Below are 144,179 nucleotides of genomic sequence, written 5' to 3' on the forward strand. Positions count from 1 at the left end.
CTCCCATCGCAAACCTTAACATCCTTAACTCCGCCACCTCCAACTTTGCCTCCTGTCTCTTCGTTAAGGGTACGGTCTCCAATCCATACATCACAGCTGGTCTCATTACTCTCTTATACAGCTTACCTTTCACTTTTGCTGGGACTTTCCTATTTTTTTTCTCCATGCTTCCATGGAAGGCGGTCGCATTTTCTGCTCTCCCTCTCCCTCCTTTTTTTCCCTGCTTGTGCTTCTGTGTCTTGTCTCGTCTGCTGTACTTTTTGAAGAGACTCTCCCTGCATTACTTTCTAAACTAAAAAAAAACATGGAATTGATAAACTGGTCTCCTAACGAAATTGACACATTTTTCTCGATGAGAAGCCTGGGTTCGGGGGAACCTGTCTGTCCTGCCGGAACGTTTGCGGCTGGTTACACGATGGACGCGTGGGAGCGGTGGCGGGTCGTGTGCCTGGTGATTCTTTCTGTGGAGGACATTGAAGATATCTACCTATTCGGAACCATGATTACAGGACTTTTGCTGATTGGATTAGGCATTGCCCTGGTACATCGAGGAAATCAGACAACGGTGACAGCTGTTCAAAGCCCCACAAAGCTGCCCGATATGATTGGAGTGGTGGGCAAAGCTGTTGGCACTCGGACTGTGGACATTCAGAACTTTAACCACAAAATGGTTGTTATCTCGGATCAGCTTTCAGCTTTGCAAGGAATATGTTTTTCGGAGATCAATTTGAATTTGAATAGAATGGACGGATATGGACGAGCGGTGTGGACGTGCAAAGACTGCGTCTGGAAAGACCAAACAATTCATATCTTATCGACATTCGGCGCCCTGAAACAGCACCGGCCTTGGTTCAGGCCGTTGCTGAGGTAACATTTCCCCCTGAAGGTCACTGTTGGGAGACACTCTCGCATTCCTCCTCTAACTTTCCGCGGTCGCCATTTTTACCCCCAGTGTGACAAGCGGGTGCGTGACCAGCGCCTTCATGGATGCAGGAGCGGACTGCTGCTTGCTTGTGCTGGATTACCTCCTCCCCTCCCCCCTACCCCTGATCCCCCCCAAGTCCCGTGTTTAAAGTGTACTTGTGTGCTTTTGTGCAAAGGTTTTTTAAATGTTCCCACACTGTACTCCTGACAGGAGCATAGTGGGGGGGGGGGGGGGGGGGGTTCTTTTTTTCCCTTATCTCTCCTCATGTTGTGTTTCCTTTTTATCTTCATCCCTGTCTTCCTGTCCTGTCTACCCTATGTCAATTGTATGTTGTATATGTACGGACAGGTTGACAGCTAATTTCGCTGGTACATGTGACTAATGACAATAAAGGGCATCATCATCATCACAAATGACTCCTTCTCCAACTGCTCCACCCTGCCTGCACACTCACTCTCTCACCACCGAGCTTATAAATATGATTGTGATGTAATTATGGACTCATCCAACAGGTGGCAGCAATGCAACCATAAGGATGCCAGTTGCTGTAAAACCTCGAAGAAGAATCTCCCTACTTCCGGATACTTCCCCATGCTTTCAGTGTTTGTTTACACCCCTGTACACAATGCTGACTATTCTGTCCAGTCGTAGTGGTTATGTTCGTTGTTACTGGTAGTATAATATAATTTTTACGTGTAGTTATGCTGACTGGGTTGTTGTACGCGTTGTTAGCCGGATTGTTTGGTGCTCTCGCGTCCTCATCTGCAAAGTTATCTTTGGGTAGCAGTTACTTGAAGGAGCTGTGCGACACTGCTGAGAGACAGTGGGGTGTTGAGGAGGACAGTGGAACCCCTGGTGTCAACACGACAGCTTGTGAATGGGTGAAAAGACCATTTCTTTCTCCCCATTTCATAAAACGTAGCAATGCATCTGGAATGGAGCATATCCAACACTAATTTTCCATTCAATCTGGGGTGAGTTCCCCAAAAGCCTCCTAACACTGAGCCCCGTCTACACGATCATACATTTGTCCATGAACATCGTCATACAAATGTATAATCGTGTGGACGGTTTTCCCAACAAACTTGAACAACGTCATACTTGTATGACGTTGTATGATGATGTTCAAATTTTTAGAATCGTGTTTCTACTTTCCAACAAACATCTTACAACATTTTGGGTCATCCACCAATCAGATTGTTAATTCGGGTCATGTGATCTACACTGCCTGTCATGTGACATACAAAATGTATGATCGTGTGGACAGAAATCCACAACATGATCATACATTTGTATGATAATGTTTTGGACAAATGTATGATCGTGTAGACGGGGCTTAAGAGCATCTTAACTAGGAGAGAGAGTGAGTGCTGATTGTGCTGCTCGCTCTACCATTTAACGATGATCTTTGTGCTGCGATGCTTTTGGGAAACCCACCCCTGATCTGTCCATAATATGAGCTTTCCTTTCCTGGTTGTAATCAAATCTTTATTCTATCTTGGGTGTGTTTTTATTTGCAGCTAGACCATTTATATATTTGCTCATGAAGAAAAATAGTAAAAAGATGAACGAGAAATAACTAAGAATAGCAGAATTTTTCACTCACCTGGTGTTTTATACAACAATATTAATGTCTGGTGGAATGACATGTTCTGTACAGTATGGTAGTCAATAAATACCAAAACTATAGTGGTGTTGAAAGTTTGTGAACCCTTTAGAATTTTTTACATTTTGCATAAATGACAAAAGAGGTTTTTAACCCAAGTCCTAAAAGTAGATAAAGAGAACCCAGTTAAACAAATGAGACAAAAATATTATACTCGGTCATTATTTAAATTTACTATTCATCTTTGCACTATGCACCATATTGCACCAAAAGGGAAATCCTTTGTGTTAAACAGCTAAAATCCAGATTCATATATCAGTAATATCACTTGTAAAATATCTGAACACTTATACCGTCATTCTGTGCACACTGTATACTTTTATTTAACTATTCCATACTTGACTTACCAGGATTACTTTGCACTATGCACCTATTTTTGTTGTTGTTTTGCTTGTTTGTTTGATTTTGTGTCTACGCTTTATCTGTTTTGTACTATGAGAGCTAAGTGAACCGGAGTCAAATTCCTCGTGTGTCCACATACCTGGCAATTAAAGTATTTCTGATTTATTTATTGAGGAAAATGATCCAATATTACATATCTGTGAGTGGCAAAAGTATGTGAACCTCTAGGATTAGCAGTTAATTTGAAGGTGAAATTAGAGTCAGGTGTTTTCAATCAATGGGATGACAATCAGGTGTGAGTGGGCACCCTGTTTTATTTAAAGAACAGGGATCTATCAAAGTCTGATCTTCACAACACGTTTGTGGAAGTGTATCATGGCACGAACAAAGGAGATTTCTGAGGACCTCAGAAAAAGCGTTGTTGATGCTCATCAGGCTGGAAAAGGTTACAAAATCATCTCTAAAGAGTTTGGACTCCACCAATCCACAGTCAGACAGACTGTGTACGAATGGAGGAAACTCAAGACCATTGTTACCCTCCTCAGGAGTGGTCAACCAACAAAGATCACACCAAGAGCAAGGTGTGTAATAGTCGGCAAGGTCACAAAGGACCCCAGGGTAACTTCTAAGCAACTGAAGGCCTCTCTCACATTGGCTAATGTTAATGTTCATGAGTCCACCATCAGGAGAACACTGAACAACAATGGTGTGCATGGCAGGGTTGCAAGGAGAAAGCCACTGCTCTCCAAAAAGAACATTGCTGCTCATCTGCAGTTTGCTAAAGATCACATGGACAAGCCAGAAGGCTATTGGAAAAATGTTTTGTGGATGGATGAGACCAAAATAGAGCTTTTTGGTTTAAATGAGAAGCGTTATGTTTGGAGAAAGGAAAACACTGCATTCCAGCATAAGAACCTTATCCCATCTGTGAAACATGGTGGTGGTAGTGTCATGGTTTGGGCCAGTTTTGCTGCATCTGGGCCAGGATGGCTTTTCATCATTGATGGAACAATGAATTCTGAATTATACCAGCAAATTCTAAAGGAAAATGTCAGGACATCTGTCCATAAACTGAATCTCAAGAGAAGGTGGGTCATGCAGCAAGACAACGACCCTAAGCACACAAGTTGTTCTACCAAAGAATGGTTAAAGAAGAATAAAGTTAATGTTTTGGAATGGCCAAGTCAAAGTCCTGACCTTAATCCAATCGAAATGTTGTGGAAGGACCTGAAGTGAGCAGTTCATGTGAGGAAACCCACCAACATCCCAGAGTTGAAGCTGTTCTGTACGGAGGAATGGGCTAAAATTCCTCCAAGCCGGTGTGCAGGACTGATCAACAGTTACCGGAAACGTTTAGTTGCAGTTATTGCTGCACAAGGGGGTCACACCAGATACTGAAAGCAAAGGTTCACATACTTTTGCCACTCAGATATGTAATATTGGATCATTTTCCTCAATAAATAAATGACCAAGTATAATATTTTTGTCTCATTTGTTGAACTGGGTTCTCTTTATCTACTTTTAGGACTTGTGTGAAAATCTGATGATGTTTTCGGTCATTTATGCAGAAATATAGAAAATTCTAAAGGGTTCACAAACTTTCAAGCACCACTGTATGTACAGTTCTTTTAACATTTTTAGAGTCAGTTGATACTTGATAATGGAGTCTTTAAAACAAGAACAGCAGAAACTTTTTAAAACATTGATGAACAAAACTTTTTCCACAAATGCTCATTTTAGCTGAAACTTTTATAATTCATGGCAAACTGGGCAGAGAAATGCCCATTTAAACATATTTAAAATTTCACGCCGTGTCATTCCACCGGACTCGAGGCTAATACAACTAAACCAAAACAATTTTCAACCTTTCCATAAAATACTAGTCAACAGTAACCACCTGAGCCTAATTTCAGTATGCTGATGTTCTCCACAGGTCCACATTCCTCTGAGACTGGTGTGTGGCCTTCTGCTGTTCAGCTCCAATGCTGTGATGTGGACTTTCTTTGCCAAGGCTCTGCGACATTCCTTGTCTTCGGCTCAGGCTACTGTAACCACTACTGCCTCTAATTTCATTTCTTCTGTGAGATTCAGCACAACAAACTGCAATAAAAAACAAAACCATATAGTTCCAAAAACAGCTGTTCAATGCATTTTAATTGTGAAAGGAGTAAAACACGATGGGGTATGCTGTGACAGGAAAATAAACAGCAGGGTGCTGTGATGCAGCTCAACAGTGTTAACTCTTCAACCAGAAGCTGATTATTTTTCTATAACAGCATATCCTCAGAGGTTTTATTCATCTTTTACCACCTCATGAACATCCTACTTTTTAAGCTGTAGTTATATTTAAGTTGCGGAACAAGTTAGTTCCTGTTATCACATTCATTCTCACGATACTGAGAAACCGCATAGTCCTACATCCTTCTCCGTGGCTGAAAACTTACCGATACAAAGCCCCGACACTGGAGAATCCTTCCACAAATGTCTCCTCGAAGAAAACCTTACCTTATGACAAGGTTGAAACTTTGAGTTAGATTTTTGTGACATCGGTGTGAAAAAAATATTGTTGAATAAATAAAGGCCCTATATGCAATGTTTTGTGTTTTCCTTATAGAAAAAATGCTGTAGTTTCAGAATATAACACCTAAAAAGCTGTATGATCAGCCCTTACTTGACTTTTTGCATGATTTTTACTAAAAAGTAGGCGAAAATGACCTATTTTTGGTGACAAAATATTTTGAACATCCACATTAATCCTGTTGCAGTTTGCAAAATAGTGATAAACTTGCTATCTGTTAACCTTAGAATAAGAGTTTATGTTGTGTTCTTTTAAATAAGTATCAGTTTCAGTGGCTGCAGCAAGTAATGATGTCATACCAGCCAGTTTCATCAACGAACGTCATGTGACAAAATTTTTGGGAATTTTGAGCTTCTGGGTAAGGATTTGGCTTTCCATTCTTCCTGTTGAGTTTATATAATGATAAACCTGCATGTATTATACATCAATCTCTTTGTAATTTTGTTGGGAATAAGACAGTACCCAATACATAAGTTAATTCTAACACCAGATAAGTAAAATTAGTACTTTTACTAACCCTACCCCTATCAATTTTCAGTTCGTGAAAAAAAATACACACTGTTGTAAAAAAAACTTGCATTCATTCAATTTTGAATGTAGAGTTACCAAAATTTAAATCAATTATACCCTTTTATATGGACTACAATCAGTTTACATTATTTTGGTCTAAAATCCTTTCTGAAATGAGATCAAGTTTTTTTTACGACAAAATTTCACATCCGTTTTTACCAATTTTTCAAGTATTGTCATGACCATTGAATGATGAAGTCAATCGACCCAATCGACTATTAAAGATTTTGCATAAATGTCGTCATTTTCAGATTCCTGAGAAAATTTGACCCTATACTGATATATTTTCAGTCCATATATCACAAATTGATTTTTTACCCTAAATGTCACTAAAATCTAACTCCGTCCTCGAACCTTGTCTTATCTATGATTATATACATTTTATGAAATAGCATTTTTAATTTGATTGATTATTAATATAATTTAATAGTATTAGCCTCCAATTATGAGCATCCACTGTGTAAGTTGTAACTATAGAAAACAATGTATTAGAACGAGCGTATTAATACACGTAAACCTGTGATTTGAATTACTGACAGAACTACCGTCAATGCTGCCATTATAGAAAATTAACCAACACCTTCTGACCAATCAGTTTTGAGAATTTAACAGTGCTGCGCTGTGGTATCAGTATTAACATATTCCAGCTTGGTGATTCATTTTAAAATAATACGCAAAATGTCAACATCTTGATGTGCTCTTTGTCCTTGCTTTTTAACTTTTCAGGCATTCCTTGGACATGTGATCTTTGGAGAAAGCCATGCACTTCTGTGGTGGGTTGGCATCTCACTAACCTTGCTGGGGCTCTTCATCTTGCATGGATCCTCTCTCCAGAACCAACAATTAGCTGTGAAAAAGGAGGCCTGATGTCTTCGCTATGAAGATTGAAAAGATGATTTCTAAATTATTCAGCCAACTTTTCTGAATAGTTTTAGTATTCTGGTGTGCAGGGACCTGTGACCTCTATAGCCATTTTGTTTCATTGCAATTCTTCAGTAAGCTTTTCAAATCACCCTGCTGTAAATTGAATGATGTACACTTTCCACCACTTGGAGAACGTACTATTGTGAATTAGACCTCAGCTGTTTTGCAAGGTTGGACAGACTTTGGGACGCCTGCAGCGCAAGTCAGGGAGTCCAGCTGTTTGTCTAGACCAGGGGTCACCAAACTACGGCCCGCGGGCCAGATCCGGCCCGCCACCCCCCTTTGACCGGCCCCCTAGCCCCCCATCACTTGAACCGGCCCTATGAGGCAATCCCCACAAGTGGTCATGGCCTATTTTTTTAAATTGCTTTTTGGCAAATAATAACATGTCTGCATCTTGTATTTTGTTGATTTTATCAATTAAAATTGATATTTAGTTATAAAATGAACTATTCATATTTTCCGAATTTTCGTCATATGCTCGCGATCAAGCAGTGACAGGCAGCGCACGTGCAGAGAACTGTCAGTGTTCAGGACAGCAAAATGGCTAGCGGTCAGCGAAAAGCTGACCGAGAGTGCAGAGTTTTTAAAGAACAGTGGACTACTGATTATTTTTTTGTTCAGTGTAAGGACCGTGCAGTTTCTCTTGTATGTAAAGAAAGTGTGCCGGTTTTCAAAGAATATAATCTGCGTCGTCACTATGAAACCCGCCACAAAGAGTATGCTAGTTTGCGAGGGCAAACAAGAGAAGACAGGATTCGGAGGATGAAATGCGGACTGGCTGCACAACAGAATGTATTCCTTCGCCAAACCCAGATCAACCAGGCTGCTGTCTGAGCTAGCTATAAGGTAGCTCACCTACTAGCTACCCATGGAAAGCCGTTTACTGATGGGGACTTTGTTAAAGTATGCGTGCTTGCTGTGGCCGAGGAGGTGTGTCCCGACAAGAAGGATGCGCTCGACGCGGTGAGTCTCTCCGCACCTACTATGACCAGGCGAACCGAAGATTTGGGGGACAACGTGTATGACCAGCTGAATGAGAAAGCGTCAGAATTCGAGTTTTTTGCTTTGGCCGTGGATGAGAGCAATGACGTGCAGGACCCAGCACAACTGCTGTGATCTATTGATCTATTGCTCATATTATAATTTCACTGTTTTTAAAATGTATTTATTTTATAGGCCTATTTATTTGACCTTTATTAAGTGCTGCATACAATTATTATTTATATTATTAATAATAACAGGCCTACCTACAATTTATAATTTTCCACTCACCTTTGCCAGTGTCAATCACCTCAACTAGGCAGATGTTTCTTACCTTGACAGCTTTGATGTTATTTTTATTAGAAAATAAATAAATGGAATATCTGTGGTATTTCAAATTAAAACAAAGTGTGAAGACTTGATTACTACTTTTGCAAACCACTAGTAAAGATAAACAAATATGTGCCAGGAATCAAGTGTTGATATAGTAGTATGGATATAGTAGTGTGGATATAGTAGTGGGGATGGCTGTGCCAGGCTAGTAATCTCTACTACACAATGAGGCCTGCTGGTGGTCATATTTGTCTGGGTCATACAATTCTATGTGATATAGCTGACCCAACCCCGGCCCCCATCACAGTCAGGAACGACAGTGTGGCCCCCAGAGAAAAAAAGTTTGGTGACCCCTGGTCTAGACTGTTGGGGTAGTCAGTCATTAGGAGGGCTTGTCTAGCAATACAGGACTCCACATATGCTGCAGTGAAATACTGAAATGAATGCTTGAAAGGGAACTTCAGGTTACGATTATAACATTGCTTCTCTGATAGCACGAGTAAAGGTATCTCACCAGATCACCCTTATTACACAAAGCGAGCTAGAGTTGTGCTCATTTTAAATGATGTAAAAACTAAACATTGTTCAACACAGAAGGAGCAGCTTTCCATGACATGTTCGAGCACTATGAAACTGTTTGAATGTGCATCTATGTGATGTTAAAAATAAAAAACAAAACAGTGAGCACATTAATTTGAAGTAAACTCGTCCCTTTTTATTAAAGTATCCGTCGTATTCACATTCATTTTACGCAAAAGATCACAAACATTATTCAAAATAAATGTTTAAGTTAGCTGTGAAACAATGCACAATTATAAATGTCATAATACCTTTAGTATTAGGGTTTTCACTTAAGTTATTACATTACAGGCATTTCGCAGACGCTCTTAGCCAGAGCGACATACAACATACCCAGAGCAGCCTGGGGAGCAGGTGGGGGTTAGGTGCCTTGCTCAAGGGCACTTCAGCCAGTCCAGGGAATCAAACCAGTGACCTTTTGGTCCCAAGGCTGCTTCTCTAACCATATTAGTCGATCAACCACTTAGACCAACCCTTTTGCACGATGTACTCCTGGACTCCATCCATTATCTACACCACTTATCCGTCAGGGATGGAAGGAAGCTGGATCCAATCCCAGCTGACTTTGGGTACACCCTGGGGATGTCACCAATGTATCACAGATATGAACCACCATTCACACTCACATTCATAACTATGGGCAATTTAGAGTAGCCAGCTGACCAAAGCTGTACATCTTTGGAATGTTGGAGGAAAGTGGAGCACCCACAGGAAACCCACACAAGCATAGGGAGAAAGTGCAAACTCTGTACTCTCCAGTTGCCTAGGAGATTGACCCCAAAACCTTGCTGTGAGGCGATAGCACTGTACCACCATCCGGCATGCATTTCTCATCAAAATAGACCCATGTAATATTTCGTTCACGTATTATTTCTAACAGTCTGCCCAAGATCATGGGATCCACTGACAAATGGGGAACTTGCATTACTTGAGTAATATTGGACTTTTTTTTTTTTTGCTTACTTATACATTATAAGGCACTTAGCACTTGATAAAGGAGCTGTTGTATACCATTAGTTTTGAAGAGGCAATTTTTCTTGCCCCCCAAAAAAGTTACCAGACACTTGGATCAAGACGTCTTCCGTTGCTTCATACATCTTGGAGTGCCATGAAATCACGTCAGTTTATTCATGTTGCTTGCAGCTCACAGTCACAATCAATTTATCAATACCATTAGATAAACTCTATATGGAGTTCCTGCTTGGCTTGATGTACTGTATTCAAGTAAACTGAGCTCAAATAAAGTTATAGTCAAAAAATTATATAATAATAAAAAAGGCCCACTGTTCATCTCATACCATTCTGAAAGGTCCTATTCTTCCACATTCGAGGCTCAGCAAGCTTTGTTCAGTGGGTCTTTAATGGTGGAAAGGGATTTCAATGACATCCTCTGCTATTATTTCCCCTTGTGGGGCCTCAGGGATGTTGGTTGAGTCATTTGTCCTACAGGAAAAGTCAGAGAAGGGGCTGAACCATGCCAGAGACAAAGGCCCGCCAAATGCCATTTTCATGGCCTCCCAGCACGAAGGCTTCTCCCATGTTGGAGTCTCCCCTTTTAGTCGCTCGATACCCTAAAAAAAAAAAAAAAAAAAAACCACAAAATGTTTAGAAATGGCCTTATTTCATGATACATGAACAACTAGAAAACACCCACCAACTGAAATTCCCTTGAATGCACTGGGAAATAAAGCACTGACACAATGCGTTGGATAAATGTTTGTAATTGTAGGAGTGCAGTTGTCATTGAAGAGTGCGCTCAACTAATTCCTACGAAAGTAAAATGCCGCATATGGGTGAATAAAAAGCACAAATGTACATGCAGCATGCTTTCGGCATTCATAATATGCTCTGCAAAGAAAAAGAAAAGTCTAGCTTTCTAATTTCAGCATCAGCATGCATTCAGGCACCAAATCTAACCGGTGGGATTTACGTGGCTTTTCAGCCAGTAAGGCTTACCTCCATTTCATACCAATCAGAATGGCATCAGGGTTTTTTTTTTTTTTTAAATAAATGATTCAACTTTTAGCTTTGAAAACAAAACAGAGGGTGAGACATCTACAGAAGTCAAACATCAGAAAGAATTAATTACTGAAAGATAAGGGAAAGGACAGAAATGAGTGAGAGACCAAGGAAAGAGAATACAGAGTTTGGACATTACGACTTAAAAAAAAAAAAAATACAGCACGCTAACAAGGATTTATTTATTTTTTTTTACACTTTAATCTTGAAAACTCTCAAATTCCCAGTGATTACCATTCATATACCCTGTAATGCCTAATTAATTTTGTTAATTTGAGCTCATTCATAAGAGAGAAAAAAAAAGCACCAACTGTAAAACCTTCTCATTACAGTTCTGTAAACATAAAACATAGTGATTGTGAACATAAAACTGACCAAGGAAATATTCAGTTTAAAAACAAACAGCACCTAAAAAAAGAAAAATAATTTTTATGGGTTTATAGGTGATGCAAAGGTTAGGACGTCCCTTGTGAGGAGTAGATTGTAATATTTAGAGCCCTCTGCTGCCTGGGAGACTAAGCCCATGTTTACATTAGACCGTATCAGCGGATCATCAGATTAACGTTTTTAAAACGATTCACGTGCACACAGCAACACCAATACACGGATACGCTCGGCTGCGCAGGCATCCTGCGCTCCAAATCACTCCGCCCTGAACAGCGAGTGCCCTCTGGAGGGTGCGCACTCCGGCCCTGCGCAGCTCACAGAGCGCGCGAATATAGCGCACGAGCTGTGATTCGGGACTGAGCCGCTGTGTGTGTGATCCCAGCGCATATCACTTACCACTTGCAAGTGGAAGGATGGCAAGCCTAAAGACAATCATAACTACACAATGGGCAGTATTTGCATCAGTATTTGCAGTATTTTCATACTTTTATACTCTTTAATGAAAGGTGATACAAGGCAGAAGTCCGCGCCGTTTTTCAGCAGTCGTGTCACATGACCAACGCCAGCAAATCAGGAAGGTGGATGTCACAGTGACGTTGTCCAATGATGACGCCCGCTAGAGCTCAGCACAGCGTATCCGCGTATTCTCAATGTTTACACAGCACCGGACCAGACGCGATCTGGATTGAATACGTGGACCCTGGCGGATTCCCGTTTCCCGGCGTTTCCAGGAGGTTTAATGTAAACGGACAGTGCATCCGCGAAGAAAACGAGACAGATACGGTCTAATGTAAACTTGGCCTAACTGTGCTGTCATTTAGAACATTAACAAGATTTCCTCTTGCACTAAAGCAAACTCAAGCCCATCTGTTTTCCCTGAACAGGACAGAGAAAAACATGACCAATTCATATAATTGCGGGGAAAACGTAAATAAATGGCTGAAACATGGAACCAACCAAAAATCTGCTGCATGGCTTGAAACAGGTCTAAAAACACTTATTAAAAAAAAAAAGCCTGTGCACCTTTAAACCTTCTAAATCAAAATGAGCATATTTTAAATAAATATTAAACAAATATCTAATATAACTTTACTTTGAAGGCATTTTAAGAGCATTAATGACAAGAAATGGATTCATTTCCATGAATTATATCTAACAGAAATATTAAAAAAAAAAAAAAAAAAAAAAATCCACACATGCATCATAGTTGTTATAAATGGATAAAAAAAAAAGTACATACTTTATTTACAGATTTAAAGGAAATAACTTCAAATGGGTCACAATGAGTTGGTTTTCCTTCAGCAGTCGTAGTGCCAAGATATATCATTTATTGATTTAATTAAAATTGTCTTGCACAGATCCATTTCGGAACCTGGAGTGTTTTGTTTAATGTGTTCCTACAACACTATGGACAGCTGCTTGATTTATAGGACGTTTCTGATACATTAACTTCTTCATAGAATGATATCTTCACTCATTCTTCAGTAGTAACATACCAACCAAAATTTTCCTAATGACATTTTATACTCTTACTTCCTGACGAGGAATAAAAAGGACAGGAAGGCTGGCTAACAGCAGGCTGCGTTTGGGCCGTCCATGGAAAAAGAAAACAAGGAATAACTTCAATTTTAAAAAATGAAATAAAATAAAACCCACACACAAGTTCATCAATAATCAAGACCCAAAAGATGTGTTTGGCTGGAGTTTTACAGAAATTAAAATGTTACGGAAGTAATCCAATCTCTTGTTCCCGATCTCATTTTATATAGACATGTGAATCGGAATATACATGTACATTAGGTTATTGGGTAACATTTTTAAAGCCCATTTTACACCAGAAGTGATGCAACACGCTTGGCAAAACACAAGTACTCCCTGATTAGTGATGTAATTTCAGGCTCATTTCAGTGGCACAGGTCATGTGGCTCAATACAACAATAAAAAGACACATCTTTAGTAGCACTGCATCAAGCACAATCGTTTTTGCCTTTCTATAAATTCAATAAAAAAAATCATGCTATACCTCAACAACTAAACCGAATTAGTTTGCCTTGTGTTCATCACACTTTCTTCACTACACTAAATGATGCAGTAAACTAAATACTGCTTAAGTTATGCATACATGAGTCAAACAGTTTCACATTGAGGCTTTAAATCATTAAGTTATACCAATCAGTCAGACACTGATCAAACATCTCACTGAATCAATCAATCTGCATGTGATTAAAAGCATCCAGCCGAGAGAACACTGATGAGATTTCACATTTATGTTGGATCTAACTTTGTTTTTTCTTTATTTACCAAAAACTGGAAAGAAAAATCAAGTTGGCTCCCAGTATTCATCTAAAAGAGGTGGCTCAAAGCGCCAACTTATTCACAGAAGATACCTTGTGCAGTCAAAGACTGCACTGATTAACACCATGCAAGCAGGACTGCAACAGTGCCTAAGCGGTTACTCCGTCTGGTGTAAAATGAGCTGCGGTCCTGAAGTTTACTTTTTCTGGAAAATAGAATGGATGCAAAGGTAAGATATGGGATAAATGTTTCACATATAGGCTTCATTACAGCAATAAAACAGTCCCACTGATGAATGTAATGCATGACACATTGCTCAAGTGAGGAGTACAATCACGGATGCTGGCGAACGTTTTTGGAGTTAAACGGGTCCAGTGAACTCCAGTCTCTACCGTAAAGCTGGAAAGGGAAAGGGGCTATTCTTCCTGAACTCAGACCACGTACTGGTAGGGGTCAGCTTTCCCGTGGTCAGGTGTGGAAAACGGACTAAACCATGCTATTGAGAAGGGGTGTCCAAAGACCGCCTTCATGTTCATCCATTTAGTTTTTTTAGCCCATCTTCTCTCTTCCTTTTTCAACTGCTCTATACCCTAAAAACAAGAGACAACCAAAACTTCAGAGTGGATGTGATTGATTACCTCTGTCTCCAGAGAACTGCCAGAAGAACCATGTTCAACAATTTTCTTAGCAACTTTATAGAACAATTTCAATGCTATAATGCAATCTGCACTGAAAAAAATTGAAAAGTAGTAATGTGCAAAGAGGTCAGTTTTATAAAAAGCTCTAAGTTTAGGAGGAGAGCGTTTGTTAGTAAGCAGAGTAACATGAAAGATGTACAGAAACAAATCAATGCACGTTCAAACTCAATAACAACTTCATTTATTATTTGGTTAACATGGGTGGGGAAAAAAACAAACAAAAAAAAAACATTTAAAGTAACGCACTCACAAAAAGAGATTCAAAGAAAAGCATCTAGTGGGAACAAATAGCTAATTCTGTTTTGCTGACTGCACTAAAACTACAACCCCGATTCCAAAAAAGTTGGGACAAAGTACAAATTGTAAATAAAAACGGAATGCAATGATGTGGAAGTTTCAAAATTCCATATTTTATTCAGAATAGAACATAGAGGACATATCAAATGTTTAAACTGAGAAAATGTATCATTTAAAGAGAAAAATTAGGTGATTTTAAATTTCATGACAACAACACATCTCAAAAAAGTTGGGACAAGGCCATGTTTACCACTGTGAGACATCCCCTTTTCTCTTTACAACAGTCTGTAAACGTCTGGGGACTGAGGAGACAAGTTGCTCAAGTTTAGGGATACGAATGTTAACCCATTCTTGTCTAATGTAGGATTCTAGTTGCTCAACTGTCTTAGGTCTTTTTTGTCGTATCTTCCGTTTTATGATGCGCCAAATGTTTTCTATGGGTGAAAGATCTGGACTGCAGGCTGGCCAGTTCAGTACCCGGACCCTTCTTCTACGCAGCCATGATGCTGTAATTGATGCAGTATGTGGTTTGGCATTGTCATGGAAAATGCAAGGTCTTCCCTGAAAGAGACGTCGTCTGGATGGGAGCATATGCTGCTCTAGAACCTGGATATACCTTTCAGCATTGATGGTGTCTTTCCAGATGTGTAAGCTGCCCATGCCACACGCACTAATGCAACCCCATACCATCAGAGATGCAGGCTTCTGAACTGAGCGCTGACAACAACTTGGGTCGTCCTTCTTCTTTAGTCCGAATGACACGGCGTCCCTGATTTCCATAAAGAACTTCAAATTTTGATTCGTCTGACCACAGAACAGTTTTCCACTTTGCCACAGTCCATTTTAAATGAGCCTTGGCCCAGAGAAGACGTCTGCGCTTCTGGATCATGTTGAGATACGGCTTCTTCTTTGAACTATAGAGTTTTAGCTGGCAACGGCGGATGGCACGGTGAATTGTGTTCACAGATAATGTTCTCTGGAAATATTCCTGAGCCCATTTTGTGATTTCCAATACAGAAGCATGCCTGTATGTGACACAGTGCCGTCTAAGGCCCCGAAGATCACGGGCACCCAGTATGGTTTTCCAGCCTTGACTCTTACGCACAGAGATTCTTCAAGATTCTCTGAATCTTTTGATGATATTATGCACTGTAGATGATGATATGTTCAAACTCTTTGCAATTTTACACTGTCGAACTCCTTTCTGATATTGCTCCACTATTTGTCGGCGCAGAATTAGGGGGATTGGTGATCCTCTTCCCATCTTTACTTCTGAGAGCCGCTGCCACTCCAAGATGCTCTTTTTATACCCAGTCATGTTAATGGCCTATTGCCAATTGACCTAATGAGTTGCAATTTGGTCCTCCAGCTGTTCCTTTTTTGTACCTTTAACTTTTCCAGCCTCTTATTGCCCCTGTCCCAACTTTTTTGAGATGTGTTGCTGTCATGAAATTTCAAATGAGCCAATATTTGGCATGAAATTTCAAAATGTCTCACTTTCGACATTTGATATGTTGTCTATGTTCTATTGTGAATACAATATCAGTTTTTGAGATTTGTAAATTATTGCATTCCGTTTTTATTTACAATTTGTACTTTGTCCCAACTTTTTTGGAATCGGGGTTGCAAGCCAAAGTACACTTTGATGCTAAGACGCTTAAAGGAAGCAATGTAATGGGTCTGTGCTAATAATTTCACCTAATACACCTGCCTTGTGATGATGGAACACACACTTGCAGTATTTCTAGGAGTGAACTTGAGAGTAGTGTCAAAGAAAATTCATTTTAGGCCAAAGAATGACCCAGTTAGAACGCATCTCTGCTAGTGGGGAATGGTGTTATGTCTGACTGTCCTATTCTAGGTCAGTAGCGCACAGTTTCGGATGCCTGAGGTGTTTTAAACACCAGAGTTTCAGTGAAAAGAAACAGAGCCATGACACCGCTGACATGTTCAACAGGAAACCAAAGACAAAACTTACATTGGCACTTTTACTCAATCATTCCAGCCAGACTCATACAGACTCGGCTGCAGAACCCAAACAGCACTTCACCAGACATTTTCTAGAGCAAAGTTGGAAAGATGGGCAGAGGGAAGGGGGTTGGGGTCACTCACCGTCTCATCCGTACAGATGGAATGGACTTGGGTGCCAAACATCACAGAGGTGAAGATGAGAAAGAGGAGACCCTCAAAGCACAGGAGGATGAGGAGGATGACTGTTGCTGGAGGTGAGAAGGAACTGCATTCTAGGGTTGGAGGGGAAAGGATGGGTACTTAACACATAGTAAAGGGTAAAGAGCAGATGACAGCTACTACACTAGAAGTCAAAATCCAAAATACTGATTCACTCACGTCATTTATCAGCTATTAGTAGTAACGAGATCAGTTTCTATGATGCACTGCGAGAAAATGAACCTGATACTGAACTATCCTGTTAATTTTTTATACAACTGTGTAATATGAGACATCATTGACAGGTTAACACGAGTTCATCTATAAATTAAGACTGCCATCGTGAGCAGTCATGGACGAGGATGAAACTGCATAACACCAACACATTTAATACTTCGTAAAAGAAAAATGAATTGGGTACCATTGGCCAAGTATTTGGCATGCATTTAGTTATAAAAGAATGATACCGGTAAATATATACCATATATACAGTACCAGTCAAAAGTCTGGACACCCCTACTTCATTCATAGGTTTTTCTGTATTTTGACTAACTTCTACATTGTAGAACAACACTGAAGACATCAAAACTATGAAATAACATAAGTGGTAAACACTGTTTCCCTTGATGACGCTTTACACACTATTGGCATTATCTTAACCAGCTTCACGAGGTAGTCAACTGGAATGCTTTTCCATAGGCCATTTGCAGGAATTGGTCACGTGTCAATTTTCCCCACAGCAACAAGCCCGTTAGCTTGCCCACCACTTGACATTCCTTGACAACCACAAGAGTTTGACTGGCGATGCGAAGCAATCCATTTCTATAATAGCTGTTTTTACCTTTTCTACTGTCTTTTTTGACCCGCATTTTCGTGCGTACTTGGAAAAAGTTGGTGGTTTTAACTTCTGTCGTAAGTTAAAGCGAATCACTGGCCGTAAACGAGAGTTTTTTGGACTCGAGTTGGTCGCCGCCGAAAGAAATTGATTATCGAACAACAAGTACCAAAGGAAAAAGAAATCTAAAATCTGGTGTTGTACCTTCTGTTTTTAACTGGAGTGGTACTGTAAAGCAAAGAAGAAAAATCGTACGACATGTCGAGAGGTAAGAAACTGATTCAAATACATAAACAATGCTATGTTTGCAAAAGAAATACTGCAAAAGGGGCTTCGAGTAAATGATAAAGGTAGAAAAAGAGAAATAAGTTATAAACATCTCTGAGAAATCTGCCATTTTGCACGTGAATTTCTTCTGGCGGCGACCAACTGGAGTCCAAAAAACTCTCGTTTACAGCTAGTGAGTCGCTTTAACTTACGACAGAAGTTAAAACCACAAACGTTTTCCAAGTACACATGAAAATTCGGGTTTAAAAAAAAAACCAGTAGAAAAGGTAAAAACAGCTATTATAGAAATGAATTGCTTCGCATCGCCAGTCAAACTCTTATGGTTGTCAAGGAATGTCAAGTTAGCTTGCCCACCACGGGCTTGTTGCTATGGGGAAAATTGACACGTGACCAATTCCTGCAAATGACCTATTAACAGTTGTGCCTCGTCAAACTTTAATTAGTGCAGCTTCTTGCCTTCTTAATGCGTTTGAAATCAAACAGTAAATAATAAACATACAGTAAATCGCTCTATTCCACAACTGTAGTAATCCATATTATGTCAAGCACCGCTCAACTAAGTAAAGAGAAAAGACATCCATCATTACTTTAAGACTCTTAATTAATAAAAATAAACACTGAATTACAAAGTGTGTCCAAACTTTTGACTGGTACTGTATGTTACAATAAATCCATTGCCATTAACGTACTCGTGCTGACATTTTGAATGGTAACAAAACAGTTATCCAAATGACAGTCACAGTAACAGGGGGACTGCATCACATATTTGAGGTTAATTCAGTTGTCAAACTTGTAATTAGATTTCATTTTTATTTACTTATCAAACGCACCCAACTCTTAATGAGTCTACGGTTTTAATCTGCCATCAACATCAGAACTAGATTCTGTGTTCACACTGTGTAACATCAGCTTAAAGTGCTGATGACACGTTTTTGACATCTTTGGCGATGTTTTATAACATAAAAAGTAATTCCCGATGATCCATTTATTAATTCACGAAGGTGCCTATTTTACAAGTTATGATGATAAACGCAGCTATTTGGGCAAATTTGACGGGGCTGCAGCACCCAGGAGACGAAGGAGGAGGAGGAGCTATATGACGTCAGCGAAAGACTCTTCCTCCTAACATACCAGTTTGTTGTTGATGCAGCAGGTATTCAGTTTATCATTATTAGTATTTTTATTATACATTATATATATATAGTTATTATGCCTTCGTGTTGTGTTGCCGGCTTTTGCTCCAAAACCCACAAGGATGGGGTAAGTTTATTCAAGTTTCCCAGAGATCCCGAGCTGCATGCGAAGTGGGTGAAGCAAGTCAGGCGCACTCGTGACAAGTGGGAGCCCTCACCAACATCCGTCCTGTGCTCTGAACACTTCGATTTGGATTGTTTTGACACCCTTCCCAGCTTAAAAGAATCTCTTGGGTGTTCAGTTCAGCACAAACATGTGTTACTACCATCAGCAGTGCCTACACAGTGTTGCCAGATTGGGAGGTTTCCCGCCCAGTTGGGTGGTTTCAAGTGCATTTTGGTGGGTTTTGAACATATTTTGGGCTGGAAAACATCAGCAGTATCTGTTGCCAGATACTGTTGCCAGATACCGCTGAAGTTTTCCAGCCCAAAATATGTTCAAAACCCACCAAAATGCACTTGAAACCGCCCAACTGGGCGGGAAACCTCCCAATCTGGCAACACTGCCAGTATTCCGGAGGGGGTCTACTAGTAGCTATGCCGGATCCAAAAGACAGTCCTCCTGTCAGAACATGTGTTGTGAAACGACATAAGATAAAGGTACGTAGAGCTATAGATTCTACATGATGATCATAAATGTAATCATAAAGTTGGCGTGATATCAGTCATGTATTTGCTTGTGAAAGCTTGCGGCTTTCATGTAACTGCCGCCTAGCAACGAGAGGCAAAGGGTAAAGAGGGTAGGCTATCATAGATTCTATTCGGAAGAGATCAACACAATTCTAGACTCCCAGAAGAGGAAGCGCTAGCACTAGAGAGTTCACCGGCGTTTTCATGCGCCATTTCCATTGAGTAGAACCAGAGTAGAACAGCCAGTGAACCGCAGCGTGTTCTTCCGCTGATGTCACAACATGGCCGCGAGCCACGGACCCAGTTTTCTTGCGCTGTTAAAAGTTGGATATTCACGTAACAACAGCTTCTTTTCACGTAATTATAACAGAAATCTAACATGTTTGCCATGTTGTATAGTTTATTTAAGAAATTGCATAGAGTCATGTTCGTGTCATCAGCCCTTTAACTACATTAAAAATAAATAAATAAATAAATAAATAAATCAATAGGCTAAAACAGGAAACAATTGTCAGGCACCTAAAACTAGAACATGGGATCTTAAATTTTAAGTGTGACTTTTGCATCATAAATGCTTTTACTCACTTGTCCAATCATCTTCAAAGCAGTACAAAAAATGGAGAACCACCATGACCAAGGCATGCAAAGAGATGAGTGCAATGTACATCTGAAAAGCAGAGAATCACTCAGGGTTACATTGTCCAAAACAAGGAGCTGCAACTGCACATACATTTTATCCCTCTTCCTGTGGCTCACATTAACCAAAGGGTGTCTAACACTACGTTCACACTGCAGGCTGAAGTGACTCAAATCCGATCTTTTCGCCCATATGTGACCTGTATCCGATCTTTTATTGACAATATGAACGACACAGATCCGATTTTTTCAAATCCGACCCAGGCCGTTTGGATATGTGGTCCTAATTCCGATTCCTATCTGATCTTTTCATATGCGACTTCAGTCTGAACCGCCAGGTCGCATTCATCTGACTTACACGTCATCAACAAGCCACAAACGTCACTATTCTGCGCTGAAGTAGGCGGCGGGTCTCTCAAAAAAAGTTACAACAACATGGCACATGACATCAATGCGACTCCGCACCCACACGTTCCTTTGAACGGAGGTTGCAGTCACTACCCCGCAGAACGCCTGAGCCAAAACCCTTGCCCTCTTCCTTCTCAACCTCCTCCTTAACATCAGGCTATTGTGCATGTTCTGGCTCCGTCGCAGCAACAACTGCATCATCGCCAGGTACTCCATGCTGGCTACTGTCATACACAGGAAACTTTAGGTTACTTCCGTAAACACTGGCCATGCTCACTGCGTGTGACGTCGTCGTATCCTGCAATGCGCATGCGGAACACTTTTAGGTCGCTTTTCGTTCATACTGAGGATCACATACAAGTCACATATATTTGTTAATGTGAACGACCTCACAAAAAAATCGGATTTCACAAAAAAATCGGAATTGAGCATTAAGCCTTGCAGTGTGAACGTAGTGTAAGTGTTCAGATTTAATGCATGTATGGATAAACAGGGGCGTAGCTTGGGGGGGGTCCTGGGGTGCCTGTGACCCCCCCTTTGTTGGACCATACATTTTTTCAATGGCCGCATAAGAACATTAGAAAAGCGCCCACTGTAATTTTTCTAACCCTTTTTTTTTTTTTTTAAACTAGATTGTCACCTCAGCCTCATTAGGGTTTCTGTAACCTTGTATGGACTTCCTGTGGTTTGGGGACGAAAACCCAGTTTGTCAGAGTGTGTGCGGGAGAGGCGGATGCAAGTGCAGATATGTTAAATAATACACAGTGCGATATGAGCATAAAGTGCGTGAAACACCCAACAGGCAAACAGCAGGCAAAGTCATAATCGAGGAAACAGGCAGGAGGTCAATCGAGGTGCAAACAGAATATCAGAGGCAAAACTATGCAAGAGCAAGGGACGAGAAACAGGAGTCAAAAAACCAGGAGGTCAACAAGAACAGGAAACAAGGCTCAGTAAGGCACACTAGACGTGGTGTAATACTTCGCATCATCCTTGCATGGGCGCAGGTCCTTAAATAGCCCAAACATAGTTCACTGATTAAAGACAGGTGTTCTTTGTAAACGGCGCGTGTAAAGGAGCTCGTTTGGCGAGTGCGCAGGACTGACAGTTCTGCACAAGCGCAACACGATCGCACTAGAAAGCATGGTCAAACTGCCAGTGTAGCTGCAGTCTTTTTAGTTGCAAATTACGAGCATTTCCCCTCGTGTTAATAATTGGCCATGTCAAAACAAGTGAAACTTTCCTCCTTCTTTCGACGTGAAGACAGGTAAGCAATTTATTATATATTTTTTCCATCAAAGTTGCATTTTGTGGCTTCGAAGCTAAGTTTTAGTGTCGTTTCTAGAACACAGCATCAAGAAAATATGGAAGAAACAGCAATCATGGAAGAGCCGGTTTCTAAGCTACCTAAAACTAGCAATGGGAATTATTTTTTGTTATATGATGTACTCAGGCTGCCAGTCAGTGTGTGACCCCCACTTTGAAAAATCCTAGCTACGCCCCTGATAAATTGTCATATTTCCAAGATAAACAATTTTTTTAGGCAGAATGGGCCAGAAAAGAAGTTATGCCTTAAAGGAACAGGCGTACTAACACCTTCTGCGCGCTTCAGCAGCGCACTGACACGGAGCTCAGATATCAATGCGCTGCCGAAGCGCGCAGAAGGTGTTAGTACGCCTGTCATTATAGTGCAGACTTTCCATAGCATAGAAAATCGCTACGTTTCAATTTGTGTAACTGAACTTGTTTCATGTCACTGGTCATATAAACCTATGTAAACAGGAAAAACGCGGAAGAGTTTGGTCACATCTAACTACAGCCCCAAAAAATACCATTGGCCATGCTGAGCCTAGCTACATTGCTAACAGGAGTGACCGCGCGTCTGACTGCGTCTGACTGACTGGGAGGTCGTGCAAAGCTCGGAGAGGTACGGAGCAGCTCGTCTCAATTCAGATAAGAGCATATTTCATTATGGAAGTACGGTGGACTGTTCCTTTAAACGTCTTTACCTTCTACCTTTTACACACTGCCAGAATGGGCTGGCAGCAACTGTTATTCCTTTAAATTATGACGACTGCCTGCTTAATGCAAAGCTAGATCACTCGTTTTCAATCGAAAGATATGGAGGCTCAATCTTGATCTTAATTGCTGTGTACAAGCAAACTTGTGGCAAAATCAGATTGACCTTGTTTTTCTTTGTTTTATTTATTATGTACAGAAACTGACAAGCAATTACCAATACAAAAGTTAATTACATTATTAATATTAAGAAAATCTTAACTGGCACCCAAGTGTGTCACATACCGTGAAGAGCACAAAGTATTTCTGGTTATTTTCACCAACACAGTTGTTGACCCATGGACAGTGGTGGTCCATCTTTCGAATACATCGTTTGCAGACACTGATGAAATGAAACAAGAAAAAAAAGCTAAGAAAATAGCTGCACACTTGAAAAACTGTATAAACACATTACACAAATGGTTTTAATTCATAACAATAAACAAAACGCGTAAAAATTATTTTATGCCAGTGAAGAAGAATGTTGGGACAGATGAGCTAGAAACAGCAGCATGTTGAGTCCAAAGCACCAATCATGCCACAGATTGGCACAAAGTTGCATAGTTTCAATACACGTGGCCAGTATATTATTTATATATATATATATATATGCTGTCAAAAATGTCGCGTTATTAACGTGTTAACTTGACTCAATTTTAACGGCGATAATTTTTTTTATCGCGAGATTAACGCTCTGTGACATGATGTAGGTTTTTCATAAGCTTTTTTTCCCTTGGGGGGGGGGGGGGTGGTGGTGCTTGCGCTTGTCTCAGAGCGCAGATCTCCATCGCGCGCTCACTTCGGATATGCAAATGCTTCCCGTTACACACGATTGCTATGTCAATAAACATCATTTTGCCAATATTTTAGAGACCCCCCCAACATTTCCCAAATCATGTTTTCAAGGGATCTCATGTCTGTTTCCAGGGATGTGAGTGACAAATTTAAAAAAAAGAGGAAAATTTTTAGGCTCAACAGACGATCCCGAAGGGGTCATCATGACAACGAAGTTGTCATGGGGAGGGTATGGGAGGGTGCGCCCTCCCATTGGTGGGGGTCTGGGGGGTCTCCCCCACAAAAATTTTTGTAAAAAGGACTTAAAATGGTGACATTTTAAGCACATAAAATGTAAAATTTCTAACATAATACACCTGCAGAAAGTCAAGTTTCAAGCTGGTGTTAGGTTTGGATGTATGCTCCACCAAAAAAATTTGGAATATTTTCAGACAATTTCATTAAAGTTCCTGCATTTGTGCAGTTAAATCCATCATATTTAAGTCTTTACAATTTTCTAACAGTAACTGGGTAGGACGGGCTTATTTTATTTTTATTTTATTTTTCTGCTATGTGGGGGATAAAACACGAAAAATTGGAATGGTTGGAGCAGACTGGTTTCAGAGGCATGACGCTAAATTACCAGTGTAAAAAAAAAAAATGTTTATGGTGGGTCAATTTTTTTTGGTTCGGGCTGTAATGATTATGAGGAACAAGAATATAATTTTATGTGGCCTTACATAACTAGCAATAAAATTTAAACCCTGCCACCAGTTCATAGTACATGTACTTACTCTCTTCAATCAGACCCAACACCTGAAAAATTAATGGCTAAATAAAATTCCACACTTTCTGTGAAGTTTATACATGCAATATAATTTCAGATTAAACCTAATCATTGTTCAAATGTATCTGTAAATATTAAATGTGCTAGTGATAAATTAGATTGGAATTATCACATTATTTTCAGAGAACTAAAAATTTCATTCAAAAAGTAACAGTGAAGGTAATGTTTTTAATACGTAGGATAAAACATTATTATTATTATTTATTATTATTATTATTATTGATGCCTACCTGGCAATGCATAGTTAGTCTTCTGAATCTCAACTCGACTCCTGTGTTTTTCGCTTTTCACGTGTCCACTGAGAGTCACAAATCCACACCGTCCGTAGTTCAGTTCACAGCAACACAATTTGCAACGTGCGATTCCTTTCTTGTTGAGTTTTTCAAAAACCAAACTAAAAACACTTCCATCGGGAGCTTTGCGCTCTAACCAGTCCCAACGCCACTTATTTTCAATGCCAGAATCTATTTTCGTGACATCGGACTTCACAGACAACGCCGCCATTTTCATTCATACTCGTAGCAGTGCATGTACAATAGCGACTCCTCTCCACACAGCGATAATGATCAGATCGCTGTAAGGAGCTTTCGTCACTTCCGCTTAGTAAAATCCGGAAAAGTTTCACGCCAGACTTTACCAAATATTATTATTATTATTTTTTTTTAATTTTAGAAAATGCGGAAAACGATTTTTTTACGCGGAAAGGCAATTTGAAAAACGCGGATTTCCGCGGAAACGCGGAGATTTCACATCCGTGTGTTTCAGGGGAGATCGGATCCCCCGAGTACCCCCGTAGTTCGAACGGTGAGCAAGCCCATTCACTTTTTTATGCTGATAAGAGAATTACAATGGTTTTTCATATGACAAAAATGTGCGATTAAATTGCGATTAATCGCGAGTTAACTATGACAGTCGCGGCATTAATCGCGATTAAATATTTTAATCTTGACAGCACTAATATATATATATATATATATATATATATATATATATATATATATATATAAATAAAAATTCTGAGCAAAGCATTAAATCTCAATCCTCGAGCTTGTCTTTCTTACCTGCAGTGGTGAGCTCGGTCAGGCTTGATGCTGCAGCATTTAGGACATTTGTACACAACCTGACCTGGCTTCAGCTGCAAGCTTTCTATATATTCTTTTGTGGCATTTCCTTTTGGCACAGCGCCCTAAAAACATGTCAAACCGGAGTTTAACTTCTCATCCAGTGCATACGTCTTTCTTCATTAGTTTCGACTGAATGTGAACTTACAGGATCTGTGCACATGGCCCTGAAGTGGGATGCCAAAGCGAGAAAGGCAAGGCTGTTAAAGACTGCACCATTCATCAAGCTGTAGGTGAGGTTCTTGAATGGAACCAGCATGACAAACACCACGACAAAGTCCGCAAAGAAAACAAGCAGCCATGTGATAACGCCACAGACAATGCCACAGGCGTCCCGAACAAACCACATGGTGCTCTGTTGGTCATGACAGGGAGGAACACACTGAACGGCTTGCAAGCTGTTCGCCTGCTTCTCAACGTCCCTGAACCGAGGTGCTGGACTTCTCATCCTATCACAAAGGCTTCATGCTGATGGGACACACAACAGGAAAGAGACAGAAAATTATTATGCAGTTTAGGCTTTTTCAGTGGACAGAACTGTTGGAGTCCTCATTAGACTGATAGAAGGTGACATGCTTTGGATCATAACTGCCTGTCTGTCTATAGTTTATATGCAAAATAAGAGCTTTTTTGTTTACTGCCATTTCACTTTGCATCTTAGGAGTTTATTTATCTTCCGTTCAGTACGGCCACTTTTACACAGTTTTTTTTTTATTTTCATTCATTACAATTCTTGTTTTTAGCACTATTTGTGCACATTCACTTGTACAAAGCACATATATTTAACAGCTATTCCACGTATTCGAGTCGTGCATGAACCGATGGCGCTACACGCCGTGTCGGCTCTCAGCTCACGTACAACAAGATTGAGTGGAATAACTCTTTTATTATACCCACATTCACTGGATTTTGAGAAACAGAGCATTTTTATTTTTTGCAAATATGATAAATAAAAACTTTACACAAAACATTTGAAAATCATTTCAGCTTCGAATGTAAACAAACCAGCGAAATGACAGTAGCAATTTGTGAAAAATGCTATAATAAGAATATCATCCTTGAAAAAAAAAAAAAGATATGTTCTTACAATCAAATACTTTAATTCCATATTTTGTTGCTTTTTTTATTTTTCGTGGGTTTATTTTCGACTAGAGTTTTTATTTCGTACTCGGTTGGTTCAGAAAAATGCTCCGCCATTTGTTTTTCCTCTAGTCACGGTGTAAGAGCTGATAGCCTAGTAGTAGCATAGCCAATCAGAGCACACGATTGCTCATATCCAGTGAATGTGGATATCTCATCTCATTATCGCTAGCCGCTTTATCCTGTTCTACAGGGTCGCAGGCAAGCTGGAGCCTATCCCAGCTGACTACGGGCGAAAGGCGGGGTACACCCTGGACAAGTCGCCAGGTCATCACAGGGCTGACACATAGACACAGACGACCATTCACACTCACATTCACACCTACGGTCAATTTAGAGTCACCAGTTAACCTAACCTGCATGTCTTTGGACTGTGGGGGAAACTGGAGCATCCGGAAGAAACCCACATGGACACGGGGAGAACATGCAAACTCCACACAGAAAGGCCCTCGCCGGCCACGGGGCTCGAACCCGGACCTTCTCGCTGTGAGGCGACAGCACTAACCACTACACCACTGTGCCGCCCCAAATGTAGATGTATATTATTGTTACATTTTTCTCTGTATATTGTATAGCCGAGGGGCGGCACGGCGATGTAGAGGTTAGCACTGTCGCCTCACAGCAAGAAGATCCTGGGTTCAAGCCCAGCGGCCGGTGAGGGCCTTTCTGTGGGGATAACATGCAAACTCCGTGTGGGTTTCCTCCGGGTGCTCCGGTTTCCCCCACAGTCCAAAGACATGCAGGTTAGGTTAACTGGTGACTCTAAATTGAGCGTAGGTGTGAATGTGAGTGTGAATGGTTGTCTGTGTCTATGTGTCAGCCCTGTGATGACCTGGCGACTTGTCCAGGGTGTACCCCGCCTTTCGCCCGTAGTCAGCTGGGATAGGCTCCAGCTTGCCTGTAGAACAGGATAAAGCAGCTAGAGATAATGAGATGAGATGATAACTTGCTACTGTAACATAATTTCCCAGCTTGGGATCAATGAAGTAAATCCATCTACCTATAAAGCTGATATATTATCCTTAAGGTCATACACAGAATAGGCATCGCAGTCCTACAGGCACCAGGTTAGCAATTTCTACTTCAGAAAACACAACATAAAATGAGGGGTGACAAGATTTCTACAAAACAGTGACCGCAGGCTTGACAAACCGCAGTGCTGTGTGGCCCAGAACAGTTTGGGCATCAACCCTCTGTCATACCTACAGTAATACACCTGGTTATTCACAGGAAAGGTGAATCAGGGCTTTGAGCTGAAAAATCCAAGCCCCACACTCCAGCTCTGTCTAGGAGACTCACAGATTTCAATCTTTAATGCTATTAAATTACACAAATCAAGACTGTATGTCAGTATAATAAGCACAATATCTAGCTGTAGCCTTTAAAGCACACACCAGCAGCTGTTCCACTCTGACTGAGGGCGAAACCGAGCAGCAGGAAATGTTGCTAGCCTTATTTACCCAACACAGAGGACTGCTTTCCGATACTACAGCACTCAGTGTTGGATCCAAGCCCTTGTGTTGATAAATTAAAAAACACGTCCTGTCAGTGTATTAACTTTAAGCGTGACACTAATCAGTAATAAAAAAAAAAAAAAAAAAGTGCCTACTGTTAGCAACCCAATGCTCCAAATGTATATTTAATCCACCAGTGAAGAAGAGCTGATCAGCTGCACTGAGGGAGGGAACTAAAGCTAATCAGGGTTTGTCAGGTCACACAGCAATTTCGGCTCATTTCGTTCCCTCGCGCTAAGGCTTCAGCAATAACAGATCACTGGAGAAGGAAAGTGTGAAAGCAGAAGCGCTCAGAGAGCCGCATCACCGACTCACAGCCACGGTTTCAGCACAGGAAGCAGTAAATACAAGCCGAGGAAGCTACATGAGGCTCTGGGCCGAGGCACGCTTCACACGGCTACTTACATTACTGTCCGAAACACTCCTCGACACGTCCACATTCGGAAATAAGACAGAAACGGGTAAAGGGAATAAAATAAGCTCCTCAGGTCCGTGTTACAGCGAAACTCCAATTCGGCCGAGGACGAAACTGAGGCTGTTGCGAAAGCTGCATTTTTGCGCCTCGGCCCCGCCCCGCACTGACTGACTGACAGACAGAAACTCGAGTAGGCCACGCCCCCTCAACTGCACGGCCTGGCCTGGAGAGAAGGCTCAGGCCACGCCCCCTCAACTGCACGGCCTGGCCTGGAGAGAAGGCTCAGGCCACGCCCTTTCTCCAGCAAGGGCTGCACTGGACAGAGAACAGGCGAACAAGATGATTTGGTCAGAACCGGTTTAGAGCAGTATCGTTTATACCGCTCATCTACTAGTGATGGGGCGGCGTAGTGGTTAGCGCTGTCGCCTCACAGCAAGAAGGTCCTGGGTTCGAGCCCCATGGCCGGCGAGGGCCTTTCTGTGTGGAGTTTGCATGTTCTCCCCGTGACTGACACACGGAGTTTGCATGTTCTCCCCACAGAAAGGCCCTCGCCGGCCGCTGGGCTTGAACCCAGGATCTTCTTGCTGTGAGGCGACAGTGCTAACCTCTACATCGCCGTGCCGCCCCCCGGCTATACAATATACAGAGAAAAATGTAACAATAATATATATCTACATTCGGGGCGGCATGGTGGTGTAGTGGTTAGTGCTGTCGCCTCACAGCAAGAAGGTCCGGGTTCGAGCCCCGTGGCCGGCGAGGGCCTTTCTGTGTGGAGTTTGCATGTTCTCCCCGTGTCCATGTGGGTTTCCTCCGGATGCTCCGGTTTCCCCCACAGTCCAAAGACATGCAGGTTAGGTTAACTGGTGACTCTAAATTGACCGTAGGTGTGAATGTGAGTGTGAATGGTTGTCTGTGTCTATGTGTCAGCCCTGTGATGACCTGGCGACTTGTCCAGGGTGTACCCCGCCTTTCGCCCGTAGTCAGCTGGGATAGGCTCCAGCTTGCCTGCGACCCTGTAGAAGGATAAAGCGGCTACAGATAATGAGATGAGATGAGATCTACTAGTGATAGGAATTTCGGCTCTTTTTCGGGAGCCGGCTCTTTTGGCTCTTCTTACTATAAGGAGCCGGCTCTTTCGGCTCCCAAACGGCTCCTGAGATTTTATTTTTGATTTAATTGCTGCAATTAACTAGTTAATTAATTACATTATTATTTATATTTTATCAATAGGATGTTTTCCATTTTATTTTTTAGTTTTTGTAGCCATTGTAAAGCTTTGTAAAGTATAGCAGTGTAACAATGTTCACAGCAAGTTCCTCAGTGTTGAATTAACACTTTCAGAGTTAATTTGTGTCCAATTGGACCTATATAAACACAGTAGGGTGTTAAATCAACACTCTGGGTGTGAATTCAACACTGGGGATTTTGCTGTGTTCTAGCTATAGAAATAAAACTTACTTACCAATTAATAAATTATTTTCTCACAAACATAATGCAAAACTGTGTTATATTACCAATATAAAATACACAGAAGACATCAACTGTTTATCCTTTATGGCTTTATTTCACACTCGACCTTGAACAAAATGCCACAAAATAAATTATGAAGTATAAATCAGGCCTAAGAAACTATGAAGCAAAGTTGGAAATTATTTTTAACAAACACAGAACAATGTGCAACAAAATATTTTATTAAATAAAATATTAAATAAAATATTAAATAAGTATATAAAATAAGTATAAAAAGTATAAAGTACAATGAACAAAAAAGTAAAAATTACAAAGAAGTGTCAATAACAAAAAACTATTTACATTAAGGCTGCACAAACTCCCAGAATAAGTCTTTAGTGGAGATTGGCATTGAGGAAAACCAAGTGTCTCAGCTTGGAAGGGCTGATTCTATTTCTCCTCTCAGTTATAATCTGTGGAACAGCAAATATGCTCCTGTTATAATGACTGCTGTCTCGTTGTATACCGCAGATTAATCTGGCCATGCCAAGGCGGTTGCCGACCGAACCTGTCAATTTATGAGCAACAATTTATATCATGAGCTTTAGGAATTCACGGCAACAAAACAATGATCATGGTTGTCAAATAGACAATCATCCTTCAGCTGAGCTGAACTCTCTCTCTCTCTCTCTCTCTCTCTGAGGCACCTAAGGACAAAAAACTAATTCGGCTCCCCAACTCGGCTCCCACCGAAGAGCCGGCTCCCGTCGTTCACTTCAAAGAGCCGGCTCTTTGAACCGGCTCGTTCGCGACCGACACATCACTACCGGTTTCCATTATTAAAGGTCATAGGCAACGGTCGGAGGTGAAACGTAGAATATCAACTTTATTGTCTAGAAGAACGACCCAAAAAGCGAATTCAATCTTCCTGGTGTCTAAAGGGGTGTTCACACGGCAACTTTTACTCCGGTGTAGCACCGGGGCTGCCCCGGTAGAGCGTTCACACACGGTACAAAGTTATACCGGTGTAGCCCCTGAAAGCTGCTTAAACCGGTGCAAATCTAACCCTGCTCGGGAGGTGGTTTAAGAAATTTACTCCGGAGTAAATGCTAGTTTGCAGGGCAGCACCGATATAAAATGGGACGTCTGAACGCTACAGGGGTAGACTCGCTACGTGTGAGGAGAGTTGATTACATACGGGCATTGCATAATTTGCATCCTGGTATTTTGCGCTTCCAAAATGGCGAATATCAACAACAACAGAACTGCGCGTCTTCATCCACGTTGTTTTCCCGGCGCTTGGTGATGCCATGACAACCGTCCACATGGCCATGAACGACACGAAGTTGTCGATTTGTTGCCGAATGAATAGAATGTGTTGTTTTCGTGCTCTCTTGTACTTGTGCAACCTTTCCTTTCTCTTTTTTACCCTTTTACGGTGTCTGATAGACCACAACGTAGAAAGTTTGTCTGGAGAAGTATAAACCATGGTTTTTCGATATATCAATCAAAAAAGCGGGAAAAGGAAGTACATTTTCACGCATGCGCATATTTCATTTCCGCATTATTACTGTCGTATAGCACGGTCGCAAAAACTGCCGTGTGAATGCAAGTGGGGCTGCACCGGTGCTAACACGCTTCTCTCTAGTAAGCAGGTTGTGACGTGTGAACGCTCCACAAAATTTACACCGGTGTAAGATATATCGCAACAAAATACATCGGTGCAGCATCGATGCAAATATGTGCCGTGTGAACACCCCTTAATTTGCACCCTAAAATTGAATAAAATGCTTAAAATATACTGTTTTGCAGGCGGCACACATACGTCAACCCCTTTGGGCGTCCACCTGTAGTATCAGAGGAAGAAATCCATAAAATCAACATAGCCTTCGAATCGCACCAAACTTTTATTTTGATGTACATTTGTACAATACACATTTACATTATTTTTCGCCTGAACAATGACACCATTAAATGTCTCCTTTCATTCAGGAAGATATCGCCCGCCGTATCTCATTTTCTTTCTCGGTGTTCCCATTCTTTCACTCAGCAGACGCTATTCAAAATCTCTCAGGTGTAAACAATGTCACTCTGCACAATGAGAAAATTGTTCGAACAATGAACGTTTGGCATGTTTAAATGCAGATCGTGCGCATGACCTGAACGAGTGAAGTCTCGCAGTCGCGATACTGCATGAGGCTTGAGGAATAAACATCCGGTTTCACATAGTCTGGGTTATCTGGCCCTGCATACATGCTGTTCTTTGTCTATAAATCGAGCTCATCTCATCTCATCTCATCTCATCTCATCTCATTATCTCTAGCCGCTTTATCCTTCTACAGGGTCGCAGGCAAGCTGGAGCCTATCCCAGCTGACTACGGGTGAAAGGCGGGGTACACCCTGGACAAGTCGCCAGGTCATCACAGGGCTGACACATGGACACAGACAACCATTCACACTCACATTCACACCTACAGTCAATTTAGAGTCACCAGTTAACCTAACCTGCATGTCTTTGGACTGTGGGGGAAACCGGAGCATAAATCGAGCTTTTGTATGTTTTTCCAACGATCAGCTGATGATGTTCAAGTAAGATACACAAAATAAATTTAGGTCAGAAAATACTGAAAATCCGTAAGACTTTGTTTATACGCCCGTACGCCCTTGAAATGAGGTAAAATCCGTATAATTTCTGGACAATCTGTATAGGTTGACATGTATGGGCACGGTGGTGTAGTGGTTAGTGCTGTTGCCTCACAGCAAGAAGGTCCAGGTTCGAGCCCAGTGGCCGGTGAGGGCCTTTCTGTGTGGAGTTTGCATGCTCTCCCCGTGTCCGTGTGGGTTTCCTCCGGGTGCTCCGGTTTCCCCCACAGTCCAAAGACATGCAGGTTAGGTTAACTGGTGACTCTAAATTGACCGTAGGTGTGAATGTGAGTGTGAATGGTTGTCTGTGTCTATGTGTCAGCCCTGTGATGACCTGGCGACTTGTCCAGGGTGTACCCCGCCTTTCGCCCGTAGTCAGCTGGGATAGGCTCCAGCTTGCCTGCGACCCTGTAGAAGGATAAAGCGGCTAGAGATAATGAGATGAGATGAGAAACTCGTATTTAATGTGTGTGCTTGGTCACAATATGAGAACTAGCAGTTCCAATACTTATAGGACACCAAATTACTTCGAGTGGGAGGGAGTGGCCCTGAAAGAAGCTCAAGTCAAGCAGCTCTGTGTTTACTTGCAAACTGAGCACACGTTTAGAAGGTTCATTTATTTAACCATTTTCTCCCTTAACAAAGAGACAGGAGGCAAAGTTGGAGGTGGCGGAGTTGAGGATGTTAAGGTTTGCAATGGGAGGTTGGACAGAATAAGGAACGAGCACATCAGAGGGACAGCACATGTGGAGAGCTTGGGAATTAAGCTAAGAGAGATGAGACTGAGATGGTATGGGCACATCCTGAGAAGAGATACAGAGCATGTGGGAAGGAGAATGTTGAGGATGGAGCTGCCAGGCGCACGAAAACGAGGAAGGCCAAAGAGGAGATACATGGATGTGGTGAGAGAGGACATGAAAGTGGCAGGTGTGGTTGAGAAGGATGCGGAAGACAGGGAGCGATGGAGACGAAAGATCCGCTGTGGTGACCCTTAATCGGGAGCAGCCAAAAGAAGAAGAAGATTTATTTAACCACTTTCTAAATATACTTTTTTTTTTGCTGGAGAGAAACATACAGGGCTAATTTTCAACAATTCAGTACTAACGTATACCAGGATATCCAAACTTTCATGATAAAATTATTCAACAAATGAGAAATAAACAATTAGAAATTAATATTAAGAATTTACTGCAGATCTTTCATCTCCATTGCTCCCTGTCTTCCGCATCCTTCTCTACCACACCTGCCACTTTCATGTCCTCTCTCACCACATCCATGTATCTCCTCTTTGGCCTTCCTCGTTTTCGTGCGCCTGGCAGCTCCATCCATGTTCTATTATAGGGATTATGTGTGTGGGCCCCTGTGCACTGATGTGCACAGGGGCCCACACACATAATCCCTATAATAGAACATGGATTTGTTTATATTGCTAATATAATTTATTGCTAATATTAATACAAGCATTGTACTATTTATAGCCTACTCTAAACATACACACAAACATTAATCATGTTAGCCAATAGCATGTTAGCATGTTAGCTGTGACTAATCAACTTCAACTTAACGTCCACATTATTAGGAACACGTGTGTCTGTATAAACACGCACATGCATTTAGCATGCAAATGGCACGTGAACCATTAGCATGTTAGCATGCCCGCAGGTATCATTTTAGCGGTGAAAAATTAACTTCAGCTTAACTTAGTGGCCACTTCATTAGGAACACTTGCTTTCAGGCATACACACACAGACATTTATCATGTTAGTTAATAGCATGTTAGCATGCTGGCAGGTAACCATGACAAACTATCCCTTTTGTCTCATTTCCACAATGACTGTACAGGATCCCTCAGGATTTTTTTTTTCATTTTTATTTATTAAATAAAGGAAAATATACAAACTCTCAGGGAGGAGATGGATTAAAATTAAAGATTAGGGGATACATATAAGAGAAAAAGAAGAAGAAGAAAAAAATAAGGTGCATGTAAATTACATTTTAAATTAGGCAATTAAATGAACATAGAACACAACAGGGGCAGCACGGTGGTGTAGTGGTTAGCGCTGTCGCCTCACAGCAAGAAGGTCCTGGGTTCGAGCCCCGGGGCCGGCGAGGGCCTTTCTGTGTGGAGTTTGCATGTTCTCCCCGTGTCCACGTGGGTTTCCTCTGGGTGCTCCGGTTTCCCCCACAGTCCAAAGACATGCAGGTTAGGTTAACTGGTGACTCTAAATTGACCGTAGGTGTGAATGTGAGTGTGAATGGTTGTCTGTGTCTATGTGTCAGCCCTGTGATGACCTGGCGACTTGTCCAGGGTGTACCCCGCCTTTCGCCCGTAGTCAGCTGGGATAGGCTCCAGCTTGCCTGCGACCCTGTAGAACAGGATAAAGCGGCTAGAGATAATGAGATGAGATGTCCAAAACAGAAGAGGGCAAATTATCCATGTAGAAAATAGGATCCCTCAGGATTCTTTACCTGAAAAATTGCAAGCAAAGGTAAAAATGTTTACCTCCAATCTTTTCCTTTTTGCTTGAGCACTGCTGGTCCGTTTCTTCTTTGACTGCTTGATTTTGTGCTTGAATTTTGTTGGAACAGCATCAGAGGGTTTTTTAACATATAAAATTTCAAATGTGCATAAAATTAAAACCGTTGCCTAGGAGCTGTGAGAAAGAAAGCACAATTTCATTCATCACACACTTGTGAAATTCCTCTCTGCATTTAAACCATCTGAAGCAGTGAACACTTGAAGTTGGTATGTTTTCTTTTTGTTTGTTGCTTTTGTTTTCTTTTGTATATATAGTTTATTATGGTGGAAAGTGATGTTTGATTAGCGGTGGTATAGAGGGTTAGGATTGGATAAGTTATTACTTCTTCCTAATCCTTTCTGAACATTATTATGTTACTGCCTTGTGGCTACGCTATTCTGTTTATGACGATGTTTTGATTATTGCATTTTTTATTTACATTTTTTTTATTTTTGTATCTTTCTTCTTTATTGTTCAGAATAAAGTAATCAATCAATCAATCAATCAATCAATCAATCAATCAATCACTCAATCAATCAATCAATCAATCAATCAATCAATCAAAACACACACACACACACACACACACACACACACACACACACACACCCAGAGCAGTGGGCAGCCATGCTAACAGCGCCTGGGAGTTCGGTGCCTCACTCAAGGTTAACCATATTAACCTCACCGCATGTCTTTGAACTGAGGAGGAAACCCACACAGACAACATGCAAACTCCACACAGAAAGGCCCTCGTCAGCCACTGGGCTCGAACCCAGAACCTTCTTGCTGTGAGGCGACCATGCTGCCCATTATTATTTCAGTTTGAAGCTGCATGTTTTATCTAAAGCTTTATGCACTCATTAGTTCATGCATATGTATAAACATGTTTGTATATTAAAACTTTTTTATTTTGAATACAGGATGGTGGTGTAGTGGATAGCACTGTCACCTCACAGCAAGAAGGTTCTGGGTTCAAGCCCAGCAGCCGGCGAGGGCCTTTCTGTGTGGAGTTTGCATGTTCTCCCTGTGTCCGCGTGGGTTTCCTCTGGGTGCTCCGGTTTCCTCCACAGTCCAAAGACATGCAGGTTAGGCTAATTGGTGGTTCTAAATTGACCGTAGGTGTGAATGTTAGTGTGAATGGTTGTTTGTCTCTGTGTCAGCCCTGCTATGGCCTGGTGACTTGTCCAGGGTGTACCCCGCCTCTCGCCCATAGTCAGCTGGGATCGCCTCCAGCTTGCCTGCGACCCTGTAGAACAGGATAAGCAGCTACAGATAATGGTTGGATGGAATACAGAATGATGGTACCCTAAAAATATTACCATCCCTTGCTTATTAAAAAAATCTATGTTGCTTAAGTTCTGCGACGTTCAGTGTTGCCAACTCTTTTCAGGAGAAAGTAGCTACTGCATGCTCTGAAAGTCACTAGTTGCTGAATGATGTCACAAATTCTTTTGAATATTCATCAGATCATAATGATCACATGAATATCAATGAGTTATGTCTGGATCAGACTACATGATATTTCCTTGATATTTGTCTTGGTCAACCATGTCAGATTTGGCAATCATAGTGCTATCAGTTCTTGCTGTGTCTTGGTCAGGAAACTGGAAACGTTATAAGTTTGGCCCTGACCAATCATTGTTCACGTCCTTGCATGTCATTGACGAGGAGGGTCAAGAAACTGTTCATCATGGTGACAAAAGTAACGTCAAAGAACACGTAGGAGTTGTCAAAAAAATATTAAAAATTCAGTCTTTTTGTCAGGGTGTCATGGGACGTCCCAGATGCCACACTGTTGTTCTTCAGTTCGTCACTTGTAATGTTCATATTCAGGTCCAACACTGGAAATTTATCGGCCACAACAGTATCTTGTCAAAATCGGGCTACATTTTTGTGGTCTGATCCCGGCATTACATGAAGAAGGAAGATTTTCTCAAGACCAATAGAATAGAATATAGATTTATTATAAATAGAAAATACTAGATTACTTAAATAATAGATAATTATTTACCAATTTAGAAAATAGAGCCAAGCCAACTATTTTTGTACTTATAAAATAAAAAAGAAGAGAGTTTAAAAACAATGAACAAAGTATATACGTGGGATAAACAATAGTGATCAATGCTCACCATTGAAAAACAATAGTGATTGGTCACTGGGACCATAGACTCACAGAAGAACATCTAGCGTTGCCAACTTAGAGACTACGTCACTAGATTTGTTGGCTTTTTTAGAAGGTTATTAATAATAATAATAATAATAATAATAATAATAATACAGTTCTGAGTTTTTTTTAAACATAGACTTCTTTCATTAACATCTTGGCTTGTTTTCAGTTTGGATAAGATGACCTGCAGTGCTACCTAAAGAGAATGATGCAGCAGTGCTTTAACCTTTTAATCTGTCCAGCTCTCTCATCTCCTCATCTGTACACTCTGCTCAAACAGATCAGTTTTCAAAGTTTCATCTTTCATGGTAATACTGCTGTCAACACTTCTCTGTCTCTGCTGTACCTCGTACAGTTGCACTGCATTCTCAAACTTTATAACGTTTGTTGTCTCCACTACATCGACACTGGATTTCTCATTAATATGACATTAATTGCTGGAAAATAACAAGCGAGAACATATGTTCTTGCTAGTTTGCTTTTAGGACTTATACTATATGGCCAAAAGTACATGGACACCTGACCATTACATTCACATGTGCTGCTATTAGAGCATCCATTGTTCTGGGAAGGTGTTAGATTTTTGGATCATGGCTGTGGGGATCTGTGTTCATTCATTCACAAGAGCATTAGTGAAGTCAGACACTGATGAGGGCTGAGAATGCTTGATGCGCGCAGTCTGCATTCCACTCAAGCTTGTCCATGCCAGCTTTGGCAGACCATGGCTTCTTTGAGCTTGCACTGTACACAGGGCCACTGTCATGCTGGAAGAGGTTTTGGCTTAGCTCTTTAGTTCCTGTGAAAAGAAATCTTTCAGTATACAAAGACATTCTAGACAACTGTGTGCTTCCAACTTCATGGAAAAGGTTTGTGCAATGCTCCCATTTGCATGGTCAGCTGTCCACATACTTCTGGCCATATAGTGCAATGCCGGGTTCAGACTACACACTATTTTTGTCTTTCATGATGGTCACCATGTCAGATTAGGTAATCAGAATGCCATAAATTCTTGCCGTGTCTTGGTTGGGAGACTGACCAATCACCATTCATATCCTTGAGTGTCAAGAAATGGTCAATCGTGACAACAGAAGGAACACATGTATATTACATTAATGGCATTTAGCAGATGCTCTTATCCAGAGCAACATACCCAGAGCAGCCTGGGGAGCAGATAGGGGTTAGGTGCCTTGCTCAAGGGCACTTTAGCCATTCCTGCTGGTCCAGGGAATCGAACTAGCAACCTCTTGATCGCAAAGCTGCGTGTCTAACCGTTAGGCCATGGCACATCATAGGAGGTGTCAAATCAGGTGAGAAAATACAAAAACGGTCTGACATACGAGACATTTCGTTGGGCTTTCCCAGACACCACATTGCTGTACTTTGATTGTCACGCTACAAGGCCTATTCATCATTCCTGAGGTTCATATTGACGTCCCCTGATGCTGGAAACTTAGCCACAATAAAATCATATCAAAATCAGACTGAAATTGTGCAGTCCAATCCCAGCATAACAGCGAAATCTGACAATTATCCATTATGTCTGAGACTTAATTTTTCTCCAGTGAAACACCACTGTAACACTACAACATCCCCCTGTGATGTCAGAACAGGAGACAATCATGAAACATATTATGGGAAGAGGGCGGCACGGTGGTGTAGTGGTTAGCACTGTCGCCTCACAGCAAGAAGGTCCTGGGTTCGAGCCCAGCAGCCGGCGAGGGCCTTTCTGTGCGGAGTTTGCATGTTCTCCCCGTGTCTGTGTGGGTGTGCTCCGGTTTCCCCCACAGTCCAAAGACATGCAGGTTAGGCTAATTGGTGGCTCTAAATTGACCATGAGTGTGAGTGGTTGTTTGTCTCTGTTACCCCTTTTCCACCAAATCAGTTCCAGGGCTGGTTCGGGGCCAGTGCTGGTTCACAACTCGTTCAACTTGCGAGCCAGCTGAGAACCAGTTTGCTTTTCCATAGCTCGCAGTGCTAAGGGAAGCCACGTCATTATGTCGCTGTATACGTCAGTTATGTCGCTACGTTTGCATAAACCTTGGCGCGAATATCGAAGCAAAAACAACACGGAAGAAGCAGCAACAACAACAATAATAATAATGGATGACTTTGCGTTTGTACAGCTGCTGCTTCTCGTCGCTTAAAAATGGCGATCTTTCACGGTCTTGTTATTGTTGTTGGTCTTAACAACTCCGCCCCCCGCTGACATAAGCGGTTCTTTCCTCTGGCCCAGCAAAGAGCTGATGCTAGCCTGGAACCAGTTTTTCTGGCCCCAGAGCCAGTTCTTTGTCAGTGGAAACAGAAAACCCGGTTCCAAACTAAGCACTGGCCCCGAACCAGCCCTGGAACTGCTTTGGTGGAAAAGGGGCATGTGTCAGCCCTGCGATGATCTGGTGTACCCCACCTCTCGCCTATAGTCAGCTGGGATAGGCTCCTGCAACCCTGTAGGACAGGATAAGCGGCTACAGATAATGGATGGATGTTATGGGAAGAATAAAAATGCCGCACTCACTAAGCATCTAACAAACATTTCAACACAAACAGACTGAGACTACGTTCAGACTGCACCCTGAAACAACCCATATCCGATTTTTTTGCCCATATGCGACCTGTATCCGATTTGTTATTGACAATCTGAACGACACAGATCTGATTTTTTTCACATGCAACCCAGGCCGCTTGGATATGTGGTCCTAAATCCGATGCATATCCGATATTTTCACATGCGACTGCAGTCTGACCGGACAGGTCGCATTCATGCGACCTACACGTCATCAACAAGAGACAAACGTCACTATTCTGCGTTGGCTAATCCCGCCTCTTTGTTGGAAAACAACAACAGTTTTTTCAGAATTTAAATAGACTTTTATAGAATTGATCAAGCTAATGGTGGATTTGGTAGGGACCTGGATGTTTATCTGTTAGCCTGATTAAATAAAACAGTTTCTATAACTGATTTATAACTTAAACCATCCTGTATTACAAAATTATAAGATTGTTCTGGAAACTTCCAGTAATTTGACACCTTCGGTCTCATTAGTCTGCTGCCCACATTAATCAGATTATTGTGTGAGTTCCGCCGCCGCCACAAAAACCACATCGCCAGGTCTCGCCTCATCTCCATAGCAAACTGCACTGGTGTTTCTGCACCTTGAGCCAGCGCTGAGAGAAGTTGCAGAATTCAGCTGGCTATAAACAATCTAAATAAATATTTATAAAAATGTAGAAGAAGTTTATTAATATGACGAAATAAATATGTGCAAATTATTAAGCCTGAATTAAGAGTTTGGTAATACAGCGGCCGTATCCCAAATGACTGCCTACTGAAGCTCGAGTGCACTATATAGAGTTTAAAAATCCATTACTTCCTAGTAACATGTAGTGCACTTATATAGAAATTAGAGAGACATTTAGGAGTCAACCCTCGTTACCAGGCTACACGTTTTCATTTCAGTTCAGAAACAAACGCTACGTTCACACTGCAAGGCTTAAGGCTCAATTCCGATTTTTTTGTGAAATCCGATTTTTTTGTGAGGTCGTTCACATTAACAAATATATTGACTTGTATGTGATCCTCAGTATGAACGAAAAGCGACCTAAAAGTGTTCCGCATGCGCATTGCAGGATACGACGACATCACACGCAGTGAGCATGGCCAGTGTTTACGGAAGTAAAACCGCCCGGTTGCGGTATGACCCATCCAATCTAGCTTGAATAGCTGCATCCCCCCAAATGGAAATCAGCTCCCTAACCTCTGCGTCCTTCCATTGAGAAGATTCAGAACCTTCACAGCCCGAAGCGTCCCTCGCATTGATGTCATATGCGCCATGTTGTTGTAACTTTTTTTGAGAGACCCGCCGCCTACTTCAGCGCAGAATAGTGACGTTTGTGGCTTGTTGATGACGTGTAAGTCGGATGAATGCGACCTGGCGGTTCAGACTGAAGTCGCATATGAAAAGAGCGGATAGGAATCGGAATTAGGACCACATATCCAAACGGCCTGGGTCGGATTTGAAAAAATCGGATCTGTGTCGTTCATATTGTCAATAAAAGATCGGATACAGGTCACATATGGGCGAAAAGATCGGATTTGAGTCACTTCAGCCTGCAGTGTGAACGTAGCCAAAAACACACACGAGACCTCACACTTTAACACTAACCAGATAATTAAACAAAACAAAACAAAAAAATCATTAAACTTGAAGAGTGCGCTTTGTTTTTTGTTTACGTATTACGTAGATGTGCTTATTACGTGTCAATTTGCGCATGCGGGACACTTTTGGGTTGTTTTCCGTTCATATTGGAGATCGCTTACAAGTCTCATATAATTGGTAATGTGAACGGCCTAACAAAAAAAATCGGATTTCAAAACAAATCGGATATGGGTGGTTTCAGGTTGCAGTCTGAACGTAGTGTGAATGTGTTTCTGGGTAGAACTTTCCTGTGCTATTGACCTCAATGGCGCAGACACTCATTGGTGCATACAGCTGGTTGGGGCGTTGTCCAGAATCACTGATCTTCAAATCACTTCCGCCGGAAGTTGAATTGCTTTTTTTTTTTTAACATATCCGGTTGCAGTAGATTGTATGAAGATCAGTGAACGTTCAAACGGATGCACTGTGTGTGTCTCAGAGAGAGAGAGAGATGTGGTAATGAAGCCATACCATAATAATGTGTGTAGTGTTCAGTGCTAAAGGGATACAGTGGCCTTCTGAGCAAACCGCCCTGTTTAACAGTTAGGACTAAAAATGCTTCTTGGTGTTTGTTAAAGTAAATAATTCGGCTTTGAGTTAAATTAGCTTAATTTAGTTGTTTAATCAGTAGAGACGTTGTGGCTCGCTTTCAGCATCTTGCTAGCTAATGCTATGCATCCACTGAGAGATCCTCGGATATCTGCCTGGTGAGTAATACACGTAGGCTAAGCTAGTTTAGCTAAGCTAATCTAAGCTAAGCTAGGTAGCTGTGTCACAAGTGCCTGAATTGACGCTACAAGATTTGCGAGGTTGTCTTTAAAGACAAGTTGTCATGTATATTGAATAGTTTTGTAGTTTATCCCCGTGTGTAATGATGCTTTAGTGTAAAATTAGCATAGCTGGACGGCTCGGCTAAGTTGCTAACTGTGCTAAGTTGTTATCTTTTCACAACCTGTTCTTGCATGCAACGCTACAAGCACTGACACCGCTGTTACTGAGGGTTTTTGTAGTTTATTATTATGAATGAATGAATGAGTGAGTGAGTGAATGATTTCTGAAAAGCTGTAGTTATTCTTTTGCAAGGTCGCCCAGGAGCTCGCTGCAGCTCGACAGGTTTTGTGGTATGATTGAAAGTGTTTGTTTCTCTTGTGTCCGCGTTTCAGACCCTGCTATCAGCATGACCGTGACTCAGTTTCGTCTGTTCAAGATCTGCACATGCATAGCATCCATCCTGTCATTCTTTAAAAGGCTCATATGCAGGTGAGTCCCGGTCCAGCTGTGCCTTTTCTAATGTTTCTAGAGATGCTGCTGTTTTCGTCAAATCTTTTCTGCTTCTGTTTGTAGCTTCCTCATCGAGTGTGAAAGCTAATCTGCATATTTAAACCGTGTGTGTGTGTGATACAGCTGTGCTGTCATTTGGCTTAACAACCTGGGTGATCTGCTTCCTGTTTACTTCCTGTTTGCTCAGATGTTAGATCAGGAGTTTCGATCACAGTCCTGAGATTCGTGCTTTTCCTCTTTTAACACACCTTGTGGTAATTATCCGATATTTTATATGAAGCGGAATGCTAAGCTGTGGGGTGATTTCACGGAGATGTAGAGTACTGCTAATGTGTCCTGATGGAAGGTTATAGAGCACAGTGTGGGGTAAAGCACTAAGCTCCAGGTTTATACTGCTGGGAAATGCATGTGGATGAGAAACCCAACTTGCGCACAACCATCCCCTCTACTGCTGCACTGACCTTCACGCCAACACTGATAATCACACACACTGTTCCTAACACGCGTTATTCCTCAAAGAAAACACATCAGACATAACCATTAGCAATATTGCTCATCTCATCTCATTATCTCTAGCCGCTTTATCCTGTTCTACAGGGTCGCAGGCAAGCTGGAGCCTATCCCAGCTGATTACAGGCAAGTCGCCAGGTCATCACAGGGCTGACACATATGCCGCTTTTCCACTACCAACGCGGCTGAGTTGGGCTGAGCCGTGCCGTGCTGAGTTGGGCTGAGTCGAGCTGAGTGGGGCTGTTGGAGTTGCATTTCGACTACAACCGCGCTGAACCGTGCTGGCTGGAAGTGGGTGGACACATTGGGTGGAGTTGGCGAAAGTGGGTGGACGTCAGGTGATGTTGTTAGGCGGCGCAAACAGTGACATCAGTGACCTTTTAAGCAGTAGTCTCACAACCCGGAGAGTAAACAATAAACATGGAGGACATGGAGTCGTTAGTGTTGCTGGTCTTGGTGCTGTGGCTTGTTGTCACCGACAATGCCAACAGATACTGGCAAGAGCGTATAGATGAGGCGAGGCGCATAAGGCTTCAGAAATTCTCGTAATTCTCCTTCTTCCGGGTTTATGGTGTTTACAGATCCCAGCATGCTCGCGGGGCGTGTGTGGGCGTGTGAGGACACGCCTCCTCACCAATCAGTGCACAGGGGAGTGTCTGCTCACGCCCCTAGCCCCACTCAGCTCGGTTTGGCTCGCTTCAGCCCTACTCCAAAACCGTGTGAGTTTTGGGGGCTGAGCAGGGCTGAAGCGAGCTGAGTCGTGCTGTTCTTAGATAGTCGAAACGCGAGCCGTGTCGGGCTGAAGTGAGCTGAAAAAGGGTAGTGAAAAAGGGCCAATAGACAACCATTTGCACTCACATTCACACCTACGGTCAATTTAGAGTCGCCAGTTAACCTAACCTGCATGTCTTTGGACTGTGGGGGAAACCGGAGCACCCGGAGGAAACCCATGCGGACACGGGGAGAACATGCAAACTCCACACAGAAAGGCCCTTGCCGGCCACGGGGCTCGAACCCAGACCTTCTTGTTGTGAGGCGACAGTGCTAACCACTACACCACCATGCTGCCTAGCAATATTGCTATGCAGTTTATATAGATGTATGCTATAAGGCCAAAAGTATGTCGACACCTGATCATTACACCCATGTGAGGGCCTTCTGCATAACGTTAGTACAAAGTTGGAAGCACACAATTGTTCAGAATGCTCAAATTTTTAAGATTTCCCTTCACTGGAGCTAAGGGGCCCAAACGTGTTCAAGGATGACAAGGCCCCTGTGCACAAAGCAAGGTCTGTAAAGACGTGTACCAAGGTTGGAGTGGAAGAACTTGAGTGGCCTGTACAGAGCCCTGACCTCAACCCTGCTGAATTCTTTGGGATGAACTGGAATGCTGACTGCACTAAGGCTGCAACTAACTATTTTTTTTAATTATTTTTTTAAAAAATGAACCTATCGATTTTTATTTGATTAGTCAATTTAGTCCAGCAGTTATTTTTCCACATAATCTATTGATTATTTTCTGATTAACCAATTAATCCTAACTTCTGTCTAATCTTTCAACGAGGGGAAAAAAAGTGACGCGTTTCAACAGGAACTCAATGAATGAAGGAACCACTTCAAACTTTAACTTTTAACTAATGACACTTCAGCAATGTAGGTCTAATTAGGAAAGGTGTAGGTTTTTTTTTAAAAATAATTATACCATGCAATTGATTACCATAGATATTGTTTACTTCAGTGGCTGGTGCTGTGATCCAAAATGGACATGTATTATTTATCTGTAAACGGTTACTTACTCTGACTTGCAGCATAACTTTTAAAGGAGAACTGAAGGCAAAAAATTTTTTTGATTATCAAAATTCTATTTCTCATTTTATTAAATATAGGAATGCATTTTTGATAGCTATTTTGTCACTGCTTTAGCAAGTTATGAGCATTTGAAATATGCTATGTAATCAGTCCATATGTCAAAGCAATGGCCGTAAACGAGATTCGTTGAGACCTGTGCGAGACATCGTAGGACGGAAGTAAAACGTACAGCGGAAATCAAAGCAACCAACATCTGCCAACGTTGTCAAAAGACACGCGCGCCCTCTTTTGAATGCTGATGTAATCAAGCCGGAAGTTTTGTTTGTTTTGATGGCAATCAGGAAAGTTTGAAAAAAGTAGGCAGTAATTGTCATTTAAACTCGCTTTTGTGCAATATTTCGTTTGGAAAACAGTTTTCAAAATGGCGGCGCTGACACGTCACGTTTCGAAGTCTCGCACAAGTCTCGTGTAGATCGTGTGGATAAGCGACCCCTGCCGTGGACCAAACGAACTACATTCAACATGGCTAAAAACCGAATACCCTGATAAGTATAATACAGGGATAAGAGTTTTCCGCTTTTTGGCGGATTTCCGCTTTTTCTGAGTAAAAAACGAGCTTTTTACATTATGCCAAATCTGTTGAATAATTATTTTTTTTAAATTAATTTCGGGGGGTTGGGGTATGTTCCTTCATGCTGTTCAAACTTTATTAACTCCAACGATGTTTACACATTATTTGTAAGTCGCCATCTTTAGTCTCGTTTAATCTCGTTGAATGTGATGTAAAATTCGTGTTATCTACATTGTTATTGGTCAAAACATCGATGTTGAGACCATAATAGCCAATCAAAACAGTTTTTACAAACACACCCACATCTGCTTTCTTTTATCAAAACTTACACATGTTCGTGAGCTGCATATCAAAAATACTTTCCTCTAATCGGCGTGTTTTCTCAAGATGCCGAATACTATTGACAAACGAGATGAAGCGAAGGTACGTGAAATTGATGCTGGTATAAAAAACAAGTTTGGCAAAGCAAAAGGAAAGCAAGAGAGGAGTGTGAGAGAGAGCAGAAGAGAGCCAGGTTAGAGCATGTAAAAACACAGGAGGCGCTGGCTAATGAAAGAAAAAAAAAGAGGACTGATAAGGCCAAAAAAAAAAGTGTTTCCGGTTACGTAGATTTCAAAACTAGGGTCGGTAGGCAGGCATTTTTTTTTAAAAATTTTATCAATATGGCTGCCATAACCTATATTTAGACAGGAATAATTTCACAAAATATAATGAATTTCTGCATGTTCTCCCCGTGTCCGCGTGGGTTTCCTCCGGGTGCTCCGGTTTCCCCCACAGTCCAAAGACATGCAGGTTAGGTTAACTGGTGACTCTAAATTGACCGTAGGTGTGAATGTGAGTGTGAATGGTTGTCTGTGTCTATGTGTCAGCCCTGTGATGACCTGGCGACTTGTCCAGGGTGTACCCCGCCTTTCGCCCATAGTCAGCTGGGATAGGCTCCAGCTTGCCTGCGACCCTGTAGAAGGATAAAGCGGCTAGAGATAATGAGATGAATGAGATAATGAATTTCTTTGCAGGTCACCTGAGTTACCACCTTCTGATGAATCTGATGCAGCATGAGACACCTTTTAACATGAATTTTTGTGTAAATATAACAGCTCAATACACCATGAGGGAGAGAGAGAGCAGCCCCGCCCCTCTCTGCTCCCTGAGTGGAGCTCGTCGCCTTGGTAACGGTGCAGGGAAAAGACACAATATAACAAGCAAAGAGCGCTTTTTCTCAGAGTTCCCTCTCCTCGAACAACGCTGATTTACACGGAAACGAAAGGAGCTATTCACAAAATTCTTTCACATTGAGTGCTACAAGGCTCCCATGAACACATTAATGTAATTTTTTGTCCCTAGTGTAAAAAATGTGGACACTAGAGCAAGTTAAAAACAAGTGACTTTTCTGATTTTGCAGTAAAAGCGCTGCCACGTTTATAATGTGAGTCTATGGGAGAGCGCGGCTGTCCTCTCCTTACTTTCAGGCTTCTCATTCAAAAACTGTAAATCCTATCGCTCAGGGATACACTTGTCTTGATTCACACAATGTGTGACTACAACTTTTGAGAAAATAGTGTGTGTAGAGTGAAAATTGTGGCTGAGAAAACAGTTTAAATGAGAAAGTTAGAGCGCTTTTTTTTTCAGGCTGCCTACACTCTAAACTCCTGAGTTGCACTGGTGTGTAACGCCATAGACACCCATTATAAAGCCTGAATTTCTCCAGATTTGCTCATGGTGTTTGATCTGTGACTGATCAAAAAGTATACAACCTAGCAAAAAAGTTGAATGCCAGATCCACACAGGAGAATTTTGTCTCCGTTTTAAAGTTTGAATCATGTCTCTAGGTGAAAGACAAAATAGCGTTCTCTCTGCTTCTGTCCCCTCCGACGGCCCCGACACACTACTGCCTCCGCCGAGTGCGCGCGCACACCGCATGTCGGGGCCGCGGATGAGTTACTCTCCCCGATCAACGAAGTCGGCGGGGAATTTGTGGTTATTATCGGTACAAACAGCGCGAATCACAACTTAAATGAGTGCGGTTCAGTTTGACATTATTGTCAGTCCGTTAGATAAACATTTAATTTTATTAAAATCGAAAATTAATATTTAGAGCCTGTGGGCTACAAAAATAAGTCATTAAAGTAGCCGGCTGGACTTAATTGTGTAGTCGGCTGTATGGCCGGCAGCCGGCGCTTGTGGAAAGCCCTGATTTTCGCAGTGAGTGACAAAAACTTCCGGTTCACGCGGTTGGGTTATATGTAAAAGTCGCGACTGGGAAAAAAACGAAAAAAAAAAGTTTAGGGTCGGTCGGGTAACTGGAGAAACACACTTTTTTTTTTTTTTTTTTTTTGCGCGCCTAAGCTTTTGGTTTTGGCCAAAAAGCTGAAGAAGAATTCTAAATGATCAAATGAAAATTTGTTTCAAAAATAACTGGGAACTGTAAATAACTTTTAACTGTAAAAAGTGTAAATAGAGACATTCCTTTTGAAGAAAACGTACAAGTGGTGTGGACAATAAGATAAAGACAATCCCCATGAAATATGCATTTGTTTGATTCAATACATTGAATTATAGCTGACGGTGTTGATAACTATATAACTTTTAATGTTTAAATAGACATTGTGAAGAAATCATATATAAGTAATGTGGACATTAGGAAAAGGTCAGTTTCCATAAGATATGTTTTTATTTAATTCAATATATTGAATATATGAATTTGAATTATTAATTTCAATATGAAATATTAATTAAAGCAAGTAAATAACTATGAATTTTAATCGACATTTTTTTTTTTTTTAGAAAAACAAGTGATGACAATGAATAATAACCAGTCCCCATAAAATGTAGATATTATTTTGAATTCATGCAATACACACATTGATTTTGATACATATTGTTCTATATAAGAGTTTTTATTTCAATAAGTATTAAAATAGGCATCAGGTGTTTTAATTAACTACAGCTCAGATTGCAGGAAATGGGGTGTGTAAGGTCTCATTTTGAAAAAAAATTCCCCCCCGGATCCCCCTTATTACAGATTTTCTGCTTTTTTTCATCAGGACCCACTCTCATCCCTGATATTTAATTGCAATTAGTTGCCAATATGAGTCATGATATAAGGTTACTAAAACCAAAAAACATAATTAAATAACACGTTAATTAAGAAATAAAGCAAGTTCAAAAATGACTTAAGGTCCTCTTTAAAGAACGTAGGTTGCTATTAGTTTTATAGGTCTATATGCACACACAAACTGCTTAGAACATGCAAATCCACTTGAAGGTGGCGTTACTCTACTAGTTATTAGCATCTGCTCTAGAGAGTCTTTGTTGAGTTCTTGTCTAAAACACCACAGATAAGGACACAACAATGACTCCCAGGCACTGATACCAACCAACAATCAGACACAACTCGCTGTAATAAATATTTCAGCTTCTATCTTGTTGTTTTGAGGTTGGAGAGCCCCATGCTTTCTTTTGAGGTATTCGTGTATCACAGATGTGCTGCGCCATTTCAGTTTTACAAAGCGTACAGAACAGCATTTTATTACGTTTCTGTTGAAAGTATTCCCATGTATTGGCTGATCAGGTCTGGGTTTTTTGGGATCAAGTCTTATTTTCAGCATGCCTGGGAGCAGGAGCTGCGATAATTGGGGACGACGGTATACATTACAACGCATTCCTTACAAATTGATGTCTTTACATAATTGATGTAATTGATTGCGTCAACGCATCATTCCAGCACTAGGCTGCACACCAGGCCTCCTCAACCAACCTCAGTAATGCTTTGGTGGCTAAATGGGCAAGGTTACAGTCATGCTCTAAAATCTGGAGGAAAGTCTTCCCAGAAGAGTGGAGGTTAATACACCAGCAAATGGGGACTAAATATGGAATGGGAGGTTCAACAAGATACAGGTGTGATGGTCAGGTGTCCACAAATGATCAGCCATATAGTGTATCTAAAATGCCTCTTGCTGACTTTTTTTTTTTGAAGTTCTTGTAAAAGGACTTATAAAGGGACGCATCTAGACTGGTGGCAGTGTTGTAGTCGAGTCACTAAACCTCGAGTCCCCAGTGTTCAAGTCCAAGTCATTTAAAAAAAAAATTTTGAGTCAAGTCCGAGAACAAGAATCCAACTGCACCATTAGACGGGCTGTTTTAGCGCCATTAACATTAGTTTGTTCCTGAACATTACGTATTAACAGGTGACTGTACTTCTCTTTGTCAGAAAGTGTGACGTGTTCTGTCAGAGATGGTTGGGAGACGGATACAAGTACAGAAGGTGTGTTTATTAATACAAGTGAAAACAGGTAAACAATCCAGAACGGCAGGCAAAATCGTAAAACAGGTAATAGGTCGAGCGAGGCACAAACAGGCTATTATAGACTCGGTAGAATCAAAGGCGAGAGGTGGGATCAGGAAACCAAACAAGGAAATAAGGCTCTGTAATGTGTCGGCAACGCAACTCAATACTTCGCAAAGTAAGTATGTGTTCAGTTTTTCTGTAGGCATGCTGTTTGTGCCTTAATCCTGTGCAGGTGCGACTCGTTTACAGCGTATGAGGGTCTGCTTGGCGTGCGCACTGTCCAGAGCGTGCCCGAGAGTTTATCTGATGTACGTGCACAGGTGTGACGCTCTTGCACAAAATTAGTACAAAAATGAACGTAGATACATCTTGTAGCAAATTATTATGGCATGTTACAAAAAATAAAGAAAAAAAACAGTCCTCGTCTCCAATTTACAAGTCGGAATGCAGTTAATGCTCGAGTGCAAGTCGAGTCACGAGTCCTTAAAATTCGGGCACGAGTCGGACTAGAGTCTGAGTCCTGGACTTGAGTACTACAAGCCTGACTGGTGGTGGGATCAGTCTGATTGTACTCATTTAAAAAAAAAAAAAAAAGCTACGATGTGATCATCTGAAACCAGGTGATACCCTGTGACGTGAGTCCACTGAACATTGCTATGCTAACAGTCAACATGAAAGGGCAGTGATCTGGATATATTTCACGATTAAAGCTCATAGGCAATGGTTTTAATTTTATGCACATTTGAAACTTTATATGTTAAACCCTCTGTAATTTTCTTCTGGTCCCAAGAAGTATTGTTAATAAGTAATAATTAAAATAAGTTAGCGCGGCTCGTGGCGGATTTCTGTTCGGCTATTTTCGTGACCACTCGGCGCGTGACGTCATTTAAGCCAAACAAACCGCTTGAGTTGAGTCCACTTCCGTTTACTTACATTGCCATTCGGTTTGAGTGCAGATGTGCGTTCAGGAATTTCCAAAGAAAAACCCCATGCCTTATTGCTGTGCAGTGAACTATAACAATGGGACTGGTTCAGGAAGAAGTTTTTACCTTTTCTGAGAGAGGAGAAGAGACAGAGAGAGTGGATTGGCTTTTTCTGGAAGAGGAGAAGAGGCGGAGCGAGAGGATTGGCTTTTTCCGAAAAAGTAGACGAGGCAGAGAGAGTGGATTGTGCGCTTGAAGCCAGAGGGTTGGCTTTTTCCAGAAGAGGAGATGAGGCGGAGAGAGTGGATTGTGCGTGTGAAGGAAGAGGAGACAAGGTAGAGAGAGTGGATTGTGTGCATGAAGCCAGAGGGTTGGCTTTTTCCGGAAGAGGAGAGGTGGAGCGAGTGGGTTGTGCGCGTGAAACAAAATCAAGCAGTCAAAGAAGAAACTGAGCAGCAACGCTCAAGCAAAAAGGAGAAGATTGGAGGTAGAGCTGTGCAATATATCATATTTTTATCACGATATCGATATTGGTGTCAAACGATATCAAAATTCATAATATCGATATGAAACGATTTTTTGTCATTTGTCGAAAGGGACGTGCACAGTCAGGAAATACATTCTCCTCAACACGAGCCATTGAAGGCTGCACAATGGTTCGGCGTGGCAGCGAAGGGGTTAAGTAAAATGTGGCGGGTGATACGTCATGGACGTCAGAACTAGCTATGCTGAGGAAAAAGTCTGGAGTTTCTCACGCTCTCCTCAGTCACCATTCCCGCTGAAGAGAAGATTGCAAGGGCGCGCAAGATGGGAGATGAGGGGAAACGTCCTCAGCTTGTTGACAAAAAAGGGAGGAAAACTTCGGTGATATGGGACCATTTTGGCTTTGAGGAGGCCGACGAGGAGCAGAAACGAGCAATGTGCCGGATTTGCGGTAAGGTTGTTTCTGCTCCTCTTGGCAACACCTCCAATCTATTCAGTCACATAAGAGTAAGCCATAAAGTGGTTCACGATGAAACACTTGGAAAAATCCAAAAAACGTTGTTAATATGTTGTTTGATTTGCTTGCTAATAGTTATAATAATACAATTAACATATATTTACGTCATATTTTTGGATGTGGGACTGGGTAATGTAAAAAATGGCATCTACGGAAGAAAACAAGCACAACAATATTAGCACATATCCAGCTTGCTAGCTGTGTTAGATGTGTTAAACCGTGTGGATTTAAGTGGAATAATTGCGAGTCGTCCTGTGGTCAAGGCAGCGTTTTAAGGTAAGGCAATTTGGTTATTAATGTTGCCCGCCGCGGCATGTTTACTTGGGTTCATTTGATTTTGACTTGTGCATCTGCAGCTAGCATCATGCTTTGAAGTAGGTTCTGCTAAGGATGGGTTTATTGCGCGATGTAGACGGACTCCGATGTAATTACATTGTTTTTAAAATTCCGTGCGCTTAAAATGGTGTCCCCCTGCTAATCATGTAGCCCTAATCATGTGTTGCTTTTACTTTTCTTAATGGCGAGTGAAATATCTCTGCAAATGGTATTTCAATGCTGACATGCCAAAAAGATAGCGGAGTCCACATTTGGAAGATGAAGGAAGAGAAGCCTGATGCTTGAAAATAGATCGCTTAATCCACAACGCATATCTGTATTTGAGACATAACCTGCAACTAGTGGGGATGTTTTGGAATGACTGTGCATGGGGTGTTTTTGGCCACAGAACACTAACCCACAGTAGTAGGAGGACTACTGGGTTCGTGGATTTTGTCTGTTGACTGAGCGAAGCATGGTGTTTGCCTTGTGCCATTTCACGTAGCATCTAGCCACAGTGCCACCTACACTTTCACTGAAAGTCTTTCAGGGAATGTTTACATGCCGCTGAGCTATTTTCATGTATGTTAATTCTTAAGGACTTGTCTCTATATTGTGCGTGTTTAATGTTGGTGTCTTAACAACACACAAGCTTACGTTGTAGTGTGTGTGTGAGAGAGAGATTTTATCCTTGGCTGGCTACGAGCCAGTGTGGACGTTACGCAGTAATCACTGGTAATACCAGCGCTGGCTCCATCCTCTGTGATCGGAAATGTTGAGTGAGGAGAACGTGAGCCTTGTGCAGGTTATAGGACCTATGCAAAGTACGCACTTGCACAGTAAATGGTTTAAGTAAAAGGTGTTTCAGGGTACAACGGGAAGGGTTGACAGGTAGCCTATGAGGCCTGTACTATAAAAATGTGGCCCGGTGCCTTGGGTGTTGATGATCGGGGCTTTAAAAAAAGGTGTATAAATATCGTTTTAAAAATCGCGATATCAATATTTACTGCAAAAAATCGTGACATTGATTTTTTTCCAATATCGAGCAGCCCTAATTGGAGGTAAATATTTTTACTTTTGCTTGCAATTGACAAGTCAAGAATCCTGAGGGATCCTGTACAATCATTGTGGAAATGAGACAAAGGGATATTTCCTCGCTCAGAGGAGGCTATAAATAGTATAATGCCGCGGATGGCAGGCTAATGTGGCCTACCGGCGCACTGTCCAGTAATCGTTACCTATATCCACTAGGGAGGGCGGTTTAATTATTCTTCAAAAGGGCTCTTATTTAGTATTACGACGAAAGTAGGAATTTATCATAACTACCAGGGTAAATCGTTTGGGCGCGAGTCTTGTTGAGGTACAGGGTCACCGCGATCAGAGTCGGCCGAGTCGCTGTCCGATTCCGAGGCCGCACGGTCAAACCAGTGAGCCACATTCACCGATTGCTTTACAGCGACCATAGGTTCATACATGTATGGTTTCACCTCTCGATATTTAATTTGGAGAGTTCCTACTTCAAAATCGCTATCGCTTTCAGACATTTTACACAACCTCTCACGACCAAAGTCCGTACACATGTGCTCAGTTTGCAAGTAAACACAGAGCTGCTCCCAGTCTGTTTGGCTTAAATGACGTCATGACGACGGTCCCCTGGCGGTGAAAGTGCGCACAAGTGAGATGTAAACAAACCTTTGGAAATTGGGCAAAACAGTATATTTTAACTGTTTTATTCAATTGTAGGGTGCAAATTAGACACCAGGAAGATTGAATTTGCTTTTTGGGTCGTTCTTCTAGACAAAGTTGATATTCTACGTTTCACCTCCGACCATTGCCTATGACCTTTAATGATTGCTGACAAACCCAAAACAGATTGCAAAGTGGGCTTTGTGAAAATATCATGAATTACAACACAAATAACCTGGTAAAAATTCTTAAATTCAACATGAGTTTATTTCTAGCAGCACACGGCAGCAATCAACACTGCAGCAAACACTGGTTCAGGGAGAAAAATCTAGAGTTGTTTCTAAACATGAGGGGGAAAAAATCACAGCGCTCACTAAGTATGTTGTATTTTTGACGATCTGCTTGTATCAATCATTAACTACAAGGGAAACGTATTTTACTTATAGCTGTACAGAAGCATATTTTTGGCGGGGGGGAGATGCTCTTTTCAACTGCAACCCTATTCAGTCTAAGGTAACTAATGTAGCTCGCTAATGCAGTTATTTAAAATCAGCTAGTGGTTTAAGTGTGCATGTGTGCTTTTTATGTCTAATATTTAAACTTGGGAACCATAAGCAGAGCTAAATGATGTCTCATGATGCTACTGGCTGATTTAATACTATGTAGGTTATTTGAGTATCGAACACACTAACTTGTACTCAAGCAGGGGAAAAAAATGGTATTGCTGCATCCCATTATAAACATCTTTAAAAGTACTTCTAATGCCATGTTGTGTATGCTCTGTTACTTTGATATTTTGTCATACTAAATATATTTTATATTTGAGTGTAACTACAGCTGTTTTTGCACTGGGGGGTAAAGTGGGACTACATAGTAGTCCATGACACACCACTACATTCAGGGGAAATAACCCTATTATTCACTCATTCACACCCTCCTCGGCTTTTCTATAAATGTGCTACATCTTTGCACGTTGAATATTGTATGGAAAAACTGATCATAGTCAACCTATTGGTATTTTTGGGAAGTGTAGGGAAACTGGAGAACAAGGAGGAAGACCACACAGACACGGGAGGACCAAGTTTCTGAATTTTAAAGACAATGTGAAATGCAAGTCAGACCGTAACACACAATTAAGTGATTATTTTACAACCCAGATTCCAAAAAAGTTGGGACAAAGTACAAATTGTAAATAAAAACGGAATGCAATAATTTACAAATCTCAAAAACTGATATTGTATTCACAATAGAACATAGACAACATATCAAATGTCGAAAGTGAGACATTTTGAAATTTCATGCCAAATATTGGCTCATTTGAAATTTCATGACAACAACACATCTCAAAGTTGGGATAGGGGCAATAAGAGGCTGGAAAAGTTAAAGGTGCAAAAAAGGAACAGCTGGAGGACCAAACTGCAACTCATTAGGTCAATTGGCAATAGGTCATTAACATGACTGGGTATAAAAAGAGCATCTTGAAGTGGCAGCGTCTCTCAGAAGTAAAGATGTGAAGAGGATCACCAATCCCCCTAATTCTGCGCCGACAAATAGTGGAGCAAGATCAGAAAGGAGTTCGACAGTGTAAAATTGCAAAGAGTTTGAACGTATCATCATCTACAGTGCATAATATCATCAAAAGATTCAGAGAATCTGGAAGAATCTCTGTGCGTAAGGGTCAAGGCGGGAAAACCATACTGGGTGCCCGTGATCTTCGGGCCCTTAGACGGCACTGCATCACATACAGGCATGCTTCTGTATTGGAAATCACAAAATGGGCTCAGGAATATTTCCAGAGAACATTATCTGTGAACACAATTCACCGTGCCATCCGCCGTTGCCAGCTAAAACTCTATAGTTCAAAGAAGAAGCCGTATCTAAACGTGATCCAGAAGCGCAGACGTCTTCTCTGGGCCAAGGCTCATTTAAAATGGACTGTGGTAAAGTGGAAAACTGTTCTGTGGTCAGACGAATCAAAATTTGAAGTTCTTTATGGAAATCAGGGACACCGTGTCATTCGGACTAAAGAGGAGAAGGATGACCCAAGTTATCAGCGCTCAGTTCAGAAGCCTGCATCTCTGATGGTATGGGGTTGCATTAGTGCATGTGACATGGGCAGCTTGCACATCTGGAAAGACACCATCAATGCTGAAAGGTATGTCCAGGTTCTAGAGCAGCATAGGCTCCCATCCAGACGACGTCTCTTTCAGGGAAGACCTTGCATTTTCCAACATGACAATGCCAAACCACGTACTGCATCAATTACAGCATCATGGCTGCGTAGAAGAAGGGTCCGGGTACTGAACTGGCCAGCCTGCAGTCCAGATCTTTCACCCATAGAAAACATTTGGCGCATCGTAAAACGGAAGATACGACAGAAAAGACCCAAGACAGTTGAGCAACTAGAATCCTACATTAGACAAGAATGGGTTAACATTCCTATCCCTAAACTTGAGCAACTTGTCTCCTCAGTCCCCAGACGTTTACTTGAATTCAAGTCAGAAAATGTGGACCGAAAGCTACTGAATTTGAATCACAGACTTCCAATTTTATTGGGGTGCTTTTTTATTACTTTTTTAAATAGAATAGTTAATGAATTTGGAGCCATGTGGCCCTAAATTCTCCATTTTTTTTTTTTCCTGCTTCACCATGACCCAATTCAAGATACTACGTCATGCATCATGTGGTGAGCTTTCCCTGTTTGCGCAAGGCATTGTGGGATACAAATTTGAAATAGGAGAGAAAAATGGAGGATGTGAGAGTGCGAATGAAACGTGAAAGACTGACTACAGTAACGGAAAGCGAGAAGAAAAGACGTTATGTTGCGAAGGAAAGGAAACACAGGACCAAACTAATAAATATCGGCGCTCAGCGAGCACCTCGGTGTGATCAGCTGTTCGTTTAGTGACAGAATGATGTAACTGTCAGTGCACGGTCAAGGTAAACCTGTAGATGGCAGTAATGCAACACTGTGGATGCCAGCTGCCGTAAAACTTGAAGAAGAAAAAAGGTAAATCTGCACATGCGCACACGGACTTCCTCTGTCTGCTTGACTGCGCAAAGCAAGCGATTTCATGCACATTATTTGCTCAGGAATCCCCTCAAATTAAATAACTCCCCAGCCACAGAATGGCCTGATATTTTTGAGATATTACAGAAATGAACATGTATCGCAATGACCAAATTTCAGAGAGAACTAAATTTCACTGATTTTATGAACTCAAAAGGCCGTCTAGCTTTAAGCAATGTTTAACCCTTTCATGAGTCTCGTAATTTACAGTAGTTCTTATCTTGTTATTAGAACTGGGAGATCACGCAAGCGAAGTGGAGATCAGATCACTCTCCCGACGACAGTTGATTTTTCCTCTGTACCCAAACAGGTTAGTGTGTGTGTGTGAGATTTGCGTATGTTGTGTTCTGCTCAATAAGTGAATTTCTTAACCTTTTTTTTTTTTTTTTTTTTTTAAACATTGAACATCAGTATATACAGTTAGGTCCATATATATTTGGACACTGACACAAATTTTGTTTTTTTTACCTGTTTACTGAAACCTATTCAAGTTATAGTTATATAATGGACATGGACATAAAGTCCAGACTTTCAGCTTTCATTTGAGGGTATCCACATTAAAATTGGATGAAGGGTTTAGGAGTTTCAGCTCTTTAACATGTGCCACCCTGTTTTTAAAGGGACCAAAAGTAATTGGACAATTGACTCCAAAGGCTATTTCATGGGCAGGTGTGGGCAATTCCTTCGTTATGTCATTCCTCAGTTAAGCAGATAAAAGGCCTGGAGTTGATTGGAGGTGTGGTGCTTGCATTTGGAAGATTTTGCTGTGAAGAAAACATGCGGTCAAAGGAGCTTGCCATGCAGGTGAAACAAGCCATCCTTAAGCTGCGAAAACAGAAAAAACCCATCCGAGAAATTGCTACAATATTAGGAGTGGCAAAATCTACAGTTTGGTACATCCTGACAAAGAAAGAAAGCACTGGTGAACTCATCAATGCAAAAAGACCTGGACACTCACAGAAGACAACAGTAGTGGATGATTGCAGAATAATTTCCATGGTGAAGAGAAACCCCTTCACAACAGCCAACCAAGTGAACAACACTCTCCAGGAGGTTGGCGTATCAATATCCAAATCTACCATAAAGAGAAGACTGCGTGAAAGTAAATACAGAGGGTTCACTGCACGGTGCAAGCCACTCATAAGCCTCAAGATTAAAAAGGCTAGATTGGACTTTGCTAAAAAAAAAATCTAAAAAAGCCAGCACAGTTCTGGAAGAACATTCTTTGGACAGATGAAACCAAGATCAACCTCTACCAGAATGATGGAAAGAAAAAAGTATGGCGAAGGCGTGGTACAGCTCATGATCTGCATACCACATCATCTGTAAAACACGGCGGAGGCAGTGTGATGGCTTGGGCATGCATGGCTGCCAGTGGCACTGGGTCACTAGTGTTTATTGATGATGTGACACAGGACAGAAGCAGCCGGATGAATTCTGAGGTATTCAGAGACGTACTGTGTGCTCAAATCCAGCCAAACTGATTGGTCGGCGTTTCATAATACAGATGGACAATGACCCAAAACATAAAGCCAAAGCAACCCAGGAGTTTATTAAAGCAAAGAAGTGGAATGTTCTTGAATGGCCAAGTCAGTCACCTGATCTCAACCCAATTGAGCATGCATTTCACTTGTTAAAGACTAAACTTCAGACAGAAAGGCCCACAAACAAACAGCAACTGAAAACCGCTGCAGTAAAGGCCTGGCAGAGCATTAAAAAGGAGGAAACACAGCGTCTGGTGATGTCCATGAGTTCAAGACTTCAGGCAGTCATTGCCAACAAAGGGTTTTCAACCAAGTATTAGAAATGAACATTTTATTTACAATTATTTAATTTGTCCAATTACTTTTGAGCCCCTGAAATGAAGGGATTGTGTTTAAAAAATGCTTTAGTTCCTCACATTTTTATGCAATCATTTTGTTCAACCCACTGAATTAAAGCTGAAAGTCTGAACTTCAACTGCATCTGAATTGTTTTGTTCACAATTCATTGTGGTAATGTACAGAACCAAAATCAGAAAAATGTTTTGGGCATGAAAGTAGTCCAACTACACAAGCTCACAGCTCTTCACAGAAGAGATCTGTATCTTTACCCAGTTGTAAACTTGTTTCAGCTACAGAGATAACGATAGTCAAGTAGTGAATACCATTTGTGGTTGGTGCATTTCTATCATTGAGTGCGGTTATAATGCCATCACTGTGTTTCACAGACTAATCTGTAAAACACAGTGATGGCATTATCACCGCACTCAATGATAGAAATGCACCAACCACAAATGGTATTCACTACTTGACTATCGTTATCTCTGTAGCTGAAACAAGTTTACAACTGGGTAAAGATACAGATCTCTTCTGTGAAGAGCTGTGAGCTTGTGTAGTTGGACTACTTTCATGCCCAAAATTAGGGTTTGATGGCATTGTACATATCAAAGCTGGTGTAAGATGTGTACTACCTGTACAGCTTTTCCACTAATTACACCCCGACACCCCTGACGCAGTGCTATGAATTACTCTTACAGGATTGACAGATCAACTGGCAGCAGCTCAGGAGCATCAGATTATCCCCAATTTGATAATCTTTATTTAACACTGTAGCGTTCGTTAAGTGGATACAGCTTAGTAGGCTTACTTACCTTTGTTTATATAACCCGTGCTGTTCCTATTTAGCCAGAGATTGAGGAGTGGAGTTCCTGGGATGAAGACGCTCCTACGAGTATAAAGATCGAAGGAGGGAATGGAGCTGTTCCATCCCAGCAGAATCAAGTGGAGGATGAAGAGCCAGATTATTTTAAAGACATGGCTCCTACTATCAGGAAAACACAAAAGGTTGGTTCATACTTGTTTGGAATGCCTTTTTTTTTTCCTCATTTTGTCTACAGAAATGTCAGTAGAGTTCACCGATTAACTTAACTTAATCCATGTTCCCTCTAATCTTCACCTCTTGTTAGATTGTCTTGAAGAAAAGGGAGCCTTTGAATTTCTCTCTCCCTGATACAGCTACGGGTTTCTCCAGCAGACTGGCAGCCACTCAGGATATGGCCTTTATCCAGCCTTCAGTGAGTGCTGCTCTCCTGTCTGTGTAGAATATTTTTCTTTCCATGTGGTCAAGACACTTGTGCACACGCACACATTTCAAACATTACGTCCATTCAGGGTTGCTGCAATAGATGTATTCATATCTGTACATGTGCTAAAATAATAGGTTCGTTTCCATACAACATGGGATGATTTAAATGAAACCAAATTGTAATTTGAAATGATTGTGTGAAAATAAATCTTGCACTCGGTGAAATTTGCCTTGGCGTCTTTAAAAGCAAGTACTCTGAATGGGTGCATTTTTGAACACACAGATATACACACTCATTAACTTGTCTATAAATATGAAGCAAAAGATCCAGTGTTACAGACTCATTCTGATAAAAGCTAGTGATCTAATGTCTAATGATCTAATTCAGACAAGGTATGAAACATTTGTAATAATTTATGCTGTGCTATACTGCACCTTATATAGTATTGTGCAAAAGGCTTTGGAGCATGCAATGAAATGCTGGAGAGCAAATGTGCCTTGAAATGAAATTTATATGAGTGATTCCACGCTTATGGGTACTGAAATGGGGACATGAACTTATTTTTAAAAATTCACCTAAAACCATCTCTTTTTTTTACCATCAGGTCACAAAACATGTAATCTTTAATGAATGATATGTTAAAAGATAACTTTAATTTTCTGAGATGTAATAAAAACATATATTTATATGCCAAAGTCAGAACGTAACAGAAGTGTTGTGGACATATATATTCTCAATTTTAACAATGTAGAATTACTTTTTGAAACATAGGAAGGTGATGTTTTAGCAAATATAATTAATAAACGTGTAGTAGAATAAACATACACATTCTTTCAATAAGATTAACATGGTATATAGCTAGATTGTAATTAATTTGTAACAGACGCGAGATGGACAATCGTAACAGAAGTAATGTAACAGACATCATTTTGGAACTCATAGGCTTGACTTTGGCATATAAATATGTTTTTATTACATCTCAGAAAATTAGTTATCTTTTAACATATCATTCATTAAAGATTACGTTTTGTGACCTGATGGTAAAAAAAGAAATGGTTTTAGGTGAATAAGTTCATGTCCCCATTTCAGTACCCATAAGCGTGGAATCACTCATATATTAAAGAAATACCATAAAAGATCAGTAAACAGGAATGCATGGGAAAAAGTCAATGTTTGAGACGACCCTTTGCTTAAAACAACAACAACAACAAAAGCAGGCTCAGGTGCAGTTTTATAAGGAAAGGAGCTGTAGGTTTTACTGAGCATCTTGCAAAATCAGCTGCAGTTCTTCTGGACACTTTGACTGTCACACTTTTTCTTATTTTTGCAGCAAATCCCAGTAGCCTTCATTTGTTTTTGTCTGGAAAGTAGTCCATTATGTAATATGCTGCTTTTCTTTACTGACATACAAACACTTTTTCTGTAATATTTAATTTTGTGCTGGAAAACTAATGTATGGAAATCTGAAGTGTTTTTGTACTGGTTCCGTAATGTAGAAGTCAAAAATAAGTCTTTGACAAAGTTTGTACTAAAACAAAATAAGGTGCCTAAGACTTTTGCGCAGAGCTGTAAATCTGTCTTCTGTACAACTCACCTACGCTTGGTGAATGAGATGTGTGTGAGGACTCAGCACGTGTGCATGGCTTTCTGGTGTTTGCTTTATTGAGAAACTTGTACATGTGGCCTGTAGGCAGAGCTGGGAGATCTGGAAACCTGGCAGGAGGACACTAATGCCTGGGAGGATGAGTCTGATGCTTCCTGGGAGGCCGAAGAAGTGTTAAGGTATTACTCCAGCATCAGAAACTGTATGTAAGGAATAAAATACTTTTTTTTTTTTTCGCGGTCCAGTTTCCATCAAATCCTGCGCTCTGATTGGCTGGCGAGCGGGTCCATATCCTACTACGGACCCTGGTTACGAACCTCTGGCGACTCGCTCGTTCACAACAACAAACATTTATCTTTTTTATAAGATTTATTTATAAGATTATCAAAAATCTTATAAATTTTTGCCAGCATTTCTCAGGAGAATAGCATTAATTTTACAGCATAGATAGCGATAACGACAGTGTTCACAGCGAAAGTGAGTTTTACTACCCTGAGGAAGAAGAAATAAAATAAAACATTTCAGGAGAAAGCTAAAAACCTCCTAACTGTTGCTAACGCCGAGCAAAAACATGGCTGAATCCTGAATGACTCCTATTTGTATGAATAGGGGACTACATGGGTGGCAAAATGTATTTTTTTTCCCTCCATGGAAGTGCACTTGTATACCGAGGAAGAAGCCATTTGCATTACAGCTGTGAATGAGGATTCAAAATGGCGGCTCGGCTCGGTTTTCCCTTTGGGGCGCTCTCGTTTTCTGTTAGAATTTCATCTCATTATCTCTAGCCGCTTTATCCTGTTCTACAGGGTCGCAGGCAAGCTGGAGCCTATCCCAGCTGACTACGGGCGAATCTGTTAGAATTTGGTAAAGAAAAAAATATTATTTACCAGCTTAAGCTCGGTCCGTATGGTGAAATATCGTGACCTCGGCCTTGAATACTGACCCAGAGGGCCTCGCTCAGTACTTTCAAGACCTCGGTCACGGTATTTCACCATATGGACGGACCTTAAGCTGGTAAATAGCGCATATATACGGTGTGTTATAGTAATGTTATGCGGCGTCACATGATTATTTTTGTATATCTTGCACATTCCAATTTGTTGTATTCCTGTTATATTACAGTGATTTTTGCCAAGGATTTTTTTTTAAATATTAATGAAGCCATTATTCTTACAACTGTTGACTTTTCCCCCACTAGCTTCTTTGTTGAAACTAATAAGGCTTCAAAAAAAAAAAAAAAGCTCATGCTGACATGAAACTGGAAAGCAGAAAGTCCTCCGTCTTTGAGGAAACTTGCTGACTACTTTTACAAAGTACCTGTGACGGTGCAGGTTACTGTTCAGAGGTCAATGCAGTCACCTTCCATAAATGTTAAATAAATAAATTGTTCAATACAGAAAACTTCACCATATCAACCATCTTTGTGAATGACCTTGTCAAAATTCAGACTTCCTGGCAACTTATTTAATCATGCAGTGGTGTTTTACTTTAAAAAAAAAAAAAAGTTTTAAAGTGCATCACTGATTGTATAGACCAGTATTTGTACACCTTTAATCATGTGCAGTTTCCATATTCATAAATCTGCTGTTCTGCTAGAGGGACTGTTTGGCAGAGATGCGCACACACTGTCCACAGACAGATGATTCAGCTTCACTATACTCAGTTGGACAAAGACACAATGTACATTTAAAATCACATGTCCACTAGATGGCAATAAGATGCAGTCAGATTCAAAAGATCACGCATGTCTTTATGTAGCTCATTAACAGGTTTTATATTGGTGTTTCAGATTTGTTCGTTCTTCTCTTCTTACTTCTGTTTATTTTTAATTTCTCAGTCTTCGTGTACTTGGTAGTGAAGCAGAATGAAGTGTGATCTGGCTTGAACATAATTCCAGTTAAATGACCTTTAATATTTGTGGTTTGAGCTAATCATTCATCTGTTTGTGGATGTGTGGATTTCAGACAGCAGAAGCTGGCAGAGAGGGAGAGGCGTGCCATGGAACAGCAGAGGAAGAAAATGGAGAAAGAAGCACAGAGAATGATGAAGAAAGAGCAAAAGATAGCAGTAAAGCTTTCTTAACGTTTTGAGGCAGCACTGGACATTTAAAAAAAAAAAAAACACAACACACACGATCCTCCACCAGTATCTTTCATCATTTTTATTCAACATGTCATCCCCCCCATGTCTCTTCAGTTTTATTGGTTTCCTGTATTTTCCCTTTTAATGTATAGAATCTGATGTACATTTTATTGAAATCAGTTGTAGTTGGAACAATGTTAATAATACACAGACAGAAGACCCTGGAGCTTTAGTGTGTTTGTATTTATATATAAAAAAGAGAGTAATGAGGACTTTTGCCTCATTTAAAAAAAAATTGTTTTTGCATTAATTAATGCAACCCATTTATTATGCTTTCAAAACAAATTCAGTGATTAGCATCATCCTTTTGCTCATAATTGTGATGTGTGTGTGAGATTGAGCCACTACAGAAAGAGGCCTTACCACATGGCATATACTTTTTTTTTTTTTTTTTAAAGGGCTGACATTTGCCTTCCAACAGAACACATTTACCTGAGAGTAAAATAAAAAAAAATAAAAAAAGGAAATCGAACATCTCGGTAAATAAGAGAACATTTTGTGCTTAACAACCTGTTTTGGAAGATGGTGTGTATGTGGGATGGAGTGAAGGACTGAAGCCAATATTTAATATGGTGTGGGTGGTAAACTGTGGGTTGTCATGGAAACATGGTAGTTTTTGAAAGCTTGTAGTGTCATCCAAAGCGCATCATGTTTTATCCATCTTAAATTTAACAATTATTGCAGTAGCATATGAAGCGCCAGGTAGAGATGATTATTTCACACGTGCCATATGTAGCATGGTTAAGTTTTTTGGCAGCAGTGCTGCATGTTTAAAACCTGTACCTCAGTGGAACTTTTTTGTGTTTCAGACTGATTATTGGTTGAAGGTTAGACAAATGACATTTTGATTGATACTCAAAGCTGTACTACTAACGTGATTGGGCGGTGGGTATCATCATGTGCATGCAGGAATGGAAAATGATTGTTCTCATGAGAATTTTAGGGTGCAGGCAATAATGTAAAATGTTTATTTTATTAAAATAATTGTTTCGGGGGGGAATTCCAAATGTCCAAGATGAATGCCTTTTTTTTTTTTGCCTTTTTTTTTTTTTTTTTGCCCTGGAACTGGAACAAACAATAGGAGCTTATCACCACTAATTACTGTAACATCATGCAACAAATGTGCATTGTGTAACTTAACTAGTGGCAGCCATTTTCAATTCAGAATCCTGCAATTCAATGTAATAGAGGAAAAACTAAAATACAGACTTATTCTGCTGTTGATGCAGACAGTTAAATGTAGTTGAACAATGTTGTTTCAATTAAGTGTTCAGTACCTTCAGCTTGATTTTAATTGATCTTAGGCCTTCATTTTTCACCAGCTACATTTGCTCAAAGCTCCGAGTACAAAACCGAAGAAGCAAAATTTGGACATGAAATGTCTTACCTGAGGTATGTTGGAAATTTTTGTCACTTAAAAATTTCCCCAGGGGCGGGGCACGGTGGTGTAGTGGTTAGCGCTGTTGCCTCACAGCAAGAAGGTCCGAGCCCCGTGGCCGGCGAGGGCCTTTCTGTGTGGAGTTTGCATGTTCTCCCCGTGTCCGCGTGGGTTTCCTCCGGGTGCTCTGGTTTCCCCCACAGTCCAAAGACATGCAGGTTAGGTTAACTGGTGACTCTAAATTGACCGTAGGTGTGAATGTGAGTGTGAATGGTTGTCTGTGTCTCAGCCCTGTGATGACCTGGCGACTTGCCCAGGGTGTACCCCGCCTTTCGCCCGTAGTCAGCTGGGATAGGCTCCAGCTTGCCTGCGACCCTGTAGAACAGGATAAAGCGGCTACAGATAATTAGATGAGAAAAATTCCCCCCAAGCCATCCGTTTAAGTTGTTCACCATTAGACATGAAAGTTTCTCCAAATATTTACAGCACAGTGATCATAATTACATTCTGGAGACAATGTTCAATGAGCAGCTCTGCAGTACGTTTGGGAAATCAGGCCTAAGCAACAAATGAGACACCAGCCTGTTTCACAAGCAGTGTTTCCATTTTGTACGCACGCACACATTCATTCTTTCCCTGTAATAAATGTTTGGATTTATATTTAAAAAAAAGTGTTTATTGGAGTTGAGGAAATCCATACTTTAGTTCTTGTCCTAAAATGGTGTAGTATATTAGATGTTTGTGTAGGTGTAGTGTCTCTGTAAATCAGATCTACACATGGACGTGGAAGCATGTTTCATTCATTTTGGTGTCATTTGCTAATTACATCCTCAAGCAGGCTTTATGTAAATGTCATAAATTTTGACTGCACTAGGCTTTCATATCACAGCTGAATGCCACATGAGCGATGCCTTGTTTAAATGATTTAGCTCTTATGCATTTTCAGAGCTTATTCAAGGTCATTATCTGACTAGTGGAATATTCCAGCCCTCAGGATAATCTTCAATCTGTTTCTGCGGTACCCCTACCCCACTGGAGTTAATATTAAAACTGGACTTTCCATTCAAGAAGAAAGGAGGGCAAGTGTGTCAGTTCATAAAATTATTTTGGCAGCTCATTTGAATGGAAGGAACAAGCATTACTGCAGGTACGGGGCTATTATTTTATCAAGACCAAATTGTCTTTTCAAAATGGAGGAGGTCTTTGCACTACTCTTCATGCTGATAAGGACTATATACAGCTTCTCAGATAATACATGTATTTTATTTTTAAATGAAGTTAGTTCTCTGAAGAGCTGTAATCTGAACAAAGAAGGAATGCTACCCTTTGAGGGTTTTTTTTTTTTAAATAACATTTGTATGATGGCCTGAAAAATGCTTCACAGGGTGAAGTTTTGACAACGGGAATTTTTGTCTATTTGCAAGAATTCATTCACAGCAACATCCAATGGGTTTTCCCAGACCCACTCAACTTCAGTAAATGCTTTATCCTTGTCAAGGCCAAAGTGAATCTGGAGTCTATCCTGGGAACAAATGGACAGAAGGTGGGAAAACATGCTGGATGGGGATGCCAGTCCATCAAGGGCCACCATGCCCACATGTAATGGGATGATTGTAGCTACCGTAGTCTACCTACATGGCATGTTTTTGTGAGGTGGGTGGAATTGGAGATCTGACAAGGACACTTTGAGAACATGCACAGGAACTCCATACAGAGACTAACCCAAGCTCAGGATCAAACCAGGGATGCTGGAGCTGTGACTCAGGAACTCTGCTACACCACCATAACAGCTGTTTTCCAAAACCGTCACACAGTGGATTATTTGTTCCCAAATTTCACACATGCATACATTTTGGGACACTTCCAGTGTAGCTATCTGCTTTGTTTTATGGACTGAGCATACAAAAAAAAAAGTTCCCTTCTTAGTCTATTATTTTTGCCTTCAGCTAAAAATTGGAGCTTTACTTGCTCACACTATCACTATTGTCAGATTTTGGCTTACCATTTAAACCTGACTGCATGGACAAACAGTTGATGTCACTTTACAGCTCTCTCAGTCTGATTGGGACCTTTTTTTTTTCCCCCTAGCTTACATTTTAGTGCTCGCTGAAGATGAAATCCAGGTTACACAACAGTTATGCCCCATCTGGCAGCCTACGTCATTCTTGTATAAGATTGTCCAAATAACCGGCTGAGCCAGTTGCTTGTTTTTGATATTGTAGGATTGCATCCAACATCTATGAAAAGATACCTTTATGTAAAACGTTTGCTTTGTCTCTGGATGAGAGTTAACAGGAGCAGGATTAAATATTGTTAATGTGTTTCTGCTGTCAGCTTTACCCAAGGGACATTCCCTTCAAGTTTAAAGGTTTATAAAAGTAGAAGAGGTTTTTGTATGAGATGCAGTCACAAGGAAAAGGGAACAAGTGAGGGATTCAGGAAGAGAGACAGGCTAGAGAGTTTTAGATTTACATTTTTTCAGAGAGGTACTATATAGGTTTCTGGGAGATGCAAGTGTAGCTGTCTGTTTTTTTTTTGTAGAGTGCCTATAATGAAATTTTTCATTAACAAGAGACCATTAATTTACATTTCCAGTGCAGTACATACTTGGGATTAGCTATAATTCTACCACTGGAGCTGCTTCCCCCTCCCTCTCACCCATTCATTCAAACACATGTTGCCAGGCAAAACAAACCTCGCCCAGCAGCACTTATTTTACACCTATAAATGTTGATAATGGTAATATTTCTCAATCAGCAGCAGTCAGGTTATAGTCCTATGAAAATCCATGACCTTGACATTTCAGTCACTCAAGGTCGAAAGGTCATGGTGCCAAATGAAAGCCTATATGGCACTTCCTATAAGTTGATAATGGTAAATATCTGTCTACCAAGTTACAGCCCTCTGAAAATCTGTGACCTTGAGTCTTTCAAGGTCAAAAGCTCATGGTGCCAAATGGGAGTTCCTGTATGCTCACAATAGTAAAACATGTCTATAGGCAACCATGAGTTATAATGGAAAATGTTATTTTGACTGAAAGGTTGATCTTTCCAGTGACCTTGACCAGACCAACCCCAAAATTTAATCAGGTACTCTACAGACCATTACCCACCTACCCTGAAAATTTGAAGTCAGTCAGTCAATCCGTGCAACCATCTAGACCAGGGGTCTTCAGTCCTATCCACAAAGGGCCAGTGTGGCTGCAGGCTTTCATTCCAACCAAGCAGGAGCTACACCTGATTTCACTTGTTTAATCATTTCACCCTCGTCTCCAGTCAACAATCAAGTGAGCCTCCAATTTGGCTGTAATGAAAGCCTACAGCTACACCGGCCCTTTGCGGATAGGATTGAAGACCCCTGATCTAGACAGTTAACAGGCACCAATTACAATACCTTGCCTTGTTTACTCCATCACAGGTGAGGTAACAAGCACCTTTTCCTAAAATGGTCACAGTGGATCTACAGTCTCTCTTAGGAATACTGAGCAAGGTCAGAATTTACACTTGATAGGATGCCAGTCCATTGCAAGGTACCATAACCCCACCCAGCTCACACCTATAGAGAGAGTTTACTATAGCCAGCCCACTTACATGCATGCATTTGGGAGGTAGGGGGAAACAGGAAATTCTTATTTTTGTATAGAACTACATTACCTGTATTTCTCTTAAAACCTTTCTGCTCTAGCTGAGATCTGAAAGAACCAGTACAAATATGAATGGGGTAAGTCATGCTTTAATAAATATAACATCTAATACAAATGAATATTGCACATTGCTCGGCACAAAAGGGTCATATGTACTGTTGCATTGACTTAGGAGTCAGCAAGGTCACAAAACTAAAAATTCTCCGCTGCTGGAGACATTCACAAAAATGCTGAACAAGCTTTGGCTGTGGGGGGTTACTCCTTTGAAAATGAACACTACTGCCAACACCATTCCTTCACACAAGAAATGGACAGCACAATAACATGATCATCTACCCAGACAATCACATCAGGGCAATGAGCAATTCAACTTGAGAAATAAAAGAAAATCAATTCAAATTAACTTAAAATTATGGCAACTATATACAGTGCAAAGTGGCAGAACTGAAAATAAAGTGTAATGATATACAGATACGAACTATTTAAATCAAGTGCTCTAGTTAGCCGTGCTTGAAGGTGAAAGACCATTACACATGTGGCCCATAGGTGACAAGGCGAAGAGAGTGCAATCCCATGATGCAACAGCCACGGATTAAAGCCGCAATGCTGTACACTGGTGCCCCATCAACTGCATGGTGCTGAGAGTACAGCCAGGCCACTGTAGGCATAACAGGTGCTGCCACACCAACCAGATCAACCAAGAAGCTGTTGCTCCAGTGGCTTTTCCCCACCACAGCTGTACTAGCACTGCTGCAAGTATCCTTCATGCCAACATCCAGCTTTTCCATGAACCTGGGATCTGCTTCAGGTTCTGAACTTTGGGTTGAACCACCAGGGTCCTGTGGAATTAGAAATGTAGAAAGTGCAGAATTATCAGGAATGTGGTCCATCCCCTCAATCAGGTTGGGATTCTGGGCTGGAGACAACTCTATTGGTTCCTCTGCTTGAGGCAAGTTGGATTCCTTTGCTTTGGGTGACTTTTGGAGAATACTTGACACCCCAGTGTTTTGAAGCTTCAGCAGATGTAAAAGCAGGGCTTGGAGATCAGGGTTATAGAAGATCTCATCTGTTTGGACTGCCTTTTCACCAGAAGCATGTTTCTCATCAGCAGTGGTTTGACTGTAGATTTGATCTTTTGAGCTCATCACCGTGTCCTCAGCAGCACTCAGTGTCAGAGTGGACAGCCCTGGCTGGTTCATGGCACTACCATCTTGGCTGTAGTCCACAGCTGTGGACATGAGAACCTGCTCCAGCACATCACTCTGGTTGGCGATCTCATTACTATGCAGCCCACTGTCTGCTCCCTTTTCCTGATCCTCAACCTGAAGCTCTTCTTTCTGCTTCCCTTCAGAGGGTTTTTCTGGTGAGTCACATATGAAGTCCAGCGTGGGCTCATCCTGCAGGTTGGCACCGCTTTGCGCCAGTTCCATGCTATGCAATAAGGATTCCAGCTTCCTGTTCTGGATGTTGATATCAATGAAGTACTTTTGAATGCCCTTATCCTTCTCCATCAGACTGTTCTTCATGGTTTCAACTACTTGCCGTAGCTGTTTTATCTCCTTACGTGCCTCCTTGAGAGCCAGCTGAGCCTCCACACGGTGACACTCTTCCTCGATCCAGTCCTCACGCATCCGGCCCAGCTGGGACTTCAACTCCTGAATTTCAGACTCCCTGATGGACAGGCAATTTTAAAAAACACTACCTTTATGCTGATTTTGTGATTTGTATTTGGCTGAAGACAATATGCAAATGATAGGTCACTGGGGCTTACCGATCAGAAATTGTTTGCTTAGACTCACTGAGCTGGGTCTTCAGATGCCGGATTGTCACCTCTTTTTGCTGTAGAGGGGTCAGGTATTGCTCTGGATTGGGAGGTCTGATGCCATGATTGTCACCACATGAATGGTAGCTCCCTGGAGTGGTTCTTCTATAACAAATTCAGTTTGAGTCATTAGTTGTTGTAATTGTGCAATATGGATACAGAGCAAACATACACAGCTGAGCAATAACAGCACAGAGTACACTGGTTCTGAAATAATTCAGCTGCTCCATTAATTTCATCACAAAAATGCATGGTGCACACCCTCTGGGGAGAAGGGGGAGGAGCCTAAACCCCCAGCCTTAAGGTACCAGAATAAGCATAAAGTTACAGTCGTAAGGGATGAGCACAGCCCTAAGTGGTAGTGCTGAGACTGGAGAAGCAGCTCACAGTTATGCTTTGAAGTAACCTCTGCATCTCTGCTATAAATAACACCAGAAAGAATGAACAAGACATGCTGCAGTGTTCCACTCATTACTAAATCAATGCAACCGAAACACACAAGACCATTAATATAAAAACACCATACATATTGGTGTTCTGAAATATGCCATCTGTTAAGACATGGACACCACTGCAGTACAATGCAATGACCTGAACTACTAACATCAAACTAGAATAAAAATGCACAAACATGAGATGCAGGAAAGCCTTTGAAGTACTAACATTAATTATTCAGGCTGCCAGGCTCTACCATAAGAGGACTTTGAATAAACCTCTGCAGTGGTTCATGTTGTGGGCAACAATTTAGTGAATCCATTTAAACTTCAGCAGAACGAAAATATAACTAGCTGTATTGAGTCATTTACACAGAGCAAGAAGATAATCCGATTGCCTAATAAAAACATGCTGAAAAATTATTCCTTTGTTCCCATAATCAGGAGGTCTGTATCCCAATGTCCTACCTGACAGTGGGGCTAGAAGAGTTGTTGGTACATGATGAAAGGGATTTTTTTGGGGGTGTTTTGTAGGGGGCATACAGTTCTGCATCACAGGGAGCAGCAGGGCTTCCTGGAGGCTTAAACACAGGCTGGTTTCTGATGTGCAGCACACGACTAAAGAGCAAAGACAACAGCTCTGATTACTGGTTATTACATTACAGCTGTAAGATGGGACTTGGAAAATGGAGAAATCTTCAGACATAGTAAAACAGCTCGATCAATTAAATGGATATGAAAGCCATTCTAAATGAACATAAAATTTATAATGAATAATTTTTGGTGAGGTTTTTCTATGATTCACCCCCTCCAAGTAGAATTAAAAAAAAAAAAAAAAAAAAAAAAAAAAAACACCCTATAGGTAGTTGTCAACTTACAACTGCATTTGGTTACGACTGACTGGTCGTAAACTGATCTGGTCGTAAGTCAGCCTATGTTAAATGAACGCAAGTATATTGTGATGTGTAATGATATTGTAATCATCTTGAAGTCATTTTATCAGCACTCATTTCATTACCTTGGCTCATTATTTGGTTTAAGTCAAACACTGCGTACAGTACAATTTGTTTGATATGTGCAAAACAAAAGATACGAAACATAGGTGTGAAATAGAAAACATTTTAGTTTGAAACATACCAAGATACAAATGTAAAACATAGCAAAATACAAAATTTAGTGACCGCTGGCATCACTGGTGCTTGGCTGTGGGTCGTCTACGTCATCAGCTGTTGCAGCGCTCAGGCTGGCGGGAGCATTTGCTTGTTTCATAAACCAGGAGCTGGGTCGGAAACTGTATGATGGACTGCGCGAGAGAGACTGCACATGTGCCTGGAGCGGAAACTGTCGTACGCGGCGAGAGGCGCTGTCGAGAGTTGGGGCAGAAACAGTCATACGCTCAGCTAGGAAACACTTGCCAGTCATAACCAGACGGCCACAAGTCGACGACTACCTGTGTGTATGCATGCATTTATATATAAAAAAACAAAAACAAAACCCCATTCACTGGATATGAGCAATCACACACTCCAATTGGCTACTCTACTACTAGGATAATCAGCTCATATACCACGAGTAGAGAAAAACAAAAATGGCAGAGCACAACAAAAGCCACCATCAAGTATTTAAAAGGAACCAAACTAGCTGAAAAGATATAGGTCCCCCCAGTACCTTCTGTTCCACACTCCAACCCAATTGGTGGTGGTAAGGCACCTTTTAAAAAAAAAAAAAAGTTTGCCAACCACCAAGGGGGGGGGGGGGGGCAGAGCATACTGCTGAACTAACAGAGCACGAAATAAAATCTACCCCCCCCCCAAAATAAATAAATAAATAGCTAGTCACTTCACTGGTTCACTTACATTCCAAGCAGAAATAATTGTCAGACATTTTATGCAAGTTAATTTATCAAGTTTGCAAAAAAACAAAAATGCTCAGTTTCTCAAGCCAGTGAATGTGGATCCAATGGTTATTCCACTCAAATCTCAGCATACATGGCTTATAGCCAACTCAGCACCTCGTTGGCTAACAGCTCAGTATGACTCAATTTCATGGAAAACACACAATATCCATCTATCCCATTGCAGATGGAAGGCCAACAGTCTTACTATTGATATCAGGACAGGCAAAAGTTGCATAGTCTCATTTATATAATTAATGGATAACTTGATACCAAACTTTTGAGGTACTATACTTCACCTGCGTGAAAGGCAGTTCTTTTTCCCTGTGGAGTTGCTCGCTGTAGTTCCACGGCTCTTGAAGCTTCCAGTGCTGCTGGAGGAGCTGAAGTCAGCCTCACTGCCTGCAAAACAGGAGCATGGGCCACATGTCCCAATATTAAAAAAAACAAAAACAAACAAAGCCCATACAAAAAACACCCTATATCTGCTTCCATACTACCATACCAGAGACCCCAAGAGCCTGGAACACACAAGATGTATACACTAGGAAAAAGGCCATTCAATATTCAAGCTCAACCAAATATATGTTTTCTTGAACATTATGCCATTTTAATCTGCATAAAATGTTCAGCATCCATAAGACCAGACTGAAGAATACAAGGTTTGATCCTCAGCAGCTGTAGGCTCCCTTTTTCCTCCATTATCACTTAGTTCACAGTATTTTAACACAGAACAGGGTATAATTTTGTACTCCATGTAGAATCATTCCCTTGACAAAACTCTAGATAAAAAGTAACAAAGTACCCTAGACAATACAAAACCCTAGTAAGAGGACATATGGTAACATGCCATAGAAAAAAAATAAAGTACTTGTGGGAGAAAACCATTTCACAATACCTAATCCTACCTGAGAAACACCTCCTTCCTTTTGACAAAACCATCATACGTGCACTTTAAACGTGGGTGAGAGAACAAAACAAACTGCTAAACCTAGCAATCTTTCAGTGCTGTTAGTGATTTTGATTTTCTTCATTGCTTCGTTGAGCTAATGGGAGAAGTTAACCACTTGTGATTACACTGATTGGCCAGCTGCAGCCCAACTGACCCACCAATCAGCAATCACTCTGTATGCATAATCAAGTAAACAAGCCCTGGCTCATTGTGGTTTGGCAGGCCTGCAAATAAAATAAAGCTTTCAGTCTTTTCAGGTTCAAAATAACAATAGTAACATTATTCGTGACTGGTAAGATAGCTAGGGAGCTTAGCTGTAAGACCAAACAATTCATATGACCAGATTAATACTATGTATTTTATTTTAATTTAGAATGATGTATCATTAATAAATACAGCAAAATGATGATACAAGAAATCATTAACAGTTTTTCTTAATGATCATCTTATCTAGTGAGTGATATAGTGGTGTAGTGGGTAGAATTGCCATTTCACAGCCCCAGGGTTTGATTCAGAGCTCAGGTTCCTTGTCTCTCATCTCATCTCATCTCATCTCATTATCTCTAGCCGCTTTATCCTTCTAGAGGGTCGCAGGCAAGCTGGAGCCTATCCCAGCTGACTACGGGCGAAAGGCGGGGTACACCCTGGACAAGTCGCCAGGCCATCACAGGGCTGACACATAGACACAGACAACCATTCACACTCACATTCACACCTACGCTCAATTTAGAGTCACCAGTTAACCTAACCTGCATGTCTTTGGACTGTGGGGGAAACCGGAGCAGCCGGAGGAAACCCACGCAGACACGGGGAGAACATGCAAACTCCACACAGAAAGGCCCTCGCCGGCCCCGGGGCTCGAACCCAGGACCTTCTTGCTGTGAGGCGACAGCGCTAACCACTACACCACTGTGCCGCCCCGTTCCTTGTCTCTGTGAGAACGAATTTTTGCACATGCTCTCCATGTTTGTGTGGGTTACTCTGGGTTTCTCTGCTTTTTTTCTCATCCTCATTATCTCTAGCTGCTTTATCCTGTTCTACAGGGTCGCAGGCAAGCTGGAGCCTATCCCAGCTGACTACAGGCGAAAGGCGGGGTACACCCTGGACAAGTCGCCAGGTCATCACAGGGCTGACACATAGACACAGACAACCATTCGCACCTATGGTCAATTTAGAGTCACCAGTTAACCTAACCTGCATGTCTTTGGACTGTGGGGGAAACCGGAGCACCCGGAGGAAACCCATGCAGACACGGGGAAAACATGCAAACTCCGCACAGAAAGGCCCTCGCCGGCCACGGGGCTTGAACCCGGACCTTCTTGCTGTGAGGCGACAGCGCTAACCACTACACCACCATGCCACCCCTGCTTTTTTTCTGACCCCCAAAAACATGCCAGCAGGTGGACTGGCTCCTGTAAGTTGCCACTGTGTGTGAGTGAGGATGTGGATATGTGCAAGGGACCAGTGACCCATCTAAGGTGTCCCCCTGCTTCATACCCGGTGCTCATGGGACAGGGTCTGGATCCACTGTGACACTGATCAGGATAAATCAGTTACTGAAAATAAGTAAACAAATGATCTTATAAGGGGTGGTGTAGTGGTTAGCACTGTCGCCTCACAGCAAGAACATCCTGGGTTCAAGCCCAGCGGCTGCCGAGGGCCTTTCTGTGTGGAGTTTCCATGTTCTCCCCATGTCTGCGTGGGTTTCCTCCAGGTGCTCCGGTTTCCCCCACAGTCCAAAGGCATGCAGGTTAGGCTAATTGGTGGCTCTAAATTGACCGTAGGTGTGAATGGTTGTCTGTGTCTATGTGTCAGCCCTGTGATGACCTGGCGACTTGTCCAGGGTGTACCCCGCCTTTCACCCATAGTCAGCTGGGATGGGCTCCAGCTTGCCTGCGACCCTGTAGAACAGGATAAAGCGGCTAGAGATAATGAGATGAGATGAGATTTTAATATTTAAGAAAATGACTTGAATGTGTTTACATAGATAATTAAATGATATTCCTTGTAAGCAATTTAGAATTTTATAATTGATACGGAGGCCAACAGAATACCAGTGGAGGCTTGGGAGTATAAAAGTGAGTGGAATATGAAGAATTTCTGTACATGTTGAAGTTTTTTTCAGGACCCAGCTTGCAAACCACAGAAAAGTGCGCTGTAGTAGTCACTTTAGCCTTTTACCACCTGGTAGTGACATAAGTGGTTTAATTTTAATAACTAGCTATTTCAAATGATCACGAATGATATCAGTGGTTCTGTCATATAACGTTCGTCATAAGCGCTTGTCAAGTATGTGCCAGTTTTAAGTCACTGCTCCGTCAGTCAGGCATGGTCAGTGACATGTTGCCTCCTTCACGGGCTGTTCTAGCACTGGTAGTGACGCACAGTCGTTGTTTTGTCCGATTGCAAATCTACTTGCACATAATGCCATGAAATAATAGATATGTGCCATAAAATAAAGCTCTATTACAAGTATTAGATCTATATTTATTCAATGTGTTCTGAAGTTCCTTGACTGGGAACTTGCCTGTTCTTCAGCTCCCCTTCAGGTGCTGGTCCCCAAAGGTACCTGTGGATCATGCCGTAAATGAAGGCCATTTCCAGGGACGGTTTATGAAGAACATACTCATGCAGATTCGGGGTGGACGTAATGCAGCTGTCAAAGCGGTCTGCGATGAGTTCGTGTTCTTGACAACAGTAGGACTTCATGTCAATTCTCATGACAGAGCACTGCCTGCATCGACACCATGGAGTGGTAGCTGTTTTGGATCTAACGTCACGCACATCTCTTGCGGCAATTTCCTCCTCCGAATCACTAGAATGTGATGACTCATTGTCCTCACAAGCCTCCTCCCTCTCTGGCTCAAATACATTACCATTAACATCCATTTCTTCAAAGTTGCTAGCCACATTTTGCTTCTTTAACACCTCCTTTCACCTCAAATCTCGACCCACAGAACACTGCTTGTTTACTCGCACCCGATAACCCAGAATCAATGACTGTACATCACTTCCAGCTGGCAATGGCTGCTCCCCATTGGTCTGCCCCCGCGGGTCTCATCTCGTCTCATCTCATCTCATTATCTCTAGCCGCTTTATCCTGTTCTACAGGGTCGCAGGCAAGCTGGAGCCTATCCCAGCTGACTACGGGCGAAAGGCGGGGTACACCCTGGACAAGTCGCCAGGTCATCACAGGGCTGACACATAGACACAGACAACCATTCACACTCACATTCACACCTACGGTCAATTTAGAGTCACCAGTTAACCTAACCTGCATGTCTTTAGACTGTGGGGGAAACCGGAACACCCGGAGGAAACCCACGCGGACATGGGGAGAACATGCAAACTCCACACAGAAAGGCCCTCGCCGGCCACGGGGCTCGAACCCAGGACCTTCTTGCTGTGAGGCGACAGCACTAACCACTACACCACCGTGCCGCCCGCCCCCGTGGGTAATTCATGGAATAAAATTGTTCACAAAAGTGCTTTTACAGTGTTTTTTTGACTGAAAGTGTGCGTCTTTTGTCTATAAGTAATACATAAAGCACGATTAATGTTGTAAGCATGACCAGTACCGGTACACTTTTTAAAAAAAAATCCCAACAATAAAAAATAACAACAAAAAAAACATATGCTTCAAAGCAGAGTTTAGTATCAAACATTACTCACCTCCAGTTACACACCAAAAAAGAATATATCTTTGAGATTCATGAATGCATGAACGGTACCAATAGATGAACTTTGACATGGCTGTGTGAATGATTTTATGATTTGTCAGTTAGACAATGTGCAAGAATAAAAACAAACAAACAAACAAACAAACAAACAAAAAACAGGTAATGTATTTAGTAGATGAAAATCATGTTACTTGAACTACAGGAGTTTCTGCACTCATCTATCATTGTCGTTTCTCAATCATAGTACAGCTGAATCACAAGAACTGCCTTATCAATGATAATAATAATCATTTCCAAGGTTATATTGTTTGACTGAGCAAGTAATACAGTGGTGCTTGAAAGTTTGTGAACCCTTCAGAATTTTCTATATTTCTGCATAAATATGACCTAAAACAGGGCTTTTCAAAGTGTGGGGCGCGCCCCCCCTGGGGGCGCCAGAGTTCTTCAGGGGGGGCGCAATGTGAGAGACAAAATGGATCGATTTTTAGTACCTAAAGCTACAGGGAGTGAGGAGACGGCCAAGCAAAAAAAAAAACAGAGCCTCCAGGATGTTGCGATTTGCAACTTCAGCGCAAATTCAACCAATCCCCACGAATTCAGGGCGGTGCTGAAATTATATCCAATCACCGCAACTTTCCCGCAAATTTGACCAATCGTTGGCGTCGTCTTGAGGTGACATCGACAAACTACCTTCCGCCTTACTTCCGGATGTCTGTGTTCAAGAGAAGCAGCATGCGCACAGTGTTGCCAGATTGGAGGTTTCAAGTGCATTTTGGCGGGTTTTGAACATATTTTGGACTGGAAAACGTCAGCAGTATCTGGCAACATTGCATGATGTGCGAGTCAGTGTTTATGTCGGCTTAAATTCTGTTACTGAAAGTGTGTTATGTTTACAGTGAAGGACTGTGTGCACTTTATTTTTTTACTTAATACAAGAAATTAATGGATGCCAACATTTTTGCCAAAATGGTATTTTATTTTCCATTGTTTAGGCAGCTTCAGCATCATACTGTGAGATTCTGTTCAAATTGTTTTTTTTCCTTCTATGAAGCCTGAGACATTTATTTTATTAGTTTATAATTATTGTTTAATTTAGTCTTCAGGAGAGACTGCCTGCACACGGTACTAGTATTAATAGTTTTTTTTTCTTACATGAAAGCTGAGGCATTTATATTATATTTTAAGGTAACTTCATGTTGTGCTGTGAGGTTCTCTGCACTTTAACTTTTGAACCAACAGGTGCATTTGGATAAGTAAAGCCTATTTTTCTGCATTTTTGTAGTCCTGGTAATCTTTTATATTAGTAAAGTTGTTTATAGGACCATTTCTCAGTGTCTTTGTTTTTTAATCAATAGTTTTTCAGTAATAACTTAATGTTTAACATATCACTCAATTTTAATCACAAAAAGAGAAAATCGCAACAATTTCTCGCAACTTTCACTTCCTCCCGCAATGTAATCGCAACAAAAACCTAAACACCGCAACTTTCATCGCAATTTTTTTGGAAAACCCCCCGCAACAGCAGACATTTTAGCCCGCAACAATCACAAAAATGGCCCGCGGAATCCTGGGGGACTGGAAAAAGAAGGAAGTATGACCACAATTATTTAAAGTTTGGATTTTCATGGACTGGATCTGAAGATGCTCCACTGCCACAGTGTGTTGTCTGCCAAGAGATGCTAGCTAACTATGCTATGAGATGTTTAAAATGTGTAAAACAAGATGTTTTAAAAAGCACAGATGTTTAAAATGTGAAAAAGAAAAAAATAATGTGTAAAACAACCATTTTTTTTAAATACGAATGGAACATTAAGTATAGCAACAACAAAAATTGTAAGGGGGGCGCTATTGTTTATTTGCTCTCCGAGGGGGGCTGACTCTCCCACACTTTGAAAACCCCTGACCTAAAACATCATCAGAATTTCACACAAGTCCTAAAAGTAGATAAAGAGAACTCAGTTAAACAGATGAGACAAAAATATTATACTTGGTCATTTATTTACTGATGAAAATGATCCAATATTACATATCTGTGAGTGGCAAAAATATGCAAACCTTTGCTTTCAGTATCTGGTGTGACCCCCTTGTGCAGCAATAACTGCAACTAAACATTTCCAGTAACTGTTGATCAGTCCTGCACACTGGCTTGGAGGAATTTTAGCCCATTCCTCCGTACAGAACAGCTTCAACTCTGGGATGTTGGTGGGTTTCCTCACATGAACTGCTCACTTCAGGTCCTTCCACAACATTTCGATTGGATTAAGGTCAGGACTTTGACTTGGCCATTCCAAAACATTAACTTTATTCTTCTTTAATCATTCTTTGGTAGAGCGACTTGTGTGCTTAGGGTCATTGTCTTGCTGCACGACCCACCTTCTCTTGAGATTCGGTTCATGGACAGATGTCCTAAAATTTTCCTTTAGAATTTGCTGGTATAATTCAGAATTCATTGTTTCATCAATGATGGCAAGCCGTCCTGGCCCAGATGCAGCAAAACAGGCCCAAACCATGATACTACCACCACCATGTTTCACAGATGGGATAAGGTTCTTATGCTGGAATGCAGTGCTTTCCTTTCTCCAAACATACTTCTCATTTAAACCAAAAAGTTCTATTTTGGTCTCATCCATCCACAAAACATTTTTCCAATAGCGTTCTGGCTTGTCCACGTGATCTTTAGCAAACTGCAGGTGAGCAACAATGTTCTTTTTGGAGAGCAGTGGCTTTCTCCTTGCAACCCTGCCATGCACATCATTGTTGTTCAGTGTTCTCCTGATGGTGGGCTCATGAACATTAACATTAGCCAATGTGAGAGAGGCCTTCAGTTGCTTAGAAGTTACCCTGGGGTCCTTTGTGACCTCGCCGACTATTACACACCTTGCTCTTGGAGTGATCTTTGTTGGTCGACCACTCCTGGGGAGGGTAACAATGACCTTGAATTTCCTCCATTTGTACACAATCTGTCTGACTGTGGATTGGTGGAGTCCAAACTCTTTAGAGATGGTTTTGTAACCTTTTCCAGCCTGATGAGCATCAACAACACTTTCTCTGAGGTCCTCAGAAATCTCCTTTGTTTGTGCCATGATGCACTTCCACAAACATGTGTTGTGAAGATCAGACTTTGATAGATCCCTGTTCTTTAAATAAAACAGGGTGCCCACTCACACCTGATTGTCATCCCATTGATTGAAAACACCTGACTCTAATTTCACCTTCAAATTAACTGCTAATCCTAGAGGTTCGCATACTTTTGCCACTCACAGATATGTAATATTGGATCATTTTCCTCAATAAATAAATGACCAAGTATAATATTTTGGTCTCATTTGTTTAACTGGGTTCTCTTTATCTACTTTTAGGACTTGTGTGAAACTCTGATGATGTTTTAGGTCATATTTATGCAGAAATATAGAAAATTCTAAAAGGTTCACAAACTTTCAAGCACCACTGTACTCAGATCAAGATTTGGACATCAATGAAACATCAATATTTTGATATATTACAAAATAGTAGATTTGATACAACAGCTAGAAATAATGCAGTCAGAATGCAGTAAAAGAAGAAGAAGAAGCAGCAGAAGGAGGAATGCAGTACTTAGCAAATAGATCAGTCATATATTCATCCATCACTAGCCACAATTGCATAAACCATGCCTGTAGGGATCATTTGGTCTGCATCTGCTCTTGGATGAACAAACTTTTAAAGTGTTAAAAATATCATCTGTTCTTTTTCAAATCTTCAACTGCCAAGTTTCAGTGAGCTTGTGCCCATTGTTCCTTCAGATTCTTCATTGGTGCCTGTTCTTGGCTGACAGGAGTGGAACCTGAAATGTTCTTCTGCTGTTGGAGCCCATCCACTTTAAGATTTGATGTCTAAGATGCTTCTCTACCCACCACGGTTATAAAGACTTTCTATTGGGCGGCACGGTGGTGTAGTGGTTAGCACTGTCTCTTCAGAGTAAGAAGGTTCTGGGTTTGAGCCCAGTGGCCGATGGGGACCTTTCTGTGTGGAGTTTGCATGTTCTCACCATGTCTGTGTGGGTTTCCTCTGGGTGCTCTGGCTTCCCCCACAGTTCAAAGACATGCGGTTAAGTTAACTGGCTACTCTAAATTGTCCATAGGTGTGAATGTGTGTGTGAATGGTTGAGAGGAGAAAACCTCTATAATAATCCAGTAGAAGGCAACGGGAAACCACTACTGTAATTCTTCCCTAGAACCTTGAATGACAGAAGCCGTCAGAGTGGACCTGCCATCAGGCAAAACACTGAAGAAGAAGAAGACTTTCTATTAGCTTGACCCAGTCTATCCGTTCTCCTCTGCCCTTTCTTATTTGCATTTCCACCTGCATAACTGCTGCTCACTGGATGCTTTTCCTCCACATCATTCTATGGTACTTCTGAAATACTCCGTCCAGCCCATCTGTCACCAATCCTCAAAGAAATCATTGAGATCACATTTTCCCACATTTTGATGATTGATGTGAATATTAGCTGAAGCTCTTAACCTGACGCTGCATGATTTTCTGCATTCTTCTGTGGACATATAATTTACTGATTGGATAACTGTGTGAGTACGGGTGTTCTTATTAAATTGGCAGGTGAGTGCATAAAACTAGGAGTCCAAATTTTAACTTGGTTAGCATTTTTACAGGATTAGTGATGAGATGTTGTACCCAAATTAAGAGCATGTCTTCTTTGTCTCTGGACCACACTATGCAGCAAAATTTTCACACCTACCCAAGTCTGCCTTGTTTCTGCTCGGAGACAACATCAGCTAAGTCTCAGCAAATATTCACTCACCTCTGTGCAGAATAGAAGATTGTTGCTTGTCCCTCTTGTGCTTCGGTATAATGCCATTACACTCAGCCCCCACATTGACTCTGACCCTCTTGACCTTGGCCTTGCTCTTTACTGGTATGGGTGACCCCAGAGAGCTGTTGTCTGAGCCAGATCTGATTTTAGCTGGAGATGGACACTGACTGCTTGGACATCCAGTGTCATCTGAAACCAGGGAAGCACACGTCAGCGCTGCAAGCAAAATTTAAAGCATGATGCTTTTCCGAATACAACTATTCAGTGTTTACACCTCAGGACAAAGTAATGCTCTTAAATGCAACAGGGTCTGTCTTCAGGATATATCCAGCGTACCTGATGAGAAGCTGTTACGACTGATGGTTCTGTTCTGGTTTCTGCTGATGTCACAGTCTTTGCTTTCATCCTCAGACAATGGAAACTCAGAAATCTGCGAATCCTTAGGACACAAAGGTTGCCGCACGAGACGGGGGATGCGGCTACGAGTGCTGTCCTTTCCAAATGACTTCTTCACCTTGAGCAAATCGGGGAACAGTGACCAAGCAACTGACTTTGATAACAATGATCAGATACTTAAATCTAATTTTGAGATTGAATAGATAGAAAAGTTATATTTATCACCGTGGGTAAGAAAAAGAACCCCCAAACCTTGTATTCTTGGAATGGCCCCATCTTGCTTGAATCAAAATACACTTCGGGTCTAGTCCTGTGAGGGGGGAAAAGAGATTATTTCACTCTCTCACTCTCTCTCTCTCATTCTGTTCTTTTGCTTCTTTGTTAAATTAAAAAGTTTAAATGATTGTATGTATCTTTTAACATCTACTCCAGAATATTGCTTTTACTCCGGTCCACATCAGTCTGCACACTGTACACTGATATGTTTGGTAGACTTTATATTTAATTATTAGAGCATTTTATCCAAATTCTTCACTGGATTGCAATAAAAGCTAGTGTGGTTTGTTGGAAAAACAAAACCAAAAGTGAATTATAATGTATTTGAACATTTAACATTCTCTTTCGGTGGCACGGTGGTGTAGTGGTTAGCACTGTCGCCTCACAGCAAGAAGGTCCTGGGTTCGAGCCCAGTGGCCGGCGAGGGCCTTTCTGTGTGGAGTTTGCATGTTGTCCGCGTGGGTTTCCTCCGGGTGCTCCGGTTTCCCCCACAGTCCAAAGACATGCAGGTTAGGCTAACTGGTGGCTCTAAATTGACCGTGAGTGTGAATGGTTGTCTGTGTCTATGTGTCAGCCCTGTGATGACTTGTCCAGGGTGTACCCCGCCTTTCGCCTGTAGTCAGCTGGGATAGGCTCCAGCTTGCCTGCGACCCTGTAGAACAGGATAAGCTGCTACAGATGATGGATGGATGTTCTCTTTTGTTAATTAAAACTGCGATTAAACATTTTGACCAGGATTTGTCTGCATGACTTTTACTGTGAAAATGCACTAGAGAAAGGCACAGTGAGTTTTGTGTTTTATTTCTCTTCGACCATCTTCAAATCACACCATTTTAGTGAGAACTCTTTCAAACAGCTAATTCCTGCCTGACGTTGACGTTGGGAAGCTTATCATTTTGAGTTAATTAATATTAAATGAACCATCCCTCGTTTAATGATGCCTGTTTGACAGAACTGGGGTTGAAATTCAAGAGAAATGATACTAAAATAAAGGATACTACAACAGAAATAAAACAGACTGAAGTTGGAGCATAGTAAACAGTTAATTGCTCTAGCAGCACAAGCAAGAAACTTGACTCACTCTACTGTTATACAAGATGTAACTGGGTAGCCAATGTGAGCTAAGCTGACAGGATTTCTGTGAGGGTTTTCGAAGGAATGTGTCCATAAAAAAATTATAATCAGTTTTAAGCCAACTGCAGATTATGATTCATTTCTGGTATTATTTATCAAGTTACACATCAACTTATGACAACATTTTGCCAGTTGTGTCAGATAGGCCAATATAACCAACATCAAATGTCAAAAGCTCATGTTTGATGTTAGACAGTTACTTTAAGATTCATAGAAACTGACAGACAAAACGATATGGTGGTGCTAAAATACAAGTTTGCTAATGGTTTTCTATGATTTCATTTCCAGTGAAATAGATTAATTATATTAATGACTAACTTCTTTCTTACCTCAGTTCATCCACGAGAAAAAATAAAAAAAAAATAAAAAAATACAACCCCAATTCCAAAAAAGTTGGGACGCTGTGTAAAGTGTAAATAAAAGCAGAATGTGATAATTTGCAAATCATTGCAAATTTCACTGAAAATAGTACAAAGACAACATATCAAATGTTGAAACTGAGAAATTTTATTGTTTTTTGAAAAATATATGCTCATTTTGAATTTGGTGTCAGAAACACGTTTCAGAAAAGTTGGGACGGGGCATGTCTACCACTGTGTTGCATCACCTCTACTTTTAACAACATTCTGTAAACGTTTGGGAACTGAGGAGACCAATTGCTGTCGTTTTGAAAGAGAAATGCTGTTCCATTCTTGCATGATATACAATTTCAGTTGCTCAACAGTTTGGGGTCTCCTTTGTCGTATTTTGCGCTTCATAATGCGCCAAATGTTTTAAATGGGAGGCCAGTTTAGTGTCGTGCACTAATGCACCCTCATACCATCACAGATGCCGGCTTTTGAACTGCGCACTGATAACAAGCCGGATGGTCCCTCTCCTCTTTAGCCTGGAGGACGTGGTGTCCATGATTTCTAAAACGAATTTCTACTTTTGATTCATCAGACCTCGAGACAATTTTCCACTTCGCCTCAGTCCATCGTAAAAGACCTCGGGCCCAGAGAAAGTGGTGGTGTTTCTGGATATTGTTTATACCTGGTTTTAACTTGCATTTGTGGATGCAGTAATGAACTCTTTTCACAGACGATGGTTTTCTGAAGTGTTCCTGACTGAGCCCATACAGTGATTTCCATTACAGACACGTCTGCTTTTAATGCAGTGTCACCTGAGGGCCTGAAGATCACAGGCATCCAGTGTTAGTTTTCAGCCTTGTCTCTTGCATACAGAGATTTCTCCAGATTCTCTGAATCTTTTAATGATATTATGTACCATAGATGATGTGACCCCCAAATTCTTTGCAGTTTTACATTGAGGAACGTTATTCTTAAATTGTTGCACTGTTTGCCCACGCAGTCTTTCACAGAGTGGTGAACCCCTCCTCATTTTTACTTCTGAGAGACTCCGCCTCTCTGGGCTGCTCTTTTTATACCCAATCGTGTTACTGACCTGTTGCCAATTAACCAAACTTGTTTTTTTTTTAGCATTATACTACTTTTTCAGTCTTTTGTTGCCCCGTCCCAACTTTTCTGAAATGTGTTGCTGATATCAAATTCAAAATGATTATATATTTTTCAAAAAACAATAAAATTTCCCAGTTTCAGCATCTGATATGTTGTCTCTGTACTATTTTCAATTAAATATCAGGTTTCCGTGATTTGCAAATGATCACATTCTGTTTTTATTTACAGTTTACACAGCATCTCAACATTTTTGGAATTGGGGTTGTATATATAACCTCTGTTGATTTGTCTCCTCCAGGAGTAGTAAGGAGATTGTTTCTGTATTTGTTAAATGTGTTAGGCCTTTAATAATCTTAATTTAATCAGCTCTTGAATGTCATTACCCTATTGAAAAAAATCCAGCTTAGTCTGACCAGCTACCAGCTGCCTAAACACAGGCTGAGCTGTTCAGGCTGGTAGACCATCTTTGCCAGCTGGTATATGCTGGCAGAAAGGAAACAGCTTCTGAATTACTGTTACAAATGCTACATTGCAGACAATGTTGTTTTAAATAAAATAATACAGCAGTAATGCAATTCTATAAATCTCAAACAGTTATTGATGGTTGGTAAGAAGCTGGAAAATAACTTCTCAGCTGACAAAGATGGACTACCAGTCAAATCAGAAATTGCTCCTTTAAACAATTGTATCCAATGTAACTTTATTTTTATTATCTTTCCAGTGTAGTTTATGGAAATACTAATTACCTATCTTTGAGTAGTGATGGTTTGTCTCTGTGTGTTCATTACTAAATCCACTGAACATATGGAGTTTTGTTTTATTTGTAATTCAGTACAAATAAATTCACCTCAATAACCGAGGTGAATTCTTGGCAGGGTCCGATGACCAAATATTCAACTTTCCAACCTTAGAGGATTGTGGACATAATATAACTTAATTCTCAGAAGGATTACAGCGGGCTTAATGAGGTGGTTATGGAAGCCTGGGGTTCTCATTTACTTCATTGCAAATTATGTCATCTCATAAGAGGTTTATGACATCACTAACTCTTTACATGCTTTTGCTATGGAAGGACATGGACGAGTGATTAAAACAGAATGCATTCTCTCTCAGGCAGTACGGTGATGTAGCCAGTACGGTGATGTAGCGGTTAGCACTGTCGCCTCACAGCAAGAAGGTTCTGGGTTTGGGCCCAGTGTCTGACAGGGGGCTTTTTGTGTGGAGTTTGCATGTTCTCCTCATGTCTGCGTGGGTTTCCTCCGGGTGCTCCGGTTTCCCCCACAGTCCAAAGACATGCAGGTTAGGCTAATTGGCTACTCTAAATTGTCCATTGATCAAGCTTGGAGAAGGATGGGCTCTGCCAAGTTTAAATGCCCTAGACACACCAATTATGGACTGTTAAAATGTCATCAGTGGTGCCCCTATGGTCCTTGCTGGTTGTGGGATGAAGATATTCACTCTCTCTCTCCCCTAATAGGAGGATCTCAGCTTGATCTTTTCAAGAATTCTGGGAATTTATTTACTACAATTATTCACCTGTTACCCAAAAAGGAGGTCCTTATGTCCATTCATTATTTTCTTTCACAAAGTGTACATTTTGTTGTTTGTTATTCAGTGAACCTTCTCTACGTATTTATCATTTGCTTTTCATTCTTGCTGTTTCAGCCACTTTGGAAAATGGATGTTTGAATATCATTTGTCAGTGACCTCAACCCACTTAGCAAGGAAGGTGAAGAGATAGGAGGGATTGACTGTGTCTAACACTATGCATATACAGTAGAGTAGACCCAGATGATTTACACTTCATTACAGTTATCTTTAGAGAGAGGATATAGGTCATATGCCATGGATGAGAAACTGCACAATACACTAGAACACTAAGGACTTGTTTCATCATAAAATTAAGCTGATAAACTCTCCTTTTCCTTTGTTGATGTTAATGATAATGGATTACCATCATGAATCATCATCATCAACGTCATCAACATCATCAACAACAACAACATCATCATCATCAACGTCATCGTCATCAACAACACCATCATCATCATCGTCATCATCAACACACAACACCACCATCATCATCATCAGTGATAGTTTTTAATATAGCCTACCTTTAAATAACAAGATCTCATTTAACACAACATGAAGAATTCACATTCATCAGCCAAACAAAATGACATTACTTTTTAAGTAGTAGGCTACTTTCTAAAGGTGATGTTTCTGGTGTTGTCTTTCCTCTAAATATAGGAAGTTCATTTTCTAGTAGTGTAATGATGCTGATTCATTCTGATTAACAGAAAGAGTTTAAAGACATACTCCATCTGCAGAATCGTTCTCCTAGAAAAGTGTACGTAGTGTACCTTTAAAGCTTTCCTAAAAAACAACAACAACAAAAACAAATGCAGTTCATTTATCTACCATTTGTATCGTTTTATAAGATACACTGTACCCACGTTTCCTGGTTAAAAATAAATATTAAAGGTACAGAAAAGTAACCTTGAGGTTACCACAGCAACAAGGAAAGGCAGTTTAATAATATGATTTCTGAGAGTGCAACTGTCCTACATGGATACATGTGTTATACTGTAGGACAATTCAACAATAGCGTTGTTTAATATGCTTTTATTTTACTTAAGCCTATGTTTTATAAGAGTTACCGTACATTTTATAGTCTAAATTGGGCCCCATTTTGAAATAACTTTAAAAAATGGCTATATTAGGCTTTCTGTTTCGAAACCTATTGAAAGGCTGATACTAACTTGCTCAATAACGAAACGCAGAGTGCTCAGTGTTCACTATGTCTATGTGCTGTGGCGCAGTAAAAACACTTGCCTTATGAGAGGCGTCTTCTTCTTAGCGAGCTGTCAGAGAGATGCTACACAGCCCAGGGAAGCAGTGCGTGTGCGTGTGTGTGCGTATGCGTGTATGCGCACGCGTTTGTCGGTAGTGTTCTTTTGTCCCACCTTGTGCTGTTCCTCACACGCGTTCGCTTCACGAGATTGTGACTTTCGTTACAGATGGGCAAAATCCCGGAGAAGGACCCGACTCTCAGCTACACCAGTCTGACATAAATACCACCATCTGAGTGTGTTATGCAACACGGCCAGTGTTAACCCTTACTTTCCTGCACCCTACCAGATTTACAGATCTGGAGATGGCTGAGACCAGGGATATGTCCCACTGCTTGCAGTCTGTGCCACATGCGCAACACAATTATATAAGACTATGTGCTTGCTTAGCCTACCTCACTGAGAATGACGTCATTGGGCACTGTGGTCCACTTTCGCCACGTCTCTTGATACAGTCTGATCTTTACGTTTTATACATCAGTTCATTACGAAGCATGTCGTATTTCGAAGAAAAGCTTTTGGTTTGCGTTAGAATAGCCTACACGCAAACATGTGAGACTCAGGGATGCCTTTAGGCCTTTGGGGAAAGTGAGGTTTGTTGAGGTAGAGCTGCAGGAGCTTATCCGCACTGAGGATGATTTCAGGATGATCAGGATGACTCAGTGCTGCTGCTGTTTGTCAGCTCTCCATGGTGCTGAAGTGAGAAAACTGAGAAAAGGCGCCATGGATCTGAGCACTGAGCTGCTGTTACAGCTTTGCACCAGTTAAGCTTGGGCCTACCCTTGAACAACAAAAAGTAGTCGATTTTTATTCATTTTCGTCTTCTGGTACTCACAGAAACGGCTGACACAACACATAATTATTTTAAGTTTGGTTGTTTTGGTAGGCGATCGGATTCAAGTACTAAATGACTATAGGTGGAACACAGGTAAGCCTATAAATTGAATAAAATGCTATTAAACGTTTATGTATAATATATTCTGTTGCATTTTTTTTAAATTCAGACCCATGATTCGGAGAGCCTTTATACAGGGAACAAAACATAAAGGTAAACACTACCCTCTGGTGGCAGAGAAGCAAAACCTGCCAAAGAACACTTTATGTATATTAGTCACATACAGGTAGTCGTCGACTTACGACTGCGTTTGGTTACGACTGACCGGTCGTAAACCGATCTGGTCGTAAGTCGGCCAAAGGAACGTAAGTATATTGTGATGTGTAATGATATTGTAATCATCTTAAAGTCTTATTTTATCAACATTTTCTTATTTCATTACCTTGGCTCATTATTTGGTTTAAGTCAAACACTGCATACTACACTGTGTACAGTACAATTCATTTAATATGTGCAAAACAAAAAATACGAAATACAGGTGTGAAAAATAGAAAATATTTTAGTTTGAAACATACCAAAATACAAATGTAAAACATCGCAAAATACAAAACTTAGTGACCGCTGGCATCACTGGTGCTTGGCTGCGGGTCGTCTATGTCATCATCAGCTGTTGCAGCGCTCGGGCTAGTGGGAGGATTTGCTTGTTTCATAAACCAGGAGCTGGGGCGGAAACTGTATGACGGAGTGCGCGAGGGAGCGCGAGAGAGACTGCGCACGTGCCTGGAGCTGGGGCGGAAACTGTATGATGGAGTGCGTGAGGGAGCACGAGAAAGACTGCGCACGTGCTTGGAGCTGGGGCGGAAACTGTTGTACACAGCGAGAGGCGCTGCCAGGAGCTGGGGCGGAAACTGTCGTACGCTCAGCTAGCTCAGCTGGGAAACACTTGCCAGTCATTACCAGACAGTCGTAAAGTCGATCGGTCGTAAGTTGCATAGGTCGTAAGTCGACAACTACCTGTAGTGTTTTCTGTGCACACATGTATGTCAGTCATTTTAGATAGTCTATCTTATATTAATACTATGGGTATTATCTATATCCTAATTATCTATTACCTATAATGCCCACAGTTTTATTCCTTTTTGGAGATGTTTCTTCAATTGTGTACATGAGAGCACAGTAAAGTGGGAAATGGAATGGAAGGGTTATTTCTCTCCAAATCAGTCACACAGACATTTAAACTGTTTAAACTGAAGATAAGAGGGATTAATGTTTATAATAATAACAATATCATCATGGGCGGCATGGTGGTGTAGTGGTTAGCGCTGTCGCCTCACAGCAAGAAGGTCCGGGTTCGAGCCCCGTGGCCGGCGAGGGCCTTTCTGTGCGGAGTTTGTATGTTGTCCACGTTGGTTTCCTCCGGGTACTCCGGTTTCCCCCACAGTCCAAAGACATGCAGGTTAGGTTAACTGGTGACTCTAAAGTGAGTGTGAATGGTTGTCTGTGTTTATGTGTCGGCCCTGTGATGACCTGGCGACTTGTCCAGGGTGTACCCCGCCTTTTGCCCGTAGTCAGCTGGGATAGGCTCCAGCTTGCCTGCGACCCTGTAGAACAGGATAAAGCGGCTAGAGATAATGAGATGAGACAATATCATCATCATCATCAACAATGATTGCATTTTAATATTGATGATGATGATGATGATGATGATGATGATGATATTTTTAATTTAACCTTTAACCAAGTAAAATCTCATTGAGCTGAAAAAAAAAAACTTTTTCAAGTGTGATCTGGTCAAAAGAACAGTAAACATTTTTACAACCGTAAAACACAAACAACACAAACAGATAAATACAGCTGTTGCACGTTACAAATAAATGAACATATTGTAATATACAGTTTCTATACAATAAAAGATCATGGACAAAATATGTTCAATTTCAAAAATTATTCCACAGCAAATTTAGGAGCAGTCACATTGACCAAAAGTGCTCTTTTTTCCCCCTTTTAAAGTGTATCTAAATTCCAGTTCCTTCTGTACATTATCCAGGAACAAGGAGCAGCATATTTAAAAGTTTCTTCTTCTTCTTCCTCTTCTTCTTCTTCTTCTTCTTCTTCTTCTTTAAAGCTGTTCTGACTCTATAGGAAAAAAAGCACTTGCAAAATATTGTGAGAGCACAGGCCATATTGATGTTGTTTATTTTTTAAACATATGTATGAAGACAGATAAGAAGGAACCAGTGCAAGAAGTGACTTATATATAAAAGCCAACCAATGTGAAACTCTGCAAACATACAGAGATAGTCACTTAGCAGCAGCATTCAGGAAACGGTGGTGTACATGGTTTCCACATCCAGTAACCAAACGTAAAGCATAATGGTAAACAGTATCCAGTTTCTTTAGGTACAGGTCAGGTGCATCCATAATATATAAATAGCAAATGCAAATAACAGATAACCATAATCCAATAATGGTAAAAATCTTACAGAAATCAAGTGTTTCCTTGTCTGGAAGGAGAAACAGGATTTTTCCTGAAAAAGAAACACACACACACACACACACACACACACACACACACACACACACACACACACAGAGAGAGAGAGAGAGAGAGAGAGAGTACATACACAAGACACTTCATGCCTTAAAGTAATGATGGATGTCATTTCTCTTTACTTACTTGAGCGGTTCTTGACATAATATGGATTACTACAGTTGTGGAATAGGGCTATTTACTGTATGTTTATTATTTACTATTTACTGTTTGATCTCAAACACATTAAGAAGGCAAGAAATTGCACTAATTAACTTTTGACGAGACACCTGTTAATTGAAAAGCATTCCAGGTGACTACCTCATGAAGCTGGTTAAGATAATGGCAATAGTGTGCAAAGCATCATCAAGGTAAACTACTTTGAGTAATCTAAAATATGAAACACACACACACACACACACACATATATATATATATATATTTTGTAAGCACATTTTTGTTTACCACATAATTCCATCTATGTGACCTGGTGACTTGTCCAGGGTGTACCCCGCCTTTCGCCCGTAGTCAGCTGGGATAGGCTCCAGCTTGCCTGCGACCCTGTAGAACAGGATAAAGCGGCTAGAGATAATGAGATGAGACATAATTCCATCTATGTTCCAGAAGTCATTTCATAGTTTTGATGTCTTCTGTATTGTTCTACAATGTAGAAAAGAGTCAAAATACAGAAAAACCTATGAATGATTAGGTGTGTTCAAACTTTTGACTGGTACTGTATCGTAACACTCTTCGTCTGTGTTACTAAAAACGTCATCATTTGGGTGTTTGTCTCTACACATCATCCAGTTTTTTTTTTTTGTGTGCATGACTTTGTTTCATCTGAAATTCCCTCATAGGAATGCTGAAACAAACAAACAAACAAACAAACCCACTTCTAACTAAGGTTGCTTGCTTAAATGTCTAGATTCTTCTTCTTCTTCTTCTTCTTATTATTATTATTATTATTAACGGGCAGCACGGTGGTGTAGTGGTTAGCGCTGTCGCCTCACAGCAAGAAGGTCCTGGGTTCGAGCCCCGTGGCCGGCGAGGGCCTTTCTGTGCGGAGTTTGCATGTTCTCCCCGTGTCCGCGTGGGTTTCCTCCGGGTGCTCCGGTTTCGCCCAAAGACATGCAGGTTAGGTTAACTGGTGACTCTAAATTGACCGTAGGTGTGAATGGTTGTCTGTGTCTATGTGTCAGCCCTGTGATGACCTGGCGACTTGTCCAGGGTGTACCCCGCCTTTCGCCCGTAGTCAGCTGGGATAGGCTCCAGCTCGCCTGCGACCCTGTAGAACAGGATAAAGCGGCTAGAGATGATGAGATGTCAGTCAACAAGACACTGGGTTATGAATATTGACTCAGGTTTACTTGCAAACAGAAAATTACAGCCTCTTAAAATCATTATGAAAAGAAGCTTTCCTTTGGTATACAGTATTTGATTTTTTTTTTTAAAAAATATCATGTCAGTCAATAACAGAAAGGGGGCAGTGCAGCTCCAGAAAACGCTCCAGATTAACCGACGTTACTCCAGGACGCTTTCAGGCCTGTGTTGAGCTGCCCAGGACTGTGATGTGTAAACAGTGTGCCATCCATATTCCATCTTCCTGACCGACCATTTATGATTTTATAGGCTACGTAAAAATCTTTGGAGTGACAGAGACAGCCTCAGCATTAAAATGTAAGACAAAGAAACGTGCACTTTGCATTTTATTTATGTTTGTTTTTTCATGTTTCTTTTGAAAAAAAAAAGCTGATTGAAATGTGTTGTTTGGAGTTCAGTGAGTAATGTCAGGCTACAACAGCTTGTTTTGTTTTTGGATTTGCATGAAACTTTATGCATCTAAGTTCAGCTGTATCCAGTGCAACAGATCTGTGTGTTTTCTGTGGACATGTTCACCCCTGTCCGCAGGGATGTTAGTCCGCCCGTAATTTCTGCCTAACGTGGCCCGGGGGCTTTGCGCTCCCCCTCCCTCCCTCCCTCCCTCGGCGCGTTTCTCCCGGTCTCACTGTGGAGATGGACAGAAGTGGGCAGAGGCTTCTTTGGTAATTGCGTGAGCGCACGGCGGGTGGGCGTGTCCCAGCAGCTCTGGCGGCCTGTGCGTATCCAGAGCGCAAAGCGAGCGCGCATCACTGCTCTTCCGAACTTCACTCCAGCGCCTGTGAGGGAACGCGAACCCAAACGCCGGCTTCACTGTGGAGAAGGTTTCGGCGCACATCTGGGACCCCGCCGCTATGGACGCCTCGCGAACACTCGCGCTGTGCGTGCTCTTGGTTTTCCTGTGGAGTTTACCGTGCATCAGCCGCTCGGCCGCGATCGTGCCTTCCTCGGGGCCGAAAAGGAACAGGGGTTCCAGGAGCCCGCATGATGGACAAAGGTCACCCAAATTTCTGAAAGAGGTTTTTGCGTCCTCCTCCTCCGGTCTCAGTGGACGGAATGATTTGAAGAACTCGGTTGTGCCACACGATTACATGCTCTCCATATACAGGACTTACTCTGCCGCTGAGAAGCTGGGACTCAACGCGAGCTTTTTCCGCTCTTCCAAGTCTGCGAATACCATAACAAGTTTTGTAGACAGGGGAAAAGGTTTGTTCTGCATTCACATGGAACTTTGGTGCATTAAACATTCTGATCATGCTGTAATAACAGAAGTGGAGAAGGCATTTCTGTGCGCATTTCCACGTTCACCCCAAGTACAGAGTTTCCTCCTGTCGCGCGCATCATTTTGCTTAAATGTGGATGTTTTTACAGTTGATCATTTTTAGTTTTCAGACAAAGCTAACGTTTTGGTAGGAAAAAAAAGTCAAAAGGACTGGAAGATAAAATTGATGCAAAAAAAATGCTAAAAACCTGAAAAAAAATCACGATGAAGAAACTGTAATTTCCCCCTACAAACAGCTTTTAACAATAGCATGGTCTTCTTATTTAGGGAACAATTTAGCCCTAATTGTAACTCCGCCTCAGATTTTGGGGCGTATAGACTACATTTAAATTGGTTTTACATTGACGCCAAAGTGCCACACCAACAAAGCCCTAATTGGGGCATTTTCTCAATGAAGGTAATAAATCACTCCTCCAACATCCTCGCGTGCAAGCAGTCAAACCCTGGGTTTTTTTTCATATATTTTCACATTACATTGGAGAGTCACTGACTGTCTAGAAAAATAAAAAATCCAGCGTTGAATTGTCAGTGTTCACATGGACTAGGTCTTAATGCAACCTCATTTAACTGAAATGAACTTGTATGAACACAGTATGTTTACTCTGGGGTTTTCTTCTTCTTCTTTTTGCATTTTTTTCAGAAGAGATTTTTTTTTGTAAAATAGACCATTAGACATAGAAAAAGGGAGCAAAAACAATTCAGTGAACTTTTTCTTAGTTTAACAATATGTTAAATTAATTAAAATTGCGTAAAAGGACAGCATGAAGCAGCACTACACTACACACACACACACACACACACACACACACACACACACACACACACACACACTGTTTTTGATTAGATTATTAGATTAGATTATAGTAATTATCTCATTTTGTTATAGGAATAGTTATTCATAGCAACATGTTTGGGCAAGCAGTTTAAATAAATAAGTAAGTCAATAAATAAATACATTTCTCTATTCTGCAAATTCATCATCAGGCCTGTTCACAACACAGGTTATTTGATGATATTTTGAAAAAGAAAAAAAAAACTCTTGTGTGAGTTTGATTTGTCACTGGTTGTGACCCACAGGTGAACCATCAGGGCACTGAATCACTCACTGGAGAGTTTTGGTTCTGGTTTGATTGACTGTTGATGTAACCATCACTGTCTCTGTGTCTGCACTACAGTAATGAAAAGCTCAGCCGAAAGCACATCATCAAAATAGGATGAATTTGTATAGAATTTTTCATATCAGTGATTTTTTTTTTTTTTGTTGCCTACAATTTCTACCTCCTTGCATGTTGGCTATTTTTGGACCATAGTACAGGAAAGTTTTTCAGAGCTTGGTGATCTGACCACTGAATGAATACTGAGGTCTTTTCGGAGACAAGACATAAGTCATAAATACATATTTTGACATATTTGACATATTATTGCATATTGAAACACGCCACATGCATTGAAATACGACTGGACTGCGTGTTCACATGCCTGCAAATGGGAAAATCTACAAAAAAAAGTTTCATGAACAGAATAACTGATGCTGAATGGCAGAGGCACAGATTGAAGTGTCCTCTGCTCAGTCCACCTTATTCGATGCTGGATGTTATCAAATATCGTTCTCACACAAGTGAACATGCAATCATGAGAAGGAGCAAGTCCTTATATATAACGACACTGTAAAAAAAACCACTCAAACAAAAAGTCAAATATTTCCCAAAGAAATTCACATCGGTATAGTTGCAAGACTGGACAAAAACAAGCGGATGAAAATTACTTCTGGCACTTGGAGTAACACATTAAAACGCAGATGGTCTCTCTCTCTCTCTCTCTCTCTCTCTCTCTCTCTCTCTCTCTCCCCCCAAATCATATCTGGACCAAAACGTGCACGGCTGTAAGTGGGACAGTGGAGGAATTGTTTGTCTGACGCTTGGTTATCAATTAAAAAAAAGGATGTTTAGGCGGCTCTTGTTCCTGCAGGCGTGTAAAAGCCTCTGCAACTGTACAAATGGGACCGCAATAACTTTTATAGTCAAAACAGTCAGGCAACGCATTTTTGCACCGAAAATGTTATCGTTGGCAGAGAGCATGAAATATAAGCATTGAAGTCTTTTGGAGGTGTGTGTGTGTGTGTGTGTGTGTGTGTGTGTGTGTGTGTGTGTGTGTGCAGAACTGTTAATTATTTGTTGACTTTGTATTCGATTTATTTCAAGTCTTAAAAGTTAATGCAAGCCATACGCGCATAGAAACAGAGATAAACACAGTTTTCTTCTTCTTTTTTTTTAAATAATGCGACTTGTGCAGAAACACACACACACACACACACACACACACACACACACACACACACACACACAGGTCCTGTTGTCTTTATTTTAATGGATAGAATGAGTAGAAATTTCACCAAAGCAGACTTTTCTTTTGTTTAGATTAAGAATAATATTTAACAAAAAAAATGCTCTTTTTATCATGTGACCAAAAACATCATTATAGTGTATTGTGAATAAACGCAGCAGGCAGATCTATTAGATATAGCTTTATTGAATCTCCAAGGTTAGTGTGAACCGATATTTCATTCGTTAAAACCATCAGATGAATTGCATTTGCTCGTTGTGGTGATGGACTCGGTCCGACTCGGCCCCTGACTTCCCTCCGGGGAGAGAACGCATGCAGTGCGCATGGCTCGGCTACACCGCCGACTCCACTGGGCCATTTTTCTTGCTGCCTTGCTCAGTCTCTCCATCAGCGCATTAACAGGTCAATGTGGCATTTTGTTTTTATTTCTTAGTTAAACTGCACACATGTATGTTTTTTTTCCCCTCCCAAGTGGTCTAATGTTTCCCAGTTCCCTATAAACCCTGAAAAAGAGAACAGTAGAATTTGGCAGTAACTATTGCTCGATAATGTTACGTGTTTATTGGGAATGGAGCAGAACAGGTTTTAATTTGCACCTATAATAATAATAATAATAATAATAATAATAATAATAATCTGATAAACTCTGTTTGCAGTAGCTCTAACGTGACACACATTAGTCATTTTTTGCTTTGCGAATAAACAAGAAGCGAAGTATATAATGAGGCGACCTAAATAATAATAATAATAATAATAATAATAATAATAATAATAATAATAAAGTATGGTTCCTTTTTTTGCATCCGTATTCGTTTTGCGAAACTGAATGTAAATTATTTTTCTTTTCTTTTTAATCTTGCAGACGATCTCTCGCATTTCCCTTTGCGCAGACAGAAATATGTGTTTGATGTCTCCACTCTCTCGGACAAAGAGGAGCTGGTGGGAGCAGAACTGAGGATCCTCCGTAAACCCCCAGAGGACGCGTTGTCCCCTCAGTCGGGTCTCTACAACATCGAGCTGCTGTCCTGCTCCTCAGCCAGCTCTCTGCGCTCCAGCAGGTCTGTGGGTCTGCGCGACGCCCGGAACCCGACCTGGGAGGTTTTGGACGTGTGGGATATGTTTAAAAGCAGACTGTCCACGCCTCACGGGAGTCAGCTGTGTGTGGAGCTCAAGGCCGGTGTGGGTCAGTCCGATGCTGAAATGGACTTCAGGTCCCTCGGTTTGGAGCGGCGCGGTCGCGCGCAGCGGGAGAAGGCCATCCTGGTGGTCTATGCCCGTTCCAGGAAAAGGGAGAACCTTTTCAATGAGATGCGGGAAAAAATCAAGTCGGCTCGAGGCTCTCGCGGCTCCGAGCAGGACACCGGGCTGCACTTTAAAGCGCGTCGGAGACGGAGAACTGCGCTGAGCAACCGGCACGGCAAGAGACACGGCAAAAAGTCCAAGTCGAGATGCAGCCGCAAGGCGCTACACGTGAACTTCAAGGAGCTCGGCTGGGACGACTGGATAATCGCGCCTCTGGACTATGAAGCGTACCACTGTGAGGGCATGTGCGATTTCCCTCTCAGGTCGCACCTGGAGCCCACGAACCACGCCATCATCCAAACTCTCATGAACTCCATGGACCCGAACAGCACGCCGCCCAGCTGCTGCGTGCCCACCAAACTCAGCCCTATCAGTATACTGTACATAGACTCCGGCAATAACGTCGTTTACAAACAGTACGAGGACATGGTTGTGGAGCAGTGCGGCTGCAGGTAGCAATGCACAACGTGAACGTACCCACGTTTAACACACTTGAAGTAGAGGCCACCCGAACTCGAATCCGCGTCCAGAATAAAGTTCAAGTCCCTGCATTTCTACAAAAAGACGTGTTTAGGCCACATAGGGTTTCATGGTCATTTCTTGCCATAACCATAATGCTTCTACTACATGAACTCTCATCACTATGGCACCGACCACTTTTCTCTTCAAGGAACCTATTTTTCTTGCCTATAATGGGTCAGAACCCTAATTTCGTTAGATCATGGCATATTATTATAGCTTGCACAGTGCCTAAGCAGTTTCCCATTAGCCACATATCGAAACGCGTAAAAAAAAAAGAGAGAGAGAGCTTAAAGTAGGATTTTCTTGTCTCTCAGGCAAGTAGCCGAAGGTAACAAAATGCCAGGTTTTGTGCATAACCGTCTGGACAGGATTCACTGGGGATTTTGTTACACTATTATCTATGCGGACTAAAAGGAATGGGGTGTTGGGCACCTGTTCAAACGCAGCCAGTAAAGTGATGTGTCTGAGCTCACTGTGTTTCACTACGGTCCGGTGCGCGGTCACGTGGTGCCTTTGCCTGCGTCCTGCTTTAGAGCACGGTCTGCGCATGCGTTATGTTATGCCACAGATTATTATTATTATTATTATTATTATTATTATTATTATTATTATTATTATTATTAGCTCCTGCAGTGTTGACTGTAATTTGCAAAAAAAAAAAAAACAACCAACAAAAATTCTGAAAAGCAATGTTACTGAGAGAGAGAGAGAGAGAGAGAGAGAGAGAGAGAGAGAGATATGTGTAAAAGACAAAGCTGTTCCATGCACGAGGGACTGATTATGGAAGAAAAAAAAAACTTTAAACTTTATTTTGAAGTGCCTGGACTTTTTACTGCATGGGGTCACGGTGCCTGCTAAAAAGTCCACAAAACAAACTCCTCATGTTGGACACATATGAGGGTGGACCAGCAAAAAGACTTCTCTGAGAGAGAGAGAGAGAAAGAGAGAGAGAATATCAGCCCTTGTATTCCCGAAATGCACTTGACTGTATAGCGGACTGTCCGGATCCTTTTCCTCACCCAGTACTGAGGGAAAAGAGACTCGAGTGAGATTTTATTTAAATGCACATTAGCTTCGAATGCACTGTTCTTCCTTATTTGAGCTGTAAATATGTGTACAGTTAAAAACTAAAAAGGCGCAAGGAGTGGAGAAATGACCAGCCACGCTTCTTTGTAAATGTACATTTAAAAAAAAATGCACTCAAATCGTTCTAATTTCTATTCTATAATTATTTTTTATTATTTGTGATGTACAGAGTTTCATGATAATCTCGTATTTCTTACAGTGATCCAAATTAATAATTTAAAAAAAATGTATTCAGTACTTGCTGAGGGTGGAAATGACCAATATCGTTATATGTCTACCTCATTATGGCATAGAGTTGAAGTTTTGAGGTGCATTCAGTTAGAGTGTAAAGGTTTTTCTTTTCCAATTCTATATACAATATATCAATGGATAATAATCCACACTATTACTGTACTAATAAAACGGAAAATGAGTTATTTGTGTGTCGCTAGTGGCTCATGAAAACACACGATATGTGAGGGGAAATTTATTATTATTATTATTATTTAGAAAATCATCACTTCTTTGACTTTTATGATTATTATTTTGGTAATTATAACTATAGAATTGTGTAGATCATCTTTTATTGCATCCATCGTCCAGGTTACATTTGTATATTTTTCATATAATTGTGTATAAAACTCAATCACATTGTCTATTCTTTTAAACTAAATTTTGTGATATCATACCTGATATACAGTGCAGGCAATTTTTTTTCTTCTACTTTGATTTTTGATTTTAATTGTCTTTAAAAAAAAAAGAAAATCAGAATTTTAAACATTGCAATCTTGACTTCTCAATCCAATAATCAGTAATCAATCCTGGTAGATCAGAGAAATCAATCTTAAAACGAAACAAAGCAAAACAAAACAACAAAACTGCACCTTGTGCAGTGAGCTCATAGCATATGGCCATGTGAGAGAAATCCAGCAGCTGTCAGCACTATGAGGCAGCATGTACCATCAACAAGCTGTTTCTCAATGAATTAACCATCCACAGGTCAAGTTTTCTTAACACTGTAATGTTTCCCAATCTTCAGATGAAAAGATTTAAAAGCAGGGATTGCTTCCATATAGGTGGCTGGCCTTAGCCTGGAAGCAATTAGAAAATTGCTTTGAAATGGCATATGTTGTCCACACACTAGTACAGTATCATGTCACCCTACACATGTTTAGTCAGGGAAGAGAAAAAAAGATGCTAAGCACGGCTTTTAAATCGCCACAGAAAATGACAGTTGCAACAGAAATTCCCTCAGAATAAAGCTGGTGATAGCACCATAAGTGTTAAATGGGATCTGTCCAAGACTCATCACCAGTAAATCAAAACATATCAGAATAAATAGTTATTTAGTACTCAGTTCACAAATGCTGTTAAAAATAAATCCAAATGCTTTGGATTCAAGCAAATTTTACATTACATTATACATACCGTATAGGATAACAGTAACTTTAATACATTGCTGATTTTCGGCGTCCTTTCTGCTCCTTATCAGACAAGCAGAGAAGCGTTGTTCCAGATGCATTCTCTGACAAAATTGTGTTTACATTTCTATTTCCAAAATAGAAAAAAAACCCACAACTGTAATACTAGCATTTCATTGTCTTTACTCCAGATTTGATTAAGATATAATGAATAGTGTCTGTGTTTGTTGAAGAGTGTACTGAGACAGGAATGTTGGATATCTTAAGAGTGTTTAGGAAAACGGACAGCAGAGTTTATAATTTTCAGTTTCTCAATGCATTCTGGTATTCTGTGCATTTATGAGGGGATGGCACATCTCTCGTCTCCCGCTGGCTGGGAATGCATCTTAAGACATTATTGTTTATTTAAATGTTGTGTCTTGAAAAGTTACAACAAGATGCTTGGCAGAGGGACAGATCGTTTTCAGTTCGGATTCAGAGAATGTCTTTGACATAACCCATCTGTGTGGTGGGCTATCAGGCTCGATGGTGGTTTGAACTCTGTGGAGCTGATGCTTCAGTCCTAAGTAAAACTAGTAACATTCACATTCAGGCTCGGAGGATATAGTCTGTGAAGTATTCAGCAAATTTTAGCACATATGTACACACATTTTATTCTTACATGAACCTTCTATTTCAGCAGGGACAGCAGTGTTTAGGGAAATGCACTTGGCAGCTGCTCATTAGAGAAAAACACAGGATGGAGTAGTGCAGGGATAACAAAAGGCAAAAGGGATATTTCTCTAATGGGGCATCTGCTGGCCTTCTCCTTTCTCCACAGAAGCAAGCAGGAGGCTCCTGGCCCTTGCCCCAAGCTAGCCTCGGCTTTACTGGGAGGATAAATCTGCTGGGCTTTAGCTTACCTGTTAATCATATTACTGCATGCACTTTGGAGGCCTTGATAAAAGCACAGACAGTTACTTTTACCTTGTTATCAGTATCACGGGCCTTAAATCCGACTGAGACCCGATGGGAACATACTGATATTTTTGCTGATGCCTGAGAAAACGAAAATACTTATTAGGGATTGTTGTGATAAAGAATAAGTGTCTGTTTAAACTGTGAATGCTTTGGCTATGCCTCACACCTGCCCAGTGCAATACTTTGTTTATCTTGACATCTTCTTAAGGGTTGGTCAAATTTGTTCTCTGCGTTCAGTTTAGCACTTAAGGACAATGGCTTGAGATTCGTTACTCTTGTTAAGTGGTGTCTTGTCTGAGGGTAAGTTAAAGTGCACGGTAAGAGCAGGGTAAATTTGCACAGTGGCTCGGACAATGGTGCTGTTTAGGGACAGGGCAGGGACATGACCTCTCCATCTGGTCCTACAACTGAACAGTCACTTTCAATACAACTTCACCATCCCTCAGCATTTTCTTCCAATCAGAGAGTATGACAGGCACCTCCAGGACTGCTGTATTTCAAAAACAAGCTTGTGCCAGAAGGAACAATGGTACATTTGGAGTTGTCTTGTAAAATGATCTACTGAGAAAAACAAACACGGGGTTGGAGCTGGGAGCTATAGTGAGAAACAGACCTTCCAGGAGTGCAGGAGTGGGGTGGGCTCAGGTCCTGATCACAGGTGTTGATTGGTGACTTGTCTTGACAGACACCTATAGGGCTCTGTAAAGGCACAGCTTTCACTTAAAAATGGTGCCTGCGGTGTCTCAAAAGGTCACAGCCCCATAGGCTTGCACCATCCATTAGTCATGAAGCACTACAGCTTACCTGTCTTGCTTTTCAGCTGAGTGTGATACGATTAACCTCAATTATGCTTGATTACAAGGTGTGGAGAATGCACGGCTGAGGCTACAGCCTCCAAAAAAAGATCAGACATTAATTATGCACTCTCAGATCAGATGAACTGGGCAGGGGTTGAGTTCGTGGCTGCTCCCAGGGCATAGGGGTCATGTATGTGCTGAGGTGACACTGTTTTTATGAAGAGTTGTGTCAGGTTTTCCAGTGTGTGACTCTCTATGTTTGCAGTTTTACAGCTCCGCAGTAATTTGGTGCTGGGTAGCAATGGTACACATACGGGCAGATGTACAAAAGAGGGGCATGTGGGCTTTGGCGCAGGCCCAGCCCTCCTCACCGTAATTACCCCATTACGCCTTAGTGGCGGATGGAGCTGTTACAGATGTTTTATGACGGGGGCTGGGGGGTGGCTTTTCATTTTGTCTCCCTGATGAGGGACAGATTTATGGTGTAGCTCAATGATTCCATTCAAGAGAGCATTTCCACACACATTCACGCCCTTCCCCCACACAGTGAAACACGCATACAAACAACAAACAGATGAGTTTAACAGGATGTGTTTTTGTAGGCTTCTGTCTGGGAGCCAGTCATATTGCATACATTTATGGGAAGAGTAGTGAGTAATACACTGCTCATCATTATAACTAGGTTTTCTAATGGTATTCTGAAGCATATTAATATCTGGGAAGGACAGATGTTGTGGTCATTAGCATCTGACTGGATAAATTAACGCTAATTACCATAGACGATGCCCTGTGCTAGAGCATGGATGGTGCTACAGACTAGCCATGCCTCTGTCACTTTTTAATTGGAGATCTCTTTATGCTCTTCTTTACTTGTTCTTTTAAAAGTATATAAGCTCAGTGCATTTTTAAAAAGTCTTCAGAACTGTTATTTTACTAGGATGTCTAATGAATATCTTTTTTTTTAAGGTGTATCCGTTGTTTGCTTTCCTTAAAACAGATACAGAAAGTTCTTTCTAAGGTCTTAAAATATTAGACTGGATGTCTAAAAGCTTGAAAAGAAATGTGAACTGTAAATATGACACAGCTACCGATTTGACATCCATCAAAGAGATTTATTATTGCTTTTTTCATGGTTATATACTCTCTCTCTCTCTCTCTCTCTCTCCATTTTTTCCTGGTTTTGATCATTAAACTAAGAGCTGCAATTAATTTCAGGTTACATTGCGGATTGCTCCTCAGCTCATTTGCATGCCAAGTGTGCTAGTGTACACTAAGGCCCTGTCCACACGGCAACGGATTCAGGTGAATCTGATAAAATTGTTTATCGTTTCGGCCTGGCGTCCACACGGCACCGACGTTTTGGGTGCCCCAAAATGAAATCTTTTGAGAACGGGTTCCAGAGTGGAAAAATCTGGCAACGGCGCCGTTGTGAAGTCGTCTGGATGAGTAGAACGGATTTGTTTACGATGATGTCACAACCGCATGACTGTCAGTGCTTCACGCCGGGTAGAAGTGTAACGAACTCGATGCGAGTTGTCAACAAATCCTATAACTTGGTTCATGAAACGCGCTTACAATATATTTTCACTGCTTTCTAAAAACAAAAACAATCCCGCCAGCAAAAATAGGGAAAAAAAAGGAGCTATCTCACCTCTTCAGATGTTGGTTTAAGTCTGACAATACATTCCTCAAAAAGGGCATAGAAGAACAAAGTAATCCATCAACGTGTAGCATTCAATTTATTCCCGACCATTAAAGAATTCTGGAAGATATCAGAATGTTGGCGTACCGGCTTCCATCTACCCCCGTTCATTCCTCTTTCCGCGTCTTTCATTTTACGCTACTGATTAATAATCACAACTTTATGTGGCTGATGCTACAGAAGAAGGGGTTTATGCACATGCGTTTACTTCTTCTATTGTTCTGGTGTCTCTGATGGGACCGTCTTACAGTGCACGTAGAGGTGTGGCATGTGTATTGCATCGTTTTCAGCAAGCGTTGCGTTGCCATATGTACCTGATATTTTACTGATCCGTTGCCCATGTGGACGCGATATTTAAAAAAAAAAATCTCGTTGCTGTTGTCGTGTGGATGTAGCCTAAGACAGTCCCTTGGTTGATAACAGATAACAGTTCCTTCTAAAAGCTAATCATTGTGAGTTGTCAGGTATGAGTCATTTAACCAGCAAGGTCAGAGGAGGAACAGTTGACATTAATCATTTACCACACACACACAATGGGGCCTGGCGAGACTAGATAGCTCTGTTCGACCAAGGCTTTGTGACCTAAACACATGCTCCTTGTGTTTCCAATAAAAACGAGGCAGACAGTTCTGATATTCTCCTCAAAATGGTCAAAATGTGTTTTCGTTGATTTGTGCATTGTTAAAGTAATTCAAGCTGAAGCGGTGCTCTGGCATTATTGTGTACATTACTACATGGTTGCCATTCATCCTGAATCCTTTATTTAAACCTTTAAACGATACGCTGTGGCAAGTTTAATCAGTTTATCCTTCGGGTCTTCAGTTGTGATGCATTCTTGTATCTGTTTGGGCAGATTTTTAGTATCTGATCTTTGCTTTTGTCTTGTTTTCCTGTCTCTCACATCTCTTTAAGCACCAGTCACTGAGCTTTTCTGGTCCAATATTTCTGTTTGCAGAAGTATGACCTCTTTCTGAACTGCTATTAAGTGAAAGGCACTTTCAGCTATGGCATCAAATGGCAGTAACCATATGCCTTTCAAGTGATACAAAGGTGGCAAGTGAGGTGTGAGCGCACAAGTGTGTGTGGTGCTAGAGGGTTTTTAGGGGTATGCATTGTGAAAAGGAAAGTGCTCATTTCTCTTTGTGATGGTTAGGTGTGTGTGTGTGTGTGTGTGTGTGTGTGTGTGTGTGTGTGTGTGTGTGTGGTGATAGCTGGACATGCTGTGGAACTGAGTGACTATCTGCTCTACTGCTTCGATGGTGCTTTTACATGGATGAGTGCAGTGAACAAACAGCATTCCTCTCTTTGTGCAAAGGTTTGTGGGTAAGTGCCCATGTCTGTTAGGGGGTGTGTTTGTATGTGAATGTGTGTGTGTGTCTATCCCAAAGTTTAGCTGTAACATACCTCTCTTGACCTTTACGTTCATTAAAGCAAAGAGGAAGATGCACATTGTCCTTGATCCTGTGCCTCACTGAACATCAGTTCCCAGGTCACTGGCAAGAGGGATGCTGGTTGGAAATGTATCTGAGAGAGAGAGAGAGACCACACAGAAATGGATTTAAAGTTTTACAGATTGTCTTGCATACATTTTCTCTCACTGGCTAAAGGCAAAAGAATGTATGCATCCTTATGCCACGCAATAGAGTAACTGAAAAAAAAGTCTACGAACATAAACGAGATTGTTGGTGTGTATACACATACTCACTTCCTTTGAGAGAACACACACATGAATGTACTCACACACATTTTATTGATCATAATCTGCAACATGACCTAAGAGGAGGTTGGAGAGAGGAGGGGTGAGGAAGGGGAAGGATGTTTAGTACAGAAGCAACATTAATTCATTCCTTCAGCTCCTCTTTGAAGAGCGCAGGCAAGTATGACAGGCTAAATGTTTCCAGAACTGTCACATTTCCACCCAATCCTAAAGGGCTCTCATGAGCACTCTTCCTTTCATGTTTGATTCTATTTACAAGATTCCATGATAAACAGACGAGGACAGGCTGGGGTCTGTGGACAACAGGAGACAGGGCAGCAGAAGGAGGATAGGCAATATACTCCATACCCAGCCTGCCTTTGGAAGTGAGCTCTTTGTCTACTTCAGAAAAGGGGACTGAAATGCAAGTCCAAGTGAAATTGCACAACTTATCCTGAGCATTCTAGGACTGCAAGGATATGATTAATTTATCTCTTTAAACACAGGTTGGACAGATTGCAACAAAACTATTTAAAAACGTGTCTAAATACTGTATTTATGAAGGCAAAGGCCACTTGAATCACTTGAGAAGGACATAGAAACATCTTTCATCACTGTCATTTATGAAATGATTAAAGTAATAAGCAATTGTTTAGGTTTGCTTTGCTTATTCAGAATGGTAGCTGAATGCCAAAAATAAAACATACTTGTAAAGTAGAAATTAATAACAAGAAAGCTGGTTTGTACAAGTGCTTAAAGTGGTTTAGGGAGTAACTAAAAAAGAACAAGTTCGAAGTGAAGACTTAAATATGTGCATAAGCAATAAATACACGGAAGTACCAAAGTAATATGAAGAACAATCCATAAAAGGTGAAAAAAAAATGCAAAGACATCCTACATGTCTGAATGTCTGATGAGACATTCAGAATCATAAAACACACACAAAGGTAAAGATAAAGCAGTAATATGACCACACACTACACACTAGCTTTTTTCAGAAAGCTAAAAAACTTTAATATAATATACATACTTATTTAAACAACGCATACAATAAAGCAAGAGTAATTGTTTTGGTTATAACATTGATTAGAATATATTTAATTATTCTATCCACGTTTACCGAATATGAGCAATCGCACTCTGATTGGCTACTCTACTACTAGGCTATCAGCTCATATACCGTGAGTAGAGAAAAAAAATGGCAGAGCATGTTGCTGAACCAACCGAGGATGAAATAAAAACTCTACTCGAAAGCTCAACCCCCCCACCCCCCAAAAAAGCAACAAAATATGGAATAAAAGTATTTGATGGTAAGAAGGTATCTTTTTTTATTTTTCAAGAATTATTATTATAGCATTTTTCACAAATTGCTCCTGTCATTTCGGTGGTTTGTTCACATTCTAAGTGGAAATGATTTTGTCGGATGTTTTGTATAAAGTTTTTATTTATCGAATTTGCAAAAAATAAACATAAAAATGCTCTGTTTTTCAAAATCCAGTGAATGTGGATAGAATAAAACAGTTATTCCACTCAATCTCATTGTACATGGCTTATAGCCAACGACTCGATTTCATGGAATAACTGTTAAATACCTCCACACATGTATGATGCTTACTGTTACATGATGTATAATATCAAATTAATGCATTCTGAAACTCAGGGCTACATGATAATTAATTTTACATATTTCAAACTTAACAGTATGAACATTCAGCACATACCTAATAAAAACATCTCTCTTATTCCCTCCATGCACATATCTAAAGAGTATATTGTGTCATTACACAACATCAGAAGCTAATAAAAGGCTCTTGGGGGAACCAGAACATTTCTGCTCAACTCGTCAAATAAGGTAGTAAAAAAGAAAGCAAACTGGGGCAAACAAAGAAGGAAAAAAAGAAAGGAAGAAAATAAAATCATTAAAATACCAGAACAGCAATGAAACATCTTTTCATTATTCTTAATAAAAGCCTTAAATGACCCTGCATTAAATGTTTCATAACATGGGACCATTTAAATGCTTGTGAGTATTGTTAGAGAACGCTTTAGAAATGTTTGTTGTGGTGTCACTTAACAGCCTGCTCCTTAGACAGCCTGGGTCTGCATCAGAGTGCTCTGTTAATCTGTTTGCTACTCTATGAAATATGATATATTAAAGATATGAAGAAATCTGAGCACACACAAAGCAAACATAGAGGTGATCAGGTGATAAGATGGAGACCAAGGTTTCCTAATCTTGCTAAAAGCTTAATAACTACTACTACTACTACTACTACAAAAGTTTGGATCTAACGACTTCTGGGATTCCAGGGCATTTTCCCCCTGGATGTGTGGGATAGAGCAGGTCTGGGAGGAGGGATTTCCTACATGGAGAGAGAGAGAGGCTGATCATAATGAGGGTAGAAAGGATGGATGTTGTAGTGGTTGAACTTTTCTTGCTCTGACTCAGTGAAGTGAGTTGGCGAGAGTTCCCACAGGCCCTGGGATTATGGTGCAGGCTGCAGGGCTCCTGGTGGGTTTGGTATGAGGAGGGGGCATTCCAGAGTTCCATCCAGGCTGATCGGGGATGGCTACTCCTCCTCATCTTGCTCCAAGGCAATGCACTGGGTCTAACCAGCAGGATGCCTCCTGACAGGCATATCTCATTAACAGGGTGGCGGTGGGACGGGTGGGAGGGATAGTGAAGGATGGAGTGTGAGAAAAAGAATTAAAGAAAAGCAAAAAGGGGAATTTTTCGAAAGCCAAAGTCATGTGTATTATACAGTTGTCCTGATTATAATTATGGAAGACTATGGATGCTATTCATAATACAACAGATTATATTACCCAAATCTATATTGCCCACTAAATGGCATGTATGAGTGTTCAGTCTGGATTGTGATAAGTGTCCATTTTAGGCTAAAATTCTAAAGGATTTCAGCTAGACAGGTGAAACATGAGTTCTCTCTGGCTCCATCAACAGGCAGCTGATGTGTATGACGTGCCAAAATGTCAGTCACCTCCAAGGTACCCCCCAAAAAAATCCTGTTTAGATCCAACAGACAACTCATTTGTACTAATTTTTGAATAACATGTAACTTTATAAGCAGGGGTAGAAAATACTTGAGTTATTATTCTTTGTTACTATATCTGAAATATTATTTCGGATGTTATAGAACTTAAGTAGTTCTCAAAGCTATCAAGAATCATGCTAATTCATCATCTGCTGTGACCTTAGTTTATAACCAGTTAAAACAGTTTACTTTTTTCTTGCGTATATTCCATCCATCCATCCATCCATCCATCCATCCATCCATCCATCCATAACCGCTTATCCTGTGCAGGGTTGCGGGCAAGCTGGAGCCTATCCCAGCTGACTATAGGCGAGAGGCGGGGTACACCCTGGACAAGTCGCCAGGACTTGTCTCTATGTGTCATCGCAGCACTGACACATAGAGACAAACAACCATTCACACTCACGGTCAATTTAGAGCCACCAATTAGCCTAACCTACATGTCTTTGAACTGTGGGGGAAACCGGAGCACCCAGAGGAAACCCATGCAGACACAGGGAGAATATGCAAACTCCACACAGAAAGGCCCTCATTGGCCACTGGGCTTGAACCCAGAACCTTCTTGCTGTGAGGGAACAGGGCTAACCACTGCACCACCATACCGCCTTGCGTATATTTGAGATAGAAATTTATGGATACCCCCACTTTTAACTGAGTAACATGTTGACACAATACCTATATATTTTCACTTAACTATAATTTTTCATCACTTTCACACCCTTGTTTAGAAGTATTGATCGGTCATTATGTTTACTTATATTATGCATTCCTTAACTAACTGGGCTAGCTAGAAAGTAAAGCCTAGTAGTGTGGTTTGACGGTCCAGCTTCGACAGGATTTCCATTGTTCTTTACCTCTAACCTATTTTTCTTTCAGCACTATACTCACCAGGTATAAAAAGTGTGCTTTTATGAAGTCCTCTGTGTGCACAAAAACCTTAGGAGAATGGAGTGCCTACTTTTAAAACTCTGAAAAATAACAATCATAAAACGGACAAACAAAGGCTTTTAAAAGCACAGGGTCATGCCAATAAAAGTGTGGATTTAGAGACATGTCGATTTTATGAGTGTGCTGTAACAGCAGCAACACTATCCTCTTACTGTGCCCTGGCCACTTAAAATGGCTCGAGTGTTTATGCCTTGCAGCCGGTGACATGCCTGTACTCTTGGTCATTACAGTGCAACATGTTTACAGTTTTTTGCAGACAGAATTATGTGTGCAATATTTAGAAATGTTTTGCAGTGTATTTTAATGGGTAGACAAATGATCCTATCATGTATGCGATTAGTAAATATGGCACCTTTTTTTTTTTGCAGAAGTAGTTCATGCAGTATACAGTAAATAATAAGACGGTGCAATTTGGTTTTATGCCATCATGTTGCGGGACATGGGATTTCCCACTCCAGTGCAGGAGGAGCATTTAACCAGAACTTAAAACCACTGAGACCTGTGTAAATGGCTGCGTGCCAGGTATAACAACATAAATAAACAGGAGAACATTAAATAGCATGGCCCATTCACCTGTGAACTGCTGAACTGGACTGGACTAACACATCTGTCCTTGCCTTGTACTGACACTGTGCTCTGTGTGTAATGGTGATCTTCTCCTGCAGAAAAACCGCTGTACTGCTGTACAAACCACTGTATGATTGTTCAGTTAAAAAAAAGGTGAAGCTTGTAACTGGAGTGCTGTATACATCATACATACTCCAACACCACACACACACACACACACACACACACACACACACACACACACACACACACACACACACACACACACACACACACACACACCTTTGCAAGCCTATTACTAGCTTAATGAGGTTTCCATATCATGCACTGACGTAATTAACATTACAGTGAGCTTAACCATGAGTTACATAAGCAAAAAAAAAAATTATTTGCTTCTTTCAGTTTTTCAAGCAAAAGTATTTTGTGTAAAAAAAAGATGCAGTCATGTTTTCCATCCAAAATTCCCCCATATACTGTAACAAATCATATAGCGTATACTTACTAGTTTTGAGCACTGACTACATCTAGGCACTTGTGCTTGCTTGCTCAGTCTTGACGTTCAAGCTGCAAATATATCAGGAATTAGGAAACATACCTGTGTAAGCACTGACCACATCATTAAAAATAGATGCTTTACATACCCTATAAATTTTTGTGTGCCTCAATTCAGTGTGTGTGTGTGTGTGTGTGTGTGTGTGTGTGTGCGTGTGCGCGCGTGCATATGACCTGCATTATGCCTCTCCCCATCAAAAAAAAAAAACCCTACTTACAGTCCTTCATGTTCTTGCCCTGAGGCTGACGGCAGGGGTTCCATACTTAGTTTCCTGTAAAAAATACCTCCGTGCTCCACATCCTAATTAATCTGAAGGGCATGCCCAAGGTCCCTATAAAATCATACGAGACTATACCAATTTCCTGGTAGCTTGCGCACTACATGTGCTTCTTGTTCCTCAGTATAAGACTTTCCTTCCCTGGAACTCTACTCCAAGATTTACATCTCCTCTGTTTTTCTTTTTTTTTTTTCTAAACCATTTTCACTCAGTGAGATTTAGGTATTATAACATGATCCTGAAAAGATATACTTTACCTTTGCTCTAAAATGCAACATGAAGAGGGCTTACTGGAATTTGTTCAGAAAACATCAGAAACATCTGGCTGCTTCGGTGCTTCAGCTTCAGGACACTGTACAGTTGAATCATGGGATAACACACATGGGCAACATGGGTAATGGTGTAAACATGTGGCTCTTTGAGAGACACAGACACGTAATAGAAGGACATAAAAATGGAGTATGTAAGGTGTCTACTATTAATAGTGCGGTCAGTGCTAATATGGGTACCATCCATCCATCCATCCATCCATCCATCCATCCATCCATCCATCCATCCATCCATCATATAATATGTATGTGTGCGCATTTTAGAAAACCATACCTTGCTATTTATAGCCCAGAATGCCTCAAAACACTAGGTATTAAGTTGAAAAAAAAAAAAGCCTTCACTGGCTTGAGGATTGTTTTGTTGACAGCATGTTGTCACTTAGTGAAAGATTAAAGAGCCTGATGATGAGCTGGAATGATGGTGGAAGTGCCTTCTTCTCCCTATCTCAAGCTTATGACGTAGTCCAGATTCAGCTCCCAGGAATGTGCATGTGTGCGCAACACTGTGTTGTTATGTGTTTAGAGACCTACTGAGCACCAGTTCTTTGCCTTTATCCCCAGTGACCCCCAGAGGACACTGCCAGCAAATCCATTTTGGCTTGTTGAAACGACTTATTTGTTGGTTCACGTCTCTTTCTCTGAGCAAAATGATAATGGTTTTCATGAAGAATTTTCAATAACCCTATTCCACAAGAATCCAGTTTACACTCTGGGTTCTATACCTTTCACATAAGATAGGTTTCGCATAACAAGAATGTTTTCGTTGGCCTCGAACCAAGGTGCAGGAAAAGAGGGAACTCCAATTGGGCCACAGGACCACAGACTGACCTCAAGGAAACAACTGTCATAGAGAAAAGGCAAAAACTTTTATTGTCTGATGGATGAGGGACCTGAAAGAGTATTGATAAGCAACTGTTTTGGCTGCAGAGGCAAAAAAAATCAGCAGAGAACAATGTGTGGTCAAAGAGAGGAAATTGGTATGTGCAGTCATAAACTCACTTGGTGGAACAAGCACAGTGTTCCCACACGCTAGTTTAAGTTCAGCTGCCAACTCTGTCTGACAGTGTGGAAGGAGTTTGGGGGAAATAACAATATAAATCTAAAACTAGTCGAAGAATGTAATTCATTACCCATCAACTGATCACTGGCCAATCTCTGCTCAGCCTTTAGGTATCTAGTAAATTAAATGTCATTGGATGGATGTGTTGATAGATTCAGACAAAGTTATAGACTACATGATGATGATGATGGTTGTTGTTATTATTATTATTATTATTATTATTATTATGGAAGTGCTTGGATCGGGTTACTCATTAAAAAAATGAAAAAGGAACATGTAAACTAGATAGATACTGTGACTAAAGTCACAGTGATTTGCTCTAGCTCTTACAGATTGGGACGTCTGATCACCCTATAGATCTGAAACGGTAAGAAATAGAGAATGATGCTTAGTGAGGCAAAAAGCCTGTTTTTCATGGATCATTCCGGTTCAGTGATCCAGATCAGCACCAAAAGTCACAGCAACTTAATTCAGCCCAGAGGTACTTTTCATGTGAAATTTGGTGATGATTGGTTGAAAACTGAGGGAGAAATATCATCCTAAAAATGTTAGGATAATAATAATAATAATAATAATAATAATAATAATAATAATAATAAAGTAGAAAGATCATGAGTGATAGTAACAATTTGCGCCAGCGCTGCTAGCGCAAATTAATAATTTTGTCCTGTTCAAACACCACACTAAATTTCATTTTCTGTGAACAAAATTCTATGTAAAAAAAAATGCAATGGTTGGGACCGAGTTTCCCAAAAGCATCGCAGCACTAAGATCATCGTTAAATGGTAGAGTGAGCAGCACAGTGAATGCTCTCTCTCCTCGTCAAGACAATCTTAACTTTACCATGTTTTTGGGAAACTCAGTCTAGATCTTTTAACCTTTTATCTGTTTGCTCTACCATTGAACCAAACACTTAATGAAGATACAGAATATTATACCAAATCAGAGTAATGGCCAATTCATCTAACAAAATACAAAAAAAATATTGTCCAAACCTTATTTTTTGTATTTAACAAACAATTAGGTTGGAGGACATGATAAATAAATCATCATGCTTAAATGAAATATTTCAGGGTCCCCCCCAAGTTGTAACGAATGAAACAAGTGATACATCACATTACTGCAAATACATATTAGTCATGCTGTTCAGGTATGCTGCTCACAGGCACACACACACACACACACACACACACACACACACACACACACACACACACACACACACACACACAGCTCAGTGCTATGAAATCTGGACAGCAATATTTAAAGTTAAGGTATTTGTCAAAGGTTAGATATTTCAGCGTCTTCTAATCAAGCCATATTCCTCGTTTCCTCCCAGCCATGTTCCATAATTTTCAGCCCTGTATTGTAACACAGCACGTCTTTGATCTAACTTTCTCATTAGCATTGCAAATACCTGTGGGTAGTTTTGGGTGCTCTTGCAGAAGGGGGTGACTGAGAACAGAAGAAATACTTGTATAACAGGCCAATACATATCAAGGCTATGTTTATTGGTTTTGAAGCGTATTCGCCATTTGTTGGGAAACACTAAACCAGGGAAGGTTCCTGGCAAAGTGCTGGGGTGGTGCTCTTTTCTGGGTCAGTAAGAGCACTGAGGAAATCCACTCTGACATTAACAGGCTGCTATAGGAAGTGTTGTTGGATTAAATTAACATGGTCCTGGCGGGTGTATGAGCCGGTGGGGGTTGGGAAACAGCCTGGGTGTGGGGTTGTGTGGGTGCTGTCCGTGTCGTGAGGGAATCTTGGCTGGTGTCTTCATGATGAACTTTTCATGTGAACTGGAGCCACTGACTGTAAGCACGGAGGAGGAGCATGGTACGTTTCATAGGCGGAGATGTATTCCTATTTCACCTTCATAGCATAATTATAGCCCAAGCATGGGGCAGGTCACTGACTGGCAATAGCAGAGTGTAGATATGAATTGTGCACAAAAGGGTTCCAGCTTCCTGTTTTCATATGTGTGTGTGGGAAGAGGGGGTGCACATTAGGTTTATTTAGCATTGTACAATATTCTCTTAAAGACAAAGTCTTAAGTGAGGGACCCTTTCTTCTCCCTCGGTCAGATCAAGGAAAGTTCCGCTCTTTGACCTTGGGCAAGGGTCACTAAAACCGGGAGGGTTCAGGAAGGAGTGCACGGAAGCGAGGCTATCAGCCCCTCCACAGCTCTCTCCTGGCTGGCTGGCCGGCTCTCTCCGCTCTCTAAGATGCAGATTACAGTTAGATAAGGCTGTAGGGGAGAGGGGAGCAGAGCTCCTTGCCAGAGAGAGTGGGACTCCAGGCTTGAGTAGCTGCCTCCTCATAGCTGTCTCTCATCACACCACTGACCCCCCAGGAAGCTTTAGATGCCAAGGCTGGTTTCATAATTCTCTTATCCAGGCAAATCTGCGAGATAAGCCCAGAGGAGTTGAAAGTGTAAACGGAGCACCATGGCGCTGGACTCCTGCCGCAGACTTATTCTTTACCTGCCTGCCAGATTCACTTACAGCCCTGCATCCTCCCCTGCACAACCAAGTGTGTATTAGTACTACAGACAGAGGTCTGTGTGTGTGTGTGTGTGTGTGTGTGTGTGTGTGTGTGTGTGTGTGTGTGTGTGTGTTTTCATGTACGCATGTATGTGTGTGTGGTGGGCCTGCAGGGGGCCTCCGCCCTGTCAGCCTGTCTCACCTCCCTCATCAGCAGCCACACACACACACACACACACACACACACACACACACACACACACACACACACACACACACACACTTTGGATTGGGGGACATTTGATTGATCTGTAAGAAAAAGGAGAAAGAGGTTTTGGTCACATCCTGTGACTGGTGCTGATTTCCCTCTCCAGAATGCAGCCCTGGAGTATATCTCAGTCTCAGTGTCACGTTTGTATATGTTTTTAGAGATCATTGAGAAAGTGAGTGGTTCGGGAAGGCTGGGGGTCATGGTGGAGGTGGTCCAACCTGAGCAAGTTTAAAGCAGAGCGGCCTTCCAGATAAATTTGCGTCATGGACAGCGGATGTGGCTACTGGGGAGTGTGCTAATTGAGGCGCAGATCACATGAATCATACAAACGAAGGTTTAAAACACAAAGGTTGCCCTTTTTAACCCCCCTCCCATTAAACCCCAAACCTCAGTCCTGTGCAGTCTGCTATTCTATTCAGTATGTTACTCATCCTGTCATTTAGTGGGAATGTTTCCCAGTGCATCATTCATGACATCCAGACTAATTGGTGGTTTCTGACACAGTAATTAATATTTGTGTAATTTAGTATTTTAAGATTTACAGCTTGTAATTTACTGTTGTTATTACATGCAGTAATATGCTTCATGCGCTTAAAAGCCACTGATTTTTTTTTAAAGCTGTTTTATAAGACTGATCCTGATAGTCATCAACCTCTCAAACAGTATGTCTGGCACAACTCAGGTTTTAATCTCACATTGGCCCTGGATGCAGAGTTGCTCTCTAATTAACCCCACATGCTCTTCTTTCCAATAACTTTTAAAAATACACATACATTTAGAATCAGAACTATAAGAGACATATTACAAATGAGAAGACGGAAGCAGAGGATTATTGTTAAGCATTGTTTTGCAGATGTGTTTTTTTTAATTCAAATAAAGACAAAATATCACTTCATCTGCTTTGGTTACACTGGAACTATTTGGCTGTTTTATAACAAAAAAAAAGACAATGTAATTTTATGATAATTAAAAAAAGTAAAGACACATAACTACTTCATCTCATCTAATCTCATCATCTCTAGCCGCTTTATCCTGTTCTACAGGGTCGCAGGCAAGCTGGAGCCTATCCCAGCTGACTACGGGCGAAAGGCGGGGTACACCCTGGACAAGTCGCCAGGTCATACATAACTATTTTTCATCTATAACAGGATAAAGGTTGTGCAGACCTGTGGTGTTTGAGGATGAAGTATAAATACTAGAATGTTTAATTGTATAAATTACCATATTTATATTTATGATCATTGTTCCAGTCAATAAAAAATATCCTATAAAAATCCTATAAAATCCTATATTTATTTATTTGTTTGTTTATTTGTCAGGGACTATGTACAACAGACATTAAACTCAAATATATGAGAAAAGATGTATTGCACCAGAATATAGCTTTTAGCTAATTTCCATCCGTAGTCCCTGCAACAGGTAGACACAAGAACGTTTAGGTAGGGTTAGCTAGGGTAGGGCAGGTCGACACAAGCAGAATACAACACTGGGAAGGGTAGGTAAACATAACATGGCAGACACAAAAACAACAACTTGATGCAACAACAACACAAAATAAAATCTGTAGTGAAATAAATGGCTATTTTTATTTTGATAAATTTCTCCAGCCACATTTGTAATGTGTGCCTCTTGGCTCATTTCAGATTAGATGTTATAAATGCAATGCAGGGCGGCATGGTGGTGTAGCGGTTAGCACTGTTGCCTCACAGCAAGAAGGTCCTGGGTTCAAGCCCCGTGGCTGGCGAGGGCCTTTCTGTGTGGAGTTTGCATGTCAAGCCCCGTGTCTGCGTGGGTTTCCTCCGGGCGCTCCGGTTTCCCCCACAGTCCAAAGACATGCAGGTTAGGTTAACTGGTGACTCTAAATTGACCGTAGGTGTGAATGGTTGTCTATGTCTATGTGTCAGCCCTGTGATGACCTGGCGACTTGTCCAGGGTGTAGCCCGCCTTTCGCCCGTAGTCAGCTGGGATAGGCTCCAGCTTGCCTGCGACCCTGTAGAAGGATAAAGCGGCTAGAGATAATGAGATGAGATGAGATGAAATGCAATGCATTAAAATTGTTAGTTCTCAGCAAACAGTTGATAGTAAATGCATTAAAATCATGATAAAATAACTTTGACACTGAAATTATTACTTAATTAATTTGTGCAAAGACAATCAATCAATCAATCAATCTCTCATATAGTGGATATAAAAAGTGTACACACCCAGTTAAAATGATCGGTTTTTCTGATGTAAAAAATCGAGACCACGATAAATAATTTCAAAACTTTTCCCACCTTTAATGTGACCTATAACCTGTACAATTCAATTGAAAAACAAATCTGTTAGGAGGAAATACATAAAAAATAAAAAAACGTACAATAAGCTGGTTGCATAAGTGTGCGCATCCTTAAATTAATATTTTGTTGAAGCACCTTTCAATTTAATTACAGCATTCCATTTTTTTGGGGTTCACACCTGCCATCAATTAAAATGACTCTGATTAACCCCAAATAAAGTTCAGACATTTACTTCGTTGCATCCTCCAGCAAAAGCCAGGGTTCACAGAGAGCTTACAAAGCGTCAAAGGGATCTCATTGTTGAAAGGTATCAGTCAGGAGAAGGGGACAAAAACATTTCCACAGCATTAGATATACCATGGAGCACAGTGAAGACAGTCATCAAGAAGTGGAGAAAATATGGGACAACAGTGACATTACTGAGAACTGGACGTCCCTCCAAAATTGATGAAAAGACAAGATGAAAACTGGTCAGGGAAGCTGCCAAGAGGCCTACAGCAACACTGAAGGAGCTGCAGGAATTTCTGGCAAGTACTGGTTGTTAGTTTTTTTTTTCTTTTTTATCAGACATCTAGTTTTTAGGTTTGTTTACCTGACATGTTTCGATGTACGACTGTCGTCTTCCTCAGAGTGTCACCGGATGTTATTGGTGATGCATCTTTTATCAGCTGATGTTTCTGAAGGCGTGGCCTTCCTGTCTGGTTTGACAGGTCGGTCATGCCTTCTACTGTCTGTTCGTCCCCTGCAAGATGGCACTCCAGGTATGGGAGAGCATGTATGCTCCCTCATCCCGGTTGATGGTCCTCGGGCTTCGCTTACAGATCTCCATGGCCTCCCTGATCCAGCGCTGATGTTTGTTATCTTCTGTGCGGATGACTCTGGCATTCCCCCAGTCCATAATATGATTTTCCCTTTTGCAGTGATCTGTTATAGCTGACTTATAATTTTCCTGTTGGGCCTTTTCTTTTATTGTTCGGGTTTGTCTTGTAGCTGTCTCCTTTTCGCACTCTTTCTTATGTTCATTTTTTCTTGTGTTGAAACTCCTTCCTGTCTCCCCAGTGTAAGTTTTATTGCATAATTGACATGAAATCTCATATATGGTGTTGCATCTGTTGTCCGGATGTATTCTGTCTTTGGGATGAACCAGGATCTGACGGAGTGTTGTGTATGGTTTGACAGGTGTGTTAATGTTGTGTTTCCTCATTGCTCTTTGAATGCGTTCAGTTATTCCCCTAATGTATGGTAATGTCACTACTCCCCTGTGTTCTTGTTTGTTGGTTTGTTTTTTCTCTTTCTTCTGTGTTTTGTTATTCTTAACCTGTTCCACCCCATTGGATATTGCCCATTGTGGATATTGACATGCCTTCAGTGCGTGTTGTATATGTTGTTTCTCCTGTTCTTTGTCCTGTGGATCTGTAATTATTGCTGTGCGTTCATGTAATGTTCTGACTACTGATATTTTGTGCATTATGGGGTGTTCGGAAGTCAAGTTTAAATATTGGTTGGTGTGTGTGGGTTTTCTGTGTAGTTTTATTTTGATGTCCCCATCTTCTGTGTGATGTATTTTTAAGTCCAAAAATGCTATTGACTGCTCCGTTTCTTCTTCATGTGTGAATTTTATATTGCCGGTATTGTCTATGGTGTTGAGATGGTCGGTGAGTTGTTGAGTGTGTCCCTTCTTCACTTTTTCTAGTATGTCATCCACGTAACGTTTCCAGAGTGTTGGCCTGTATTCTGCTGGTATTGTAGTGAGTGCTTTCTGCTCCAGATCTTCCATGAAAAAGCCGCACATGATAGCTGATAGTGGGTCTCCCATGGCAAAACCTTCCTTGTGTCTGTAAATTGTATTCCTGAACTGAAAGTATGTGGATGTGGCGATGAATTGAAGGATCTGAGTGATGCAGGGGACGAACAGACAGTAGAAGGCGTGACCAACCTGTCAAACCAGACAGGAAGGCCACACCTTCGGAAACATCAGCTGATAAAAGATGCGTCACCAATAACATCCAGTGACACTCTGAGGAAGACGACAGTCGTACGTTGAAATATGTCAGGTAAACAAACCTAAAAACTAGATGTCTGATAAAAAAGAAAAAAAAAACTAACTATATTTAATATAAGACATAATGAGCGTAATCAAAAGAAGTACTGGTTGTGTACTACATGTGGCAACAATCTCCCGTATTCTCCATATGTCTGGACTATGGGGTAGGATCGCAAGACGGAAGCCTTTTCTTACAAAGAAAAACATCCAGGCCCAGCTAAATTTTGAAAAAAAAAAAATCAACTCTTCCAAAAGCATGTGGGAAAATGTGTTATGGTCTGATGAAACCAAGGTTGAACTTTTGGCCACAATTCCAAAAGGTATGTTTGGCGCAAAACCAACACTGCACATCACCAAAAGAACACCATACCCACGGTGAAGCATGGTGGCGGCAGCATCATGTTTTGGGGTTGTTTTCCTTCAGCTGGAACAGAGTCAAGGTGGAGGGAATTATGAACAGTTCTAAATACCAGTCAATTTTGGCCTAAAACCTTCAGGGGTCTGCTAGAAAGCTGAAGATGAAGAGGAATTTCATCTTTCAGCACGACAATGACCCCAAGCATACATCGAAATCAACAAAAGAATAGCTTCACCAGAAGAAAATTAAAGTTTTGGAATGGCCCAGCCAGAGCCCAGACCTAAATCCAATTGAAAATCTGTGGGGTGACCTGAAGAGGGCTGTGCACAAGAGATGGCCTTGCAATCTGACAGATTTGGAGCGCTTTTGCAAGGAAGAGTGGGCAAATATTGCCAAGTCTAGATGTGGCAGGCTGATAGACTCCGACCCAAAAAGACTGAATGCTGTAATTAAATCAAAAGGTGCTTCAACAAAGTATTAGTTTAAGGGTGTGCACACTTATGCAACCAGCTTATTGTACATTTTTTATTTTTTATGTTTTATGTTTTTCTCCCTAACAGATTTGTTTGTTTTTCAATTGAATTGTACAGGTTATAGGTCACATTAAAGGTGGGAAAAGTTTTGAAATTATTTATCGTGGTCTCATTTTTTTTTTTACATCAGAAAAACCTATCATTTTAATGGGGTGCGCACACTTTTTATATCCATTGTAGCTGCACCAGGAGGAGTGATATGGAGAGATTTGTTTGACCCTGCACAACAAGTAGATGAACTATGGTAAGATAGTTGTTAAATGAGTTATTACAAAATGTCATCCATGTTTTACATTATATTAGCCGGTCCTAAGCCTGGATAAATGGGGAGGGTTGTGTCAGGAAGGGCATCCGGCGTAAAACTCATGCCAAATCAGCTATGCAGATGATGTTTTACATTATTTTGATGGAAATATTTATCCTCCCTCAGTTTAAATACTTTAGCAGAGTAAACAAAATGTTGAGTTAGTCTGCCAAACTTTCTCCCTTTTTTTGACTGTATGTTTTGAAATAACTTTCAATTAACTTACCACAAGATTGATTAAATGTTGATGAATTATATAAATAAGCTAGCAAATTGCTAAAGTGTAGGAAACTGAGCAGAGGGATGCAAGCTGTGAAGATGTGCACCTCTGTCATCAGGCTGCAGCTTAAAGATGATGAATTGTTATTTTTATGGCCCTTAAATCACCCCTGAAATTTACAACCCCTGAGTTCCTAGTGTTATGGACAAGAGTACAATAGTATATCTTAAAATAATAGATAGATAGATAGATAGATAGATAGATAGATAGATAGATAGATAGATAGATAGATAGATAGATAGATAGATAGATAAAATAGTTGAAAAGATTTTATAGCTAGTCAGTGTTGGTAAAGTGATATGTTTTTTTTTCTGATTCATCCTGTACTAGTCTTGTCTTCATCCAATTAAAAGCTCTCTAGAATGTGTATGTCCCGCCCTGGGGAGCATCTTGCGCTATGGTAGCAGTTCATTGTCAGGAAACACTGGTTCATGTTTGACTGTATGTCCTCCCACACACTCTTCTCTTTTCCAGCCATCCCTTGGTTGAAAAAAAATTGTTTATTTCAAAGAGAGTGGAATTTATACATGTTTGTGGTTATGTGACAGGCACTTTTTGTGGGATTGTTTTACTAAATTGTTAATAGTCATTTCCTATGACTGTGGTAATTTTTCACTTAACTCTTGTTGCTGATTAATTAAGGGTCTGATTAGCAAGTTTAATGGAAGAGTGCAGTGTTCTGTACACTTGACCTATTTCTGTTAATAAAACCGTAAAATACAATGGAACCCCATATCCACTGATTGGGCTAACTCTGTTTCAGTTATCTGCGGTTTACCGCCGCTCAAAAATATGAAGCGGAAATGTCAGAATCCCGTTCATGAGAGAGAGAGAGAGAGAGAGAGAGAGAGAGAGAGAGAGCGAGAGAGAACACATTCACATAGCTTTTATTACAGTATATTGTTATAAATGTTTTATTTTATTATTATTTATTGTTGTTGATGTCTTATTGTGTGTAATTTTTAAATTAAACATTATTATAGGGCGGCACGGTGGTGTAGTGGTTAGCGCTGTCGCCTCACAGCAAGAAGGTCCGGGTTCGAGCCCCGTGGCCGGCGAGGGCCTTTCTGTGCGGAGTTTGCATGTTCTCCCTGTGTCCGCGTGGGTTTCCTCCGGGTGCTCCGGTTTCCCCCACAGTCCAAAGACATGCAGGTTAGGTTAATTGGTGACTCTAAATTGACCGTAGGTGTGAATGTGAGTGTGAATGGTTGTCTGTGTCTATGTGTCAGCCCTGTGATGGCGACTTGTCCAGGGTGTACCCCACCTTTCGCCCGTAGTCAGCTGGGATAGGCTCCAGCTTGCCTGCAACCCTGTAGAACAGGATAAAGTGGCTACAGATAATGAGATGAGATTATTATAGGTATGTATGCACATGAAAAACAAAATATATATGCTGTTTGCTACTATCTCTGTTTTGGTGATACTTGGTAGGTCTTAGAACATATCCTCTGAAGATACAGGGGCACTACTGTAATACATTTCACTTACTGGTTATGTGTTAAAATAATAATAATAATAATAATCTTCATAATTTCCTTTTCCATCAAAACTACTCATAAGGCCACATTTAATTTACTTTAAAATCTCCATAGATTGTGACAGATGTCCTAAAAATTGTACGAAAGACACGAATACCAAGGGATAGAGAAAACCTCTGCCTTGGCTAGTTAAGCGATCATGTCAGCATACAAGTTCACTTCTCCCGTAATTTCAGATGTGACAAAATGCTTATATTTTTACATAAAGAGCACAATATTACATATGAAAGAAATACTAACATGTAATTTCACTTAACTTTGTGTCTTGTCCAGAATACTGTTCCTTCCATGAAAGCATGTGTTTGGAAGACTGATGCCACATGCTTGTGAGACAGGAGACGTTCCCCCCCGTAATATCAACTGAAATGTAGAAAATATTGTCTCGATATAGTGTGTGGAATACAGTTACTGTTAATCCTACCATATAACCAGTTAGGTTACAGGTAACTTTTGTGTAAATTTAGCAACAACCTAAGCGCAAAACTGTAATCATGCATGTAATTATAATTGAACAAACGTCCTTATTAATATTAATAAAAAACAATTTACATGAAATACACATACTATAGCAATACCTGTTTGATTTAGATAGAAAGCTGAGTGGTGTCACTTTTATCTGGCTATGCAAAGAGGGCTCGCTTGTTATGCTCAACAGTATGCTTTGAAAGTTCAGAAAATATTCTAACAGAAGAAATAAAGGTACACAAAGACAATGTTCTAGGCTAGTTAAAGGTGAAGATGTTATTAACTAAATAATATAGTCAGTTGAAATACTGTGAAACATCAGAAAGGATTTAAAATGTGCAAAAATGAAATTAGGCAAAATAAGAGCAATCCCAAATGATCATGGCGTGTTAGAAGGCAAGGTGTTAGATATGGAAGAGCAATAGTTCCACTAAGAAATACATATATTTTTTTAATTTCTGAGAAAAAAACTCAGAATTTTCGAGATTAAAGTCAGAAATTTCGAGAAAAAAGTAAAAAATTTCGAGAAACAATCTGAAAACTTTTGAGAAAAAAAATCAAACATTTCGAGAAAAAAGTCAAAATTTTGTCTACCGGCCGCGAGTGAGTGTCACTTCCGTATGGAAGCCCTTCTACAGATTTCTGACTTTTTTTCTCAAAAATTTCGACTTTTTTTCTCAAAAATTTCGACTTTTTTTCTCGAAAATTTTGACTTTATTTCTCAAAAATTTTGACTTTTTTCTCAAAAGTTCTGACTTTTTTTCTCGAAAATTTCGACTTTTTTCTCGAAACTTTTGACTTTTTTCCTTGAAAAATTTTGACTTTAATCTCAAAAATTCTGAGTTTTTTTCTCAGAAGTTTCCAAATAAAATATAAAACCCTGGCCCTATTGCTCTGCCGTACTCTGCTGTAGTTAGAGGCGTTAGTGAAGCTAGTAGATATCTGTTTTTTTTCCTTTCAACTCTATTACATGAAATTGAGTATTTTCACAAATATCACAAATACTGTATTAGAAATTATTTACATTTCCAATATGTTACCTCAGCTTCATTTGCTAGTTGTACAGAAACTAAAGGTGATAGTGCTCCAATCAGACATCATCTGACCAGTTTAACCCCAAAATAATACAACAGGATAGAATGTCTTATGCTCCAGCTTCAGTCTGCTGTAATCAGAAGAAATCAAATATTCAGCGAGACATTCAGCTCCTGGTGCAAGCTACAAGCGAACCCTTCACTAAACAGGCCTATGCTATTATCAGCTACCACTGTTTTAGTTTGTATTAGTATGGCACATGTAGTTTTAGCTCTTTATACTTGACAAAACTTAAAAAAAAAAAAAACTAACAAAAAACCCTTTTATTTATTTTATTTTGTCCTTTACTAAATTTGTTGTGCAGGAAATTATTATTATTATTATTATTATTATTATTATTATTATTATATGGAATCACAATTTTTTTTAATGAATGAATGAATGAAATTATTTATGAAATAAGACTACCGAGTGAATATTGAATTAGACTATTGGCACAGATTGCTAAAAGGGTTAAAATATTGTGTCATTAATGTCATATTTTCTTAACATTTCCTATCTTAAAAATAAGATAAGAATTAAGAGACACGGATGGGATACGGAGGAGTGATCAGGATGAGGAATGAGAGGCAGGATCATTCTGATTGTCCAGTTCAACTCTGGTTAATATTCTTAATGGAAAATGTCTATATATATGCAGTATTTAATCAAATTAAAATGTATTTAGTACACTGGAATCCTGTTAGGCCCAGTGTTATAGGAACTTACTTAAAATGCCACTTTTTCACTGACTAGGTTCTATTCCTATGAAATGTTAACCATATGTAATGTAATGAACTTTAAACCTTGTTTTTCCTGTAAAACAAACCAAAAAAGCTGTGTGGAAACTTGTCTATTGTGTAACATTCCACGACCACTTATTCACTTGTTATATTTATATATTCTGTTGAAGACTATGCAATGTTTCACAATATTCACTTTTCCATTATGGCCTGTATTCAATATGGACATGACTGTGAGCTCCTCTGCCTCGTTCTCCTCTTCATGATCATGCCACATTTTAGCAAGCACAGATTATAGACCACTGAGGCATTTTTTGGATATCACAGTAATTCAGTAATGCCCCGGCATGACAAGACTCTCCCCTTTAATTATCTGTAGCCAATTTTTCAGGGCTCCATTTTTTCTTTCTTTTTTTTCTCGGAGTTGTTGCTGTCTTATTCCTTTCATCTCTGTTCCCACCTGATTGTGGGCCGGTGTGAATTTGAGGGTAAAATGGGCTGAAAAACAAAATGACATGCCATTGGAGTGGAGCTTTTACACGCCATTCTCTTTATGTAATGAGACTTTGGGTCCCTCGCAGACTCACACACACACGTGCACACACACACACACACACACACACACACACACACACACACACACACACACACACACACACACACACACCCTCCATTCATTTGGTATTTGGTGTGATTCATATCGAACATGTTAAAGCAGCAGCTTTTAGAAGGGTGTTGCTAAAAATCAAAATGAGTTTGGTTAAATTAGCCATAACATGGCTAATTTAACCAAACTCATGTAACATTGTACTCGCATTTATGCATTTATAATATGAGTTATAGAATTATATTACATGTCAACATGTAACATTGTACTCACATTTATGCATTTATAATATGAGTTATAGAATTATGGGATGATACATTTATACATCATATAGTCAAAAGTTTGTGGATACCTTACCATCACACCAATATGTACTTTCTGGACACCCCAGTCCAGCTTTAGTCACTCCTTTGCTGTTAACCTCCATTCTTCTGGGAAGACTTTTCACAAGATTTTGGAGCATGTTCATGAGTTTATCCTGAAGGTGTAGAGTGGGATTGAGGCCAGTGCAAGCCACAAGTTCTTCTACTGCAACCTTATGTCTTTATGGAGCTTGCTTTGCGCACAGGGGCATTGTCATGCTGAAACAGGTTTGGACGCCTTAGTTCCAGTGAAGGGAAACTGTAATGCTACAGCGTACAAAGAGCTTCAATACAATTGCATGCTTCCAACTTTGTGGCAACAGTTTGAGAAGAACATATTGGTATGATGGTCAGGTGTCTACAAACTTTTGGCCATATAATGTATTATACTAATTTAGGGTTCTTAGTGTGTTTCTGGTGGCTATTGAATACACCCACCGGCCACTATATTAGGGACACCCATCAACCTGCTGTTTTGTGCAGTTCTCTAATCAGCCGATCCCTTGACAGCAGCACAATGCATAAAATCATGCAGATACAAATCAAGAGCTCCAGTTAATGTTCACTTCAAACATCAGAATGGGAAAAATTGTGATCTCAAAGTGTGACTTTCACTGTGGCATGGGTGTTGGTGCCAGATGGACTGGTTTGAGTATTTCAGAAAATTCTGATCTCCTGGGGTTTTCACACCCAACAGTCTCTAGAGTTTGCACAGAATGGTGCAAAAAACAAAAAAACACTGACTGAGTGACAGTTCTGTGGATGGAAATGTCTTGTTGATAAGAGAGGTCAGAGGAAAATGGCCAGATTGGTTTGAGCTGCCAGTAAAGATATAGTAACTCATATAACCACTCTTTACAACCATGGTGAGCAGAAAAGCATCTCAGCATGCAACAGCAGAAGACCACATTGGGTTCCACTCCTGCAGCCAAGAACAGGAATCTTAGAATCAAGAACAAGTTCCTATTAAAGTGGCTGGTGAGTGTATTTTAAGAGGTCAATCAGAAATCAGGTGGAATTGATTATTGTAAATAAATATGAATCAATTTTGGAGGTGCTGAGAACATCTAAGACCGTTTCAAAGACATCAGTGCAGGAATAACAGGAAACACAAAATGAATCTAAATGACTCAAGTCCTGTGATTATGTGAGTCCTCTTTTATTATTATGCTTGGACTTTTTCTCATAAAGCTACTCTCTACTACATGTGATTCTGTATGCAACACCTCAGGTGTGAATAAGAACACTTGCATGTTTTATTTTTTAAATCAGCTTGTAACATGACCATGTTGTTATCTTAAAATATGTAGTGCCTTTTAGACCTTGAGTGAAGAATGAAAGAGCAAGGTTGTTTACTGAGCGCCTGCCCAGTTAACCTGTAGATCAGCCCTGTTAAGCATTGTTTGTCCAATTGACTTCAGGCAAGACTCTGATCTAACAGTAGTATGTAGTATCTGTAGGCGTGGGTAAGAATGATCTCTAACAATCCCACCCTTTTAAGCCAGAACTAGCCTCAAAAGCATGTAGCTTGATGGAAAAAGAGAAGGAATTAAAAGCATTGGCCATACCGTCTTTGTATTCATTGCTGATGAAGCAATGCGGGAGGAGAAAAGGTTATCTTACTTCTGATAGGATACACTGGCTGATGAAGGCTGGCCAGAAGGAAATAGAAATGGAGATAAAAAAAGAGGCAGTTCGAGTGAAAGCAAGACAGTGACAAAGTGAGAGCGGAGAAAAAGAGTTTTAGTGGTGTTTGTGATGATGTCGGACTATGAATTGGCCAATTCAATAGTAATAGTACTTCTGGAAAAGTGATCTTCTTTTTTGATGACTTATCCTGTAATAGTCTTGTGCACATCCAGTGAATGCTCTCTGGAAAGTATGTCTCACAAAACATAGTTCAGTGGTGTGTTTCTGGCTGTGCAGCTTCCTGCATCTATTGCCATTATTTCCAACCATCCCTTGGTTGAGAAACACATGGATGGAGTTTATTCATTTTAAACAGGGTGAAATTTATGCAAGTTCACAATCATGTGACACTCTTTGGAGGAGTGTTTGACCATCTTGGGGCTGTTCAAGGTTGGAAAGCCTTACGACCACAGACTGATCAAGAACACAATTACATCTTTATACATTTTCAGGGCTTTTCCATCAGCAAAATCTTATCTTCTTAAGAATATCTCCGTAATTAAGACAACAGGCGTGGAGGAATGTGGCATTGAGAAACCCTCTACAGTTGGAAAAAAAGGCTCTTGATAAACTCATGGCTGTTCTCCATATTTCAGTAAGCTGCTGTCTCTTTTGTTTAGACCTGCCTGTGAATTTAAAGGTTAAAGGAATTGGAAACACAAGGATTCACACAAGGATTGTTTCTCTACATTTCAGGCTTTCAGAATGTCATAGATTGACACCACTCCTTTTCCCCACGAATCCTGTGCATGAAGTAAGTTTATCACTCTTTACTACTTTAAACCCAAGGACTTGGCTTACACTGGACCATTGTGAGTTCGGTCATCAGACAGACACTCCTGGGCCACCCGATCCTGGCTACCACCAAACATGTATGCACATATAACTGCAAATGACTGGATCCAGATTCAATGGCTTTTCTCCTGAGCTGGAGTCTTTAGGTGGACCTGGTTAGGGACTGGAGCACTCAGTCAATCCTTGGGAACTTCCACCCTTAACCATACACTCCAATCAGGCCTGGGTGGCCTGGATTACATCACAGTGGCTGTTGTTAATGTTACAGCACCACAGAGACTGAATATGAAATCCATGTGATTCTGTGTGGTGGTGGGATGGCCATCTCTGTACATACCATCATGTCCATGTCTATGCTGATCAGGCTACGTTCAAAACACCAGTCCCTGTAGATACCCATGCAGTGCAGTATTTAAGGAAAACATATTGGATCCTAGTGTATGACAATCTTTGCCTGACTGCTTTGGTTCTTTCCCATCCAAATCGAACACCCCTGAGACCTTAGGTACAAATGTTTGCCAGAAGTCATCTGGGTTCTGTCTTGATTGACCCAGGGTGGCTGAGGATTTGCTCTTAATCACTTGTCTATCTTCATAATCTCATCTTCTCATTATGGCTCTCAATGGCAGGACTGAGGGACTATAAATCAACACTGTAATATAAGGGCATGTTAGCACAGGTATGGGACTTCTCTATTACGTCCCATAGGAACAGATAAGCATGGTTCTCAGCAATGGAGTCAAATAAAAGTATCTTAGAGGGGGACCTGTACAAGACAGAAAAGGAAATCTGTTGATCAAAGAACTGCTGGCTGAGAGATTGGTGTTCTGTATCATATTTTATCAAGGGATAAACTTTTCATCTGTAAGTGTTGGATGTATAGATGTGTGTGCATGCGTTCATTTCTGTGGCAGGTGTGATGGAGTGTATGTCAAGATGGAAGCAAAGGGAGGCCAGCATTTTCTCCCCATACATGTGCATGTATGTTTTGATGCGGGAATCAGGCCAGTTTAGGGTGAGCTCTTCTTGTTATTTCTTAGTGGATGGTTCCCGCTGGTGCTGGGGCTTCTTGTGTTTGCTTTATGGAGTGCTTCCATATGCAAGGCCCAACCAAAGAGACATCTGGCAGTGAGAACCAGCGATGGGAGATGGGAGAACAGCATGACTGGCCTCTGCCCCACTCTGTGCTCCCTCACGCGGGACTCTCAACTCCTCCATGACCCAAAGCTGCTAGTGAATATTGTTCATCACCACAAGACATGGATCTGCTTAATCTACGGATGTTCTACTGTGCAGATGGCTGTGTGTTTTTCACAAGTTATATACCTTTTCCCAGTCAGAGCCACGCTCAATGTTTCCAGTAGAAAGAGTTAACAGGTTGCATGAATTCTGGCCTCTTGGTTGGCTTGTATCACCAGGGACGTACAGTACCATCATGTTAAGAGCACTTATTAACACTTTCTCCAGACTGGGGGAATGTTCCCTGCAGTATGGAAAAGGGCTTCTAATAACCTCCCCCACTCTCCACTTTGGGGGAAAACAGGTTTAAACAATTATGAAGCTACTGTACAAGCACAGCATACAAAAGCCCTGCTCTAAATTACCTCACTTAAGCTGTCCCAAAAATTGCACCACTACCTCAAGGAAGGAACATGTTGTACATGACACAAATAATTGCCATCAGTTCTGCATGTCTAGCGCTTCACGTACCTTTCAGTACTGTCACAGTTAAATCCCACTTATGAGATGATTATGTGAGGAACTTTTGGGCTTATGCTTTTCCTCTAAAGAAGAACACAGTAGTACTGTAAATCTAAATATTAATATGATGGCAGTGACTTTAAGAAAAAAAACCTTGTGCCTAAAACATACTGAAAATCATTTTGTTCTGGATGTTCCAGGGCAATGTACTATTTTTTGGGGGGTTTGGGGATAGAGGCTAAAAGGGGACTGAGGCCACACTGACAGACAAGAGCAAATTGATTACATGTGGGAGAGGAAGGCTTTCTATTAACATTATTTATTTTAAAGATATATGGCTATGCCTGAGTCCAACTCTTGCTTATTGTAAGAAGTCACTTCCAATCACATTCAGACTCAGACCCTGTGGTCCATGCCATCGACACACTCCTTTCCCCATCCTACCCTCCTGCCCCCACCCCATCTCAATCCCTCCCTCTGTTTTCGAACAGAGGGGATGCCGGGCGAAGTTGTGAGCTGTTGTTAACCTTTGTTTCACACCTGCTACACAGTGTGGGGTTGCCACAGTTCAGCATACACCAAACTTAATTTTACTCACGTGTTCCTGTGCTTGTACTCTGACCCCAACCCAACATGCATGTTCAAATCCCATTCATAGGACACCAGTCCCATGAAAAAGAAAAGTTAAAAACTGCATTTGACAGCATCCATGCTCAGTGATGAAAACAACACACCATGTTTGTAGGTTGTTTTCTTCTGGGAACTATTGAGATCAGAATCACAATTGGGAAGGGCAACTCTTTTGGGGTCTCCTAATCTTTGGATTGACCAGGAGAGGAAATCACTGGTGTCATGCCTAATTGATTAACAAGTCAAGAAGTCAATTTCAAGCTACTTGACATTTTATAATGTCTGACTGTGATTTGGATAAATAAGAGATATATTTTGAGACTTCAGGAAGCGGTTTGGATTTTTAGGGGTGGACGGTTCATACATTTATTAGCTAGTCCACTGGGAAAGTAAAAGCTCCAGCGTGCTGCCCAGTCGAGATTTGGTTGCCTGAAAACCTAATTTACTAGGCTAATAAGTTTTAGCTATCACAATGTACTAACACACAAGGCACTAGTTTGATAGTTATTGCATTAATACTAAAGAGCAGATTTAAAAAAAATTATTATTATCCTATGCTAACCAAATTTTTAATGTAATACATCATGTTCAAACAATTTTTAACACATCATGTTTAATAAAAACAAAAAAATCTCTGCAAGTCAGTCAATTTTTTTCAGCTGAGCTGTGTTTTTTTGTACTTGTATCACAAGTTAAAGATCTTCAAGACTGGCTATCTTCTTAAGTTTCTTCTGATATGTTTAGCCATGAGGTGACTGTTACTCATAGGAGACTTGCATGATAGTATTACTATGGAAATTTTAGGTTCCTGATTCTGAAAATATTTAACAGTTATTCCAGAAAATCGAGTCATACATGAGCTGATAGCTGTTGAGGCATGTCACGCCAAGTTGGCTATAAGCCATGTATGACTAGATTGAGTGGAAAAACTGTTTTATTCTATCCACATTAACTGGATTTTGAGAAACAGAGTATTTTTATTTTTTGCAAATTTGATAAATAAAAAATTTATACAAAATGTCCGACAAAATCATTTATGCTTAGAATGTAAACAAACTGGCGAAATGACAGTAGCAATTTGTGAAAAATGCTATAATAATAATTCTTGAAAAAAGTTCTTACCATCAAATGCTTTCATTCCATATTTTGTTGCTTTTTTGTATTTTTTGGGTTTTGTTTTTGAATAGAGTTTTTATTTTATTCTCAGTTGGTTCAGCAACATGCTCTGCCATTTTGTTTTCCTCTACTCATGGTATATAAGCTGATAGCCGAGGAGTAGAGTAGCCAATCAGAGTGTGCAATTGCTCATATCCAGTATATATATATATATATATATATATATATATATATATATATATATATATATATAGGCACTGCTTAAAAGTAGAGCTCCCGATGAATGTAAAATGTGTTAGTAAATAATCCCACATAATTTTTTATAAAGCAAATAAAATATATACGCTGGATTAAACCCCATCTATCTTATGTAAATAAAGATACAAATTTCCTTCTTTGGGGGTCAAGTATTGAAGATATATGTTGCCTTGCACTTATGATTGGATTCCCTGTGGTGGTACATATGTGTCGTTCATACATACGGATGCTGTATGGTTGCAAAAATCAGTGTGGGGAGCTCTGCTTAAAACAAACAAACAAACAAACAAACAAACAAACAAACAAACAAACAAACAAACAGATCACTCTACCATCTACCAGATTGCATCTCAGCTTATGTATGTAATGCCACAGGTGGTGAGATTCAGTATGAGTACACTACACAATAGTTACAGCATCAAGGTACTGTAGGTCACACTACTGTATACTGCATTCAATTTAAAAATACATACCAAATGAAAACATTTGTGTTCTGTAAGTCAATAGTAAGATGGGATTCTTCTTTGTTTAATGATTCTTAACTATTTGTCCACCATGCAGCTACAAATAAAAACTAAAAGTCGAAATCTGCTCGTCCTAGATATTTTAAGTCAGCAGTGAATTAGCAGTCATTGTGAACTGTACCTTATTTAGTCCTCCACAGTGCCTACAGTGAGCTTTCTGAGGGAGTGGTGTTAATCGTGAGGTGGAATTTAACATTTGTCACTTGTGCTTTTACATACTGGTAGTGTCAAACAAGCATTTTTTATCATTATCATTATTTTAACAGGACATCATGTTGAAACAGAGACAATTCAAACTAATTCACAGCTAAGAATTTTGTTCTTACAGGGCAACTGCGGTTAACCTATGTCCCACCTGTGCTATAAAAATAAACTCTTGACTTATTATCAGCCTATTTATCTTGTAGGACATTATTTAGTAACTTTTATAAATTAATATACCACAGTCCTGTTGAATTCTCGCTTTTGATTGGTCAGAAGGTGCAGATTAATTTTCTACAACAGCATGAGCCTGAAAGTTCTTTTGCAGGGTAAATGATAGATTTATATTCATGTGCTTGTTTTAGTAATTTATTGTGTCTCTAGTAGCAGATTAAGATTAAAATTGTGTGAAATTGTTAATATGGTGATGTTTTATGAAGAATTTGTTGAACTTTTTTTTCCAACATGGAAAAGACTTCAGGACAGAGGGCTTTGGGTTGTCTCAGTAACATGCCAAACGACATTTTTGTTGAGAGAAAAGGCTGGTGAAGGAACTACTGTTTGCAACTGATATAAGATAAGTGACAATAGGAACCAACTTGTTTCAAGGACGTTACACAACATTAAAAGTAGCAATAAATGGATAAAAGTACTTAGACTTCTTTAATACATTTAATTAAGAAAGTGTTAGTGTTAGCAAATTGTTGTGGTGTAGGACAAATAAAACACTTCGGGGTATGCTGTTATAGAAAAATACTCAATAATTGGGTGGTGTGATGAACTGGATTATTATTATATAATAGTATTCCACGTTATGTTTTATTTCTTACTTTTATTAAGACAAATAATATTTCCTAATAAGTAGGTTCCATACTGCCAACATCGTGATCGTTACCTTACTTCACATGCACTTTTGGACTTGTTCGTTTGGTTGAAAAAAAGTGTTGCTTTGTCTTACGTATGTATGTTTTCTGACTCATAAAGTTTTCCTCGAGTCAGTAAAATTTAATGGCATTTGTATATACAGCTTATACAACTCAACCACTCTCAACATTCCTGCTTTATTAGGAATGTTGATTATGTCTGGATACAGAAGCAAGAGAGGTCTGGTGCTCTAAATATTGACATTAGATAATTCAGCTAAAGTTTGTGAAATCTAACTTTGTTTATGGAATACTTTGGGCAGGGGGTGAATTATTACCTCGGAGAATGAAGCGTCACTTTATCACCTTTAATTGCTGATTGATCTGAGAGGCTGCGTCTGGATTCAGGAGCATTTTCCCATGGAGATTAAAACATATTGCTGAAAGTCGTTTCAAGCAGCGCATTCACTAGAGGTCAGAGGGCAACTACATAGTAGTGCCTAATGGTAGCAAATAATGTCAATCATGTCAGATTGACCTGATGGTGAGGCTTGTGGTGGCATTTTACTGGAATGTCAGGAATGAGTTCATTGAGTGAGTAGTCAAGAGGGGGACACAAACAAACCTCTCTCGCTGTCTTCTTTCTTTCTTTCTTTCTTTCTTTCTTTCTTTCTTTCTTTCTTTCTTTCTTTCTTTCAATGTTGCTGGTTTGTTAGTTAGATACATTAATACAGACGAAGGGAAAAATAAGTTTATGATTATTATCCTCTTTGAAGGCGGCACGGTGGTGTAGTGGTTAGCGCTGTCGCCTCACAGCAAGAAGGTCCAGGTTTGAGCCCCGGGGCCGGCGAGGGCCTTTCTGTGCGGAGTTTGCATGTTCTCCCCGTGTCCACGTGGGTTTCCTCCGGGTGCTCCGGTTTCCCCCACAGTCCAAAGACATGCAGGTTAGGTTAACTGGTGACTCTAAATTGAGCGTAGGTGTGAATGTGAGTGTGAATGGTTGTCTGTGTCTATGTGTCAGCCCTATGATGACCTGGCGACTTGTCCAGGGTGTACCCCACCTTTCGCCCGTAGTCAGCTGGGATAGGCTCCAGCTTGCCTGCGACCCTGTAGAACAGGATAAAGTGGCTACAGATAATGAGATGAGATGAGATCCTCTTTGAACAAAGTTTTTAATGGAGCATATCCTGTTTGTGACCTCACAATTCATTGGCCATCATGTCAGCTATGAGCAATAGCTTTCTGTCCTTGCATCACCCGTGCATGAGACTCAATTTTGGTTATCTTCTCTATTTTCTCTCAATATGTTTAGCTGCGAGGCGACTGTTATGAGGAATTTTTGTCAGGAGGTGACTGTTTTGTTCCTACATATTGGGTGATGTGTGTAGTGCAGCAGGTGCTGAGATTCTGAATGAGTAGCATGCTATAGTTATAGCATTACATTTAAAAATATCACATGAAAAGTACCCGTCTGCTGGAAAACTACATTACAAACAAACAAACAAACAAACAAACAAACAAACAAACAAACAAACAAACAAACAAACAAACAAACAAACAAACCTCATAGCCAGGACAGAAATCTACTTCAGTCTTGGGTAGTGATTTGTCCCCACACTGATTTAAATCTCAGGAACATTACAAAAACCCTAAGGGGTAAAACACACAGTGTGACAACAGTGTCTTGCTACACAATACCCAACTGCAGCTAAATGGTTGTTGCATGAAAAATGCGATTCCTCAATGTGAATACAGTTTTCTTTCTTTCTTTCTTTCTTTCTTTCTTTCTTTCTTTCTTTCTTTCTTTCTTTCTTTTGTACTACCTCTTATTTTGCCCATTTCCCTCATTCATTTCCCTCTTATTGAGGCTTGGAAGAAACTGTGTAATGGTTGGCAGTGGTTGTGAATACACTCGGTGGATGAGGAGTGGTGGCTGGGAGAGGCATGACTAACAGCAGCGCTGTTCTGTCATCCAGCTCGGCCCAAAACACAACACACTCCCTCTGTCAAGGTGAAGCGATACCTCATTACTGTGCTCCAGATCCCAGCTCGCCATTTAAGAATGCTCAAATTAAATGGTCTCTCTGTGTTTAGTGGGTGGTGATGTGGTGTGTTTCTGAAAGTGTGTAAGCCAACACAGACTATCAAAAGCTTTTCCGTAGGTCATCTCTGTCTGAAATCTGTGCACTCACTGCCTGCTATAGTGAGGAGAATTAAAAAAAAAAAAAAAGCAGAGCCGATTGAGAGATTGTGAGAGAGCCTTCTACACATTTTCCAGAAAGACTGTGAGGTAATGTAGAATTAGAAATGTCCCCTGCCTATCTCACTTTCTTTCTGTTTTAGTTCTGTATATGGTTATACATTACAATAGTGAATCTGTTTGGGTGAAACAGTCACCACCGTAGACGAGGTCTGTGTTTGTCGCTGATGCCAAAAGCACCTTAAAAAAATAAGCATCCTACTTAGCATCAAACTGCAGTCGCATAGATCTTTATAGGACTATATTGAACCTTCATAACACATTCATAAGCACTGCTTACATTTTCTGGAATGTTTAAAAAAAAACCTTGGGAGGCCAATTTTATCCATTTTTATTCTTACTTGTAGTTTATTTTCAGTAAAAGCACATTAAAAGTTATAGGATATATAAATAATAGTATACATTATACATTAAAGAGTACATGTGTTAAAAATGCATGTTTGATGACCACTTCATTTTGAGGGCATTAAAATCAGTCATTTGGCTGAAACATGTGAAGTTCTATAGGCGCTTCATAATAGTTTTCATTGCAAAGAGACCAGAAGTATTTCAGTTCAAGAGCCCTGAATTCCATGCACGTATAAGGAATAGATACAGAAAAAAGATGACAGAAGGTCACTTGATGCAAACCTTTCATAAATTCTCCAGTGCAGCTTTATTTATACAATACTTATAACTGTTATGGAAACCCTATGAAGGTATCCTTCAAATAAAGTGTCACCATTTTTTATTCTTATTTTGAAAATTCTTAGTTTATTTTTACTAAGAGCCCATTCATCAAGTCTGAAGAGTATTCTTTACATTCCTGTGTGTGTTGCTGACATTAAGGTTTCTTAAATAATAAGTCAAATTGGAGAAGGTGCATAATGCAGTGTTATAAATGCAAAATTGATGACTACTTTAGTTAGATGGCATGAAAATCATGAATCAGGTTGATGCATGGACTTCAAAAATAAGCAAAGTTGCATTGGATTGGATGCTTTAAAGGGGTTTTAGAATTAAATTAAATCACCACTCTTTCAGTTAAGGTACATATTACATGACACGGATGCAGTACCTTCATGTCCCAAAAGAAAAATATTACAGATGCAATGGTCTTGACCCATCTGTATAAGGATAATTGAGGGTTCTTTTCACTTTCGTGTATAGATATAAAAAAAAATTGCATACAATATTAATGTCACCTCACAAGCTTTGACTAATCCTCCAGCAGTGTTTTATTAAAGATTCATACAATGCTTATGAATGTGTTACGAATGCCCAATGTAGATACCCTTCAAATAAAGTCTTGCTGACTTTTGGATGTAGTGGTAACACAAGGAATTGATCATTTATCGCAGCTTAAGAAATCATTTTAATTCCCATCAAGTAAACGAACGGTTCAGGATTTATAATTGCAGAGCAGTTTATTAAGTGGACACAATAAGTAACATTAAGTTTCATTTCAATTCCAGCTGTAATTAAACACTATAAAATTATTGGCACCTTTTGTAATGATTAGTGAAAAGTCTAAAATATGTGTGTGTAGCTATCAGGTTAAGCTTATGCTTGAAATCTGAGAGCTGAAAGCTAACATTTCAGTGAAATTATGAAAATGTGGAAATTGGAAAATGTGCCATTGAACAAAACACATTGCTTTCAGGCAACTTCATCACAGCTTTTGTTTAAACTGTATTAATTAATGTCCTATACTAGAGTTTGATATTTTTGGGGTGAGAAGCTATCTTTATAACAATTATCTGATTTATTAAGGTGAAGAACATTTCATTTGTGAATCCTCTGAACTTGGCATGTTGATGGATGGCTTAAAGTGTACAATCAGTGTTACTTCATATTTTCAGTTGTGCTTGAAAAAAGAAAAAGATGAATGGGGATGAAAAATACATCAGTTTGATTTTGTTGGTCGGACTTTCTTGGTTAAGGGAGTTGTTGAGAGAAATGACCAGAATCATAACTAGTTTGAAATACATCTCATCTCATTATCTGTAGCCGCTTTATCCTGTTCTACAGGGTCGCAGGCAAGCTGGAGCCTATCCCAGCTGACTACCCTGGACAAGTCGCCAGGTCATCACAGGGCTGACACATAGACACAGACAACCATTCACACTCACATTCACACCTACGGTCAATTTAGAGTCACCAGTTAACCTAACCTGCATGTCTTTGGACTGTGGGGGAAACCGGAGCACCCGGAGGAAACCCACGCGGACACGGGGAGAACATGCAAACTCTGCACAGAAAGGCCCTCGCCGGCCACGGGGCTCGAACCCGGACCTTCTTGCTGTGAGGAGACAGCGCTAACCACTACACCACCGTGCCACCCGTTTGAAATACATACTAGACAAAATTGTGAGATTGTTTATATTTTTGATAACATTTTTTCAGGCTTTTTTTCCCCCGTCTTTACTCAAATTGACAATAATTCTGTAAGGAACACTGAAGAACACTAAAGACCTAATAAATCAGTCAATAGTTTGGACACCCCGACTCATTCATAGGTTTTTCTGTATTTTGTATTTTCTCCATTGTAGAACAACACTGAAGACATCAAAACTATGAAATAACATCTGGACCACATATGGAATTATGTGGTAAACAAAAAAGTGTTAAAAAACCCTAAATATGTTTTAGATTTTATATACTTCAAAGTAGCCAGTGTTTGCCTTGATGACGCTTTGCACACTGTTGGCATTATCTTAACCAGCTTCATGAGGTAGTCACCTGGAACGCTTTTCAGTTAACAGTTGTGCCTCATCAAAAGGTAATTAGTGCAATTTCTTGCCTTCTTAATGCGTTTGAGATCAAACAGTAAACAGTAAATAATAAAAATACTGTAAATAGCCCTATTCCACAACTGTAGTAATCCATATTATGTCAACAACCACTCAGCTAAGTAAACAGAAATGACATCCATCATTACTTTAAGATAGGAAGTCTTTTAGTTAATAAAAAATTAAGGAAAAACATTGAATTAGAAGCTGTGCTCAAACTTTTGGAACTGTATATTTGAAAATCATTAAACAACTTGGGCAGATAAGAAAAGCAGTGTAAAAAGAAGGTGGAGTAAAGAAAAGGAATGCAGCATGCTGTTGACTTTTGATCATTTTGATTTTTGACCATTGGTATTTTATGTACTGGGATTTTTAGACAGTTACAAATATATATGGTTTCTAAAACAAACTAGATTTTTATCTAATAGAAATTAGTACAAATACGGAGGTGATTATAGGAAATTATGCTTGCTGATTGGTTGAGAGATTTGGACTATTTCTCCATAATCACCTCCAGCGACTTGGCAAAATGGCGGCCAATCGCTTTGTCACCGTAAGTAAGGAAGAATTACAAATTATGAAAGAAAATGCTGTTCCTAAAAGCACTAAAGATGCTACAAAGTTTGGTCGAAAACTATTCAAAGGTAAGGTGGAATTGTGGTTTATTTTATCTATTTCAAAACAAAGTATTTTATGTGACTCGGCATAGATAAGTGATACAAGCCTGCGCACATTACATTTGCATGCCGCTTTTGAGGTTTGAAAAAAAAATTAAATATGATTTTAAAAAAAATAATCACTGGTTTATTTATACTAAAACAATTATCCACCTCAGGCTCAGTGAATATCTGTGAATAATAACCTCGAGTTAGTCTTGGTTATTATTCACCGATATTCACTTGTCCTTCAATGAATAGTTGTTAATTGGTAATATTCCTAAAGTCCTAAAGAGAATGTAACTATTTTTGAATGATGTACATACAGTACTATGAGAAATATTTCTTTTCCTTGTTCACGTTGGCAGCTGTATTTTGTTCAGGTGAGCTGCAGTCCTTGTAAAACTGTTTTACAAAACATAAGAAAACTTTTTTTGCATGAAATTCATGATTTTGAGATTCACTATTGATTTATTTTTTTCCCTCACTTCAGAGCTGAAACATGTAAACATTTGTAATGATTTAACTAGTTATTATTATTATTATTATTATTATTATTATTATTATTATTATTATTATTAACAAGATTCAGTAGTAAAGTTAGTTATTTATACTAATATATTAGACACTTGTACAGTACTTCAATGAGTATAGTCTACTCTAGTTTATAACTCATGTGCTCATTATTTGTGACTTTCGAGGTGTAACAGAGCTGTGTGTACACAGAACCAAACACACACACGCACACACACACACACACACACACACACACACACACACACACACACACACACACTTGTATATTCGTATTATGATGTCCCTCTGATTGAGTGCACAACTACAAAGGGAAGCAGCAGGCACCATGCTGTAGATAGGGTGTGTGTGTGTGTGTGTGTGTGTGTGTGTGTGAGAGAGAGAGAGAGAGAGAGAGAGAGAGAGAGAGAGAGAGAGAGACTCTCCCTAAGGAGCCCCTTGTCATGGATATGATGTATATCAGTATCAATAGTAAATGGCCACTGCTATTCAGCCCATGAAACTGGATCTTTGGTGTGTGGCACATAGTTAGAACATTAGTGTTACACACGTGTGTGTGTGCGCACACACACACACACACTAGCATGCATACATATGTTTCATATTTTATGAGACACAAAATATCAGTAAAATCAGTCAAATATCATAAAGTGTCAGTAAAAAATACATGATATCTAAACTTTCCTATTTTGTATTTTATTGTAACTGGGGTTACTGGAACTTCAGTATTTACACGTTATAGACAAAGCCCAGTAAAAATTCCTTCATGGCGAAACAAGTACACACACACACACACACACACATGCTTGTCTTTGTTTCATCAGTTTATGGCAAACCTTTTGGCACTAAGTTAAGACTGATGGTCCCTTGTGTTAGGAAAGCCTCCCCTGGCATGGTGTAGCATCTCTCAGATAAATGACAATGTGTGTGTGTGTGTGTGTGTGGACACTAGTGTGGCTATGCTGATGTTTGACCAGGTGTTTGGTCAGTACGTTATAACACATGGTCTAAGGATGCTTCTCATAATGCAGCGCAGTTAGACCATAAATCATTTTTTGTTTTTGTTTGCTGAAGGCTTGAACAGAAGGACTCCCATTCTCACTCCATACATATGTTCAGCTTATGTTAACATTTTATGGACACTTCATAGAAAGCCATTGCTTCAACTAGTAAAAAAAAAAAGATAGAGAAAATGTGTGTTTTTCAATGAGTCACTGTATAACAGAGACTATTTTATATCCCATATTAGTGAATGCTCACTTGTGTAGATGAAGAAATGTCTGGCCATGACTTCTTTGTTGCACAAACCTTTTCTCTCCTCTCTGAAAGATCCCTCATTGTTCTAAATGACAGATGGCTACTTTATCACATTAAGCAGCAATGACACTCAAAAGCAAGTATTTTTACAACCTGCAAGCATCACTGACCAAATCTAAAAGATTGCTTAATTCTGCTGTTGACCTGATTATCAGCCAGTGGATGCGTCTTCGCCAGGCAGCCAGGCGTTTTAAACTCAGTGAGGTGCCAGCCAGAGAAGTTAATGAGCTTTAAGCGCTCTCTCTCTCTCTCTCTCTCTCTCTCTCTTAGCTATTCAGAGAAACAGTGCGCTGAATGTTGCCTCAAATTCCCCAAAGCTCAGCTCATCACATGACTAGTGAACTCTGTGTTTTCACACCTGTTAAATTTACTGAGATGTTCAAAACTTTTTTATGGGCAGCTATTTTTCAGGAGCAATGCTTTTGTGAGCATGGAAAGTACATGTTATTCTTTCCACTCAGCCCCAACTACTGCTTGAGTTTCCAACTTTGTTTCACTTCTTTTCATATACATATTACAAGCAAACTTTAGGAAGTGTGTGTTTATGCTGGTGTGTTTACCCATTTTCTTATGCCGATGTAATTTTTTTAATGTGCATGCAGGTTTACACATGCATCTAAGACAAGCCACTTCAGGTCCATGAGCAAAGACCACCTCGCTGCCCTCCAAATGTGCTTGCCAGGCACAATACATGCAGCCAACAAAACAATCAGGTTCACTTGGATTTGTCACTCCAAATTAACCCTAAAAACAATTAAGTCATAGGGGCCATTAACTACGTATAACCATCATAAAACATGTCTCTGCCCACATGAAAAACGAAAGAAAATATGGGGGTAAAATCTTGGTCACAGGAAATGAAGTAATAACGACTACACGGCTAGTCAACCTGCCTTTCTGCTGTGTGTGCGTGCATGTGCGTGCATGTGTGTGTGTGTGCGTGCATGCGTGTGCATGTGTGTGTGTGTATGTGCACATTTGCTGCACTGACCTGAGAGCACGAGAAAGAAAGGGGGGTGAGGCATAGGAAGGGGGTTTGGGTGAAGTACGGCCTCTAATCCTCTCTTCAGCCAAGCAATCTCATGATGCTGGAGGCTTAGTCACAGCAGTGAAAGCAATCTAATGGCCAGTGAGTAATCAACACTATTGCCTGTCCTGACTAATATAGATGACCATGGCAGCCGGAGAGGAGAGAGAGAGAGAGAGAGAGAGAGAGAGATAGTACTAGATTGCTGCGTATAGCAGGGTTTCTCAAACATTTTGCACCTTTAACTATAATACAAATACACACAGACGCACATCATCATTTTGCAGATTTGTTTATTTTAAATATCATGAGCTATAAGTTATTTAAATATTAGGATGTACAGAGTTTATTCCTGAACTTTTCACTCACAGAACATTTTTATTAAAAGTTTCATTCTCAAATTCTGAGATTTAGTTTAAACCAGTTCAGTTTAAGTGACTAGTGAGACAGGTTAATAACTATAAGGGATTTCCACCAGTGTATCAGAAAAGAATATAATTGATGACCTGGTGGACATAAAAATTCACATACTTACAGTGCCTTGCAAAATTATTCATACCCCTTGAACTTTTTCACATTTTTCCACCTTACAACCACGAACTTAAAAGTTTTTTATTGAGATTTTATGTGATAGACCAACACAGAGTAGCACATAATTGTGAAGTGAAACGAAAATGATAAATGGTCTTTAAAATTTTAAACAAATAAAAATCTGAAAAATGTGATGTGCATTAGTATTCATCCCCCCTGCATCAATACTTTGTAGAGCCACCTTTTGCTGCAATTACAGCTGCAAGTCTTTTGTGGTATGTCTCTACCAGCTTTGCACATCTAGACACTGAAATTTTTGCCCATTCTACTTTGCAAAATATCTCAAGCTCAGCCAGATTGGATGGAGAGCGTCTGTGAACAGCAATTTTCAAGTCTTGCCACAGATGCTCAATGGGATTTAGGTCTGGACTTTGACTGGGCCATTCTAACACATGAATATTCTTTGATCTAAACCATTCCATTGTAGCTCTGGCTGTATGTTTAGGGTCATTGTCTTGCTGGAAGGTGAATCTCCTTCCCAGTCTCAAGTCTTTTGCAGCCTCCAACAGGTTTTCTTCCAGGATTGCCCTGTATTTAGCTCCATCCATCTTCCCATCAACTCTGACCAGCTTCCCTGTCCCTGCTGAAGAAAAGCATCCCCATAGCATGATGCTGCCACCACCATATTTCACAGTGGGGATGGTGTGTGCAGGGTGATGAGCAGTGTTAGTTTTCCGCCACACATAGCGCTTTGCAT

General features: G+C 40.5%; 5 protein-coding genes across 6 annotated transcripts; 3 read left to right on the forward strand and 2 right to left on the reverse strand.

Annotated features, from left to right (window-relative positions):
• The first annotated feature begins 1,483 nt into the window (after window positions 1-1,483).
• Window positions 1,484-9,015, forward strand: tmem42a (transmembrane protein 42a). The gene is made up of 3 exons (XM_060922281.1): window positions 1,484-1,806; window positions 4,867-5,013; window positions 6,808-9,015. Exons 1-3 carry the CDS (start codon window positions 1,627-1,629, stop codon window positions 6,946-6,948), a joined length of 468 nt encoding a protein of 155 aa, XP_060778264.1. The 5' UTR covers window positions 1,484-1,626; the 3' UTR covers window positions 6,949-9,015.
• zdhhc3a (zinc finger DHHC-type palmitoyltransferase 3a) lies at window positions 9,016-28,777 on the reverse strand. 2 transcript variants are annotated; one of them, XM_060922282.1, is made up of 7 exons: window positions 28,616-28,777; window positions 25,705-26,024; window positions 25,497-25,621; window positions 23,061-23,157; window positions 20,298-20,379; window positions 16,710-16,840; window positions 9,016-10,472 (listed from the first exon to the last, which is right to left on the reverse strand). In XM_060922282.1, exons 2-7 carry the CDS (start codon window positions 26,002-26,004, stop codon window positions 10,260-10,262), a joined length of 948 nt encoding a protein of 315 aa, XP_060778265.1. In that variant the 5' UTR covers window positions 26,005-26,024; window positions 28,616-28,777; the 3' UTR covers window positions 9,016-10,259. The 2 variants fall into 2 exon arrangements, with proteins under 2 accessions (XP_060778265.1, XP_060778266.1); XM_060922283.1 differs by lacking the exon at window positions 9,016-10,472 and adding an exon at window positions 12,595-14,192.
• A 13,234-nt stretch (window positions 28,778-42,011) lies between these two features.
• Window positions 42,012-64,333, forward strand: ebag9 (estrogen receptor binding site associated antigen 9). Its single transcript, XM_060922284.1, has 7 exons — window positions 42,012-42,303; window positions 42,760-42,856; window positions 57,281-57,359; window positions 59,716-59,874; window positions 59,997-60,104; window positions 61,807-61,898; window positions 63,684-64,333. The coding sequence occupies exons 2-7, from the start codon at window positions 42,774-42,776 to the stop codon at window positions 63,799-63,801; spliced, it is 639 nt and encodes a 212-aa protein (XP_060778267.1). The 5' UTR covers window positions 42,012-42,303; window positions 42,760-42,773; the 3' UTR covers window positions 63,802-64,333.
• Window positions 64,334-69,409: 5,076 nt separating this feature from the next.
• Window positions 69,410-83,146, reverse strand: sybu (syntabulin (syntaxin-interacting)). Its single transcript, XM_060920665.1, has 7 exons — window positions 83,123-83,146; window positions 82,811-82,988; window positions 82,463-82,663; window positions 73,332-73,434; window positions 71,607-71,756; window positions 70,654-70,809; window positions 69,410-70,553 (listed from the first exon to the last, which is right to left on the reverse strand). Exons 1-7 carry the CDS (start codon window positions 83,144-83,146, stop codon window positions 69,410-69,412), a joined length of 1,956 nt encoding a protein of 651 aa, XP_060776648.1.
• Window positions 83,147-94,082: 10,936 nt separating this feature from the next.
• gdf6a (growth differentiation factor 6a) lies at window positions 94,083-100,263 on the forward strand. Its single transcript, XM_060920666.1, has 2 exons — window positions 94,083-94,537; window positions 97,819-100,263. The coding sequence occupies exons 1-2, from the start codon at window positions 94,186-94,188 to the stop codon at window positions 98,712-98,714; spliced, it is 1,248 nt and encodes a 415-aa protein (XP_060776649.1). The 5' UTR covers window positions 94,083-94,185; the 3' UTR covers window positions 98,715-100,263.
• Window positions 100,264-144,179: the final 43,916 nt, after the last annotated feature.

The sequence above is a fragment of the Neoarius graeffei genome, chromosome 5 (assembly GCF_027579695.1).
Source record: "Neoarius graeffei isolate fNeoGra1 chromosome 5, fNeoGra1.pri, whole genome shotgun sequence".
Taxonomy (NCBI): Eukaryota; Metazoa; Chordata; class Actinopteri; order Siluriformes; family Ariidae; genus Neoarius; species Neoarius graeffei.

Coding starts and splice junctions, on each gene's coding strand:
- zdhhc3a (XM_060922282.1), bottom strand. CDS start 26,004: ATGAGAAGTCCAGCACCTCGGTTCAGGGACGTTGAGAAGCAGGCGAAC. Junction 25,622..25,704: donor GGGCCATGTGCACAGATCCT/GTAAGTTCACAT, acceptor ACATGTTTTTAG/GGCGCTGTGCCAAAAGGAAA. Junction 16,841..20,297: donor CTTTGAAGATGATTGGACAA/GTGAGTAAAAGC, acceptor CTCCAACCCTAG/AATGCAGTTCCTTCTCACCT.
- ebag9 (XM_060922284.1), top strand. CDS start 42,774: ATGACCGTGACTCAGTTTCGTCTGTTCAAGATCTGCACATGCATAGCA. Junction 42,857..57,280: donor TTTAAAAGGCTCATATGCAG/GTGAGTCCCGGT, acceptor TCTTGTTATTAG/AACTGGGAGATCACGCAAGC. Junction 57,360..59,715: donor TTTCCTCTGTACCCAAACAG/GTTAGTGTGTGT, acceptor GTTCCTATTTAG/CCAGAGATTGAGGAGTGGAG.
- sybu (XM_060920665.1), bottom strand. CDS start 83,146: ATGGGGCCATTCCAAGAATACAAG. Junction 73,435..82,462: donor ATCTTCTATTCTGCACAGAG/GTGAGTGAATAT, acceptor CCTGTTTTGCAG/GCAGTGAGGCTGACTTCAGC. Junction 70,554..70,653: donor AAGCAAACAATTTCTGATCG/GTAAGCCCCAGT, acceptor CCTGTCCATCAG/GGAGTCTGAAATTCAGGAGT.
- tmem42a (XM_060922281.1), top strand. CDS start 1,627: ATGCTGACTGGGTTGTTGTACGCGTTGTTAGCCGGATTGTTTGGTGCT. Junction 1,807..4,866: donor ACACGACAGCTTGTGAATGG/GTGAAAAGACCA, acceptor TGTTCTCCACAG/GTCCACATTCCTCTGAGACT. Junction 5,014..6,807: donor CCTCTAATTTCATTTCTTCT/GTGAGATTCAGC, acceptor TTAACTTTTCAG/GCATTCCTTGGACATGTGAT.
- gdf6a (XM_060920666.1), top strand. CDS start 94,186: ATGGACGCCTCGCGAACACTCGCGCTGTGCGTGCTCTTGGTTTTCCTG. Junction 94,538..97,818: donor TTTTGTAGACAGGGGAAAAG/GTTTGTTCTGCA, acceptor TTAATCTTGCAG/ACGATCTCTCGCATTTCCCT.